Source organism: Sorex araneus, chromosome 4, assembly GCF_027595985.1.
Source record: "Sorex araneus isolate mSorAra2 chromosome 4, mSorAra2.pri, whole genome shotgun sequence".
Lineage (NCBI taxonomy): Eukaryota > Metazoa > Chordata > Mammalia > Eulipotyphla > Soricidae > Sorex > Sorex araneus.
In genome coordinates this window covers 176,464,505-176,608,683 of record NC_073305.1, presented here as the reverse complement: position 1 = coordinate 176,608,683, position 144,179 = coordinate 176,464,505, and the positions used below count along the sequence as shown (strand labels likewise).

The following is a 144,179-nucleotide window of genomic DNA, read 5'->3' as shown; positions in this document are numbered from 1 at the left end:
ATCTTCTATGAATTCATCTCTCCCAATGCCTAGAATTGATCACTCTGGCAAAGGACAGAGGGAGTTTGTATAGTTCAGGGCCCCCGATGGGGTGCAGAGGATGGTAGACTGTATGACCCCAAAATGGACTCTGACAATAAAAAAGAGGACAGGAGGTCTCGTCCAAGATAGAACACTTGCCACAAAGGCAAGAGGCTGGAAAATCAAACATCACCTCCCATATACTGACCTCCTCAGCCTAAATTCATTTTTTCTTCCATTTCATCAACGCTATAGTCCACAATAATGCTACTATACATAGAGAGGAGTCTCTATGTGCTAATGAAACATTAGACATGCTATGTTCCTGCATCATTTAAACAACAAAAGGACTCTTTTATGCAGCTACTCAAACAGTTCTCACTAGTTTAATTACTTTAAGGAATAGAGCTGAGAGAGGACTTCCTGCCTCACTTCATGGAAAAGCAGGTCTGCCCACAGCATCCCTCACTGCATAGGTTCAGTCTCACTTCTCTGTAGCTCATCAATATGATTATCCCCAGTGAGGAAAATCAAACCACATTCTTGTCTTCATGCGGGAGAGATGAGAGCTCAGTCTCCCCTGGTTGCACTGGGCAACTGACTCTGATGTGAGCAACAGACGAGTTCATGGATGCTACCCTACTCCCATTTACTGGTCCCTAACCATCTCAATGAGGAAGATACGCAAAGACCTTCTACTCCACACATTCATCAACTGACAGGAACAGTATCTACTGCCAATGGATCCACTCAAGATAAGGCTATGAGAATGTGCAGGGGGCCTTACCAGGTCACAGGGATTGTCTCTGCTTCAGCTAAGGTGAAAGGGATAATGTCATTTTGTAAATCCACAGAAACAGGGTAGCGCAGAATATTCCTTTTTTTTTTTTTTTTTGCTTTTTGGGTCACACCCAGCGATGCTCAGGGGTTACTTCTGGCTTTGCACTCAGGAATTACTACTGGCGGTGCTCAGGGGACCATATGGGATGCCAGGGATCGAACCCGGGTCAGCTGCATGCAAGGCAAACGCCCTACCCGCTGTGCTATCGCTCCGGCCCCGCACAGAATATTCTTGATTGATTGCTATAATGTCCAGACAGGGAAAACCTGTGTTGTTGGTTTGAAAGACAGAAGATCAAAATGTTGGGTTGAAGAGACAACAGGGGTTAAGGCCCTGGCCTTGCATTTGGCTGATCCCACTTTGATGTCAAAGTACCACCGAGTGTGACCCCTAAGCACAGAGCCAGGAGTAAGTTCTGAGCACTGATTGGTATGGCCCAAAAAACCAAAAGAGTAACACCAAGGAGAGTGTCACTTACATTATACTCCCTTCTACTTTATATTCTTCTTTCATTCTTAAAAAAAAAATAAGCAACAAACTCTTGCCTCATTGATCTGAGCTGCTTTCAGACTTGATTACACACAGGCAATCTCTTTCCAAACTTGTATAATGATGTTTGTAGTTACAAAGCTAGAAAACAAATCAGAATAAATTACCAGGACTTACCCCGTTTTGTGGAACTGTTAGTATACCAGGATACTTAAGGCCTAAAGTAAGGTGCTCTCCTCTTCAGTGAAGGGGGAACTGTATACTTGAACTAAATAGACAATGTAAGTGAAATACTTATTTTATGCACATGCCAAAACATAAAAGTTCCAATATCACCTAGCATTTATAAATACCTTATAACAGCAACTTGCTTAAGTGAGCATGAAAAAACTTAAATGGTGGCCTGAGATTCCCACTGCTTTAGTTTGCCTCTACGTTGCACCATGGGTCTCTCTATTCCTACCTGCCTTCGATCACATGTTTTTCCCATTTTATTTAAACACCATAGTTTACAATGTTGTTCATGATGCATTTGTTACTGGCATTCAATATTCCAACCCTGGGGGGGCGGAGCTATAGCACACTGGGTAGGATGTTTGTCTTTCATGCAGCTGACCCAGGTTCGATCCCCAGCATCCTTTATGGTCCCCTAAGCACCTCAGGAGTATCATATATCTATTCTCACCCCAATCCTACCACAACTGTTATCTTCAATCCACCATTGTCCCATTTTCCTAACCACCTCTCAAGCCTGACCCTGTAGAGGCCCAGAATAATTTATTTTATGCTTTTTATTACCATGGAATTATAAAAAAATAAAATATTGCAGCAAAAGAAAATTTGTAAAAAGTGTTATATTTCACCATGGGCATATTAAGTCCTTGTCTGAAGGTTTAGTTAACTGGTGTTGCTGGTTGAGCATTCTGTGTTAAAGTTTTTGTTAACTGAGCTTAGTTGGCTTCTAAGTTACATTTCCATCCAATATGCTCTCCTCCTACTAATAAGTTAGTTTTGTATAGTTTGGATAAATTGCTCCATAAAATCCAGAATATTTAACTAGGCAGTGAGCTAACACAGCAGTGGTGATAAAATGAGGGTGTGTCTGACAAGGCTTCCGGAAGTACATGGCTTTACCTTGAAAATCTTCTGGCAATTGCTCCTGACAGAGTCTTGACACCTGAGATGGGTCTTGTTTTTTAAAACCCTCCAGAAAGTACAGAGAAGGAAAGAAATCTATGGGGTAGGAAGAAGATGAGAAAGGGAAGTAACGTGGGGAGGTGAGGAGGTTGGGTCAGGGTTTGAGTTATACTAGTGATGTGTATATGTCATCTATACTACAGACTCAACAACACTGAAAACATGAGTTCTAAGCTACAATCACCAAACATTATGATATGCTTGTGAAGGTGGCAGGTGGGAGTATAATTCAGGGTTTGAGTTATACTGGTGATGTGTATATGTCATCTATACTACAGACTCAACAACACTGAAAACATGAGTTCTAAGCTACAATCACCAAACATTATGATATGCTTGTGAAGGTGGCAGAGGGGGGAGGGGGGATGGAGCATGGAAACAATGCTTGAAGGAAGCTGGCACTAGTAATGGGATTGGTGTTGAAATAGCATATGCCTAAAGTTCAACTATCAATAACTTTGTAAATCACAGTTCTTTAAATAAAAAAATATACAAAATTTAAAAGGGCCTACCCTGGAGGGATAGTACAGCAAGTAGGGCATTGTTTGTCTTGTCTGCAGCTGACCTGAGTTCGATCCTCGGCATCCCATATGGTCCCCCAAGGACAGCCAGGAGTAATTCCTAAGTGCATGAGCCAGGAGTAATCCCTGAGTATCGCTGGGTGTGACCCAAAAAGCCAAAAAAAAAAAAAAATGTTAAAAATAAGAAAAAAGTGTAAGGGGGAGAAAAACCTATAAAAATCGTGAAACTTCTATACCCCATTGGAAAGAGCATGATCCTGTTATTCTCACTACTCCAGAACTGCCAACAAACTTGTAGGAATAGAATCTTGGAAACATCTCAAGCTTCTAAAGCCCACCCTGCGCTAGCAACTGCTCCTACACCTTTAGAGAGCAACCCAGGGCAGCAGCCCTCCCTCACCTCTGAAACTCCCGCTGACCAAACACTGCTCTTCCAGCGGGTGATGGCTGACTGTTGGGGACTGTTCAGGACCCTGAACAAAAGAGGACCCTGAAACCTTTACCCTGGACAAACCGGAAAATTCCATTACCAGCTTTGCATGACCTGAGGCACAGGTGCCCTTGTGACAAAGGAAATAGCTAAACTCAAGAAGTAAAAGTAGCCCAGGGCAGTTAACTAAGAGACCCCAAAAAGTCCGTAAAGTAGAGTGCCTTCCTCTACACTAATAGCCTTGTGCATTCCTCCTGACAGATGCTCCTGCCAGATAAACCCTTGCCTTCATCTCCCCACTATTTCTCAACCCACTCTTGGAGAATGTTGTAAGCCCACCAAAGTACGCCCCGAACCTTTCCTTATTTGGTCTGAGAAGACACTTCCCTGATGATTGACAACTTATGTACCAACCCCCTGCTAAGAAAAGTATAAAACCAGCATGGCTGTTAATAAAGTTGCTCTTGATCGGCATGTGTCGTCTTAAGCCCCCTATTTATTATCCTCACTAGTTTTATTTCAGATCGGGACCGCTCTTAGAATCCACCCAATTAGGAGCGCTTTCCACTGTTGTCCCTCTCGGGCCGGAGAGATCGCCGGGGGAACTCGCAGCTGACATCACTGTACCTTCAGCTGTCTTCTAATTCCTCCTGTGGGTGATCTGCGGGAGACTGCTCCAGGGCAGGGACAGCAGTTCCTGTGCCCACACCTTGTGTCATTCAAAGGAGGTGTCTACCCACTGACTGCCTTTTGTCTTCCTCCAAATTTAATCTCTCCTTTAGCTTTCTCACAAAGGCTTTTTTATCACTATCCCTTTATCCTGCAAAACATTAATGATTGGGTGGCCCATGAATGTGTTTCCTGGAGCATTTTTCATCCAAGTGAAGGGATTTGCATTTGAAATATCAAAAAATTCCATCCCATATGGTCCCCTGAGCACCGCCAGGAGTAGAACCAGGAGTAACCCCTGTGCATCACCGGGTGTGACCCAAAAAGAAAAAAAAATAGAAAAACAAAACAAAACAAAACAAAACTCCTGCTCAGTTCAAATTATGCAAGCCTAAAGCTGTCCCCTTTACATGGAATAAAACAAGGTTAGCCCCATCATTCACTCTGACAGACTTTCCCTTATACCTAACCCCGAAACCCCCACCAACTGTACATATCTTGGTCACCATTGTTTTCATCCAGTCCTATTCCATTCAGCATGCCACCCCTACTCCTCTCTTGTAACAGCACCTGGGCCATCCCATATTTCTCCTACTTAACTGATCTATAAATGCTACCCATAATTCTTAACTTGCTTATCGAATATCTGGGGCAGCAACTGCTGTTGGAGAGATGCATGATAGAGAGAGACATGAAGGAGGCAGATGCACAGCCAAAGAGTCGACCCTATTCATCTTCTCCTTATACCCTAAAAGATAACTCCTTCTGTCCAGCTAGCATAGAATCTGCACTCTTTTTTCACATGATTCCTGAACTTGTCATCCCAGCTTCTCCAGTCACAATTGTGGAGTTAACTTAGCATGGTGGAAAGTATGTCTCTGCTTCTGCTCAGATTCATACATCAGGAGCTTAAGCTGTCTCTGAACTAACAATTTACAAGTCAAGATAACCAGGTTGACAAATAAATAAGCCAAAATGTTAAACTATCTTAGAAATATTTGATATCTGGGATTTTGGAAACTTAAATTTCTAGAGCTACTTAGCCAAAATAAATATTGGGTTATTTCAGATTGTACCATGGTCTGAAATTGTAAGGCAGAACATCTATTGAGTAGACATATACTCAATAGAAGCCATAGAATTGTGTCTTGGTAAAAGTTTAGGAGATTATTATGAATAGACACATATTTTTTGACTTTTAAAGGATAATAAATGGAAATCTATGAAGACTTTCTCACTTCTCCATTCCCTTAAAAGCCTCACACCTCAGGACCTCTAATGAGTTTACTTATGATTCTGCTTTAACTGCCTAAAGTGGGAGAGGGGGAGGAAAGACACTTCAAAATAAAGGCTAAAAGGGCTTCTTTTTGGTGTTCCCTGGAAAAATTCAGTCCCAGTTGTTTCTTTAAGGTTCATTGTAGATCAGTCTGCCTAGGAAATAAAACATTTACTTATTAAAGTAACTATGGGTCCAGAGCGGTAGTACAGCGGGTAGGGTATTTGCTTTGCATGTGGCCGACCTGGGTTCAATCCCTGGCATCCAGTATGGTCCCCCAAGCATGGCCAGGAGTAATTACTGAGTGCGAGCCAGGAGTAACCCCTGAGCATCGTTTGGTGTGACCCACAAAGCAAAAAGATTAAATAAAATAAATAAATAATAAAATAAAATAACTATGTCATGCTTATTTTCTAGCCAAATTCTTAATCAAACTTAGTTGTGATTCTAGGAAAATGAAAAAATGGGGGGTATGGTGCAGCCAGCAGGTAAACCTGTACATGTGGAGCAAGTGCATTAGCATCCTGATGGAGCCTTCAGACTTTCATATACCCCAAAATTTCTGTTGTGCCTTTTCCCAACCCCAACTACTTGGGGCCAAGTTTACCAATAATTAAATGGCCAAAAGTTAGGTATGTGGGAGATATACCCACAAACCACCTCTGGTTCAGCTATATAAGCTCATTTATTGGCCTTATTTCAGAGACCCATAAATCTCGAAAGAGGTCAAAAGGTGCAGTTAGGATCTGTAGCACAGAGGTAGGTGGGAACCCATGACTGAGAGCCCCAGGCTCACTTGGATCAGGACTCAGCCTCCTCCCTCTAGGTCCCCAGTTTCCAGAAGCTTGGCAGTCACACCCACAAACTTCCCCTGGTGTCATGTAATCTCATCAATGGCCAAGACTATAAACTAAAGCTCCTGGCAGAGAATGACACAGAATTTCCTGGAAATTATATTCTATCCATAACAAGCACTGCACAAGACCCAGGGACTATAAACTAAAGCTCCTGGAAGAGAGCACTGCAGAATGTGCTGACCCCGCACCAGGCTGTCTTCACAAGGGCACGTCGGAGTGGGCAAGTTGTGTTTCCCTCTCAGCCAAAAACTCTAAAACCGAACCACCGTCATGTGCCACTCTTGGACGAGCCTCACCCAATATGGGATGAACCTCACCATAGAGTGGACTGGCAGGAAAACCCAGATATGAATAAAAACCCATGACAGATCTCAAAGCCCACTTGAAGGAGGACTTGGCCTCCTCCCCCCATGTCCTCAGTTTTCCAGAAGCTTGGCAGTCACACCCACAAACCTCCTCTGGCGCCATGTAATCTCATCAATGGCCAAGACCCACAGGTACACATAGCTGCTGCATTCAGAGATGTTCGTTCCATTGAGAGCAAATGGAGCTTCAGGGACTAGTTCGTTTTTCATGAGCATCATCTTATTGAGATTCAGCTGCAGTCCGACCTTTCCACACTCAAGGCCGATTTGACCAGCATTTGTGCCGCCTGGCTAATGTTTGGCGTTATGAGAACAATGTCATCAGCGAAGCAGAGGTGGTGTAGTTGCCGACCATCTATCTTCACTCCCATTTTTTTCCCAATCCAGTCGTTGCATGACATTCTTGAGAGTGGCACTGAAGAGTTTTGGTGAAATGGTATCGCCATGCCGAACCACTCTCTTTACGTCAATGATCACTTCCTTGTAGAATGGTGAGATCCTGGTAGTGAATCCATAATACAGCTTGCAGAGGATCTTGATGTACTGAGTTTGAACGCCCTGTTTGGCCAGGGCTTCGATGACCACCTCAGTCTCAACAGAATCAAAGGCCTTCTTTAAGTCAATGAATATTAGACAGAGTGGCATCTTGAACTCTCGCGAAAAACTTCAATGAGTTTGGTCACCATGTGGATATGGTCAATCATGCTGAGTCCTTTTCAGAACCCGGCTTGCACGCATGGTTGTCCTTCGTCTAGTGTTCTGCCTATTCTATTCAGGATGACACAAGTGAACAATTTGTAGATGACAGACAGCAGGCAGATTGGGCGATAGTTGCTGATGTCATGGATATCTCCCTTCTTGTACAACAGAACGGTCCTGCTAGATTTCCATTAGGACAGAACCTTGCATATGGACAGGTAGCATGTAAAGAGCCGAGCCAGTGTATTGATGAGTACTGGCACCAGATTCTTCAGGTGTTAGAGTCTCACCTTGTCTGGACCGGGTGCTATACACGTCTTTACCAACTAAATGGCATGTCGGATTTCGGAAGGGAGGACTTTGGGAACAACATATCCATCCTGTGGAATTTTGTATGTGGGCAGGTAGACATGGCTATCGAAGAGATTCGAGTAGAAGTCGTGAATCATCCTCTCCATTGCCTTTCTGGAAGATGTGATAGATCCATCAGGATGTTGGAGGCAGTCATCTTGGTCTTGTAGTTGGCGAAGGACAGGCAAGCATTGCGAATACTTTTCCCCACTTCTGCCGCATTGGCCAACACTGCTGCTCTTCTCTCATTGAGGTCTTCCTTTATAGCTTCTCTGCACAGCTTTGCGAGCTCGAATGTTAGCTTGTGGATGCCTGAGACTCGTGCCAAACCACATTGGCGAATGAGCTCGAGAGTTTTTGAAGACACGTGTCTGTTTGTGGCTTTCCCACTCTTGGCATTCTTCGTGCAGTCATGGAGATGCTGAACCAGTCGATCATATTCCTTGTCGATGTTGTTAAGGACAGCATCTTCCCAGATTGCTGCAATAGTGCCAAAGAGCTCCCAGTTGGTGGTCATTCTGGGAGTTCTTTTCTTAAACTTAAACTTTGCAGACCTTTCTCCCCACTCTGTGAAGTAGAATTTTGCACGAAGGAGTTGGTGGTCCGATCCCGTTTGGAATTTTGGGACAACAGCAACATCAGTCAGGCAAAACTTTCGATTGAATATGATGTGGTCAATTTCATTGTGGAACTGTCCACTGGGACACTCCCATGTCCAGCGTTTAGATTCAGCCTTCTGGAACTGTTAGTTACCATGGATGGTCTTGGTCGACATGATGAACTCAGACAGACTCTCACCCTGTTTGTTCCATTCTAGGCCATGGGTCCCAATGTGGAGTTCTTCGGGCGACCTTCTCAGTCCTATCTTAGCATTAAAATCACAACAATGATCTTGTAGAAGGTGTGGTCTTCTTTATAGAACTTCTCCAGTTCCATGTAGAACTTCTCAATTTCTTCTTCATCATAGTTGGATATTGGTGCGTAGATGACGAAGATAGAAACTGATGGCAGTGAGCCACATCTATTCAAGCGTAATCATTCGATTCGGGTTGTTAGGCATTCGAATGAATCAATGCTCATGGCCAAGTTCATGTTGACAAGGACACCAATGACACCGACACCTCTGTTGTCGCATGTTCCGAGGAACAATTCTTCTCCAGTGTTGAAAATGTCATGATGTGCTCGATGTCTTCTCGTTTCGGTCAGACCAATGACGTCGTACTTGATCTTCAGCGCTTGGGTTAAAAGAGGTTAAAATATTTTGTAATTGGAGTCCATAGAAATACAGTTTTGGTATAGTTCTCAAGAGTAGCTTTAATTTTAAATTAAAGACTAATTTTTATAAGTCATATAACCACTAGAGCTGCTATATGTAGGAGTTATAATTCTACATTTTGTTATAAGAATTAACTTCAAAAAATATTTTAAGATGTCCCATTCCTCATTACCTATAATTTGGAAAGTTGGTTAGAACTTATCTTTCTTTTAAACAGTAGTGATTTAAGCATATTACATGTATAAAAGATGTGTACGGCTTAGATCATCTCAGAACAGAAATGATCGCATTATATTCTAAAAGACCAGTATTCTTGTCATGTTTGAACCCAGGTACCCAAAGGAAAATGGGATTAAAAACATTATCACCAACTGCTCTCTGTGAACTCACATATGAAATCAACAGAGAAAAAATACTGGAGGGAAAACACGCAAGCAGGGTAAAAAGACTTATTCAACAGAAAGATCAGTGCATTCAGATATATTCCAAATTAGCTTTAAAAAAATGAAAAGCCATCTTTTGCATAAATGTAATAAGCTAGAATCTTTCAATATCAAGTTTAAGAAATCAGAAATTTCCTAAAAATTTTCAATTCTGAAGATGACATTTCATCAAAATAGTAAGTCTATGAACTCCAAACCAAACCAAGCTCGGATCAAATCCCCAACCTGTGAAAGCCGTTAAATGGGGGCTCCTTATCCCCTATCAAATGGCACATAGTAGTTCCTCCACTACCCAGCCACCACCACGCTCCAGGACGCTTTCCGGACTGCAAGGCCAAACCTCACGCATGAATGAAGCCCACAGAACCAGGTAAAGCAGAACTTTGCGACCTTATGCTCCAGGCTCAAGGGTCCGAGAAACTCCTACAATCTCTGGCGCCCCGCCCCAGGGATCAAACCCAGACGATCAGGGACTAAATAAAATTAAAAAGAAAAAAAAAGTTCAGGCTGATTTACAGGTGTTTTGACACAGCCGCTGGCCTGGGCAGAGCATTGCGCTTGTGAGCCTTCCCGCCCCGCCCGGAGCTGCTTACCCGCTTGTCCTGTGAGCTGACTCATAGGTAGGCGATCAGGACAGGAAGGCTCAAGGTGCAGGCAGGACTGCAGCTACCTGTGTGCTAGTGGAGCCCAGCTGGCTCCCTGGCTGCTACTATTCCCTGACATCCGGGCTGGAGGAAAGAGTTGAGGGGGCGGGTTGGGCTGAGGGAAGACAGGGTAGAACTGGTCCTGTGGGTTCTTCACCTGAACGCATCACCATCCCAGACCCTAGATCAGGAGAGTTGGCGGCAGAAGCCCTGCTGAGCTGGGGGGGGTGGGGCTGGGCTTCTCTCTCTCTCTCTCTCTCTCTCTCTCTCTCTCTCTCTCTCTCTCTCTCTCTCTCTCTCTCTCTCTCTCTCTCTCTCTCTCTCTCTCGCACACACACACACACACACACACACACACACACACACACACACACACACACCGCTTTAGCGTCTGGAAACCCAGCCCCATCCCTGGGAGGACACTGCAAGGACCTTGGACAGACTTAGCATTTCGAGGTGCTCCTTTTGGGGGGTGCGCGAGGAACGGAATTTCTAACTTTGGAAACTCCCAGGTTGGAGTCAGCAGCCTCGCTGCCTGACAGAAGATTTTGCACTTTTGTCCGGTTGGCAGTTTCCCCTCAGCGTCCCCCATCACCCGGGATCCGACCGTGAGTCCCAGTTATCAGGGAAATCCCCAGGCGCGGGCAACACCCACATTCCGACGACTACAAAAGGTGCCCCACCCGCAATGCACCGGCGGAAGCGGGGAGGGACAGAAGCTCGCGGGGTTGGCAGCAGAAGTGCACACAAGTGCAGAACCTGAGGGGAGGGGCAGAACCTTGCCGGGCTGGGGGTTGGGGGGGGGGAGAAGCGGAGGAGGGGAGGACCTATGGGGCAAGAGGCAAGAGGCCCCTGTGGGAGGGGGCCAAGGATACGGAAAATTTTGCTTTGTGGGGTGCTTTCTCTTGGCTCTGTACTTAGGGATCACTCTTTTTTTTTTTTAATTGAAGCACCGTGAGATAGGCACAAACTTTCATGATGACATTTATGATCCAGCACCCATCCCTCCACTAGTGCATTTTCCACCACCAATATTCCCAGTATCCCTCCCACCTTCCCCACCCCACCCAACCTCCTGCCTCTGTGGCAGGCACATTCCTTCTTACTCTCTATTTTGGGGGAGTTATGGTTTGCGACACAGACACTAAGTGACCATCAAGTTTGGTCTTCAGTCAACTTTCAGCAGGTATCTCCCACCCTGAGTGATCCCTCCCACCGTTATTAGGGATCACCCTAATCGGAGGAGATCTGGGACCCACTGTACCTCTTGGTTTTCTATAAATTTTATTTTATTGAAGAGTCTGATTTACAAAGTTATTGATAGTCGAGCCTTAGACTTAACGATATTCCAACATCACCAGCCAGTCAACTTCCCTTGGCCAGTGTCCCCGTGCTCCATCCCCGCCCCCAGCCCACCCCACCACTCCCACCGCCCCACCCCCACCCCCACCCCTCTGCCCTCTTCACACGGAGTGGGGGCGGTGATGTTGGTCTTTTCTGCTCCAAGTTTGTAGTTTAGAGCTCTCTTCTCAGCATTGGCTGAGTCTGGGGCTTGGATAGAGACAGCCATGCCGCTCACGCTTCACCAGTTTACCCAAACCCCCGTTTCCCCATTACTTTCCCGTCTCATCGTCTTCCTCCCCCCCACCCCTGCCTCCTCCATTTCTTGTTTCTTGCGTTCCTGTAAACCCTAAGTACTGGCCTGAGCACTGCAGCCACTGGTCCCACAGAGCAGACAGGCTGTCAACAGAGTGAGTTGCCAGGGCGACAGCTACATCCCAAATCGCTCGTGGCCCGAAAGGGAAAACGGAAATAGCAAACGAAGTTGCGCAAGTCTGACAGCGACGCTGAGGCTAGGGAGGGAATTTAGACCGCAGGCTGGTCCTGCTCCTGCAACACGAAGTGTTAGCAGTGATGTTGGTCTTCTCCTCCCGCCCCCCACAATAAGCAGCCCCTGGTCTCTTCTCAACGTTTCCCGGGGGCTGGAGCCCACTAGCCGTGCCACGTCTGCTCCTTACGCAATGATCTTAGCGTTGGATCCCCCAGCCGGCCGCCTCCTCCTGGGACAACGCGGTGAGGACACACCCAGTGGCGGAAAGATCAGGAAGGGTCAGGAAGGGTCAGGAGGATGGGGATAAGCAGAGGTGGGGGACACCGTAGGATGGGGAGGTGTGGGCCCGGTGATCGCAGGTAGATGCAGGCCCAGAGATGTGGGGTAAAGCAAGCTGAGGTCGAGGCCCAGAGCCTGCACGCGTCCTGCCTGATAACGTCTGTCTTTAAGGCAGATGTTACAAGGTATTGTGAGACAGCTGAGAATCCAGGCTGCAGGGTGCCGACGTGCCCCGGGTCCAGCGTTTGACTCAGTTTGCCCCTGGCTCCGGGTGCTGACTCACGGGCCCTGTGAGGCCGGGTGCAGATAGGAAGGCCACCACCTTCCTGCGGCCTGGTGGACGTTTACTCGCTCTCCGAACAGGCCAAGTGTCTTTCCAAAGGCGGCTAGGGGCGTCTCAGGGAGTCGCGGGCGCGGGCTGGACGGAGGGTGACGGGGCGGAAGGGCGGAACTGGTCCTGCGGGTCCTTCGCCCGCCGGAACACCTCTGCCCCCTGGGCCCCGCGGATCAGGCGAGGCGCGAAGGGCGTCCCCGCGCACCAGCCGCGCGTCCCCGGAAGGGCACCCGCGCCGCTTGCCACCACTCGGACTGGGCGTGTCCGCTCAGGAGAAAAACTTGCGAAAGCAACGCTGGAACGGCAGCTGACACTTGCACGCGTCCTGCCCGGCAACTTCTTGAAACGCCGCGTGCAGGTCTTGGAGCCTGCAGACTGCACCACGCCCCGGAGCTGTTTTGGTGCCCGCAAATCGTGCGGATTGTGGCCGTCGCGCTTCTGCGGCCGGTGCCCAGCCCGGGGACAGAGAAGCTCCCCGCGCGACACCCCGGGAGTGGCCGGGCGCCAAGGCAGCCACCCGGCCGCGACAGGCGGCGCAGTGCGGAGTAGCGAGGAGCGCGGGTGAGTGCGGGACGGGGCAGGGCAAGACCTCGCCGGGCTGAGCTGGGGGTAACCATCGGGGTGGGGGCGCAGGTGCTGGAGAAGTGGGGCGGGTGGAAAGGGGGGGGTGCCTGAATGTCTTGACTTTTTTTTTTTTTTTGCCGCACCTGGTGGTGCTCAGCGTTTAACTCTTGACTCATTACTTAGGAATCACTCTTGGAAGGGATGGGGACCCTGAATCTCTTGCTTCATTGGTGTGTGTGGGGGGGTGGGTGTGTGTGTGTGCGTGTGTGCGTGCGTGTGTGTGTGTGTGTGTTTTAATGTAAAGAAAAAAATTTTTTTGTTGTTCACACCCGGCAATGCTCAGGAGCTACTCCTGGCTCTGCACTCAGGAATTACTCCTATCGGTGCTCAGGGAACCATATGGGATGCTGGGAATTAAACCCGGGCTGTGGCAAACACCCTGCCCGCTGTACTATCCCTCCAGCCAAAGAATCGTGATTTATAAAGTCATGTTAGCTGAGTCTTAGACATACAATAAGACAACAGCAATCCCACCACCAGTGTCAGCTTTCCTCCACCAGCGCCCCCAAGCTCCATTCTACCCATCCCCCACTCCACCCCAGCCCTCCCACCCCTACCCTCTTCTCTCTTGGCAGGAAGATTTAGAGCTCTCAGTTGTGGTTGTGGCTTAGAGCTCAAGTTTCTCTTCTTGTCAACCACTGTGCTTTCTCTTCTTGTCAGCCACTGTGCTTTCTCTTCTTGTCAGCCACTGTGCTTTCTCTTCTTGTCAGCCACTGTGCTTTCTCTTCTTGTCAACCACTGTGCTTTATGTTAAAACCACCGTTACTGGTAGATCCGAAGCCCTTGACCGCTTACCGATTTCTTCCCTTTCTCATTGTTCTCCCGCCCCTCTCCATTTTGTCCCTTTTCTGGACTGTTCTGTGAGTTAAATCTTGGTTTCTGGTGGTCAAGAACCACCTCCCAAGACTGGCACATCTACTCAATGGAATACTATACAGCTGTCAGGAAAAATGAAGACATGAAATTTGCCTATAAATGAATGGACATGGAGAGTATCATGCTGAGTGAAATGACTCCGAAGGAAAGGGACATCTATAGCATGACTGCATTCATTTGTGGTATAAGAATATCCGTGGACAGGGTAAGCAGGGGTTAGGAGATCAATCGTTGGAACTAACCACAAATATGAGTGGGGCTGGGGATAGAGAAGATGACCACTATGACAATAATAAATGGGAATGATCATGCTGGACAAGATCTAAAGGTTAAAAGTAGGTAAGGGATGTTCTTGATAACCTTTCAGTATTATCAATATTGCAAACCACAATACCCAAAAGGAGAGAGAGAAAGTGAGTGACACACACACACACACACACACACACACAGAAGAAAAGCACCTGCCATAGAGGCAGGCAGAGGGTAGGGGATGGGGGATGATGGGAGGGACCCTGGGGACACTGGTGCTGGGAAATGTACACTGGTGGAGGGATGGGTGTTGGAACACTGTATAACTGAAATCCAATCATAAATGGCTTTGTAATGCTCTGTTCCACAGTGATTCAATAAGAGTAAAAATAAGTTAAATAACTAAATAAATAAAAAGAATCGATGACAATATTGGTGGAACATAAAGTAATTATTAACTACCACTAGAAAAATTGTCTAATGATGTAGCAAAGAGCTACATGATTGATTTTAATCTCAACAACAGGATAATATTCAGTGAGTTTTGTCCCTCTAAAGGATTCGTTGATGCCTACTTGTGACTTCATTTGTAAATAAAGCTATTAGAGGTGTAATTAAAAGAATACACAGGGGTGCATAGCCAGATCTTCCATACCTGAATCAGGATGCGGGAGTGGTGAGTTCAGGTGGGACAGCTGGTTGTGCCCCTGCAAGCCATTTATTTGCACATCCCTACCCCCAACTTCCCCCCAACTTTTCTCTGCACTTCTCTCCTATAAGTCAGCACACAAATTTTTAAGCTGGGTGAAGGGACTATGGAGCTTCTCCCAAGTCTCTATGGGTATATCTGGAGGCTCTGAGATAACCATGCTTTTGCCTGGCTTTAAGCACCCAGCTCTGATTGCTGTGAGATTTAAGAAGGTCTGACCCTGATGTTTCATCAAGGGACTGTTCTTGATTTCTTAGACTTTGACTTGCCAGAATTTTTGGATTTAATTTAATCAGGTGCTTCTAATTAGATTTTTTTTTTACATTTTTAATTAAAAAACCATTGAGGGGGCTGGATCAATAGCACAGCAGGTAGGGCATTTACCTTGCACGCGACCGACCCAGGTTCAATTCCTAGCATCCCATATGGTCCCCTGAGCACCGCCAGAGGTAATTCCTCAGTGCAGAGTTAGGAGTGATCCCTGTGCATTGCTGGGTGTGACCCAAAAAACAAAACAAAACGAAACAAAAAAACCCATTGAGATAAACAGTTACAAAGTTGTTCATGATTGGATTTCTGTCATACAATGTTCCAAGACCCATCTCTTTGCCAGTGTATTTTTCCCACCACCCAATTTCCCTCCAACCCCCCCACTCCCAGTCAGCCTCTATAGCAGACCCTTTTCTTCTCTCTCTCTCTCTCTCTCTCTCTCTCTCTCTCTCTCTCTCTCTCTCTCTCTCTCTCTCTCTCTCTTCCCTATTGGTCATACTGTAAGGTTATCGTGTATATTCCTTTTTTTTTTTTTTGCTTTTTGGGTCACCGCCCTCCCTGCTGTGCTATCGCTCCAGCCCATCATGTATATTTCTTTACCTACTTTTAGCCGTCAAGTCTTGTCTAGAGTGATCATTGTCATAGTGACAATGACCTTGGCCAAACTGCCTCTCCCCCTTCTCCACACTTGTGACAAACTTCCACCCATGAGCCAGCCCTCTTGACCCTCATAATTAGACATTTTGAAAAACAGACTTTAATTTGGAGCTGGAGATAGTTCAGAGGTTTAAGTGTTTGCCTTGCATACGGCTGACTCATTCAATCCCTGGCTTGTGGCCCCCCAAGCATCAGCAGGGGGATCCCTGAGCACAGAGTGGGGAATAAGCCCTGAGCACGGCAGGGTATGACCCTGGGTTGCTTCTAGTTTAAATAACGTATTCTAAGTATGATATCATTTAAATAATGTTGTATTCCGGGGCCGGAGCGATAGCACAGCAGGTAGGGCATTTGCCTTGCACGCGGCCGACCCGGGTTCAATCCCCGGCATCCTATATGGTCCCCCAAGCACTGCCAGGAGTAATTCCTGAGTGCAAAGCCAGGAGTAACCCCTGAGCATCGCTGGGTGTGACTCAAAAAGCAAAAAATAAATAAATAAATAAATAAATACTGTTGTATTCTAAGTATGATGTCGTTTAAACAATGTTGTATTCTAAGTATGATCTAAGACTGTGATTTACTTAGATATTTCTATTTCATAAGAATACTAAACCAATATTTAGTTTGTCAGAGTAGTGAACCTTTATAATAATCATTTAATTTTTAAGTAAACTGAACTAAATCCAAACTATTTACAGAATTCCCTAAAATAGGACATTAAAGAGCAATCGTATCTGTGCTAGAAATATACCCTTTTAGCTGGAAATATGAATACTTTTTTTAAAATTTTTTTTATTGAGTCACCATGTGGAAAGTTACAAAGTTTTCAGGTTTAAATCTCAGTTATACAATGCTCGAATACCCATCCCTTCACCAGTGCACATATTCCACCACCAAGAATCCCAGTATAGCTCCACCCTGCACACCCACACCCCTAACCCCCCCACGCCCCTAGCAATAGCCATCAGGCAAGAAAAAGATATTAAGGGGATTCAGATCGGAAAGGAAGAAATCAAGCTCTCACTATTCGCAGATGATATGATACTATACCTAGAGGAGCTTAAAAGCTCTAGTAAGAAACTCTTAGAAACAATTGACCTGTACAGTAAAGTTGCAGGCTATAAAATCAATACCCAAAAATCCATGGCCTTCCTATATGCAAACAATGAGACAGAGGAAAGGGACATGAAAAAAGCAATCCCGTTCACAATCGTACCCCAGAAAATCAAATACCTTGGAATCAGCTTAACTAAAGAAGTAAAGGACCTCTACAAAGAAAACTATAAAACCCTACTCCATGAAATAAAAGAGGACATGAGGAAATGGAAACATATCCCCTGCTCATGGATAGGGAGAATAAACATTGTTAAAATGGCAATACTCCCCAAAGCATTATACAGATTCAACGCAATCCCTATAAGGATACCCATGCCATTCTTCAAAGAAACGGATCAAGCAATCCTGAAATTTGTATGGAACAATAAACGCCCACGGATAGCTAAAACAATTCTTGGGAAAAAGATGATGGGAGGCATCACCCTCCCCAACCTTAAACTCTACTACAAAGCGGTAACAATTAAAACAGCATGGTACTGGAACAAAGCCAGAGCTGCAGACCAATGGAACAGAGTGGAATATCCCCACACACAACCTCAAATGTATGAACATCTAATCTTTGATAAGGGAGCAAGAGATGTGAAGTGGAGCAAGGAAAGCCTCTTTAACAAATGGTGCTGGCACAACTGGGTAACCACATGCAAAAAAATGGGCTTAGACCTTGACCTGACACCATGCACAAAAGTCAGATCAAAATGGATTAAAGATCTCAACATCAGACCACAAACCATAAGGTTCATTGAAGACAAGGTCGGCAAAACCCTCCACGATATTGAAGATAAAGGTATCTTCAAAGATGACACGGAACTAAGCAATCTAGTAAAAACAGAGATCAACAAATGGGACTACATCAAACTAAAAAGCTTCTGCACCGCAAAAGATACAGTGACCAGAATACAAAGACTATCCACAGAATGGGAAAGGATATTTACACAATACCCATCAGATAAGGGGTTGATATCAATGGTATATAAAGCACTGGTTGAACTCTGCAAGAAGAAAACATCCAACCCCATCAGAAAATGGGGCGAACGCACCCCCAGAATGACTGATGAAGAGGAAGGAGCTGCTTGGGACACCAGCAGCCCACCAGCAACCTGCAGTATGTGACTTGAGAGTTTCCGCCAGGTCCCCCGTGCAGAAATCTCTCTCTCTCTCCTTCAACTTTTTCCCTGGACTTTAGACAGAAACCCAAAACCGTGCGGCCGCTGCCGCGGCCACGCGACCTAATGTCATCTTAGTATCAGCAATATGTAATGGTTCCCTCTTAATGGGTCGGACTTTTGTGGGTGATCCTAACAAGAATAGTAAGTATCTTGTTGAAATATTGAAGGCAATCAAAATGGTAGCCATCTCTCTAGACTGAACTAAACTATATCCCCACGCCGGCTGAGAAGAAATATCCTTCTTTCTCGGGAAGAAATGTGGTGTGGTGTCAAACATAGTGTGATGTCCATTAAGCAAACAGACCTGGTGGCGTGGGAATGGGAAATAAGGGGAAAAATTAGGTACATGGACCAGCGGGACGCTGGTGGTATCTCGAGCCGGAGCCAATATCAGCGCAAGACCTTTGGTTCCAGAAACTGCTTGCAGACACTCTACTAGTCTATCAACTAAGCCAGAGCCCCACACCTGCTGATGACGGGAAATAACCATCCTTTTCGGTTTTTTTTCCCTTGTCAGGCAGCGTGGCGATTACTAAACAGGCGTGAACTCGGTGGCGCGGGGCAAGGGGGAAAAAGAAAAGTTATGTAACAAACAGCAAGACTTAATATCTCTATATTCTTAGCAATGGAGAACTATCAAATGCCTCATTGGCAATAAGACTGTCTTTTTCTTTTTGGGGGGAAACCCCAGTAACGGTAGTGAGTTGTGTGTTGAAACATGGAATGTAATCGAGATAAGCGTAAATGAAGTGAAACTTATCACGTACAAGGGTGGGGACTAGGGAGGTGGGAGGGGGCAGCAGATATACTGGGGGGGTTGGTGATGGAAGATGGGCACTGGTGAAGGGAAGGGTGTTTGAATATTGTATAACTGACATAATCCTGTGAACTTTGTAACCCTCCACTTGGTGATTCAATAAAAAAAAAAAAAAAGAAAGAAAATGGGGCGAAGAATTGAACAGAAACTTTACCAAGGAAGAGATACGAATGGCCAAAAGGCTCATGAAAAAGTGCTCTACATCACTAATCATCAGAGAGATGCAGATCAAAACAACCATGAGATACCACCTCACACCACAGAGGCTAGAACACATCCAAAAGAACAAAAGCAACCGCTGTTGGAGAGGATGTGGGGAGAAAGGGACCCTTCTACACTGCTGGTGGGAATGCCGACTAGTTCAGACCTTTTGGAAAACAATATGGACGATTCTCAAAAAATTAGAGGTTGAGCTCCCATTTGACCCAGCAATACCACTGCTGGGAATATATCCCAGAGGAGTAAAAAAGTATGGTCGAAATGACATCTGCACTTATATGTTCATCGCAGCACTGTTTACAATAGCCAGAATCTGGAAAAAACCCGAGTGCCCTAGAACAGATGACTGGTTGAAGAAACTCTGGTACATCTATACAATGGAATACTATGCAGCTGTTAGAAAAAATGAGGTCATGACGTTTGCATATAAGTGGATCAGCATGGGAAGTATCATGCTAAGTGAAATGAGTCAGAAAGAGAGAGACAGACATAGAAAGATTGCACTCATCTGTGGAGCATAGAATAATAGACTATAAGACTAACACCCAAGATTAGTAGAAATAAGTACCAGGACGTTGTCTCCATGGCTTGGAGGCTGGTCTCTCATTCTGGGCAACTCAAAGAAGGGAACACCAAGTAAAATGTGGTTGGAGGTGATGCGGGGGAAGGGTGATGCATGCCGAATATAGACTAGAGACTGAACACAATGGCCACTGAACACCTTTATTGCAAACCACAACACCTAATCAGAGAGAGAGATCAAAAGGGAATACTCTGCCATAGTGGCAGTTTGGGGTGGGGGGAGACGGGACTGGGGAGGGCGGGAGAGATGCTGGGTTTACTGGTGGTAGAGAATGGACACTGGTGAAGGGATGGGTTCTTGAACTTTGTATGGGGGAAACACGAGCACAAAAATGTATAAAACTGAAACTGTACCCTCACGTTGATTCACTAATTAAAAATAAATAATTTATATAAAAAAATTGAATCTGCATTAAAAACTGTCAAGGTGGTGGGTCTTATGTTTCACCCAGATTTTACCTTATTTTTTGATGATCTTTTGTGTTTTCAGTCTTCATACTGCTCACACATTTTATAAAATTATTAAATAGAATAAATTTTATATATAAAATTAGCTGGAAATATGAATTCTTGAAAAAAAAACCAGCATGACTCTTCATACCTCAATGCTTAGAACATTTCCCTCTTAGGCTGGGGAGAAGGAAACTATGGCATAGTCCAAGTTTCTACCCTGAATGAACACTGATTCCTTCTGTGATGGTTGCTTCACTTCACATCGGTTGTCCCACAGAGGCTTCCTCGTGTACCTAAGCAATTCCATCCTATACACACAGGAAAATTCCAGAAACTTACTTTAAAAATTTTTTAAACTCCTTTTTATTCCTTGAAGTTCTGTGATTTACAATACTGTTATTGATAGTTCCCCATGTACATAATTCCAACACCACACCCGTCCCCACTTCCCTCCCCCAAAGACCTCCATGATTCTTCTAGATTGCTCCAGAAAATTCTGAGAAAAAAAATTTGAAAGACCTATTAGCATTCTTATATTGTTTATTAAACCACAATGTTAGTGTTTCAGTCAAAACAGGATTTTAAGCTATTTTATTAACAATTTCAATTTTTTAATTTATTTTTCTTTTTATTATTTTTTAATTTATTTATTTTATTGAATCACCCTGTGGAAAGTTACAAAGCTTTCAGTCAAAGCTTTGTGTCTCAGTTATACAATGCTCAAACACCCGTCCCTTCACCAGTGCACATATTCCACCACCAAAAACCCCACTATACCTCCCACACCCTCACACCCCCACCCCCGCCTGCATAGCTGATAAATTTCACTTCACTTTCTCTTTATCTTGATTGCATTCCATATTTCAACACAAAACTCACTATTGTTGTTGGAGTTTTCCCCAAAAAAACAGCCCTGCTGAAAAGGAAGCATTTGAAAATTAGTTTTCCATTGCTGAGAATGAAAAGATATGAAGTCGCGTGGCCGCTATTGCAGCCGCGCAGTTTGGGATTTCTGTATTTTAGTAACTAAGTCCAGGGAGATTTATGTTAGAAATTGATCATTTCCTTTCCTGGGGCAGCATGGGGCTATGGCTTAGTTCACTGTCTAGAGTCATTTCTGTAAGCAGCTGCTGGTACCAAAAGTAGTCTAGCTGGCCTCTGGATCATGGTCAATCAGCCGCAGAGCGGCCACACAAACGTGTGGCCACCCAGGTGGCATCTCGGCGGAGAACAATTTCAAATGTAATGATACTGGGAAAAGTGTTTATTTCATATTAATAAAAATGAAGGTCTTTTCATAGGGCTATAAATAAAGCTTAAAAAAATCAATATCAGTCTCCCCTGCACTGAATGGAAATCTTCCCCTGAGTAATAGCATAAGCAGCAGCCAAGTGTAATCAAAGAGATTCTAACCCAAATGGGAGTTCCTTTGAATTGTTTTGCAATCACTTTACATGACATCCCAAAAGGGATGGGGATATAATTTGTATAACAACATTTTCATTGTGGTTATTATCTGCAGTCATGTTAACTTTATTCCAAAAATGTAAACTCACTCCAATCAGCTGATCTTAAGGCCTAGAGGGAAAGAGAATTAAGGATCTGATGAGGCTGAGGACTTGCCAGTATGACATTTTGGTAGATTGAGTATTTTAAGCTGAAGAAGTCTGAGGAAATAGAAGTAAGAAGCTCACTTTGCAGGTCCCCCAAACAAGAACGTCATTCCACACATTTATCCTGGAGCAGTCAATAAACTCTCAAAAACATTTTTTTAATTTAAAAAATAAATTAAAAAATTAATTCATGTTGCAGTTGCTCTCCTGTACCCCAAGGAAGGAAGCACCCCATTTCCAAGGGAAAAGGGATTCCTAGAACATCTTAACCAACAAGACTTCCTAAAATTTCCCAGGTTATTACATTTACCTTATATTCATTATTTGACCTATTTTATTTCTATATAATTACACACTAACTATAATGCAAAAATACTTCAATTTAGCTGGTTTATTTTGGGGGGGGTATTCATTTTCTCATAAAGTGTCTCTCATGTTACATCAAACTTTTATTATATAAATGTATATTCTATCCTCCTGTTAAGGGCTGGAAATGTGGCTCAGAAGTAGAGGGCTTGCCTTGCAAATATAAGGCCCTGTACCAACCCCCAGTTGTGAAAGAAAGAGAAAAAGGTAACCTGGTCCCATTCTCCACTTAATTTTTCTTTGTCAGATTAATTTCCAGAACTGCGGGCTAAAAGTGACACCTCAAAAAGCAGAGTGCAGCTTTTGCCTGCTGGAGGCCTGCACTTGGTCCCTGGCAATGCATGACTCCCTAAATACCATGGAGAGTGATGTCAGAGCCAGGAAACAGGAGTAGGCTTTGAGCACTGTCAGGTGTGACCCAACTATAAGCTCCCCCCTCCCCACAAAAAAACTCAATAACTTCCAGACACAGCCAGAAATTCTAAGAGAATTTAATTTTTTTTTCTATTTTATAGACCCATAAGTACACCTTCACATCTTTGATCAATTGATTTTTGAGAGAGTATTTATGGGAAGGTTAGTATTTCAACAAATGGTATTTGGACAACTGGATAGCTGGATAGATGTAATTATCTGGTAACTACGAAGACTCTGGGAACAAGCAGATAGTCCATCAGTCTAGGGCAACAAATGCTCAGATTCACCCGTGCAGCATGACATAAGGCATAGACTCAGTCATCTGACAAAGTTTATTAGGATAGTACAGTGGTTATATATGGGCAGAAAGAAATGCATTACATGTGGATCATGAGATGAGAAGAGGAAGGTCAAATCTATGGTTTACATGATCTAGATGAGATGGGGTGTCATGAGGTGAAACAACAAGCTTTACACACTACTGTTAGTTCTCAAGTGATGAGTCAGGGGTGCAGAGATAAGCAAGGCGTGTGGAATGTTGAAACTCAGAGGGCTAAAATTTGCCATTTAGCACTGATCAGCTTTTACAGCCCTCTTTTATTGGGTTAACGATCAAATCATCTAGCATGCCTCAAAGTACATAAGCTCAAAATACATAAGATCAAACCCACCTTAAAGTACATATTATTTTGTAGACTGATGATGCACAAAGTTCCTGACCACCTTGTAAATCTTTACATCCCACTTCCCATATATTCCATACCAAAATCTATACAAATTTATACAATAGCCCAATAAGGTATTTGTTTAGCTTTCATCCGATCATAGCAGAGCTCATCTATAACAGAAAGCGGCTGCTTTGGGACATGCTGATCTCAACCCAGTTTACTCAGATTTCCTAGCTGTTTGGAGCTCTGACATGGCCTTGTTTGCAAGGCAGCATTCCCAGAACCTCCTTGTGACTCTGGTCAGGCTCCAGCAACTACAGGTGTTGGCTCTCCTAATCTCAAAGCCTGACCACAGGCAGTTTCAAGGCCACTGAGCCATACAAATCACTGGGGAATGTTGTTTCCCCTGGGAACAGTTCACTTCTCCAGGCTGAGACTTGGGATTCAGAGGCATGAGGCCCGCAGCCAAGATGGTCAGGGAGCTGTGCCAGGAGGAACCCCAATAGGTAGACACATACAGGGGCCAGAGCAATAGTACAACAGGTAAGGCACTTGCCTTGCATGCAGCTGACCTGGGTTCAATCCCCAGGATTCTATATGGTCCCCTGAGAACCACCAGGAGTAATTCCTGAGTACAGAGCCAGGAGTAACCCCTGAGCATCACCGTGTGTGACCCAAAAAGCAAAAATAAATAAATAAATAATAAGATAGACACATACAAAAGAATGAAACTGAGTTCCTCTGTCACACCATATTTAAAATTAAGCCAAAGTTTATGATAGGTGTGTGTATATACAAAATTATAAAAACCTAGGAATAAGATATAATAGCTGTATCCTTGAAGCAGTTGGCAAAACCTTGAATACAACATTACCCAAAAGACAAAAGTAAGGTCAGATTGATTTCATATCTTCAAAGAATGAAACTCCTGTGTTTCAAAGAATATCAAGGTGCTATAAAAGGAATATAATGCCCACATCACTTGCTGGAGGCCTGGTTTTGACTGCTGGCACTGTTGACCCAGCACCAAGGGTGGACAGTCAAGCACCACTAGGTATGTCTTTCCTGCTCCCCCCAAAAAAGGAAAAAGGAAATCCACATATGCATGAAACCCTACTTTTAACAGAAAGACTAAAGATGCATAGTCCGTGAATGGAACTATATGACATGAGGGAGTGCCTGTGTGCTGGGGAAACGCTGTATGTCTGTGACAATGAACGACAAGAGTGAAATGTGGGGATCACTACAGATGGGAAATATTACTAGAGAGCAGAAGTTGGTGACCCACTCCCTTTAATATGTCAGAGTCTGGGTTAACAGATGAGGAAAGCCTGAAATGGCATCACAGCTAATAGAATTTTGTCATCTATCATAAACATAAATACACTCCTGTGTCCAAACACTCACACACACACACACAACTGACTACTCATCTATTCATTTATTTATTGTCCATTGCTGGACTCACATCCAGCAATGGACAATAATAGAATGACTGACCTGGCAGTACTAAGTGGTGCCACCAGAGTGGGGTGTAAGACTTTGCCCTAGAAAAGGCCCCACCTACATCCTGCAGGACTCAACACAGACCCGTTTCTCCTCTTTTAGATTCCAGGAGTCTGAAGGTGAGAACAGCAGGCAGTGGTGGCTGCGACACCAGTGAGAAGCAGAGAGAGTAAGAAGTGAAGATCCTACCCCAAGGATTCTTTTATTTTGAATTTACCCAAACTGAGACCAGATCTGTTCATCCCTTTATCATTCCTTGTTCTACCAACCAAGCCATCCATTAAGGCCTGCTAGCTTTTTATCTACCTGTAGGATCATGAATAAAACTTCTTAGAAGACATTTGACTTGCATGTGTGAGACAAAAGCACTAACAAACCATATATATGCTAGAGATCAAATAAAATTATTTTAAAAATTATTCAGTCCAAATAGAGGTATAAAAAGAAAGAAACAAAACATATTTGCACTAATAAAAGGAGGGGATGGAAAGAAAGTGGGGAGGGGGGCCAGGTCAGGGGAGCCAGGTACAAAGGTGGTGTTAAGGAATGATAGAGCCAAATATCCAAGCCTCAGAGTCAACTCTGAAATCAAGAGAACCAAACATAAACAATTGACCTTAGAAAGGTGCCTGTCAACCGGCCCCTCCTGCCGCCGAGATGTGAGGCCGGGGACCGCACATGTGTGCGGCCTCTCCGCAGCTGCACGAGCGTGAATCCAGACCCAGCTAAACTACTTTCGGCATGGGCAGCTCCTCGCAGAATGTCTCCAGCCTGAGAATTAAGCCGTGGCCCCATGCCCGCCCAGGAGGGGAAAGGTATTTCTCTCTCTCTCTCTCGCCTCTTCCTTTCCGGGGATGAAGGGCGTGGTGACCGCTATATTATGACGACCACAGATGGGGTTTACAAGCTTGCAATGATCCAATATCTGGAAGAAATCTCTCTGGACTTAGTTGTTAAATTACAGAAATCCAAAACAGCACGGCCGCTACCGCGGCCTTGCGACCTCATTTCTCTTCACAACAGGTCTGACTCTAGTGGGGTACTCCTAACAATAGTAGTGAGGTTTGTGTTGAAATATTGAATGTAACCAAAGTAAACAGAAAGTAAAGTGAAACTTATCAGTTACAAGGTGGGGGTGGTGGTGTGTGTGTGGGGGGCGGGATGGGAGGTGTACTGTGTGGGGTTTTTTTTTCTTTTGGTGGTGGGATATGGGCACTGGTGAAGGGATGGTTGTTTCAGCATTGTATTATTGAGACTTAAGCCTGAAAGCATTGTAATTTTCCACATGGTGATTTAACAAAATAAAATTCTTATTAAAAAAATGGAAAGGTGCCTGTCAAGAGGGCATGTTGCAGGGGTCTGGGGCGACCATGTGGGAGAATCAAGGAAGGATCCTGGGAACATTGGTGGAGGGAAGTTGACACTGGTGGGGCATCAGTGCTGCAATATGTATGTCTAAAACTCAATTACGGATCTTGTAAATCACGGTGTTCTAATAAAATTTTAAACATGCAAACAAAAATCATATTTGCAGAAAAGGGGAGGATATTTGCTGAGTTTTGTTAATTTAGGTAGATTAACAATCTAATAAGTCTCCCCAAAGGGCTAAATCTAATTAATAAATATTCACATTGGGTTATGTTTTATGAAGTGCCTGGAGAGTCACTGGCATCTTAGTCCATATTTTAAATAAATTTCTTAGGTGAAACCAAACTTGCAACAACAACACTTTACAGATGACACAAAGCCAGGCGAGATAGAAAGCATGTAATAAGTCATAATGAAGATTCAAAAGGTTAAGCATGTGATGGTTCAGTGGAGTTAGGGATGATGATAATCAACAACAATTTGGATTCTATACTATGCAAAGGTCAACTGGCCTGATTGTGAAGGTGTTGCAGAGGACACAAGGAGGGAGGGACCCAGAAACAAAAGACCTCTTATAAGGATAGTATGTCAACTAATTGGTCATTCTACAAACCTTATCTGTGTAAGCACATTTGCAACTCACAAACCCTTACAAGAGCATGTGCAACCTGATTGGTGGTTCCAGAATCAACCTATAACCTAAATTTTATGTGCAATCTAATTGGTCTTTCCAATTGGATGACTTTAGGTGGTAACCAAACAGAGAGTAGAACCACCTAAAGAGTACTATATAGATATATAGAGAGATACACATATACATACTATATAGATATATCACTTGTATCACTTGTCATCCTGTTGATCTTTGATTTGCTCAAGCGGACGCCAGTAACGTCTCCATTCGTCCCTTTCGCATGTGATTGTAGCCCAATGGTATATGCTCACTCCAGGAACAAGAAGAGCCTCAAGCCATTCCTTCAGGGTTTTGACAAAGAAGTCTGACCATCTCATAGGTGGGCAGCCATGCTGTCTTTTGACATCCCATGGAATCCAGTCAGTTACAGCTCTAGTCCAGTGGTCGTCTCTGAATCGCATTATGTGTCCAGCCCATCTGATTTTTTAAAAATTTTATTTTATTGAATCACCATGTGGAAGGTTACAAAGTTCTCAGGGTTATGTCTCAGTTATACAATACTCAAACACCCTTCCCTTCACCAGTGCCCATATTCCATCACCAACAACTCCAGTATACCTCCCGCCCCCTCCCGCCCCTCAGCCCCCGCCCACATAAGTGATGAGTTTCACTTTGTTTTCTCTTTACCTTGGTTACATTCCATGTTTCAACACATAACTCACTATTGTTGTTGGAGTTCCCCCCCCCCAAAAAAAAGACAGTCCTACTGCCAAGGAAGCATTTGATAGTTTTCCATTGCTGAGAATGTAGAGATATTAAGTCCCGCTGTTCCAAGTACATAACTTTTTTTCCCCCTCCTTCCCGCGCCACCGCTTAGTAATCCTCATAATATGACTGACGCCACGCTGCCCGACATAGGGGAAAAAAAACAAGAAAGATGGTTATTTCCCGTCCTCAGCCGGCGTGGGGCTATGGCTTAGTTGATAGTCTAGCAGCATGTCTGCAAGCAGTTTCTGGGACCAAAAGTAGTGCTCTGGTATTGGCCCCGTGAAAAAAGGAACCATTTCATATTGCTTACGATTAGATGACATTAGATCGCGCGCTGGTTTTGGATTTCTGTATAAAGTCCAGGGAAAATTCTGCCAGAAATTACATCACTACAAGCTTTTACCCTTTTGTGGTGTTCATAAGATGGAAAAACCTAGAGAGAGAAACCCTTCCCCGCTGTCGCAGCCCGGCGTAAACTCTCAGTTCACATTCTGGAGGTATTTCAGTGGGCTGCTGGTGTCCAGAGTAGTTCATTTGGGCTCTTCGATCTTACTCGAGCGGCAGCAGTGGCAGAAAAGCCCCATCTGATTTTTGATGCCTTGGCAAATGAGACAGCATCCCTGATTCTTGACAATCGATGGAAGTTGGAATTCCGATTCCTTCTCTCACTTGAGTGAGACATGATACTCCAAGCATAGCTCTTTCGATTCCTCTTTGGGATACTCGAATAGCATTCTCATCCTGTTGCGTAGGGCCCACGTCTCTGAGGCATATGTTAGTGCAGAAGAATGGTGGAGTTGAAAAGATGTGGCCGGAGCCGGAGGTTCTTTGCCTTCTTAACCACTTCTTCAATGATCTTGAAGGCGTCCCATGTTGCTCTCTTCCTCCTGCACAGTTCTGATGCCAAGTCGTTCCTCATGTTGAGTTCTCGACCCAGGTACACATCCTCATCCTCATCATCATCATCATTATCATCATCATCATCACGTTGATTGTCAAATTTCTCGAGTGGTCTCAGTAATGTCTCCATTAGTCCAAGCCCTGAGGTTTTAGATGCCTCTCTCTACTCATCCTTCCAACGATGCCGTACTGGAGGCTCTTTCAGGGTCAGGGGAATGAGACGCAGCTTGTTACTGGTTTTGGCATATTAATACACCATGGAGACCTTGTGAGGCTCTCCCATGTGGGCAGGAAACTCCCAGTATTTGCCAGGTTCTCCCAGAGGGAGAAGTAGGCTATAAGATATTGCTTCCAGGAGCTTGCTTTTAAGTCTCTGGATGCTGGCCGTTGACAGGATTACACGGCACCAGCACTGGGGGCAGTCCCTGGGTGTCACAGCCTAGCTGTGGGGAAATAGTTTATGTCTTAACACACTGTTATTTTATTCCTAGCTCCTCATTTGTCAAAACCTTGAACAAGGCCTCACTGAAACCTTGAGGAGGACCCTATTCCCACAGTTGCATCAGTTCCTTCCAAAAGAAAAATCCATTCCAGGCAGAACTATAGCTTCCCTGCATTATCCTAAAATGGCCCTACTGATAGTGCCCTCCCAGAACTAAGCCGCTGAGCTTGCTAAGGACCGTTTTCTGAAAACGCAATTATAAAGCCTGGTCTATGCTAAAAGCCTCTCCCTATGCTCTAGATATCAGGTCCCATAACTAGTTGGTTCAGGTTTTTAGTTACCTTTGTGAAAATCTGAGTTAACATGACAACTGACTTTTATATTTTTTTACAGCACAGTCAGCTTTCTCTGCCAAATATAGTTTTCTGGAAAGATAACATGAGAGAGAACACTATGGATATTTAGAGAAGTGTTATGGAGAAAATGAGGAGGCAAAGCCCAGAAGAGAAGAATCAGATCTCTAGTGAATCATTTTACCCACCCCAATTGCATATGGAATTTGAATGGTGATCTTATCAATCTAATTTGCACAAAGGCCTATGAGATGATCGGCTTATAAGGGCTCTTGCATCTGATTGGTCTATCCCACAACCATCCACACTCTCTTTTGTTATACATCATCCAATTGGTTGATCCAGTCGCCCCATAGAGCATACCAGATACCAGAAACAATGAAAGGTGTGGATATGTAATGTACATAAACCCAAATCACTGTATACTAGGACTGGTGCTAGAGGATTAAAGAGGAGAAGATAAGATAGCAGTGTGACCTGGAAGCAGAAGATAAAAGAAGTGGTGCAGCAAATAGAATGATTAGGAGGCAGGGAGGAAGAGGGAAGGTAATCAGGGTTGCAGTCTACGATACAAAGGTTCCTATATGACCTGTTAAGTCACTTTTAAAACAAGGGTAACATAAAAGTCCTCTGGTAATCAGCGCGTAATCTTACATAATATACACAAGAACCCAGAGTTACTCAGTAGCTATAAGAGGACTGAATAGTGTTTCTGAAGATAGTGTTTGAAGGTTTTCCAGGGGAGCTTATCTCTTCTCCTGAATAGGCCCCCATCACAAGGATTTGTGAATACTATATACTGACTTGCTATGACTTCAAATCTAGGTTTTCAGAGCGTGTTTTGGATAAAATTGTTTTTGTTTAGGGCTGGAGAGATGGTCAAGTATGTAAGGCACTTTCCTTGCACACAGCCAAGCAAGGGTCATTCCTTGGTATCTCATACTGATGCAGGCAGGTAGGTTAGGGAAATCCCCCCACCCCGCAACACACACACATGATGGCAATGAAATTTCTGGGAAGCAAATTTCTAAGGCTGACCCACCTTGTGAATACAGAAAGCAAGACCCAAAATAAGACCTTCAGCAGCGGACCTCAAGGAGATTGGACACCTCCCCATGAAGGAAATTCCTCAAATACCCTCAGACCTCTCCCTTAACTTTAGTGATTCAGCCCAGAGAAGACTTCAGAACATTCCAGACCAAGACATCCCAAGAAGATACCCTATAAAAGCCACCTTGAACAGAGACACACAAAAGAACCCCTGAATCGAGAGCTCTCTGCAGAGATGCCTCCGAACTTCAAGCCAGGCCGACTTCACCAGGGTGCCTCAGATGGGAGCGGGAGTTGTCCCTCCACTGCCCCCTAAGAAACCCGGTGGTCGCCAACTTTCAGAATCCAGTGAGAAGTCCTGTTGTGTAAGTTTAGTGATGGCAAACTCCAGGCCTCAAGGAATAGGGAATGGGCTGGTCCTTCTCATCCCCCCGCCATGGGACCCTGAAAGTCATGCTCACAAACTGCCTCCAGCTGCTACTTAAGCTCCTTAATGGCCATGATCCAGAGACACACAAAAGTATCTCTGAACCAAGCAGCTTGCTGCAGAGATTTCTCCAGACCCTAATTATCTAAAACTTAGAATTCCAGGAGTGTGCCATGCGACATCTTATGCTATTCATAACAAGTAATACAAAAGAGAGCATGGGGGAGAATGTCTGCCATAGAGGCAGGGGGGAGGGGTGGGATGAGTGGATACTGTGGACCTTGGTGGTGGAAGATGTGCCTTGGTGGAGGGTTGGGTGTTAAATCATTGTATGACTGAAACTCAAACATGAATATCACATATCCTTCTCTCCCGGAAGGGAGCATAACATGACACTAGTCATAGCCATGCCACCAGATGCCACATCAGCTGTTTCACTCAAGGTGCCCAGAGAGGGGCGAATGGGAGCCCTTCTAGCCCCAAGGGATCCTTCCCCGGCACCTGAAAACCTCCAGAACCCAACCGCCACCATGCTCAAGGCCGCTCCCCACACGCTCGGGTCAAATGTCACGCACAAGTGAACACAATACAACATACCTTACCTATGTCTAGGAGTACCGCACTACATTTGATGGGGTTCAAATAGTAGGCAAAAAATCATAGATATATATATATGTGTATATACATATATATATATTCACAGTTATATATACGAAAGTTCACAAGGCTCAACCTTTAACAACATGTTAGTGATATCTTATAGAAGATCTTAATGGCCACTGCCAAAATAAAACAATTTTCATACTCTTTACTTTATGGATGCTTTTTTGTAGCATTTTCAGTGATTTTTCATAACAAACAAGCACTGTAGCACTGCACTGTCATCCTGTTGTTCATTGATTTGCTCAAGCGGGCACGAGTAACATCTCCATTGTGAGACTTGTTAGTTACTGTTCTTGGCATTTCAAATATACCACAGGGAGCTTCCCAGACTCTGCCATGTGGGCGGGATACTCTCGGTAACTTGTCGGGCTCTCCGAGAGGGATGGAGGAATTGAACCTGGGTCGGCCGAGTGCAAGTGCCCTACCCGCTGTGGTATGGCTCAAGCCATTAGGTTACCTTACTAGTATAAGTATTGGATCAAAATCAGTGCTATTGTCATTCTGTTATCCGTTAGTTGATATCAGTAAACGTTTATTTTGTTTATACAATGTTTATTTCACTTCATTTTAACCAGTTCTCCAAGTATGCATTGTCCTGAACTATTGCTATTCTGATATGTGCCTTTACTACACATGGGTCAGTAAAAGGTCAAGGTCAAAATATGCTTTCCTGGAGTGATTCTATAAAAACTTGTGGTGAGGGATGGAGCAATTGCACAGTGGGTAGGGCATTTGCCTTGTACGGGGCCAACTGGGTTAGATTTCCAGTGTCCTATACGGTCCCCCAAGCACTGCCAGGAGTGATTCCTGAGTGCAGAGCCAGGAGTAACCCCTGTCATGGGATGTGATCCAAAAAGAAAAAAAAAAAAAAACCAAAAAACAAAAAACCTCGGTTCTACTATTCCAGATGGCTTTATCAAATCACAAATATGTTTTTAAATGTTATTCCACTGGTCTGAAGGAGGAACTGGGTTCAAGAAATTATGTGCAAAGATAGAATCTTATTGTCATCTTTATGACCGTAAGAACTTATATTCTATGATCTGTCCAACCAATAGGAAGTCACTAGCTTTTTCCCAGATGGAGGAAGTTCTTACTCATAGTCCACAAGTCAGCCTGTTATTGCTCCAGGTCTTACCAGTAATATTCAGTATTTTTCCTCTTGCTCAGGGACCTCCTGGCACCCCAGGTCCTCAGGGTCTTCTTGATTCCCCTGATATTCTGGGTCTTCCCGTCTCCAGAGGTGAACATGGTCTGCCAGGTATTGCGGGATCTGTGGTAAGTATTTGACACCATTCTGATCTTTTATAACAAACAAACAATACAAAATACATTATTTCAGTTCTGCTTTGGGACAGGGATTGGTGTTTGGGATGGAAACACCCCAAATATGGTGGTGGGAAGGTGTCATAGTGGTGGGATTGGTGTTTGAATATTAAATGTAATCAAATATTGTGAACTACCTCCGCTACCCATCTGCTGCCATGCTTCAGGCCGCTTTCCGGATGCTCCAACCTAGCTTCACACATGAATGAAGTCCCACCCTAGGCTCACGCATGAGTGAAGTCCCACGGAACACATAGAATGTAGAACTTTGTGACCTTGGACTCTGGACTCAACAGGGCCCGGAAGCAGAGATCCTCTGCCTGCTTCCCCCAATCTCCAGCAGCCCAGGGATCACACCCATAAGCCACACCCTGCCACACCCTGCCTCCTCACTGGCCACCCTCCAGGTCTTAACGGCTGCTCCTCTCAGACTGGAGTATAAAATGAGGCCCCCATAGCCATGCCAACGGACTCCACGCCAGGTTGTTTTCATTAGGAGTGCCCCAGAGAGGGGCAGGTGAGAACCCTCCCTACCCCAAAGGACCCAGCCCAGGCAGCCGACCTCCACTACCCAACCGCTGCCATGCTCCAAGCCGATTTCCGACACATTATAAGACACTTCCTACCCATTTTCCATAATTACCACACCATATTTGATGGAGTTCAGACAGTAGGCAACAAATCATAGAGAGTAATACACACACACACACACACACACACACACACACACACACACACACCTCTTGGAGAGTCTGGCAAGCTATCGAGAGTATCCTGCCCACACGGGCAGAGCCTGGAAAGCTACCCATGGCATATTCAATATGCCAAAAACAGTAACGATAGGTCTCATTCCCCTGACCCTGAAAGAGCCTCCAATCGTTGGGAAAAAGAGTAAGGAGAGGCTGCTAAAATCTCAGGTCTGGGAGGAATAGAGATGTTACAGGTGCCCACTAGAGTAAATCGACAAACAAAGGGATGATAGTTGTTACCTTATAAAATAAAAAAATATTTTAAACCCTATAAAATAAAAAAATTTAAAAAACTCAAACATGCACCTTCTTCAGATGGAACCCTGGCGACACTGAGCAGCAACTAACATGGCTCCGGCTTGCGGGACTGGGACACATGCGAGCTGCGGGGGGCACTGGAGGGGGGCGGCACCAGCCCAACCTTCAAGTGGTCCCGGCTGCCGGAAGTCACGCCCTCGACCCACCCTCAGTGCCATCTTGCCACATTCAACAGAGAAGAGGCCAGGCATTCTGGTGAGCAACGCGGCCAGAGAAATGCTCCAGACTCGAAACCGGGCCAGCAACACCGGGGATCCAGACAGAGGAGGTGCAGCCAGCACACCTTCTCCAGATGGAGCCCTGGCGACACTGAGCAGCAACTAACACGGCTCCGGCTTGCGGGACTGGGACACATCCGAACCGCGCGCCGCGTGACCTTTTCTAAAAAGTGAAAACATGCAATCTTTTAATGAAAAACCAATTATCAAATGCTTCCTTAGTAGGGCTATCTTTCTTGGGGGGAAACTCCAACAACAATAGTGAGTTTTGTTTTGCAATATTGAATGTAATCAAGGTAAAGAAAAAATGAAGTGAAATTCATCAGTTATACAGTTGGGGGTGGGAGGCGGGGGTCGGGGGTATACTGGGGATTTTGGTGGTGGAATATGGGCACTGGTGAAGGTATGGTGTTTGAATTTTGTATAGCTGAGACATAAATCTGAAAACTTTGTAACTTTCCACATGGTGATAAAATAAAAATTAAAAAAAAAACCTCAAACATGAAAGCTTTGTAACTGGATTTCAAGGTGATTCAATTAAAAAAAATGAAAGGAAAAAAAGCCATCTTGAAGGATGTGCATATGCTACCTGAGCCCATGTGCTGCTTGAGCCCATGTGGCTGAGCACATGTGTCACCCGCATCTCCCCTCTTGAGATGTGTACTTCCATGCTTTCATGTCTAATGCTGAGATGTGTGTAGGGGCTCTCTCCGCCCTTGGAGAAGCCTGGCTTCTCTCTTGAGCACGTTACTCTCCACTCTCTCCCACTTTCTCTTCCTCTCTCCCTTCAAAATCTCCAAATAAATCTGTCTTATTTTACTTCTTGTCTACTCCTGAAATTCTTTTCTGCAAGGTGAGACAAGAACCTGGTAACCCTGGGTCCTGGCAGAGGCGGATGAGGAGAAGGTGACCATCTTTCTCCTCTCTGCTTCACATCAGCCACCCGTGGGGTGCACCGACTTCAATATGGTCCCCTGAGCCCACCAGGAGTGATTCCTGAGTGCAGAGCCAGGAGTAACCCCTAAGCACCGCCGGGTGTGGCCCCCAAACAAAATAAAGTTGTTTGTGTTTTGAACTTGGCTTGCTGTGATGAAATTGTTTCAGTGTTGAATATTACAACTTTCGATCTATATAAACATGTGCAGAGTAGTGCCAGACTACCATGCTATCATGTGCTTATCATGATTATATGGCAGACGGCCAGGTTACGGACCCCAGAGTGAGGACAAAGTATTTAAACTAGTTCCATGGAAATTAAAAATTGAGTTTAAAATTTATAAAACCAGCAAGCTCTTCTGGGAAGGGACAGTTGCTGTTATCTTGTCTTCTCCCTAGGTAAGGCAAAACGTGCCTCAGGGGACCAGTCTTGAGGCAATTCATTGATCACTGTGGTGCCCTTCAGTCTGAAAATCACCCTTCCTGAAAATGTGTTTCCCAGGCCCTAAGAGATAGTACAGCCAATTAAGGCCCTTGTCTTGAATATAGTCAACAGGGTTTAATCCCAAGCACCCCATACTGTCCCCCAAACACCAGTAGCAGTGATCTCTGTGCACAGAGCCGGGAGGAAGTCCTGGGCACATCCAGATGTGGCCCCAAACAAAAAATAACCCCCCAAAGTGCTTCTCTATTCTTCTTATCTATAAAAACTGCTCTTTGTATCATATAGACAAGATTTTTTCTTTTCTTTTTGGGTCACACCCGGCGATGCACACTCCTGGCTTTGCACTTAGGAATCAGGAATTACTCCTGGCGGTGCGTGGGGGGGCATATGGGATGCTGGGAATTGAACCCGGGTTGGCCGCGTGCAAGGCAATCACCCTACTCGTTGTACTACCACACTGGCCCCCGAACCTTTGCTAAACCACTGACAAAGACAATCAGACTCTAATGCAATTATTATTTTTTTCTTTGCATTTTTTTGGGCAAACAAAACAGCGCCCTAAGCGCCTGCCTTCCAGCTGCCATACTGAGCAAGTCCGCGCGGTGACGCCCGGGTCCTAGACTTAATTAAACATGCCCTGGGCCCAATGCACCCAGAGCCGCCACTCCTGGCAACGAAGTCTATAAATAGGTGCATCTCTCCCGGCCTCGGCTGCCGCCTGGACGGTGGGAGGGGCCCGGGGCGGTGGGGGCGTTTCGGGGCGCGGCTTCGGGCCCTGCCGCTGTTCGGAACCCGGGTGCTGATCCGCCAGAAGGCGCCGGGGCCGCGCGGGGCAGCCGCGTGCGGGGACGCGCCGGCGATGCCCGCAGCTGCTCCCGCCGCTGCCCGGGCCGCGCGCGTCCCCTGGGAGGCCGCGCTCTGAGGCCTCGCGCCCTCCTGGGCAGCCCCCCACCCCACCCCACCCCACCCCCCGGGCGCCTTCTCGGAGCTCGGCGGCCGCTCGCCATGGCCCGCGCGGGCTCGGGGCTCGGGCGGCCCCGGGCGCCGCCACCGCCGCCGCCGCCGCCGCTGCTGCTGCTGCTGCCGACGCTGCTGCTGGGCCTGTGGCTGCTGCCCGGCGTCCGCGCGGCCGCCCCGCCGCCGTCCGAGCCGCGCGCCGCGCTGCCGGCCGTGGAGCAGCTGCTGGAGGAGTTCGGGCGGCAGCTGCGGCAGGAGCGGCCGCCCGACGAGGAGCCGGAGCCGGAGCCGGAGCAGGAGCCGCGCGCCGAGGGCGGCTGCCCCGGGCCGGGCGGCGGCGGCGGCGGGTACAGCGCCCTGCACGACGCCATCATCCGCACCCGGGACTCGCTGGCGGCGGGCGCCAGCTTCCTGCGCGCGCCGGCGGCCGTGCGCGACGGGGCCGAGTGCGTGGCCGCCTGCTGCGCCGAGCCGCGCTGCTCCGTGGCCGTGGTGGAGCGGCCCGCGCGGCCCGCGCCCGCCGCGCTCGGCTGCTACCTGTTCAACTGCACGGCGCGCGGCCGCAGCGTCTGCAGGTTCGCCGCGCACCGCGGCTACAGCAGCTACAGCCTCCGCCGCGCCGCGCCCGGCCGGCCCGCGCCCGGCCGCGCCGCGCCCCCGCCGGGTAAGCGCGCGCCCGCGTCCCCCAGCCCCGGGGCGGGCGGGCGGGCGGGCTCCGGGGAGGCTCGGGACGCACCCTCGGGCTCCCGGCGGCGTCGGGGAGACGCGCTAGGCTAGGCCCGGACTGCGGGGCCTTCCTGGGCCCCGTGAGCGGGAGAAGCAGAAACAGCCCCATCCCCCCACCCCGCTTCTCGGGTCTCCTAGTTTCCGCCTTCGGAAGCGCGGCTCTGCAGTTAGGCAGGAAACTAGGCTTAAGGAGGCCTGCCGGGGCTTCCCAGCATCCCATATGGTCCCCCGAGCACCGCCAGGAGTAACCCCCCGTGCATCGCCGGGTGTGACCCAAAAATAAATAAAGAAAAAAGGGTGGTTTCCGGGAAGTGCAGAAAGGGTGGGCAGGAGCGGGCCCCGCGCGAGCCAGCTGCTTCTGGAGGTTTCCTAGGCTTGGGATGATCGAGTGGGCCCGCAGGCATGGGTCAGAGGGCCGGGGTGCCTGGCTTGCAGGTGGGAGCACTCCGAGCTCCTGAGCACCGCCCGGGGGGAGAGACAACGCGCCCCTCCCCGCCGCCCTCGCAGGAAGTAACACCCCAGTAGGTCCAGGTGTGCCCTGCCTCCTTTAAAAAAAAAAAATCTGAGCTTACTCCCGGAAACTAGATTTAAATACGAGGAAAGCCTAGAGAAAAGGAAATGTTTTATTTTGGTTTCAGAGGTTTGTTCGAAAGCGTGGCCCTTGGGCCCAGTGATTTTGAAAGTAAAGTCGGATTCCAGGTTGCTCACGCAATCGTTCTGGGTTCGCTCTTGTGACTCCGGACACCCTGTTTTAGTCATCGGACGAAATTGGGGGGAGGGGCCACGGGAAGTTGGGTATATTTTAATTAGATCTGTGTCCCATTCACTACCAGTTCCCTTTTATAAAAATGAGAAATCAGGGCTCGATTTCAATGGAAAATGAAGTTTTAGAAGTATCTCTTTAAAAAAAAATGAGTGAGAAGACAGGACTTGACTTCAATGGAAAATGAAGCTTTAGAAGTATCTTTTTTTAAAAAAAATAAAAGATAGACTGAGAAGACAGGACTTGATTTCAATGGAAAATGAAGTTTTAGAAGTATCTCTTTTTAAAAAAAAAATGATGCTTTTTTTTGGGGGCTGGAGTGATAGTACTTTGGATATGGTGTTTGCCTTGCACACAGCCAACCTGGGTTGGATCCCATGTAGTTCCCAGAACACAGGAGTAATTCCTCAGTGCAGAGCCAGAAGTAACCCGGGAGCATCACCAGGTGTGGCACTAAAACAGAAACAAAAAGATTCTCTCCCTTTTAATGCTTTCACTTCACTTTCTGCAAGTATTCAAACCGGAAGCCACAACACCCAAAGACATAAAAAAAAAAATGTGTAGCAGTTGAGATTAAGGTCACTTGTTGGGTCTGCGTCTTGCTGACTCACTGTCTGTTATACTGCAAGACTAAAGGTGGCCTCAAGCCACTTTTGAATATGGCGTCTGTCTGTAGGTTCTCTAAGAAGGGTCTGAAAATCTGTGTCCAGGTGTCCTGTCTCCCTGCCCACCTCCCCAATAGAAGGCCAAGAGCCTTGGTCGGGAGAACAGATATCAAAGGTCACTTGGTCGGGAGAACAGATATCAAAGGTCACTAGTAGCTCCCTTCTGAAAGCAGACACTGGGAAGGACCCCCAAACTTTCTCCCTGGAGAAAATTTTGACTGTTGCACATCCTCCAGTGACTGTTGCACATCTTCCCGCTGTCTGAACAGGGACCCCACTAAATCACAGCAGCAAAGAAGTCAAAGTCTTTTCCCTTTTTTTCTCCTCCTTTATCTGCAAGAAACAGACATAGCCGATAGGAAACTTCCTATGTGCTGGGGGGGAGCCAAAAGGAGAATGACCAAGGAAAGAACATGTCCATGGGAAGTTTTTTAATGGTGACACCTAGCGGGTAGCTCGTGGCTTAGAATGCCTGCCTTGTAAGTTTAAGGTCATGAGTTCAATCCCCAGTGCTGCCACAGGCACCCCGTGTGAATCTGGCAGTTCTATAGCCTGTGGTCCCCGAGTGCCACAAGCAGTTTACGGCCACACCACAGCCAAGTGTGTGAGCACTGCAACTAAGAGGATTGTCTGTGACTGCCCCTAAAAAAACATGTAAGTACCATGGACAGGAAGTGCAACCCCAGGCAAGCATGTGTTCATTTACCCAAGCGACTCCCAGAATATGGATGAATAGCACGACTAAAAAGAGCAACCCCCTTGGGGCTGGAGAGATAGCACAGCGGGTAGGGCGTTTGCCTTGCACGCGGCCGACCCGGGTTCGAATCCCAGCATCCCATATGGTCGCCTGAGCACAGCCAGGGGTAATTCCTGAGTGCAGAGCCAGGAGTAACCCCTGTGCATCGCCAGGTGTGACCCAAAAAGCAAAAAAAAAAAAAAAATAAAATAAAAAAATAAAAAGAGCAACCCTCGTGAATGTGTGTGCAAGCACCACAACTAAAGGAGGTACTCGATGTGGAACCCCCAGCAAGCACCCCTGTGGGTGATTGCTGGTCATGGCAAGAACCATGACTGAAAGCGGGGGGGGGGGGGAATACATAGTTTTGTTTTGAGGTTTTGTTTTTCTTGTGTGTGTGTGTGTGTGTGTGTGTGTGCGCGCGTATTTTTTTGTTTTGGTTTGTGGAAGCCACACCTGATGATCCTCAGGTGTTACTCTTGGCTCTGAGCTCAGGTATTATTCCTGGCAATGTTCTGGGGCCATCTGAGATGCCGGGATCAAACCTGGGTCAGATGCATGCAAGGCAAATGCCCTACCCGCTGTACAATCACTCTGGACCCAAAATACTTTTTTATTTTCCTTTTTGGGTCACACCTGGCAATGCACAGGGGATACTCCTGGCTCTGCACTCAGGAATTATTACTCCTGGCGATGCTCAGGGAACCATATGGGATGCTGGATTCGAACTTGGGTTGGCCGCATGCAAAGCAGATACCCTACCCACTGTGCTGTCGCTCCAGCCCTAATACAGCACCAAAATACACTTTTTAAATAATGGTAATTTGGAAGCTGAGCTGGGCCAGTGAACACCTGGTGGTTCTCAGAGGCTAGCCCTGACTCTGCTCAGGAGTGACCCCTGGTAGTGCCCAGGGAACTATGCAGCATCAGGAATTGAACCAAGGTTGGTGGCTTACAAGGCAAGTGCCTTCTCCCTTGTTCTCTCTCTCTCTCTCTCTCTCTCTCTCTCTCTCTCTCTCTCTCTCTCTCATTTTATTGAATCACCGTGTAATAGTTACAAGCTTTCATGTTTGGGTTACAATCTCACAATGATCAAACACCCATCCCTCCACCAGTGCACATTCCCCACCACCAATATCCTGTACTATCTCTTTAGTCCCATAAGTAATCTTTTCAGAGATAGTACAGAGGGTGGGGCACCTGCCTAGCAGGCACCTGGTCAGGTTCAATCTCCAGGAACCCCATATGGTCAAGCACCAAGCACCACCAGGAGTGACCCCTGAGCTCAGAGACAGAAATAAGCCCCATGCACACCTAGGTATGTCTTCCAAACAAACAAAAATCCAGTGTTCGTTTTCAAGGTTACCCTTTCTCCTGCTTCCTTCTTTGCCATTCTGTAGAGCACAATTCTAAAAATTCTATTTTGTACATTTTACTTAGGAGTAAAACTAGGATTGGTTGATCCTCATTCTGGAAAACCATAACTGGGCTCATACCTCCAGTCCCTGCATCGTGGAAAAGTAGAAGAAAGAGTGGAGCTCAGGCCTGGAAGGGCCCTCGTTCTGCTCTGTGGGCAGGCAAGGTTACCCGACTGCTGTGTCCTGTGTTCCCCAGATGCTTAACTGGTGATTTATGCTTCTGAAACAAATTAAGTTTTCCTTTCGTATTTGTTGTCCTTCATTTTTTTTTTATGTCTTTAAACTTTTCAAGTTTATTCAACAAAGTAGAACAGGTGTAGACAAAAGAAATGTTAGAAATTTAGCCGGGATGGGGGCACAGACAATATAGGAGAGAGGGCAGAGACAGGGGCCATGTGGCATGTTACAGACATGGGGCCACATGGAAAGACAGCCGTGTCACTAAGGGGGAGGGTGTCACGTGGGAGGATAACAGTCACTGACGGGTCATGTGGAAGGACAGCCGTGTCACTGAGACAAGGGACGGGTCACATGGAAGGTGTTGTCCTTCATTTTTGACTCTTGTGAGTATGTAGAATTGGAGGATAAAGAAGGCTGAGAATGTTCCAGAAGGGGCCAGAGAGAGAAAACAGGGATTAGATATGTGTCTTGCTTTGGTCCCAGCACCACATACTGTCCCCCAAACACCACCAGGAATGAGAACCACAAGATGGGGTCCAAATCAAGAGAGAGAGAAAGAGAGAGAGAGAGAAAGAGAAAGAGAGAGAGGTACTGTAGCAAAGCTATTAGAGACTTAGAAGTTCCGTTGCAATGAATAAAAAGATCAGGAGGGGTTGGAGCGATAGCACAGCGAGTAGAGCGTTTGCCTTGCACACGGCTGACCCGGGTTCGATTGCCAGCATCCCATATGGTCTCCCAGCACCGCCAGGAGTAATTCCTGAGTGCAGAGCCAGGAGTAACCCCTGTGCATCGCTGGGTATGACCCAAAAAGCAAAAAAAAAAAAAAAAAAATCAGGAAAAAGTAGTGAGCAATCCGGTGAATTGGAACAGGATAGAATTCCGGATTTCCAGTGGAACTGGCCTTCCTGTCTGTGGTCAGTGCTTCCCGAGTTTGGTGCTGAGTGCTGCCACTCGATCTTAGTGTCAACTCACTCTGTTTCCCAACACCCAGAGTGCTGGGTTCTGTATAATCCCGAGTGTACTGGAAGCCTGGGTGAGAGAAAGTGTCTTGCCTGAGGCCTCATAGCACTGACTGGTGGAGCTGTGTCAGTGTGCAGCAGAGCTGTTGGGGGCGGGGGTGTAAAACTGTGTGCATGGTGCAGCTGTGTTAGAGGGTTGCGGGGTGTGGGACTGTCTATGGAGCTGTGATAGGTGAATTGTGGAGCTGTATTTTGTGAGGGCTGAAGCGATAGCACAGCAGGTAGGGTGTTTGACTTACACGCGGCCGACCCAGGTTCGATTCCTCTGTCCCTCTCAGAGAGCCCGGCAAGCTACCGAGAGTATCCGGCCCTCATGGCAGAGCCTGGCAAGCTACCCATGGCGTATTCGATATGCCAAAAACAGTAACAACAAGTCTCACAATGGAGACGTTACTCGTGCCCGCTCGAGCAAATCGATGAACAATGGGAGGACAGTGGGACAACAGTGCTACAGTGCTGCACTAATTCGGGATTTGTGGGATTGCGTTCTGTCCTGTCAGGGAGAGCTGCTAGGGTGAAGTTAGGGCGCTCTCTCCAGCAGCCCTAGACCCGCAGAAACAGAGAAGGGGACAGTTGGTTGTCCCAGGGTGAGACTGGGAAGTGGAGCTGGAGAAAGAGGAGTGGAAATGGAAGTCGGTCTGCAGAGCCCTGGGGTTGAGAAGCAACTTCTCCCACAAGTAGCCCTAGTTCAGTACTAACCTCTGACGTTCGCATTCCCCGGCCTCTCATGCAGCCTCCGTGTCCACACAAGGATTCCAGAGCCTCTTCCTTACTCGCTGAGGCAGGGCTTCACAACCTTGTGTTGTAAGTCACATTGGTTAATACTGTTATGTTCTGTCTAAAGTATTACCTTAAGGTGGAGGTGGGTCTGTTGGCACTTTCATGATAGGCCTGGTGTGGTAACATCATAACCCGTAATGCACATGAGTATTTATAGTCTTGAAAACCAATAGTACTAGGTTACTCAATTGAAAACTAAAACAAGTCACCTTGATATTATTCATCAATGTCGCAGCTCTGTTTTGCCCATACAGACCTTACCATGTGTGCTGCGTTTGCAAAAGAAATCAGTGTTTCCATAGTACTAAATATAGGGTTGTCATAGTTTCTGATGAAAATTCAAAAAGCACATTTGTTGTTTATTAGTGAGTCAACATGTGTAGTGAACACTTCGTTGAAAATGTACTTTAGGGGGTAGAGCAATAGGACAGTGGGACGGGTGTCCGCCATGTACACAGTCAATCCAAGTTTGGTCCCCAGCATCCTATATAGTTCCCCAAGCACCACCAGGATTGATCCCTGAATGCAGAGCCAGGAGTAGGCTAAGTGTGGTCCAAACACAGAGGGGAGGGAGGGAAGGAGGAGGGAGGGAGGGAGGGAGGGAGGGAGGGAGGGAGGGAGGGAGGGAGGGAGGAAAGGAAGGAAGGAAGGGAGGGAGGGAGGGAGGGAGGGAGGGAGGGAGGGAGGGAGGGAGGGAGGAAAGGAAGGAAGGGAGGGAGGGAGGGAGGGAGGGAGGGAGGAGGGAGGGAGGAGGGAGGAAGTAAGTTTATAATCTGTCCATTCAAAGCATCTTTACATAAAGTAATGCGTCAGCTTCATTACCGGGCTCATAATTGATTTATCTTAAAAGATTATATGTCTAGCTGAAAGCAAATATTTTCAAAGGCTATTTACATCAGAATTACTGCCAATAAAATGTAAGTATTTTGATTTCTCTATTTTTATCCCTGGAAAAAAGGAAAACAAGTATCTCAGTGTTCACTTTAGGGTGAGATACCCCGCTAGTGTATTTGCCATGTTTGTCTCAATTACGGCTCTTTATCTCATGACTTTCTTTGAGATAAATGAAATCCAGGTGTAACTATGAATCGTGGAAATATCCACTAGGCACCTTCTTATACCTTCACATAAAACGCCTGTGCCAGAGAGTCATTATTTGCTTTAAAAAATGGGGGGGTCTCCAGCAGCCTTTCACCCACACAGCTCTGAGAGGGTTGCCCAGTTAGTCTCCTCTCACGCCCTTTGGTCATTGAGGTGACAGAGGACTGCGATGTTAACCTAGCAACCTCGGTGAAAATACAATCAAGTAAGAGCTTGATTTTTCCCACTTTCTTTGCGATGATTTGCAATACTGAATATGCCAGTTTCATACATACCTCATTTCAGCACCACACTACCACCAGAAATGCCAACATCAGCTCTGCCTGGTATTCAGAAATAGTCTTCTTTGCTAGGTAAGGAAGTAGCCCAGTGTAAGGTCAATGTCCAAGGGCCTCTTTCAATTCTGAAATTATATCCGGGCCATCTGTGAAGGTTTTTTCCAAGAATAGCACATGGATAGTACCAAGGTCTGGGGAGATTGCTCAGGTGTCGGGAGCACCAAAGCACTGGGACATGGAAAATGTTGAGTTTGCAAAGTTTGTGCTTCAGAGAACTGACTGTTCATCCTTTGCCCACTTTTTTTTTTTTTTTGCATTTACCATTTCAGTTTTGCTATGCATAAACAAAAACATGGAATGCTTCACGAATTTATGTGTCGTCCTTGTGCAGGGGCCATGCTTTCTCTGTACCATTCCAATTTTAGCATATGTGCTGCCAAAGTGAGCACACTTTTGTTTTTCTTACTGATTAAAATTATTTCTAGCAATATATTTCCCACCTATTGTTTGTTCACCATTTCTTTTGTTTCTTAACATAAAGAAGTTTCTTTCTTTCTTTCTTTTTTTTTTTTTTTTTTGCTTTTTGGGTCACACCCAGCAGTGCACAGGGGTTACTCCTGGCTCTGCACCCAGGAACCACTCCTGGCGGTGCTGGGGACCACATGAAATGCTGGGAATCGAACCCGTGTCGGCCGCATGCAAGGCAAACACCCTACCCGCTGTGCTATCACTCCAGCTCCTGAAGAAGTTTTTTAAAACAAAAATAGGATCTATTCTTTTTCTTTGTTATCTATGAGAGTACAATGGCAAGTTTACTTTCAAGTTTTTCCTGTGAATGGAGTAACCTATGGCTTAATTGTTGTGGTTTTTTTTGTGTTTTGTTTGTTTGTTTGTGTTTTATAGTTTCAGGTGTATATTATTTCAACACCAGTCCCTTCACCAGTGCCCATTACCCTCAACTAATGCCACGAGTTTCCCTCCCACCCACCCTGCAGCCCACCTCTGTGGCAGGCACTTTTCCCCTCCCCCACTGTCCTAGTGTCCCCTAACTTATCCCCAACCCCTGCCCCAGTGCCATGCTCCCTGCTGAAGAACAGTCTCCTGCTCTCTGTTGCTGTTGCCGGTGGGCATGAGAGCATCATTCTGAGTCTGTTCCTCGGCCTCTGATTTTACTCAACATGACACTCTCCAGATCCATCCACCTTGCAGCAAATTGCATGACTTTATCTTTCCTAAAGGCTGGGTAGTGTTCCATTGTGTATATGTGCCACAGTTTATTCAGTTATCTGTTCAAGGGCATGTGGGATGTGGGGTATTTTCCATATTTTGGGTAGTATATATAGTTCTGCAATGACCATAGGAGTGCTGTGGCTTAATTTTTAATTTGATTATTTTGTTCCTTTTGGTGGTGTTGGTGGGGTCTCCCAAATAGTGTTGACGGGAACTGGGAACCACTCCCAGCAAAACTTAGCCAACCAGGTCAGACAGCTCAATGTGATGCCTCTTTTTATAAAAAAAAAAAAAAAATCTGGGATTTTTTTATTCATTACATTGAAGACAACTTCCTATTTATCATGATCTGCAGTTCATCATTGGAGACAGTTATTTTTCATAGATTAAATTGAATTTCATTTTTTTTTTATTGAATCACCATGAGGTAGAGCATTACAAAGCTAACTGTTCATGACTGGGTTACAGTCATACAATGTTCTAATACCCATCTCTCCACTAGTGTAATTTCCTAGGACTAATGTCCTCAGTTTCCCTCCCACCCACCCCCGACTGCACCCCAGCCTGCCTTTACAGAAAGCACCTCTCTCCCTCCCTCCCTCCCTCACTCTCTCCCTCCCTCTCTCTCTGTCTCTCTCTCTCTCTCTGTCTCTCTCATTTTGGGCATTATGGTTTGCAATACAGATGCCGAAAGGTTATCATGTATTATCCCTTTACCTCCTTTCAACACTCATTTCTTGTCCATTTCCAACTATTGTTGTCACACTGGACCCTCCTCTGTCTTATATCTTATACTTGTAATTTCCAACCGTTGACCAGTCCTCCTGGCCCTGTTTTCTCTGCCTTGGATATAGATGCCTCTTGAGATGACAGGTGCTGCCCCAGTCCTGACTGACTTCATTCGGCATGACATCCAGCCACACCCATGTGGTGGCAGATTGCATGATTTCATTTTTTTCTTATAGCTGAGTAGTATTCCATATACCAATTGTGATATAGATAAACATATCACAATTGGTATATGGAATATATGATATATATAACAATTTCTTTTTTTAATTTTTTTTCTTTTTGGATCACAACTGATTATGCACAGGGGTCACTCTTGGCTCTGCACTCAGGAATTACCCCTGGCGGTTCTCGGGGAACCATATGGGATTCTGGGAATCGAACCCGGGTCGGCGGCGTGCAAGGCAAACGCCCTACCCGCTATGCTAATCGCTCCAGCCCCAATTTTTTTTTTATTGAATCACCGTGGAAAGTTACAAAGGTTTCAGGCTTAAGTCTCAGTTACACAATGCCAGAACACCCATCCCTTCACCAGTGCACATATTCCACCACCAAGAACCACAGTAAACCTCCCCCAACCCCCCACCTCCCCAGCCCCCCACCCTGCCTGTGTAGCTGATAAATTTCACTTTACTTTCTCTTTACTTTGATTATATTCAATATTTCAACAAAAAACTCACTATTATTGTTTGGAGCCCCCTCCCCCACCAAGTCGGACCTGCTGGAAAGGAAGCATTTGATAATTTGTTTTCCATTGCTGAGAATGAAGAGATATGAGGTCGTGTGGCCACAACAGCAGCCGCTAGGTTTTGGATTTCTGTATTTTAGTATTTTAGTAACTAACTCCAGAGGGTTTTCTGCCAGAAGTTGCATCATTGCTAGCTCGTACCTCTCTGCTACTTTATATTTCACATATGAGTGCAATCTTTCTATGTCTGTCTCTTTCTTTCTGACTCATTTCACTCAACATGATACTTTCCATGTTGATCCACTTATATGCAAATTTCATGACTTCATCTTTTCTAACAGCTGCATAGTATTCCATTGTGTAGATATACCAAAGTTTCTTTAACCAGTCACCTGTTTTTGGGCACTCTGGTTTTTTCTAGATTGTGACTATTGAAAACAGTGCTGCAATGAACATAGAAATGCAGATGTCATTTCTACTATACCTTTTTGCCTCTCTGGGATATATTCCCAGGAGTGGTATTGCTGGGTCAAATGGGAGCTCAACTTCTAATTTTTTGACAGTTGTCCATATTTTTTTCCAAAAGGGCTGAACAAGTCGGCATTTCCACCAGAAGTATATCACAATTTCTTTATTCCAGTATCTATTCTTGGGCACTTGGGTTACTTTTAGATCTTGGGTCTTGTGAATAGAGCTGAAATGAACGTAGAGGCACAAATATTCTCTTTGAAATAGTGTTTGGGCCCCTTGTGGTAGAGGCCAAGAAGTGGAATTGCTGGGTCATATGGAAACTAAATTAATTTTTAAAGACATATTCATGTTCTTTTCCAAAGAAGTTGAACCAGCTGACATTCCCATCAGCAATGAATGAGGGTTCCTATTCCCTCATATCCCTGCTTGCACTACTGGCCTTTGTTCTTTTTCAAATGTGGCAGTCTGACAGGTGTGGAATAATATTTCATTATTTTGATGATAAATAATAAGAAATACTTTTTAATATACCTGTGTGTCTGATACCTTTGTTAAACAAGTGTCTGTTTCTTTTCCCCATTTTTCAATGAGATTGTTTAGTTTTGGTTGTCAAATTCTATAATTGCTTTCTGTATTTTGGTTATTAACCCTTTGTCAGATGGGTGATAGGTGAATATTTTCTCCAAGGCTGTCAGGCTGTGGGGTATCTTGTTCTTGTTGTTGTTGTTCTATCCAATACTTCTTTTTTGGGGGGGAGGAGGGTCACACCTGGTGATGCACAGGGGTTACTCGTAGCTTTTCACTCAGGAATTATTCCTGGCAGTGCTCAGGGGACCGTATGAGATGCTGGGAATCGAACTCAGGTTAGCGCATGCATGACAAATGCTCCAGCCCCTCCAATACTTCTTTTTGCAGTAAAAAAAAAAGGTTTTTGGAGCTGCCTGTTTTGATTGCCTTTCTGTTGGTGAAAAGGAAGTATTCAGGGGCTGGCAAGATAGCTCAAAGGACAATGGTACATGCTGTGTCATATGCCCACATTCGGTCCCCAGGGAGGAAGGGAAAGAAGGAAGGAGAGAAGAATTCAGGCACCATGTCATTCAGAATTTAACTAGATTTAACTAGAAGTTGAATGTGGCACCACATAGAGGATGCATAAATATGGCTATACAGTAGGCCCTAGATATGTCTTGAACAGCCTCCAAGTGATGCCAAGGACACGTGTAACCATCATAACATCTCCAGGCATCTGCATATCATTTTAGCTGGGGTGGTGGCAGGGACTGGAAATCGGAAGGCACACAATTTGTGGCAGATGGCTCTGTGTCAGCTCTGACAAGCAGCCAGGCCTAGCTTCCTGTGCAGATTTTCTCTTCTTTCTGATTAGGTCAGGATGGGAACACTCTAGAAAGTTCTACAGATTTAGCCTGAGGCTACAAGTTTGTGACTTAGTCCCATCTGTCACAGAGCTCCTCCAGATTTTGTTCTAAGTATAGAAGTAAATTTACCATATAAATCAGCCCAAGAAAATGGAGTCATTTCATCCTTGTAGAGATGTTTTGTTGTTTGTTTGTCTGTGGGCCACACCTGGCAAGCTCAGAGCTTACTCCTGGCCCTGTGCTCAGGAATCATCTGTAGTGCTCAGGGGACCATATGTATTGCCAGGGATTGAACCCAGGTTGGTCACATGCAGGGTTGGCTATTAACCCTTTTTCAGATGGGTGAAAAGCGAATATTTTCACCCAGACTGTGGGGTGTCTTTTGTTGTTGTTGTTCTGTCAGATGTTTCTTTTTGCAGTAAAAAAAACGTTTCTTGAAGCTGTGCTTTGACTGCCTTTCTGTTGGTGAAAAGAAAGTATTCAGGGGCTGGCAAGATAGCTCAAAGGACTGCATGCGTGCTTTGTCATATGCCCACATTCGATCCCCGGGGAGGGAGGAAGAGAAGGAAGGAAAGAAGAATCTAGGCACCATGTCATCCAGAACAAAGGACATAAACTGATTTAACTAGAAGTTTCGTATGGCACCACATAGGGGATGCATAAACACAGCAGGCCCTATATTTGTCTTGAACTCTGTAATTTCTCCCTGACCCAGGGTATTTTCTTACAATACCTGGTCTATTGTGAAAATTCTGGAACCTTGCTTTGTTTTGGTTGGGGGCTACACTCAGCGGTGCTTAGGGGTTCCTCCTGGCTCTGTGCTCAGGGAACACTCCTGGCAGGGCTGGGGAGACCATGGTGGAGTGCCACGGGTCAGACCCAGGGTGGCTGTGTGCAAGGCCAGCCTGTACTATGGCTTTGGCCCTCTGAAGCCTTTTATGAAGCATTGTCAGGTATAGAATACAGATACTCAGCTAAAATAGGGCAATCCAAATTTTGGTAACAACCAGAATACATAGATTCCAACATTTGCCACTCAAAAGATTGGGACCAAAGTGGTAACCCAGTGGTGGGGCATTTGCCTTTATGTGTCAGACCCTGAGTTCGATCCCAGCACTGTATCTACACACAAAGAGTAAGCTGTTGAGATGACATCAGCCCTGCATCGTACTCAGAAACAGCCTTCTTTTCTGGATAAGTCAGGAGCTCCAGGATAAGACAGTCCTGATACCTTTTTGGATTCTGAAAATATATTTGGGATATCAATGAAGGTTTTTCCAAAAACAGTTTGGTGGAAGTTGAGTCCCAGATCCCTAAAATAGATGACTCCCTTAATAAGCCTCTTGGAGGCCAGGGGTGATGGCTCAGTTGTCAGAAGTGTTGAGTTGAAACCCCAGTGCCATGAGGCCACAAAGGCCCTGCAGAGCTGGCGATCACCAGGGTCCCCAGGCTTTGCCAGTGTGGACCTGGTGGTCGCCATCTCTGTAGTGCTGGGGCAACACCACCGTTTCAGGCTCTATGACTGAGTCACTAGGCCCCGTTGACCTCATGTTGCCGGGAATGGGTCCAGGGGTCTCCTGAGCACCACTCGGGAGTTCTCCACACTTCCCCACTTGCGTGCACCATCAGATCTCGGAATCTTTTCCAGACAGAGCAGTGGCTCTCCCTGATCCTCAGCTCTGCCCACAAGGCCGCAGGGATCCACTGTCAGATCTTATTTATTTTCCCATGATTAGAGCTTAAGTGACTTGCTGCATTGCCTGGGTTTGAGTCTACCTCTTGCTATTTATTTTCCTCTTTGATTCACACCCAGTGGGTCTCTGAAACTTACTCCCACACAGGCAAAGCACACACCCAGCCCTTTGGGCAGCTCTCCAGCCCTCACTCCTGCTCTGTCGAGCTACCCAAGTTTTCTGATTCTGCAGAATCACCAGCTCTAGATTCTGAGATAAATTCTTTGATTTTCATCTCAATGTTCAGAACTTCTCTGCTTTTGTTGGAAAGGAAGGGCTGTGGGTGGAGGCGCCAGCATTTCCTTGGAGGCTAAGCGGCTCCTATAAATGGGCTGCAAACGTCTGAAGGGAAAGTAAATACCCTGGCACCTGGATCTGTTGGTACTTTCCAGAACTTTGGGATCTGTGCTTAGGAATCAGCTCCATAAATGGCCCAATAGAAGAAGGAAATAATTCCCTATGAGACGCTGAGTTGGAGACCACCACATCAGCCCCCTGGATGAGAGAATTTTATTATATCCAAATCTCTCTTCTGAGAGATTTGATATTCCTTGATAGGGTATACCAGTTGGTTCTTGTGGCAGTAAAGTATCTTTTTCAGGGGCTGGAGCTATAGCACAGTGGGTAGGGCGTTTGCCTTGCACGCAGCCGGCCCAGGTTCGATTCCCAGCATCCCATATGGTCCCCTGAGCACCGCCAGGAGTAATTCCTGAGTGCATCGCCAGGTGTGACCCAAAAAGCAAAAAAAAAAAAAAAAGAATCTTTTTCAGTGTTCCAAGGTCAGACCAAAGGCAACCAATGTGATCAGGTTAAGCACAGAGTTTGCAAAGAGGGCCCCACCGTGCTTCCACAAGGAATATTCTGAAGGAGCAGAATGGGCCCCGTGCTTGGCAGAAACCACAGGAAGAACGCAGTCTTCTGACTCATCTGAAGCAGATCCCACAGCTGCTTATGAAACCCAGCACCGAGGCCTGATGAGAGAAGACTCATCCTTCCATCAAACCTTCAGAAATTTTTCTGTTAGTTTCTGTGGCAAGAAGATCTGTGTTTGAATGGATGGACATAGAGTATCGTGCTGAGTGAAGTGAGTCAGGGGGACAATGGCATAGAAGGATTGCACTCATTTGCAGGACTTTTTCTTTAAAAAGTATGATACTGATATGCAAGGACAGTAGAAATGGGGGCCAGGAGGACGGGTTCATGGTCAGAAGCTTGCCACAAGTGCAGGGCATTGGGAGTAAGGTGGGGGGAGGACAGTTAGGACAGAGAAGGGACCAGTAGGACGATGATAGTTGGACATGATCACTCTAGACAAGAACCAAGTGCTGAAAGGAGGTGAAGGGATTTATACATAGTAACCTTTCAGTACCTGTAGTGCAAACCATATAGTCCAAAAGGAGAGAGAAACAGAGAGAGGGAGGGAGGGAGGGAGGGAGGGAGGGAGGATGGAAGGAAGGGAGGGAGGGAGAGAGTGAAGAAAAGGCAGGATGGGGATGGCATAGGAAATGTACACTGGTGAAGAAACTGGTGTTGAAACATTGTACGACTGAAACCCAGTCAAGAACAACTTTGTAACTGTATCTCAGTGATTCAATCACTGTCACTGGCATCCCGTTACTCTTACTCATCGATTTGCTCGAGCGGGCACCAGTAACGTCTCCATTGTGAGACTTGTCATTGTGAGACTTGTTGTTACTGCTTTTGGCACATTGAATATGCCATGGGAAGCTTGCCAGGCTCTGCGTGTGGGCAGGATACTCTCGGTAGCTTGCTGAGCTTTCTGAGAGGGATGGAGGAATCGAACCCGGGTCAGCTGCATGCAAGGCAAATACCCTACCCGCTGTGCTTTCGCTTCAGTCCAGCATTAATAAAATATAATTTTTAGGTTCATCCCAATGAACCTAAAAATTATATTTTAGGTTTATATTTTAGTTTATACTTTGGTAAAGTATAAACATGATAACTGAGGCAATGATCCCCATCCTCTTATCTGTATGAAGAAATTAATAAGCATTTTTTATTTTTAATTATTTTGATACATTCAGAAACAGTTTAATCAAGGCATTTTTGAAGGATGAGAATAGTTAAGGAAAAAGATTAAATGAAACCTGGATCTATAGTTTTTGTTCTCATAGTTTGATTTATAGATTAATAGATAAAACAAACATAGTTCCTGGCTCGTGTATCTGAGAGTAAAGAAATGAAAGCAATTAGTTTTAATTACTAATGTCTTCCCTATCCTTCCTTTTTCATCAGTAAAAGTTCAATGACAGCATATAGATATAAAAACTTTTATTCTTCTGGCCTAACAAAGTTGAGGATTTTTGTTAATTAAAGCATTAATTCTTCAAATGCTTTTGGGAATAAGCTATGCATATTAAAATAAGAGTGGATAGTATTATCCATAATAATATACAGGATTCACTTCTTCCTCTGGAGCTGACAACTTGACCTGTGGAATTGGTCCCTGAAGTGGACATTTATTTTCCTCCCTGTAACACTTCAACTTAGTCTATAGACTTGACTTTTAGTTTCCAGAAACCACTTGCAGGATCTTTTCTCCAGGCCTTTATAATTTGAAAGTCCTTTCTTTTGTGTGTGCACACATATAAAAGCAGCTCATTTTACTTGTGTGTGTGTGTGCAACCACATATACTACACACACATGCACACACACAAGAAACGTTTGTTTCCAAAGAACCAAGAATGCTGTCAATATATAGTCAGTAAAATGAATTCACATCACAACCTTATTCCAAGCTCTACAAAAGATCTCCTACTACTAACCTGCCTTCTTTCCTGCTTAGAACTCAGTCTTAACTTAAAAGGAGGAATCCTTACTCTAAAGGCTAACACTGAAAAGAATTGCAATAACTATTGTCTGTGAAGATAGAACCAGGAATAAGCAGAACTCTTGTAAGTGCGTGATTTACCACAACAAAGCCAATTGTACCTTTAACCGCTTTTCAGAATGGTCAGCCACAAAGAATGAGACAGACAGATGTGACCATGACCTGTCCAGATAGCAAGCTGGTCTTGAATGCCCTCAAGAGAATCAGCCTGGCACTTACTGAATAAAATTTCTGCCCCTTCCGAACCCCTCCCTCTGGCTCCCAACACCTGATCCACTGCTTACATTAACAGGTATATTAAGAACAGCTAGCAGGTTAATTAAAAGTTAACAGGTACATCAAGAATTAACAGCCATGGGGCTGGAGAGATAGCACAGCGGGTAGGGCATTTGCCTTGCATGGGGCCAACCCGGGTTCGATTCCCAGCATCCCATATGGTCCCCCGAGCACCACCAGGAGTAATTCCTGAGTGCAAAGCCAGGAGTAACCCCTGAGTATTGCCGGGTGTGACCCAAAAAAAGCAAAAAAAAAAAAGAACAGCCATGCAGGTGGCTGACCCAGATATGATGCCTGGCACCCCATATGCGCTCCCCCAAGTCTGCTAGGAGTGAGTGTGGACCCAAAACAAACCAAAATAATAGAGCAAAGGCTGGTATATTTAGATAGCAATGGCCATATGGTGGTAGATTATCAGCAAGCAGTGACTCAATAATATTAAAAAAAAAGAAATTTCTACATCAATTTCTACACTTACTTTCCTATAACCTTTAAAAGTGTAACCTGGTGGTTGGCATCTATTGATGTCACCTGCTACATCCTGCAGGGCCACTGCAGATGCACGGTCCCACTTTCTTCCTCCCCACTCCTCTCCTCCTCCACCTCTTCCTCCGTTCCCACTCTCTCTCCGCCTCCCCACTCCTCTCCTCCTCCACCTCTTCCTCCGTTCCCTCTCTTTCTCCTCCTCCCCACTCCTCTCCTCCTCCACCTCTTCCTCCACACTTCTGACATGACCCAGGTAAAAAATTAGATGAAATTTTATTCCTTCCCGCTTATCATTATGACTTTCAGACTCGGTAAGCTTTGGCTTATTTGAAAATTTGTTATAATTTGCCTGAAGCAAATTATAACAAATTTATAATTTGAATTGAGCTGGCACAAATGATAGCTTTGTGTTGTTTCAAGAACAACACTGGTCAGTTCAGGGACAGGATTGTACTTTATTGTGCCCATAAAGGAGCTGATAAAACCCACTCAAAGAAAAGTAAATAAAGGATTTATTTATTTTATTTTATTTTGGGAGAGGACAGGATTAACTAATTTTAGAGTATATGGGATATTTCTGATGTCGGTGGGCCCCACAGGTGACTTATGTGAAGCGGGAAGGAGAAAAACAATCATTCTGCCTCTGCCCATCTGCCTCTGCCACCCAGGACCCAAGGTTCTGGGTTCTTGTCTCTCCTCACAGAAAAGAATTTCAGGGGTAGACAAGCAGTGAAATAAAACAGATTTTATTTGGAGGGTTTGGAAGGAAGGAGGGAGAAAAAGCGGGAGAGAATGGAGAGTAACGTGCTCAAGAGAGAACCCGGGATTCTCCAAGGGCGGAGAGAGCCCTACACACAGCCCAGCATTAGACAGGAAAGCATGAAAGTCCACATCTCAAGAGGGGAGGTGTGGGCAACACATGTGCTCGGCTACACGGGTGCAGGCAGCCTGTGCATACGCTTCTTTTGGTCGAGGTGGCTTTATGGGTTTCTCCAGCCTGCCCCTGCTCAGGGCTTCTACCTAGGTAAAAGTCCATTGTTGAGGAGGATGCCTAGGGTGGTTGGCAGAGGTGATGGTCTTCTTTGAAATTCTTTTCCTGGCCTTTTGTGTTTGTTGCTGTAGATAGGTGAGGGGCTTGTCAGGCCTTAATTCCGGTTTTCTCCTGCTTCCTGCAAGGTTGGTTTTTGCCATTGCCTTGGGAGAGGCTTTCCCTGTCCTGCCTACATCAATTTCTGCATTTACTTGATATTTCCATCTTGAATCTTTGGGGTAGATCTGAAGATTTAGAAGTATATTGTGATCATCCACTGCCATTTATAGAATTTAATTACATTTTAGTTGTCTATGTAAACTAGTGCTTAAATTTTTTTAATAAAATGCTAAGTATAAAGTATTATTAAATCATCAGACACTTTCAGGATTATAAAGTAGCAAAGATTGTGTCGGAAGTGATAAACTCTCCACCACAAAATGGGAGTTCTCTAACAAAACTCAGTGTTTTTAAAAAAACGAGGTTCGGGGGCTGGAGCGATAGTACAGCGGGTAGGGTGTTTGCCTTGCACGAGGCCAATCTGGGTTCAATTCCCAGCATCCCATATAGTCCTCTGAGCACCGCCAGGGGTGATTCCTGAGTGCAGAGCCAGGAGTAACCCCTGTGCATTGCCAGGTGTAACCCAAAAAGCAAAAAAAAAAAAAAAAAGGGTTCATAACAAAGCCATTGGCACTGCTTGTCTACCTTTGCAAAAGTGGGATAAAGACTCAGGTACTGGATTTTTGCTCAGGTGCACTGGAAAACAGCAAATTTCTTTGTAGGCAGGGGATCACAATCTGTGACTTACTTAAATCAAAATTACTAAAGCAGGGGTAATAGATCAGAGGCTCATGTGCTTGCTTTGCATACCAGAGCCTGACTTCAAGCACCACTGGGTATCGCCCGCAGAGCCCAGAGTTACTCATCCTCGTTGTTTCACTCCACCCTGTCCCTTCCCTTCCCAGCCTTCACTGCAGTGACCAGGGCTCATATATATGCTGGTTGTGTTAGCGCTGCTGTTTGCCAGGGGTCATGCACAGTTGGCTGTCATGCTTGTACACACACACACCCCTGGCAGTGGAGTGGCTTAAATTCCTTGCAGCCCCCCAGGATGACAGACAGCAGAAGGGCCAGGCTCAAACAGCAGAGCTCCGGGAATCCCGCTCAGGGCCTCAAGCTGGTGAAACAGTTATTCTGAGCCACTGAGCCTTCCCCTGGGCCCTCATTGTTTCACAAATTGGCTATAAAATATGGGGCTATCTTCTTTACTGTGCCCTTGGGCAAGTGTCACTGCTTGTAACATGCTCATAAAAGTAATCATCGCCCTTTAAAGCTGGCACAGCACAGTGGGTAGAGTGTTTGCCTTGCACGCATCTGGTTCCCAGCATCCCATATGGCCCCTCGAGCACCGTCAGGAGTAATTCCCTAGTGCAAAGCCAGGAGTAACCCCTGTGCATCGCTGGGTGTGACCCAACAGGCAAAAAAAAAAATTTTTTTTAAATAAAGCTGGAGCAGCTTTCTCATTTCAGAAAGCTCCAGCACAGAGCTGGGAGCCTCCCCTGAATTCTGTGCTGTTGTGCCACCCCACATTCCAGAGGCCGGGTGGGTGAGGATACAAGGCCTCTGAGCACTTTAATAAACATCTTGAAGGATTTTTCTCTTTCTGAAGTTGAGATCACTGGGTTACAAGAGTGTTCAAGTTTAGAGCCTTGATGTACCAAGTTACTGCACATCCCCAGCACCAAAGTAACCCCCCGACCTCCAGTCCCACATCTCTTCCTTTCCAGCTCTCCCTGTTATTTGTTGGTTTTTGCACACATTCAGCACCATCCATGTGTCCAAAACACGAGACAAATACGGGATGATCTCACTCCTCTGTGATATGTAGAGAAGTAACGGGCATGGGCGATCGGAGGGAGGATTTTTTTTTTTTTTAGCAAGGCAATGACTCCATCAGATTAGCATTCCAGAAATGTCCTAGCCACCAAGCATCAGGAGAGACCTGCCTTTGTAGCTCACTAAGAAACGAAAAGGAAGGCAGCCAGCTGCAAGCCTGTCTGGGGCCTGTCAGGGGCCTGTCAGGGGCCGGGAGGAAGAGGCTGTGTGTTTGCAACCTCGCCCCAGGTCAGTTGAGGACACAGAGCTAGCGCTCTGGCACTGGAGGAGGAAGGGAAGGGTGGGCGCCAGATAGGATGTGTTTTGAGCCTGGAAGAGAGCTCAAAGGGCTAGAGCTGGAGCTTTACATGCTGGCCCCTGGGTTTGATTCTTTTCATTGCCTGGAGTGGTTCCCTGAGTGCCCCTGGGTGTGTTTCCTCCAAAAACCGTTACATATTAGCTGAACTTTTAAAGTTAGCTGTGCACTCTCTATACAATGTATACAGTATACAGTTAGATACACTCATCATACAGTTAGATACACTCATCTGCCGGGAGTTCTGTTACTGTTTCCTTGAAGTGCATCTGCCTGGGTCTGGCTAGCTAACTGGAGGCTGTGTGTGGTGTGTATGCAAGAGGTGGGGTTGGATTCCCTGGCTTCCCCTTGGTCCCGTGAACACTGCCAGGATCAACTTGTAAGCAGTGAGCTGAGAGTGGGCTTCAGGAACCTCCAAGTGTGACCCTACCTCCCAAAAAACAAATTTTAAAAAATGTATGTGCCTTTGGGTGCGTTTGCTAGCAAGAAGCTAAAATGGATGAAGTCGGTGAAAGTATTCACAACTGTCCGTAGAAATGTTTTTGTTTTTAATTATATATATATATTGAATTTTATTTTATATAAACTGTTTTTATTGAACCAGTGTAAGATAGAGCATTACAAAGCTGTTCATGATTGGGTTTTAGTCATACAATGTTCCAACACCTGTTCCTTCACCAGGGTACATTTCCCACCACCAGTGTCCCCAGTTTCCCTCCCACTCCAGCCTGCAGGCAGGCAGGCAGCCCCCCCCCCTTTTCCAATAGTTGGAAAAGTTGAACATTTCCAACTATTGGAAATGACCTGAACCCTCCTCAGTCTTAACTACCCTCCGCCCAGAAAGGTTCTCTGTGTTTCTCCGATGGTCTTGGAGCAGCTGTCGGTTAAGTGTCCACATCCTGAATCTCTTCCTTTTGGTTTGTGGGTCACACCCAGCCGTGCTTCCGATATGCCACAGGGTTCAGCCTCCAGTGCACAGCGTGCACTCAGGCCAGTTGAACTACTTCCTGACCCCAAGAGCAATGACTTGTTTATTGGTTTTTGTACCCTGGTGAAGGGACAGGTCTTGGAACATTGTATGACTGAAACCCAATCTTGGTTTTTGTGCCACACCCAAGGGTGCTCGGGGGCTAGTCCCCACTCTGCTCAGGGATCACTCCCTACAGTGTGCAAAGGACCAGGCAGTGCCGGGAATTGAACCTGAGCCTCAGGACAAAGTACTCACCTGGCCTGTCGGGTGCTTTGCACGAGAGGGTTGGGTTGTTTTTATTTTTTTCTTTTTGAGTCACACCCAGTGATGCTCAGGGGTTACTCCTGGCTCTGCACTCAGGAATCACTCCTTGCGGTGCTCAGGGATATGGGATGCTGGGAATTGAACCTGGGTTGGCCAAGTAAAAGGCCAACCCGCTGTGCTATCACTCCACCCCCCCCAACCCCTAGTTTTGATATTTTAATATAGCCTCCAATTATTTTAGTACCATTTCAGGCCAGGAGTAAAAACATACTTGTCTTGTTTCTGTAGAACAACTCAGAAATGCAATGTTGTTTTTTGTTAGAAACTGAATTATGAGTGGAGCTGGAGAGAGAGTCCAGGGGGCAGGGCGCTGGCCTTGTGCCACCCAGGTTCAATCCCCGGCATCACATATAGTTCCCTAAGTCTCATCAGGAGTGATCACTGAGCACAGAGCCAGGAGTCAGCCCTTAGCGCAGCACCCCACCCCCCGCCCCACCCCTGACTGAGAAAGATAAAATTAGTTACCAGAAGCTGTGACCATTTCTTACTTCCTAAACGATCAATTGGACTCTGGAGAATTTCTCTGTGGGCTTTAATTTGTGGGAGTCCAAGAAGCTGTCTTCACTTCCCTGGTTTCATTTGTTTGCCATCCATGTGATCACTCCCGATGATCACGATCATGAAATCCCGTTAATCACCGATTTCTCGAGCGGGCTCAGTAACCTCTCCATTTGTCCTTTCCCTGAGATCTTAGAAGTCTCTCTCGACTCGGCCCTCCCAACTATGTCGCACTGGAGGCTCTTTCAGGGTCAGAGGAATGGGGTCCAGCTTGTTACTGGCTTTAGCATATGAGTACACCATGGGAAGCTTGCAAGGCTGTCCCATGTGGGCAGGAAACTCTCAGAAGCTTGCCAGTTTCTCCCAGAGGGAGAAGTAGGCTACAAGATATCACATACCACCCCCTCCGAGAGGCCTCAAGGAAGACAATTTTTTGCTGGACGATAGCCAGGCATGCGGGCAAGAGACTCTCTGTGATCACTCCTATTTTTAAAAATTGAGGATAAGAAAAAAAAATCTCTATTAGAGATTAATGTGATTATTTTCCATTTGTTTCAAAAATTATTTATGCATGCATGTATTAAAAATGTACTTAGTAGAACTTTCTGCATAAGTAATTTGTAAGACAAGTAAAAAATTTACTCTGAACAGTAAAACTACTAGGATTAGGACTGCTGTCAGCTGTAGAGCGCCTGCCTTCCCTAGATTTGAGCTTCAGGTTTTCCATTGAAAAGAAAAAGGTGGGGGTACTGGGGAGATTGAATAGGAGGAGCGGCACTTGCCTTTCGTGCAGCGAGCCCGACTCTGCCCCAGCACCTCTTAGGGCTCCCAGGTCCTGCCGGGGCCATTCTTGAGCACAGACCAGAAATAGCCCCTGAGTCCAGCTATGTTTTGCCCAACTCCTCCCTCCACCAAAGAATTAACCTACTCCACATGCACAGGTTGGAGGGCCTTATACTAACAGCTTTCTCCTAGCTTCTGCTGGTAGCTGACATTCCTCTTCTGCATGCATGATAACTAATACCATATTCATACCACGGAGCTGTTTTGTTTTGTAAAGGGAAGACTCTGGGGCAGAGCCCTAGCACAGTGGGCAGCCCTAGCACACTTACCACCCTGGTTACTATCTCTGGCATCTCATATGGTTCCTTGAGCCCCCAGGAGTGATTCCTGAGCATGGAGCCAGGAGTAAGCCCTGCGTATTGCTGGGTGTAAAAAAAATAAAATAAAGGGGGAAAGACAGATTAAAATCAACAAGAGAATAACTTTCCGTTCCTGCACATCCTCTTGGCAATTTTTTGCTGGACGATAGTAAACAAGGTAACCCCCTTAAGAAGTTTGAAAAAGGGCCAGAGCCATAGTGCAGCAGGTACAGCGGCTGAATCCAGTTTGATGCCCACCACCACATGTGGTCCTCTGGCCACTGAGCCCTGAGCACAGAGCTGGGAGTAAGCCCCAAGCACTGCTGGCTGTGACCCCCCCCCCAAAAGTCAGGAAAAGCAGGGAACTGCCTCTCAGGAATTCCTTCCTTTCTCCCCCAGGAAGGGACGAGCCTCCACTGAGCAAGGCCGGGAAAGACGTGGTTCTGCACCTGCCCACAGACGGGGTGATTCTGGACGGCCGTGAGAGCTCAGATGACCACGGCATCATCCGCTACACATGGACGCTGCTGCAGGGTGACATGTCCGCCGACATGAAGGTAATCCGTGGCCTGGTGCAATGAAAACTCGAGTTTCAGAGAATAAGTCTTTGGTAATGACCCTCACATTTCTTGTCCCCTACTTGTCCTGGAAGCTTAGCAGAGAAGTGTGCAAAGGAGAACGTTCTAAAATGATGCTTGAGAAGATTATTTATTCCATAAATTTGCCTTTTTTTTTTTAAGGTGGGGAGCACATCTGGCAGTACTCAGGGGTTACTCCTGGATCTGTGCTCAGGGATTACTCCATGAGAAGCTTGAAGGACCCTGCAGTGCCAGGCTCAAACCCAGGCCTCCTGCCTGCTTTCACCCAGCTCTCAGAGCTCTCTCCTGCCCCATAGACTTTCCTTTTTCTACCACACATACAGTGATGGTGATCATTTTTTTCAGTCTTCTTGTTCTTGCTTTTATTGTTTTCTTTTTCAGAACACAAAAAAAGTGCTCCGAGGAAAAGATTTTTTAATTTTGGAACCAGAGAGGGAAAGAGCGCGCACTGAAAGGGCTGCCTCACATTCTTCACACACAGAAAGCTCCGGTTCAGTCGTGGCACTGCCTGTTCTCTCAAGCACAGAGCCTGGAGTAGCCCTGAGCAGTGCCCGGGGTCACCTCCAGAAAAAAATAAGTAATAAATAAAATAAATTAAGGGCCTTCTGGCCAGAGAGATAGTACAGGGATAGGGCATTTGCCTTGCACGTGGCTGACCTGGGTTAGATCCCCGCATCCCATATGGTCCCCCAAGCACCACCAGGAGTAATTCCTGAGTGCAGAGCCAGGAGTAACCCCTGAGTCCTGCTGGGTGTGGCCCAAAAAGAAAAAAAAATGAAGGGCCAAAGCAATAGTACAGCAGGTAAGGTGCTCCCTTGCGTGTGGCCCACCGGGATTTGATTCCTGGCAACCTACAGAGTCCCCTGAGAACCAACAGGGGTTATTCCTGAGTGCAGAACTCGGAGTAAGCCCGGAGCACTGCAGGGTGTGGTCCCAAACGCAAAAATAAAGAAATAAATAAAAAGTTTAAATGTTTTATTCTTAATTCAAGATTTAAGTTGAAAATGTTTAAATGTGTGGTATGAAGGAAAAATACAACTGAGTATAAAAAAAAAAACAACGCCGAGCAGGCTGGAGAGATAGTACATCGGGTAAGGCGTGGCACGGGTGACCCTGGTTTAGCCCCCGGCACCACGTATGGCCTCTGGTCCACCGCGCTCCCCCCCTCCAGGAGTGATCTCTCAGCACAGAGCCAGGAGTAGGCCCTTGAGCACAGCCAAGTGTGGCCCCTAATTTTTGTTTTAAAAGGCGCGCAACAATGAACTCTTTCTTCCCTGGTCCCCTGAGGCCATCATCTTCATATGGGGCCATCATCCTCCTATTCTGACACTGCCGGCTAGGTGGGGGCGGAGGAGGAGCTCGTTACTTGTTACTTGGCGTCTGTCGCTCTTTTCCGCTCTTTTCCGCTACCGCCCACACACTGGGGAGTCTGACTCCTGGAGCTAGTGGCTTCTTATTTAATCCTGGTAGCGGTTGATACTGCGCAGTAGTGTTTCCTGACCCGGGCAAATGAACTTCAGTCAAACCACTTCACTGAGAGGAGGCCGGAAATCTCTGCCATCAGATTGTTCAGTTACTAGAACAAAGTACTGCAGATTGGGGGGGAGGGAGGGAAGGGGGTGCGGGGACACAAGCAAGGGAAAATTTTGTTTTATCATCGTTCTGGAAGCTCCGAGTTTATGCTCCAGGTATAGAAGGGCGGTTGTTTTTAAGGCTCCTCTCCCTGGCTTGTCACTGACCGTCTTTTCCTCCTCTGTATTTGTAAGGGCTCTCCCCTTCTTCAGGAAAGCACCTACGTTATGCTCTATTAGAGCAAAAACAATAAATAAAATTTCAAAGGCATCAGTCAGCTATTCCCTCAAGACTGGTTTCAGGGCCGGAGAGGAGGTTCAATGAACTGGAGCACGTGCTTTGCATGTGGGAGGCGCAGGGTTCAGGTCCAGCACTGCACGCCCCCACCCCACCCCCCAAGCACTGCTGGGGTTGAACTCATCCCAGTGCATGCAGGGAGTAGCCCTGGAGCACCACAGGGAGCACCCAAAGCAAACAGAGGGCTGACTGCAACGCATTGATTTTCTCAATGACTCCCTGGGACTTCTCTGCGTTGGCACTGGGAAGGCTCTGAGCATGCCCGTCTCCCCGTTCTGTGGGGCAGCCCCTTCAATCTTGGGGGGGGGGAATGAATGTCCCTGCTTAGAGTTCTCAGGCTGGAGCTCAGCGCTCTCATTTCTTTGTGATGTTCCTCAGCTGGATTGATTTTCAGGCCAGCCACTATCCAGCCTGTTCTAGACTTTTCTCAGATGCATCCTTGTCCTGCTTCAAATCAGATAACCCGCTGGAAAATCACACTGGTGAAAGGTGTTGGAACACTGTAGAGCTAAAACGCAACAATGAACAATTTTGTAATGCCTCTATTGCATGATGATTCAATAAAAAAAAAATCAGACACCCTCTACTGAAACTGCAGTTTTTCCAGGTGCATAATATTCTTTCCCAGGCTCCAGTGCCATGAATGAAGTTCCATTTCCATAAACTCCTTCAGTAGTTGCTGGTTGGGCACACGGTAGGTTTGGGAGCAGTTTTCCCCAGCAGGATCACTTAAACCCTGCGTCATTTTCCCACTTAGAGTGGCTTTCAGAACGCCCCTCCCGCAGCTTCTGTTTATATAATTGGTTTATAGAACCTCGGATTAGAAGCAGATGCCATTTTTTTTTATATATCTCCACATTTGTGTCTTCATCTACCACTGAAAACAGTCTTAAATTGGAGTGTCTTCTTGCCAGGATTTATTAACTTTCTGTTTTGTGTCAGCTGCAAAAGTAGCGCACTCTTTTGAGGAAACCTTTGCGTATTGAGGTTAACCAGAAAACATGCATGGAACGACCATTCATTTCACGGTTACAGAGCTCCCTTGAGACAGTGCATCTGTGGTCTATTTATTTGTTCAAGCAGCTGCAAATCTGCTCTCGTTACCTCATTCGTCATGCCTGTGGCTAAACACATTATTCCATCAAATGCAGATTCAGTTGACTTGAACACTCAATAAGGGGATGTAGATGTGGGGTTGGAGCAATAGTACAGGAGGTAGGATGTTTGCCTGGCACACGGCTGACCCAGGTTAGGTTCCCAGCAATCCATATGGTCCCCTGAGCCCACCAGGAGTGATCGATCCCTGAGCACCGCTGACTGTGGTCACAAAATAAGAACAACAACAATACCAATGATGCAGATGTTTCAGCATTTAATTTATTGAGATCTTTATAAAACTAACAAAATAAGGTTTTTCAGAGGCCTTGTTTTCATTTTGCTTCCACTAGGTGACTGGCTATACTTGCCTGCTCTTACTTTGACTCAGCAGAACACCATTTCTTTTTCACCAATGCGTTAGATAAAATCTTTAGCACATGTCCCTGTTATATTTATGTGTGAGTCATTTTAAGAATACTTCCTTGGCAGCTGTGACTCAGGCTATTTTGAAAAACCCAACCATCTATTGGCTTGGTTTCAAGCATTATAATTTATATTATATGCCTTAGGAACCCTCATATTAAAAAAAGAAAACTTCCTTTTAACAGTAATTGACAATGGACCAGAGAGATACTACCGGAAAATAGTACTGTGAGTTGTGAGCTGGCCTTGCATCCAGCTGACCCAAACTTGAACCCCCAAGCCCCAAAGCATTCCTTGAGCACAGAATCAGGAGTAAGCCCTACAAACAGTCAGATGTAGCCATTTTTTTTTTAAGTTCATTTGGGGTCAAAGAGATAGTATAACAGGGGGCCAGGAAAATAGTACAGCAGGAAAACCACTGATCCCAGGCATCTCCCATATGGTCCCCTGAACACCTCTGCATCTACTAAGTGCAAACCCCTGAGCATCTCCAGTGTGGTCCCAAAACCAAAAGGAAGGAAGGAAGAGACATTTTCCAGGCAGTTCCTTAGATGATTCTGAGTTTCATGATACTCAGTATGATAAATCTCAGTGTGAAGTTAAAGTGTGAAATATGACATATAGGAACTTGATACAGAACATGAGGATGTTCAGGGAGATATAAAATCTATAAATCCATGGATTGATTTGCATCCCTCAGATGTGGAGTTCATTTAAGTTATTTTAGAATTCCAAGTGTAGGGCTGGAATGATAGTACAGCAGGTAGGGCATTTGCCTTGCTTGCTGCCAATACGGGTTCTATCCCCAGCATCACATATGGTCCCCCAAGCCCTGCCAGGAGTGACCTCTGAGCAGAGTGAGCCTTGAATACCATCAGATGAAGGAAGGAAGGAGGGAGGGAGTGAAGGAAGGAAGGAAGGAAGGAAGGAAGGAAGGAAGGAAGGGAGGGAGGGAGGGAGGGAGGGAGGTGGGAGGGAGGGAGGAAGGAAGGGAGGGAGGGAGACTGGGAGGAAGGAAGACCAGTTGTACACTGGTTTTTCTGCTTTTTATAAGTAAAATTTTTAAATAGGCTGTGATCCAAGTGGGGCCATGTTCGGGAGTAAAAGGAGGTGAAATGAAAATTACAGAGGATCACAGGTACAGGGACCCTTATGATCAAAAGCTAACTTGCCCCAGACTGGGTAGTCTAGATAGAGCCTTCTTGTCAGGCTTCTCTTCAGATCCACCTCACTGTCACTGTCACTGTCATCCCGCTGCTCATAGATTTGTTCGAGTGGACACCAGTAATGTCTCTCATTGTGAGACTTATTGTTACTGTTTTTGGCATATCTAATATGTCATGGGTAGCTTGCTAGGCTCTGCCGTGCAGGCACGATACTCTCGGTAGCTTGCCAGGCTCTCCGAGAGGGGCGGAGGAATCGAACATGGGTTGGCCACGTGAAAGGCGAACGCCCTACCGCTGTGCTATTGCTCCAGCCCAGATCCACCTCAACAGATCAAAATAGCTTTTAAAAATCTTCTTTCCAGGGGCTGGAGCAATAGCACAGTGGGTAGGGCATTTGCCCTGCATGCGGCCGACCCGGGTTCAATTCCCATGATCCCATATGGTCCTCTGAGCACCGCCAGGGGTGATTCCTGAGCGCAGAGCCAGGAGTAACCCCTGTGCATTGCCAGGTGTGACCCAAAAAGAAAAAAAAAACTTCTTTCCAGAAGACAGAAAAATATTAACTGCTTTTTTAGTCAGAGGGCAAGAAAACACGAAATCAATGTTGAATTTGAAATTCACGGTCCCCTTGTGTAAGAGAGATCTCCTTTTTTAGTCTCAGTCAGATTCTCTGGGATGGAATAAGGGACAACTGAAAATGCCCACATGGGGAAGCTGTCATTATATGAAAAGGACACGACTAAAGAAACAGACTGAGGAACTTTGTAGAAAGTTAGCTAGCAGGGTTTCCAGCCTGGCTTTGTAGGACTGAGTGATTTTCAGCTACCTGTTAACGAACTGATGCCAATTCAGAGAAATTTTCTACTGGTTCGTGAAAAACAAATTGCTACAACATATACAGGCATTAATATGCATATTGGTATTTAAGTTGTATTTTGGATACACCCAGAGTGCTTGGGTGCTACTCCTGGCTAGGTGCTTAGGGTCACTGAGAGGCCCCCTCTGAGTTTAAGGGTCAAACCCAGAGTCACTGCAAGAAAAACATGTATTCCAACACTCCGAGCTATCTCCATGGCCCAAATATATAAATATTCTTATTCTAAATGATGATTTTTATTTCTGCCTTAGGCCCACTAAACATTTGTTCTATTTTCACTGACCCATGGTTATAAAAAGATTGAAAACCTCTTCAGCTTAAGAAATGCTTTCGGGGCTGGAGCGATGGCACAGTGGGTAGGGCGTTTGCCTTGTATGCGGCCGACCCGGGTTCGATTTCCAGCATCCCATAGGGTCCCCTGAGCACCGCCAGAAGTGGTTCCTGGGTGCAGAGCCAGGAGTAACCCATGAGCATCACCCGGAGTGACCCCCCCCCAAAAAAAAGCTTTCTCTGGGTGTGTTGCTATAGTAGTGGGGAAGTTATTAGAAACAGAAGCGGGTAGCTAAGGAAGGAACCAGGAGAAGCAGCTGGAGGCCAGGCAAAGTCTCCCATTCTGGGAGCCAGGCAAAGATGGAAAGGTCGTAAGTCAGAAAGTTATGGCAGAACAGAAGAGCCAGGCTATATGTCCATATGGAACTTGAAACAGAATGTTTCCATCCCAGAGATTCCCAGCAACAAGGGCCCCCTCTAACTTGCATCTCACAGGATTGTCACAGAGCAGCTCCATCCTTCTCTCTCTGCCCCACAGTGGGTTAGTGGCAGGAGTCTTCCTGTATAAGGCTCACTCTCCTCCTGCTCTGCCTTGCCCCGGGCCGGGATTCCAGTGACTGCCTCGTTGCAGCCCAATGATGTTAATAATAAAATCTCCTTGCCTTTTGGGCTAAAGATGGTTTTAGCGTGTTAAGTAAACTCTGTTGCAACACCGTCTGACGAGGCAGAGCTGTCCAGACCAGCAGACTGAGTTCAGCCACCCTGAGCTCAATTACTGCAGAGCATGAAACTGTGGGTGGGGAATGGAAGACACACTCTCAGGACTGGAGAGATATCACAGGAGCTAAGACACTTACTTGCCTTGCATGCAGCTGACCCTCGTTCAGTTCCTGGAGCTACATATGGTCCCTTGAGCACCATTCAGGAGTGATTCCCTGAGCACAGAGTCAGGGGCACACCCAGTGTATCATCAGGTGGGGCTTGAACTCCCCCTTCCCTGTCACCCCCACAAAAAAAAGATAAAAATGAGTCAAACTGCCTTGAGGGGGAGCAGGCCAGACCCTGCCCAAATGAGACCTGCATCCACTCCCTCACCCCCAGACCTGTTATTGTACCTCTGGCCGGACCCCACCACCCAGGACTGAGCACCTCAGAGAACCTAAATGACTGATAACTTCAGGTACACAGGTCTTTATTGCTGAAGACTCCAGGCCTTCGCAGAGTCGGGGTGGGCAACCTCCCCCCAACTCCCTGTACTTCCAGGGGACCTGGCAGCTATGCCCAATTAAATAATTAACTTCCCAGTTAACTGTCCAGTTAAATATTCTGGATTCTCTGGAGTATATGGCCATGTTTGCAGCTAAATGACATATCCAAACGCTACAACACTGATATCCCAGTAGGAGCACACCTGGCTGTATGGGATGTAACACAGAAGCCAGCCCCCAGTGTCAGCTAACAAAAACATTAACACAGAAGGCTTAACCTGTGACAGCAGCTTAGTAAGGCCTTAGAGAAGGATGCCCCATGGTTCAATACAATTTAGACAATTTTTTTTTCTCCTATGGACATATTTTTTTTCTTTTTGCTTTTTGGGTCACACCCAGTGATGCACAGGTTACTCCCAGCTCTGCACTCAAGAATTACCCCTGGCAGTGCTCAGGGGACCATATGGGATGCTGGGAATCGAACCTGGGTCGGCTGCGTGCAAGGCAAATGCCCTACCCGCTGTGCTATTGCTCCAGCCCCTGGACATAATTTTTTGATCATTCTGTTAGTCATTTAGTGATGACAAGAAATATAAAATAGATTATTGTGGACCTGCTTGAGGGGTAACTGGGAGAATGGAGATGATGGTGGGATTGGTGTTGGGATAAGGAATGCCTGTAGCAAATCTACATGAACAACTTTGTAAATCACGGTGTTTAAATAAAGTGTGTGTGTAGCGAGGGGAGAGGGAAGGATGAGTCAAATGAAATTCAGGCCTGGTGTTCGCTGTCAGGCCTTCTCCCCACGCCAGGGCTGGAAGGATACAGGGTCTCTTTCTCAGGAGCCAGTCCGTCCACTTCCGGTTTTGTTGTTGTTGTTGTTGTTTTAAACATTTTGTCTTGATTGCGTTTATGTGATTTACAAGATGGTTAATGATGGTTTCCCACATCCATGACTTCAACGCCCGACCACACCCACGTGGTCACCCGTAATATCTCTTGGCAATAAGAAGCCAGGCCCTAGGGGTCTTTGCCAGCTCTCTGGCTGACAGCATCTGCAGGGAATGTGTGGAAACATTTCATAACTGACATATCTTATCGGTTCTGTTGCTCCGTGTCACTCACCGGAGGAAGTCCTTGGCGTGAGGAGAACAGGGCGATGCTGTCTAGCAGATAGAACGTGGACAGCGATTCCTAGAAGGTAGACGGAAGCAGGGACGTCTACCTTCTTGTTTTGTTTATTTGTTTGTGGGCGCCTGTGATGCTGGGAGCTCAGGCCTGGCTCTCTGCACAGGGATCTTTCCTGGCCGGCTCAGGGGACCATAGAGAGTGCCAAACCCCAGTCACCACATGCCAGCAAATGCCCCGCCCGCTGTGTTACCTGAGGGTACAACTCTCCTACTTGCTGCACCACAAGTAGTAAAAATATTTTTTTGCTAGTTTTGGGACCACCCCCAGTGGTGCTCAGGAGTCACTCCTGGTGGGACTCGAGGGTCACATGGGGTACCGGGGACCCAACACAGGAAGCTGCATGCAAAGCAAGTACGTGATCCACTGGACTCTGGCCCCTCAGGGAGATTCTTATTGATCATCATTTTGTTTGTTTGTGTAAGGTGACATGAGCAAACTATTAGCCAAGGTCACTGTAAAAGAAAAGGCAGGAGGACGGGGAAGTTCTTGTGTGGCTGCAAGGGAGGCAGCATGCAGCCATTGTTACTGTGACGATGCTGGTCCTAACCGTCTTCTCTGAGTCAAAGAGGTCCTTGCAGGCGAGGGACTAGATACTGGGGGTGGTGCCTGGAGGAGGGGACAGACTCAGCAGCAGTGAAGGACTAGAGAAGGATTGTCAGTCATGGGTGACACAAAAAAAATTGGAAATTCCTAATTCAAAGAGGAGCTAAAGGTGCTGGAGCAATAGCACAGTGGGTAAGGCGTTTGCCTTGCACACGGCTGACCTGGGTTCGATTCCCAGCATCCCATATGGTCCCCCGAGCACCGCCAGGAGTAATTCCTGAGTGCACGAGCCAGAAGTAACCCCTGTGCATTGCTGGGTATGACCCAAAAAGAAAAAAAAAAAAGAACCAACCATGACCATCATGTGTGAGGTGGGTCTTTACAGCCTGCTTGGGGCACCCTGGATCAGGGGGAGGTTGGCTGCGTGCCACGGGTCACCTTACAGGCCTGACGTTTCCTCTTGTGGTGACAGGTACCTCAGTCCGGAATCCTGAAGCTGTCCCACTTGCAGGAAGGGAAGTACGACTTTCAGCTGACAGTGACGGACACGGCCGGCCAGAGCAGCTCCGACAACGTGTCTGTGACGGTGCTGCCCGCAGCTTTGTCCTCCGGAGGTGAGCAGGAAGCAACAGCCCCAGGGCCTTTGCTCTCGGTGGTGACGGATGAGAGTCTTTAGGGAAAATGTGATGGCGATCAGTTAAGGGACCCTCACGAAGGGACCCCAGTGGGCTGGGGTGGGGTGCACCCTGCGTGAACACCATGTCCTCCAGCCAGCTCGTAAACGCCCCCCTCCTCTCTGCTCTGCGCCTGGTCGGCTTGCCTAGTGTGTTCAGAGAATGCAGTGAAGGTGGACACTTTCCTTATGATTTCACTCCCATGTGGTATAGATAGAAAAAAAAAAAAAAGAAACTGGTGTTCCTTATGGACCGATCTGGGCCACAGGTATGGCAAAGTTGAAAACCACTATCCTACCACCTTGGTAGAACTGCTGGTCTGTGGACTATTACACTGGTTAGACTGTTAAACTGGCCTGTGGGTATAAAAGGAACACCGAAGCAAATAAAGCAAGTATTGACTTTTATTTGTTTTTTGGGGGCCCCCACTCAGCAGTGCTGAAGACTTACTCCTGGCTCTGCACTTGGGTATCACTCCTGGCAGGCTCAGGGGACCACATGGGATGCCGCAGATTGAACCCGGGTTGGTCCCGTGCAAGGCCAACGCCCTGCCTGCTGTACTATCTCTCTTAGCCCTGTAAACATTAACTTTTAGATTAGAGGTGACTCAGTGGGAAGTGGGAGGAGAGTGTGTAGATGTGGTAGATAGATGGGGTATAGACAATGGAACTGGATTTGTAGTGATAAGCTTCATGGCTTAATGTCATGTGTACATGTGTGGATCTTTAATTATGCAAATGGCAGCTTATGTGATATTAATGCAATGTTATTTCAGTGATTCAATGAATGATAAAATGATAAAAAAGCAAAGGGAGGAGGACTATATTAACGCAAAGTTACTTCAGTAATCCAATGAATGATAAAAAGCAAAGGGACTGGAGAGAGGGCGCAGAGGTGAAGGGGCTTACGTTGCGTATGGGCAGTCAGTCCTGATTCAGCACCTGGCATCTTACGGTTCCCCCCCTCCCCCCGACTACCACCAGGAATGGCCCTGAAACACGGAGCCAAAAGTACCTCCAGGTGTCACCCAACCTCCCCCCAAAAAAGCAAAATATAAGGACTATTTAAAAACTATTGGGCACTGCAGATGGAGTTATAATACAGCTTTACATGTGACAGACCCCACATTGTGTAACACAGTGTAAACTTGGTTCTGCCCCTCACTTTCCCAGATATCTATGTTTCGAACATCGTGAAACTATATTCTTAGAAAGTTTTTATGGGGGGTGGAGAGGTAGTACAGAAAGCAAGACACTTGCCTTCCATGCAGCCATTTTAGCCACAGCCCTGGTTCCATCTCGGGCACCACATGTGGCCCCCTGAGTCACCAGCGTGACCCAGAACCCCCCAAAAAATCTTTTATGGACCTCGGGAGCACTAAAGATATTGGGTCTTGCCCCTTAACTCTCTTCAGAAGGGGCCCTGGGAGAGGGTCTGTTTGAGGTTATGTCAGACGGTCAGGGTGTTTTCTCGGTGTCTGCAGTGCAGGGGGACGTGCTGGACATGGGCTGTGGAGTGGGGAGCTCCGCCCTCCCCCTCCCTGTCCCCACACAGTGATGCTGCACAGGCACTGGCCGAGGGTCCCAGGTCCAGCCTGTCCCTGACGTGCACGACCACTCAGGGTTAGGACGGTAAACATGCCAGCAGGTGGAGGCCTGAGGCTCAGAGGACAGGCTGTGACTGTCCCTGGTTTGCACAGTCACCCATCGCATCTCCCAGCAATGACCTGGGCCGCATGTCTGTCGGAGATGAAGGAGGATGCGCTTGGGCCCAAGGGGCAAGACTGGCACGTGGCCTCCCACTGGGCATCTGAATTTAAGTCGCCCACTGGGTCGGCTGGTTGTTGCCTTTCCAGCCAAGGCTGCAGGTACCCGGCAGAGAGGAGGGGGACCCCAAGCCCCTGTCCCCACAGCTCGACAGGGCTGCAGGGCAAGTGGTGATGTCATCCGGCCCACCCACATGGGCCCTGGAGACGTCCCGCAGTCCACGGAGAGCAGACCCAGGGCACCTCAGGTGCTACTTATGTGTCCTGGTTTATGGACCTGAGCCAAGTTTCCAGGTCTCCAAATATTTAGACGCCGGACAGGCCCCTTCTGCATGCTGGCCTGCCCCCAAGAGAATGATAAAAGGTATTTGAACGGCGGAGGGGGTTGTGAATCCCTATGGATTTCTGCAAGGTCACTTGGGGTTTGTATATATCATTTTATACAGAAAATACAGAAGGGAGGTATTGTCTCTGTGGGGTTAGATGGGGATTTCGGACCAGGCATCAAAGGCCGTAGTACCCCAGAGATGCTGGGAACCAAGGCCGAGGCAGAGTCATGTGCTGTCCCCTCCACTGTGCGGATAATGGCTCAGCTGTGACGGTGAGGTGGGCAGTGGCTTCTGGGGCCAAGAGTCAAGCTTAGGCAATAATAACTTGGCCCTTGGGGCTGGAGCAATAGCACAGCGGGTAGGGCGTTTGCCTTGCACGTGGTCGACCCAGGTTCGATTCCCAGCATCCCATATGGTCCCCTAAGCACTGCCAGGGGTAATTCCTGAGTGCAGAGCCAGGAGTAACCCCTGTGCATTGCCAGGTTTGACCCAAGAAGCAAAATAATAATAATAATAATAATAATAATAACTTGGCCCCATTTCAGTAACAGAGAGTGGCATGTCTTCAAGCTTTGAAGGGGGGAAATAATCACCCAAACAGCAAGCCACCAAATTCTTCCAATAGGATTGACATCACTGGTTTCCAATAGGTTCCCCCCGAGAAGGACATGACAAGCCCACTCACATTTTCAATCTCTTCTTAGACTTTCGGTAGGTTTTATAACGTGCCCAATGTTAGGACAGTAGGACATGCCACTCATTATAGGGCTGGGACGTGCCCGTCAGTATATTGATGGGGTACCTGGCCTGGGAAGTTTGGAGACCACTGCTCCAGGCACATCCCTCACAGGCGTGAGTCCCAGGGCTCCCTGGGGCTGCATGGAAAACAAAACAAGAGGCCCAGGAAGATAGCACAGGGTGAGGGCCACACGTTCCCACCCCCAGGTCACACTCCTTGCACCGCATGGTCCCTGGGCATCCCACGATGTGCCCCTGGAAGGCCCCCCCAGTGACACCAGAGTGGCCCTGTGCTCCCCTATGCTGCATCCTGGGGCTTGAGCACTGAGTTTTCTGGGTTGGTTGGTCTGGTATTGCCAGGAGTGTCCCCTGAGCTAATTGGGAGGCCAACCCTATTCCGCCTCCCAAACAACAATGAAAACAGAGGGATAAATCATAAGTATTCATCAGTCACCAAGCAGTAAGTAAAATATCTTAATATAATAGGATTCTCACGTCATGAATATAAGAAATATGAAAGGTTGGGTGGAGAGTTATAGGATAGTGCGGGGTTGGGAGGGAGGCACTTGCCTCACACACGGCTGACCCAGGTTCAATCCCCAGCATCCTTTATGGTCCCCTGAGCACTACCAGGAGTAATTCCTGAGTGCAGAGCCAGGAGTGAGTCCTAAGCACTGCCAGGTGTGGCCCAAAAACAAATAAACAAACAGATCAAATTGTTGACCCATTTAAAAGTTTCTATTTTCTGGGACTGGAGTGACAGTACAGAGGGTAGGGCATGTGTCTTGCATGTGGCTGACCTGGGTTCAATTCCCAGCACCCCATATGGCCCCCCAAGCACTGCCAGGAGTAATTCCTGAGTGCAGAGCCAGGAGTAATCCCTGAGCACTGCCAGGTGTGGCCAAAAAAATTAAACAATAATAATAAATAAATGATTCTGATTTTTACAGTACCAAGAATGTATCGAGAGTCAACCGCTAAGATTCATTAGTAGAAGGTGAATCTCAGTCAAGTTTGACAGCCCTGAGAGAAGAGAAGACGGCATTCTGAAGTGTTGTCAGCCTGCCTGGTGCCAGGCTGTGGGTCCAGGGCTGAGGGACAGACAGTCAACATTGCTAGTCCCCTCCCCCATGTCTCACTGGCCTTGAGTGCTCTGTCCAGCCTTTCCTCAGGAGGAGCTGCCCACTTACAGGGTTCTATTTTCTGGGACTGAAGAGATAGTACAGAGGGGGGTTGCTCCTGGCTCTGCACTCAGGAATTACTCCTGGCGGTGCTCAGGGGACCATATGGGATACCGGGGATTGAACCATGGTCGGCCACATAGAAGGCAAACACCGTCCCAGCTGTGCTATGGCTCCAATCCCAGAAAATCAAATCTTTTAAATAGGCCTCTCCTCCTTCTGAGGAGGGCTGGATGGAGGACCCAAGGCCAGTGAGACATGGGGGAGGGGGACTAGAGCTGCCACCTGTCTGTCCCCAGCTCTCAGGCAGTGTCCCCGGGATATTAGCCTCTAAAGGCCCAGAGCGCTTCCCGGGAATGAGGTCAGGATCGACCCCCTCACCTTCTCAGCACCTCTGCCTGTAGCTCCAGCTACACAAGTCCCTGTCGCCCTGGCCCCGGTGCCTCCCATCCCCTCCCCCTGCACTCCACCCCTGGGTCTGACTGTCCCTCACGGGTGACTGGGTGACTGGAGACTTTTCCTACACAGGATGCCTGCCCGTTTGCTCTCGCCACCACTTCTTCTGTGACGACGGCTGTTGCATCGACATCACGCTGGCGTGCGATGGCGAGGAGCAGTGTCCGGACGGGTCTGACGAGGCTTTCTGCCAGAATGGTGAGTCGGGCCGCGTCACATCCCCAGGTCCCGGGGCAGAAGGGAGGTCTGTGCGCCCGCAGTCCAGCGCAGACTCTGATGGGAGACAGCTCCGTGGGAACCAGCCGCAGGGTCAAAAAGCGTTTACTTGAGTCTGAAAGGGTTTACTTAACTGACCTATGTTAGGTTTCCATATTGCTCTCCATGTTTCCAGAAGCTTCTGACCCATCCTAAAATTGTGGTGAGGAGTAAATTAAAGTTACTGGAGGGGTCCTTTGGTACAACATGTTCAGTGTCTGAATGCCACCTCCCCGGCAAAGGAACAAAGGGACGGGTCAGATTGATGGTCAAAATGGCCCATTTATTTTCCAGACCAATAGCCTCTATAGCCATCTGAGGGGGTTCGAGGTATAGGACTGCAAGTAGGTGCGATTGAGCATTTACAGAGGTAAAATATTTCAACAGAGGCAATTCTTTTGGGGAATTAACTCAAGGAGACGACGCTGTGTCTCCCAAGGGCTATACTGAGAAATTCGCCTCGGGGAGACTGTAGCACTGACACACTGTCGTCCAGTTGTTCATCGATTTGCTCAAGCGGGCACCAGTAACGTCTCCATCGTGACACTTGTCGTTACTGTTTTTGGCATATCGAATACACCACGGAGAGCTTGCCAGGCTCTGCCATGCGGGCAGGATACTCTTGGTAGCTTGCTGGGCTCTCTGAGAGGGACAGAAGTATCAAACCCGGATTGGCTGCATGCAAGGCTAATGCCCTACCCACTTTGCTATTGCTCCAATCCCATGGGAGACAAGCATCTATATTGTTTTTCTCTTTCCCTTGCTGCTAGTACATCACTTGTATCACTTGCCATCCCGTTGATCTTCGATTTGCTCAAATAGGTGCCAGTAACATCTCCATTTGTATCTGTCGCGTACTAGTGTAGCCCAATGTTATCTGCTCACTCCAGGAACACAAAGAGCCTCAAACCATTTGTTCAGGGTTTCAATGAAGAAGTTTGACCATCTCATAGGTGGACGGCCATGTGGTCTTTTGACATGCCATGGAATCCAGTCAGTAACAGCTCCAGTCCAGCGGTCATCTCTAAATCGAATTACATGTCTGGCCCATCTGATTTTCTTTTCTTTTTTTTTTTTTAAATGTATTTATTTATTTATTTATTTTTTAAATTTTATCACCATGTGGAAAGTTACAAAGTTCTCAGGTTTATGCCTCAGTTATACCGTATTCAAACACCATCCCTTCACCAGTGCCCATATTCCACCACCAAAATCCCCGGTATGCCCCCCGCCCCCACCCCAACTTTATAACTGATGAACCTCACGTTATTTTCTCTTCACCTTGATTACGTTCCATATTTCAACACAAAACTCACTATTGTTGTGGGAGTTATATCCCCAAACAAGATAGCCCTAATAAGGAGGCATTTGATAATTAGTTTTCCATTCAAAGATTGTATGTTTTCAGGTTTTAGAAAAGGTCGCGCGGCTGCGCTAGCGGCCGCGCGGCTCGGATCTGTCCCAGTCCCGAATCCTGGAGCCGTGTTAGTTGCTGCTCAGTGGCGCCGGGGTTCCATCCGGAGAAGGTGTGCTGGCGGCACCTCCTCCCTCCGGCCCCCCGGTGTTGCTGGCCCCGAATCGGGTCCAGAGCATTGTCCGTGGCCCATCTGATTTTCAACGCCTTGGCAAACGAGACAGCGTCCCTGAGTCTTGATCATCGACGGAGGTCGGGACTCCGGATTCCTTCTCTCACTTGAGTGAAACATGATACTCCAAGCATAGCTCTTTCGATTCTTCTTTGGGATACCCAAATAGCGTTCTCATCCTGTTTTCATAAGGCCAAGGTAGAGTTGAAAAGATGTACCCAGAGCTGGAGGTTCTTTGTCCTCTTAACCACTTCTTCGACGCTCTTGAAGGTGTTCCATGCTGCTCTCTTCCTCCTGCACATTTCTGGCGCCAAGTTGTTCTCATGTTGAGTTCTCAACCCAGGTACACATAGCTGCTGCATTTGGAGATGTTCGTTCCATTGAGAGCAAATGGAACGTCAGGGACTAGCTCTTTTTCATGAACATTGTTTTGGTGAGATTCAGAAGCAGTCTGACCTTTCCACATTCGTGGTCAAAGTCGGCCAGCATTTGTGCTGCTTGGCTAATGTTTGGTGTTATTAGAATGATGTCATCAGCGAAGTGGAGGTGGTGTAGTTGCTGACCGTCTGTCTTCACTCCCATTCCTTCCCATTCCAGTTGTCGCATGACGTTCTTGAGGGTGGCACTGAAGAGTGTCAGTTAAATGGTATCACCCTGCTGAACCCCTCTCTTCATGTCAATGATCACTTCCTTGTAGAATGGTGAATTCGTAATACAGCTCACAGAGGATCTTCATGTACTAAGTTTGAATGCCCTGTTTGGCTAGGGCTTTGATGACCACTTCAGTCTCAGCAGAATCAAAGGCCTTCTTTAAATTGATGAACGTTAGACAGAGCAGCATCTTGAACTCTCACAAAACTTCAGTGAGCTTGGTCACTGTGTGGATATGGTCGATCGTGCTGAATTCTTTTCAGAAACCAGCTTGCTCGCATGGTGGTCCTTCATCTAGTGTTCTGCCTATTCTATTCAGGAAGACTTGAGTGAACAACTTGTAGATGACAGATAACAGGGAGATTGGGCAATAGTTGCCGATGTCATGGATGTCTCCCTTCTTGTATAATAAAACGGTCCTGCTAGTTTTCCATTGGGACGGAACCTTGCATTCATACAGGTAGCGTGTGAAGAGCCGAGCCAGTGTATCAATGAGTACTGGCAGCAGATTCTTCAGGTGTTCAGGTCTGACCTTGTCTGGACTGGGTGCTGTACGCGTCTTTACCAATGAAATGGCGTGTCGGATTTTGGAAGGGAGGACATTGGGAATGACATATCTATCCTGTGGAATTTGGTATGTGGGCAGGTGGACGTGGCTGTCGAAGAGATCCGAGTAGAAGTGGTGAATAATCCTCTCCATTGCCCTTCTGGAAGATGTGATAGATCCATCAGGACATCGGAGGGCAGTCATCTTGGTCTTGTAGTTGGCGAAGGACAGGCAAGCGTTACGAATACTTTTCCTAGCTTCTGCCACATCAGCCAACACTGCTGCTCTTCTCTCTTCTCTCTCATTTATCGCTTCTCTGCACAGCTTTGCAAGCTCGGACATTAGCTTGTGATTGCCTAAGGCTTGTGCCAAACAACGTTGGCGAATGAGCTCGAGAGTTTCCGAAGACAGGCATCTGTTTGTGGCTTTCCCACTCTCGGCATTCCTCTCGCAGTCATAGAGGTGCTGAACCAGTTGATTGTATGCCTCGTCGATGTTGTCAACAATGGCATCTTCCAATGTTGCTGCAATAGTGCCAAAGAGCTCCCAGTTGGTGGTCATTCTGGGAGTTCTCTTCTTAAACTTAAACTTTGCAGTCCTTTCTCCCCACTTTGTGAAGTAGAATTTTGCATGAAAGAGCCAGTGGTCTAATCCTGTTTGGAATTTTGGGACAACAGCGACATCGGTCAGGCAAAATCTTTGATTGAATATGATGTGGTCAATTTTGTTGTGGAACTGTCCACCAGGAGACTCCCATGTCCAATGTTTAGATTCAGCCTTCTGGAACTGTGAGTTACCATGGATGGTCTTGGTCAACATGATGAACTCAGACAGTTTCTCACCCTGTTCGTTCCATTCTAGGCCATGGGTCCCAATGTGGAGTTCCTCGGGTGACCTTCTCGGTCCTATCTTGGCATTAAAATCACTGACAGTGATCTTGTAGAAGGTGTGGTCTTCTTTATAAAACTTCTCCAGCTCCATGTAGAATTTCTCAATTTCTTCTTCATTGTAGTTGGATATTGGTGCATAGACAAAGAAGATAGAAACTGCTGGCAGTGCGCCACATCTATTCAAGCGTGATCATTCGATTCGGGTTGTTAGGCATTTGAATGAATCAATGCTCATGGCCAAGTTCATGTTGACAAGGACACCAATGACACCGACACCTCTGTTGTCGCATGTTTCGAGGAACAGTTCTTCTCCAGTGTTGAAAATAGTGTGATGTGATCGATGCCTTCTTGTTTCGGTTAGACAATGATGTCGTACGTGATCTTCTGCACTTGCATCATTAGGTCCTCGATGGATGCTTCTGATGCCAGCATACGTGCGTTGAAAGTACAGACAGTCATTTTAGTCCTTCTTTGTTTTGGCAGTCTAGTTCATCCCTGAGATTTTATCAGCCTCTCCTTGCTCATCCTTATTAAGGTTTGGGGGCTCTTTCAGTGTCAGGCAAATGAGGCCCATTGTTGTTACTGTTTTTGGCATATCAAATACACCACGGGTAGCTTGCCAGGCACTGCCATGTGGGCGGGGTACTCTCAGTAGCTTGCTGGGCGGCTTTTAGAGCGGCCTCCAATTGCCCTTACAGGTATTCCCATGGTTCACACCATATTTGAACCCCATTAAATATGGTGCAGAAGTTATGGAAAATGGGTATAAAGTGTCTTATAGTGTGCCCAGAAAGCGGCCTGGAGCTGTGGCTACTACATATTAAACAATTAAGTTTATTTCTTACTAATATTTTCAGTTATTCAGATAAACATAATAAGAGATGTAGATTCCAAAAGTTAATTCTCTGGGCTCGGGGACACAGGTTAAAAGCCATGCCTCTTTTACTAAATCCCAGACTAAGTCCTCAGGATAGTTTAGTTTTTCTATCCCAAGGGGTCCTGTGTTTTAGGACAGCTTGTCTCAAGACCATGCTTTATGCCTTCTAGACTGTCCCATCAAAGCCAGGGTAACTTTGCTGCTTGCCCCGTGTCCATCCAGAGATTTGTCAGTGGGAACCAGCTTTTTAGGACGTGAGGAACTACAGCAACTGAAGCCTGAGTCAAGTAATTATGACAAATTCCCAGGAGTAGAAATATTTAAGCGCCAATTAACTCCCAAACATTAGAAACATAGTATTAATGGTCTTTCTGTGTTTCAGTAAAGAATATTGCTCTATAGTAAAATATGAAAAGGTTACAGGGGAAAGAGAAAAGCAAATCATTCACTACATTCTGGATTTTGTATTTGTATTCACTACAAATACAAAATCCAGAGTCACCAGAGGTTTGACTTTATAAGTAACCTGGCTTGGTATAAACATATAGTGGTCTAAATTGGTATAAACATATTGGTATAAATATAAAATTATATTGGTATAAATATAAAATTAGTAGCTAACCAGAGAGGTAAAGCATAAAGGAAAAGGTAAAGATAAACTCAGGGGATAGGTGGTGCTCATAAGAGCACTGTAAGCTTCTCTGAGTGGGGGAGGAAAAGGGACAATTCACTGCTGAAGCCTAAGGTACTTAGGGTTAATATCCCACAGGTATTATATCCAACAGGTTACTATCCAACAGGCAAATTCTTTTTATGAAACAAGAGACAGTTTGACCCTGCCACAATATGTGGTCTCCTGAGCACTGCCAAAAGGAATCTCTGAGCACTGAGCTAGGAATACACCGTGAGCATGCAGGTGTGGCTCAAGAACAAACAGAAGTGAGCTAACTCTTTTGACATATGTGCAGAAAAGGTAGAACACACTAGCTGTGTCTAAGTCAGGGCTGTCCCTCTTCCTCACAGCCACCTTAAAAGGCCATAAGCACCGCCGCTGAAGGCAACACAGGAAGTCCTGATTTGCTCAGATTAAAGTTTTGTCTTTGACAATTTTCTGTGCCTTATAGGTTTTTTGGTTTGAGGTCACACCTGGCTATGCTCAGGGCTCACTCCTGGCAGGGATCCGAGGACCCTATGCAGTGCTAGGGCTCGAACTAAGTACAAGCCAAGCACCTTGCCTGCCATACTCTCTCTCCGGCCCTCTGTGCCTTTTACAAAGCTAAGTACTGGAAGCAGAAAGGATGGACCTTCCTTTTCCACCTGAGCTAACAGGCTTTCAAGTGAAGCTCTGACAAGTCTTAGTCGAGGGGTGTCTGTGATCCCCAGATATCTGTGATCTTAAATATGCTGCAGATCGAGAGGTTCTGGCTACAGTTCAGGAAAGCACTCACCAACTAACTCCTAGCTCTTCGATCCTCAGTGGCCCTTGACCGGAAGATGGTGACCCACACTGCCACGGCCCAGCCTAGAGCCACGGGGCCCAGTGAAGATGCAAAGCAGACCTCCTTGGTGGAAACGTCCCAGAAAGGCACAGCCCCGAACCAGCCCCCTACGTCATCAGACATGGAGAGGAGGAATCATTCCGCCTTCTGGGAACCAGGACCTCAAATTCGTCCTGTCACGTCAGGTAAGAACTTTTTAGGGGGATGGGGGGGCACACCTGGCAGTGCTCAGGGGTCACTCCTGGCAGACTCGGGGCACTGTGTAGGGTTCCAGGGATTGAACCCTCATTGGCCACGTTCAAGGCAAACACCCTCCCCACTGGACTATCACTCCAGCCCCACATCAGGTAAGAACTTGAGGCGTGTTTTCCACCAAGAACCTCATCCGCGAGAGCAAAACCTGACTCAAAAGTTGGGGTGATAATGGAAGACTTTCAGAGAAAGATATTTTCTTCCAAGGAAAAAAGAAAGAGTTGAAGGTGGGGTGAGGGGTGGTGGGAGGGACCCTGGGGACCCTGGTGCTGGGAAATGTGCACTGGTGCAGGGATGGGTGTTGGAGCACTGTATGACTGAAACCTAATCAAGAACAGCTTTGTAAGGGTTGAGCTCACAGTGATTTAATTTTTTTTTTAAAAAAGCACTTAAATGAAGAAAAAACAGAACAAATAGCACCTGAAATTTGTGCTCATCATTTATAGCAACACCTAATAAATATATCCATATGTATACATATTGGTTCTCCAGAGGTATCAATACCTGAAATTGTTAGTAAGTTATCATTAGCTCTATTTATTTATATACGCGTAGGTGTCACTGCCTCCAAAATCTAAAATATCTTTCCCATACTTGCGATAAAAAGAAATACAGTAATAGAGCAGCACATGGTCAAACCTTCATCAGAACTGAAGGTTTTGTCTGTAGAATGGAGCTTACATGGCTGGGGGTGAGTTTGAGGGGGCTTCCTGGGACAGGGGTGTGGAGGGATGCGGGCTGCCGCAGTAATACAGATGGAGTCAGGTCAGCCAAGTGTCTCCGGCAGGAGGAGTGTAGCGTGGGTAGAACCGAGGCTGGGAGGGAGGAATTCTTGCTGTGTGATGTGAAGAGCAGACGTGGGATTTCATAACAGGGAAAGCAGAGCAGTGCTTAAACATGAGTGAGTTAGCAGAAATATGCCAGAGGTCAAGTACTTGCTCTCACAATGGAGGCGTTACTGGTGCCCACTTGAGCAAATCAATGAGCAACGGGATGACAGTAACAGTGACAGTGTCAAGTATTTGCTAATGATTCTTATAGAGAGTAAAGGTCTCCAGAAGTTCTTTTTTTCCCCTTGGAGTTGTTTTCTTTTTTTTTTCTTTTTATTTATATTTTTTAGAGCATTACAAAGCCATTCATGATTGGATTTCAGTCATCCATCCATCCTCCAACAGTGAACATTTCCCAGCACCAATGTCCCCAGGTTCCCTCCCATCACCCTCCCACCCCTGCCTGCCTCTATATCAGGCCTCTCTCTCTCTCTCTCTCTCTCTCTCTCTCTCTCTCTCTCTCTCTCTCTCTCTCTCTCTCTCTCACTCTCCCTCCCTCCCTCCCTCCCTCCCTCTCTTTTTGGGCACTGTGGTTTGCAATATTGATACTAAAAGGTTATCAAGAAAATTACCTACTTTTAACCCTCAGATCCTTTTTTTCTTTTTGGGTCACACCCAAAGATGAACAAAGGTTACTCAGGAATTACTCCTGGCGGTGCTCAGGGGACCATACAGGATGCTGGGAATCGAACCCGTGTCGGCCGCATGCAAGGCAAATGCCCTAATTACTGTGCTATCGCTCCAGCCCAACCCTCAGATCTCCAGTGTCACATTCCCAGCTGTTATTGTCATAGCAGTCTCTTCTCCATCTTACTTACCCTCAGCCCCACACATACTTGTGGTTAGTTCCAACCATTGGCCCGTCCTCCTAACCCCCATTTTCCCTGGCCATGGATATTCTTCTACTATATATATATATATATATATATATATATATATATATATATATATTTTTTTATATACCACAAGTGAATGCAGTCATTCTATATCTGTCCCTTTACTTCTGACTCATTTCACTCAGCATGATACTCTCCATGTCCATCCATTTATGGGCAAATTTCATGACTTCCTTTTGAGGAAGAAACTCCTTCACTCTCTTTAAATGACCTCTGCACCATGTTTAGCATGCATTCTTCACATTCACAGAGTGTTGAAACTAGATGGGCTTAAGCACCTCCTGGGTCCCAGGCCCCATTTAAATGAATATGGTAGAGGCCAGAGTGAGAATGAGTGCAATAAGTAGAGCGTGCCCCTCGAATGCAGGAGGCCTGGGTTTGGCCCCTGTTACCCCAGAGCGATAGCACAGCATGTAGGGTGTTTACCTTGTATGCGGTCAACCCAGGTTTGATTCTTCCATCCCTCTCGGAGAGCCTGGCAAGCTACTGAGAGTATCCCACCTGCACGGCAGAGCCTGGAAAGCTACCCGTGGCATATTTGATGTGCCAAAAACAGTAACAAGTCTCACAATGGAGACGTTACTGGTGCCCGCTCGAGCAAATTGATGAACAATGGGACAACAGTGCTACAATGCTACCCAGAGTCCCCCTAGAGTCATACACAAACATAGAGCTCGGAGTAACCCCCAAGTATTGGCAGGAATGGCCCAAAAATAAACCCAAAAAGTAATATATTAGCATATAAGCGAATACATCACAGGCTGAATAATGATAATGCAGAGAGATAATGCAGAGGTTAAAGAACTTGCCAGCACTTGGCCAACCTGGGTTTGGTTCCCAGCACCACATAGGGACCCTCAACCCCTGCCAGGAGTGATCCCTGAGTGCAGAGCCAGGAGTCAGCCTTGACCACCACCAGATGTGGCCACAAAACCAAACACCAATTAAAAAATAAATAAAAAGGTAGATTTCTAGAGGGACAGTTGTAGGATAACATTGGGTTTGTCCTTTAGCTTTGCCGCAGGGAACTTAGTTTACCTTAGTAAACTTTCTGTATGGACACAGGAAGCCAGTTAATATTATGCTTTGTAACTTGGGAGCTGATTGACTCCAATAATATTTACTCCTGGGCATCTGCTTTCTCAACTCAGTTGCCCTTAGTTCCTAGCACCCCAAAAGCAGGGTCCCGACGAGGGACGGAATGGACCCAGGGCATGCTATGAGCTACCCTGGCATTGAAATGGGCCAGGCCAAAGCGCCACAATACTCAACTATAAGTTGAGAGCATGGTTATAGATAAATGCTATCATGATCCAAAAGTAACGACGAGACTAGGGCCCTGCTGGGGTTAGGAAGACTAACCTGGCCTGAGGACTGTGGTCTGGAATATATAGTGAATGTCCTCAGGAAGAACCAAACTTTAAGTCTGATATATCTCTTACTGAGCTCATACAGAATGACATTGCTAGAAATATTAGAAATAAATTTACTATAACTATTTAAGTGGATTACTAGCTGAGGAAAGAAGAAAGTGACACACCCTGGATGGAATCCTGCCCTTAAGAGGCTCTCCTAGTAATCTGGAGTAATCTCCTTAGATGAGATTTTGTTAGTCTCCTGGAGGAGTGGTCTTACCCCTCTTTGTTGATTTGTTAATGTTCAACCCACCTTTGTGTCACCACCCTATGTGATTGCTATATAAACTAAGACTGTAAGAGAAACAGAGGGAGAAGACACAGAAGCAGAGCACAAGGCGGAAGAGAATCAGGGAGTCATCGGAGCCAGAAGCAGGAGAAAGAAAGAGCACAAAGCAAGTGAGAGTCAGAGTCAGAAGTAAGAGTCAGAGTCAGAAGTGAGAGCAAGAAGGGCTCCGGAAAGAGAGATCAGAAGAGACCAGAGGAGAGACGACAGAGACAGAGAGAGGTCGGAAGAGACCAGAGGAGACACTACAGAGACAGAGATAGAGAGACAGACAGAAGAGAGCACAATGACACACACAGAAGCAGAGCACAAGGAGGAGCCATCCGGATCCGGTCCATACACAGCGGCTCGAGAGCACCAAACTCGAGCGGCGAGAGAGTGAGAGAAAGCAAGTCGTCCTGAGAGCCCTCGAACAACACACAACACACATCACCCCTTCCTTTACAGACAGTGAATGATTTTTTCTCTTTTTTTACTAGAAAGTGGTTAAGTCAAATAAGTTTGGGAACCTCTATGGGGTTTTAGTATCAAACACAAGTCAGGTATATAAGAAGAAAATATGGTCCTTTAAACATGATGACCTCTCAGTGTCTGTGTTGCAAGCCATAATGCCCAAAAGGAGAGAGAGAGTATGGGGAATATTGTCTGCCATAGAGGCAGGGGGAGGGTGGGAAAGGGGGGTATACCCGGGATACTGGTGGTGGGGAATGTGCACTGGTGGAGGGATGGGTGTTTGATCATTGTGAGATTGTAACTCAAACATGAAAGCTTGTAACTATCTCATGTTGATTCAATAAAATTTAAAAAAATTAAAAAAGAAAAAGAAAATATGGTCCTTTAAGTCTACTCTTTTTTTTTTTTTTGCTTTTTTTTGATCAGAACCCAGTGATGCACAGGGGTTACTCCTGGCTCTGCACTCAGGAATTACCCCGGCAGTGCTCAGGGGACAATATGGGATGCTGGGAATCGAACCTGGGTCGGCCGCGAATCGAACCCGGGTCGGCCGCGTGCAAGACAAAAGCCCTACCCACTGTGCTATTGCTCCAGCTCCAGGTCTACTCTTAAAAAGCAAAATGTGCTTGATTTTCCACCTTTTTCTGATGCACCTCCAACATATGTTCTGTTTGTTTCCCACAGAGAGTGCTTCCTCGGGGAAGGACATATCAGAGGAAAATTATATTTTCGAGCCCAAGACTGATCATGAAGGAAGGGAACACCCAGCTCCAGAAGCAGGTAAGCCATGCCTTAGAGGCTCACCAGATGGTTTAAACGAGTGCAGGACTGAGTCTTCCAGGCGAGGCCACTCGAAGGGTTGAGGAGAACAGTGATCTGAGGGTGACGCAGAAGGCGCCTTGTCTGCTGCCGGGCTCCACCCTTGGGCTCCTGAACTATATTCCTCAGATCTCACCCAACGCTAATCTGGAGGACTGGATGAGGCACAGTCCCAGGAATAATGGCCCAGCTCAGCTGAAGTTTGTGAGACTGAGGAAGGCTGAGGCCCTTTCTCTTGCCCTCTCTGGTGACTAGATGTAAGTTCCACATCAGGCTCGGTGTTGTCCATGCAGCACGAGCAAAGGACAGACAACGGTATCACACCGGCCCAGTGGAGAGTTGCTGCTCATGTTCCACCAGCTGACAGAGCTTCCGTAGCTGAGTCCTACCCCAACCCCAGGCTCGGCCTGGCTAGTGAAGTCAAGGACCGGGGAGAGAGTACCATGGACAGCACACCTGCTTTATGTGCAGCCCCCTGAGCACCTCCAGGAGGGGTCCTCAAACATCGAGCTAGGAGTGGTGTCCCCCCCTCCCCCAGCACTGCCTGGTGTGGTCCTAAAGCAAACAAAAATAGCATCATCGATCAAACCAAGACTAGAACCTGTGAGTAGCTGAGGAAGACGGAGCCAGGGCACTCCCCGTCACTTCACACATGCCTCTAACACGTTTCTACCTGGGAACAAGCCTGAGTGCCTTTCAGGACAGAAGAGATTTGCCCCTCAGCTACCCATCCCCCAATCACATCCATCAGCAACTTTCTTTTTTTTTTCTTTTTTTTTGCTTTTTGGGTCACACCCAGCGATGCACAGGGGTTACTCCTGGCTCTGCACTCAGAAATTACTCCTGGCGGTGCTCAGGGGACCATATGGGATGATCAGCAACTTTCTGCTTTGCATTTTGGGCCACACCCGGCCATGCTCAGGGGCTACGGGACCCTGCTATGCTGGGGACTGAACGAGGGTCTCATGCTTGCAAAGCATGCCTCAGGCCATTGAGTTGTCTGACCCACCAAAAGCATATTTTGAAGTTGCCTTTCGGTGATAGATAGTTCTGCTGGATGAGTATAGTTAACTGAATTTAGAAAAAATATTTTTCTAAAATTATGTTTCCAAAAAAATATTTTTTTTGGGGAAATACCCAGTCGTGCTCATGGCTTACTCCTGGTTTTACATTGGATCACTCCTGGCAGGGCTAAGGGGGCCATTCATGGTGCCAAGGATGGAACCCAGCTTGGCCCACTGTACTATGGCTCCAGCCTAAGAAATAAATTTCTTAAAGCTTTAACCAGAACAAGAAATTGGGGGTTAGTCTCTACTTTGTTCATGAGCCACACTCGGCAGTACTCAGGGAGCAGTCTCAGTGGTGCCAGGGAACAGGTCGTGCCAGGGATCAAGCACAGGCTTCCTACATGCATTCAGCCTCTTCCAGCTCTCTCTGGCCCAATCCACATTTTTTTTGGTGGGGAGGGAAGGGCATGTCCAGCAGCTCAGGGTCTACTCCTTGCTCTGTGCATAGGGTCACTCGTGGCAGGGCTCGGGCCTTATGTGGTGCCAGGGATGGAACTTGGATCAGCTGCATGCATGCAGGGCAAGCCCCTTAGCACTTGTTCTGACCTGTCCGCTCTGGTTTCAAAAAGAGTATGATCACTGGGGCTGGAGCAACAGCACAGCAGGTAGGGCATTTGCCTTACATGCGGCCGACCCAGGTTCGAATCCCAGCATCCTATATGGTCCCCCGAGCACCACCAGGAGTAATTCCTGCGTGCAGAGCCAGGAGTAACCCCTGTACATTGCCGGGTGTGACCCAAAAAGAAAAAAAAAATTTAAAAACAATTAAAAAAAAAAAGAGGGGCTGGAGCAATAGCACAGTGGGTAGGGCATTTGCCTTTCATGGGGCCGAACCGGGTTTGATTCCCAGCATCCCTACGGTCCCCTGAGCACCGCCAGGAGTAATTCCTGAGTGCATGAGCCAGGAGTAACCCCTGTGCATCGCTGGGTGTGATCCAAAAAGCAAAAAAAATAAAAAATAAAAAAAATAAGAGTATGGTCATGTATGAATCCAGAAACCTAATCTACGGCTACAATGACAGTTCCCTACGATCACTTTAAAGAATGTTGTCATTGGCTGTACAGGTGATCTACCTTCGCCTCCCTATTGCTTTACGGATTCTGTAGGCATGTGGTACAGAGCTGTCTCAAGGGAGTCAGTGTTTGAGACCTCAACTTCTAACAAGCCATGTGCTCCGAGCTCAATTCATCCCTGGACCTCAGTTGATCTGCAAAACAGTGGCAATACAAGTCCCCCGAGTAGGCAGTACCTGATCTCCCAGAGGATGCCAAGTGCCTCTCAGTCACTACAGCTCATCGGTCACTGACCTATTCATTTCTCACCTTCCGCAGGTGCTGTGCTTCCCCTGGCCCTGGGCTTGGCCATCACTGCTTTGCTGCTTCTCTTGGTTGCTTGCCGCCTCCGACTGGTCAAACAGAAACTTAAAAAAGCTCGGCCCATTACATCTGAGGAATCTGACTACCTCATCAATGGGATGTATCTCTGAGTTTCCTTTACATAGCCGGGGGACCAGGGCACTGTTGCTTATAATTTACACACACATTGGGACCTACACCTTTAGACCTAGTGATTTTTAGTGATTTTTAACTGGGCTAAGGGAAACCATGTAAAGCCCCCAAGGTTCTGCAGACCTCGAATCTTTGTTTTAATTTACTGTAGATTTTTTCCTTGGAAAGTAAATGAAATATTTTGAGATTGTAGAAGTCTGATTAAAGAGAGTTATAATTCTGGCTTACGTACTCTGTCCTTGGAGAGATTTTTCTAATGAGCTCAGCAAAAAAATCAGCATCTCAAGAGGAAGCCTTAGACTAGCTGTGTCAGTTAACCCTTAATGCATTAGCAGCCACCCACTGACAACCCTGGTATTTCTGTGTAGTGCAGCCCCTCCCCCTTCTCAGTCCGTGGCCCTCCCATTCTGTGCTTTAAGGTTCCTCATCCGCCCTTCACTGCCCCCCTTCAAAACTCACTGCTGAGGCCAGAGCAATAGCACAGTGGAGAGGGCATTTGCCTTGCATGCAGCCAACCTGGGTTCGATCCCCGGCATCCCATATGGTCCCCTGAGCACCGCCAGCAGTAATTCCTGACTGCAGAGCCAGGAGTAACCCCTGAGCATTGCCAGGTATGACCCAAAAAGCTAAAAACAAAACAACCACCAAAAAACCCACCTCGCTGCTGAGAATAGATCCCATGAATTTATGCCACTAATGAGAAGGTCCCCCATGATGGGAATATTTCAATTCTACCCCTATTAACAGGTGGTCAGTGAGGCCTCCGAGGTTCTTGCCAGCTCCCACCATCACGTCAGCTAGTGGCCGGCTCATGACGCTGACTTTTGGGAGAAAAGATCATCTTCAGACCTGAAAGGAGCTCACACCTGGTCGTGAAGTGACCATGGAAGCCAGAGGGCAGCAGAGGGCAAACAGAGCAGAATCTTGGCTCAGGACCAAATGAGGAAGGATTGGTTCCTCCTCACCGACCTAACAGTGCTCGGCATTTTCCAGCAGTAGTTTGTGTTGGAAGAGAAAATGCATTCTGGAGGAGGAACAGAAGATGGGAACGGGTTCCTGGCAAAGGCTTCTGTGAAAATGTTACGTTTAACATCAGCAGGTTCTTCCAGTCAATGGAATGAGCCCCTGGCCCTCATTTATCTCATGCTACAAAATGCTACGTGCAGCCCCAGAGGGACAGGACAGCAGGTAGCGGGCTTGCCTTGCATGTGAGCCACCAGGGTTTGATCCCTGACACCCATATGGTCCCCCAAACCCACCAGGAGTGATCCCTGAGCACAGAGCCAGGAGAACGCCTGTCAGGTGTGAGCCCCAACCTTCCCTTACCCCCCACCCAAAATGCATGTGCAAAACAGCTAATGCCAGTTGTATGTATTCTAGGAATATTTGTGCAGCTTTGCACAAATTCATCTTGACAGAGAACTGGCATCTAATTAGATCATGTTCACTCCCCCCCCCCCAGCTTTTTGTCACATCTGGAGATATGCTCTGGGGATCATATGGCATGCTGGGGATGGAACCTGGGTCGGCCACGTGCAAGGCAAATGCCCTACCCACTGTACTATCGCTCTGGGCCTGTAGATTGTCTTCATTTTTAATCTGGATGATTTTATAGGCAAATTATTCTCATTCTTCTTTAATGCCAAAATTACACATATTCTGGAAATTCTACTTAGAATATAGTGCAGTGTTCAGTAACACTCTGACATTCCCGTTTAGAATGGCGTATCTTTATACTTGCAAGTAGGGGCTGGAGCGATAGCACAGTGGGTAGGGCATTTGCCTTGCATGCGACCGACCCGGGTTTGATTCCCAGCATCCCATATAGTCCCCGAGCACTGCCAGGAATAATTTCTGAGTGCAGAGCCAGGAGTAACCCCCATGCATCCCCAGGTGTGGCCCAAAGAGAAAAAGAAAAGTACTTGCGAGCAATTGAGAGCACTTTATTTTCAGAGTGAGCTGGAGAAAGACGGTTCCTTTAAACAAAGGCTTGGTTTGAGGGCTGGATGGTGCAGCGGGTAAGGCGCTGGCCTTGCACACAGCCAATCTGGGTTCAATCCCTGGTACCTTATGCGGTCCCCTGAGCACTGCCAGGCATGGCCTCAAGCCCCAAACCAAACAAAATCCAAAAGCTTAGTTTGAGCTATAAATAGAATACACTCATAATAGGAAGTTAGTGCTAGAAAAACAAAGAGATTGGTTATTTTTATTTCCTGAGAGTCATTTTGTAGACTGTCTAGAACTAAGCAGATTTAAATTTCTCCAATTTCTCCCAGAGAAATGACTGAATTTAAGGTGTTTATACTCAATATGTGATGCCATGGAGTTTCAGAATTTAGTGAAGGATGTTGCCTATAACCATTCCCAATAAAATAAAAACTGATGAGGCCTGCATCTCCCCGCACATCTTTTATAAATGAAATTAAACATGATTTAGTATTGCTGTGGTGTTGAAATACTTGAGGAAAGATGCTCCTTCCTATGTGCACAATATTCCTTTAATAAAGTATTTTCTTCATAAGCCTGTTTTATGGCTTTTAATGTAAGTTGCTAATATTTATAATATTACCTGGATTTAACAAGCCAACCCTGTTTTTAAAAGGGAGCAATGTAGGATCAGAGAATAAAGGTCTAAAAAATATTTACAGCACATGGACTGCTGTAAAAAAAATTGGGGGCATGGGAGTTCACACCCGGAAGTGCTCAGGGGTTTCTCTTGGCAGATTAGGGGGACCATATGGGATGCGGGGAATCGAAACCCACGTTGGACACATGCAAGGTAAATGCCCCAACCACTGTGCTATGGCTGTGTGTGGTCCCAGAATATTGACTGAAGGAGTTCTGAACCCAAGATAGTTTAAAAACGTTTTAAAAAGGAAAGTTGGAAGTATTTACTTCTCAGATATATCATGTTTCACATCTTTTCCTTAGAAAGGGCATACTGCAATCACCTTGAAAAATCCTCCTGTAAAACTCAACACAGCTACTCCTCCATCCTTCCACCAACATTTTAATATTTCAAGTTGAGTACTAAATGTTGTCTCCCAGCAGTAAAATAACTTGGTTCCACGGAATCTTTCTCCCACTGATGTCTGTGATCTGTGATCTGGTTCTCCAGTTCCTTTCTGCATGTCCTAATGCCTCCCCACCACTGACAGTGATGTGTGTTGCTCTATTTCCTGTGAAGCCAACACAGATGTGTATTTCTAGTCCCAGAGTCTAAGCAATGAGTTAACTGGACTTCACCTATACACGTGTGCTGCAGGCGTCCCAAACGCAGGCCCTGTCCATACCTTCACTTGCTCAACATCATGCTGCTGCTAAGCATAAGCACTCGAGACTGTCACTTGGGCTCACTGTTAAATTACACTGTTCCCAACTATTTCATCATCTGGTTTACTCTGATGGGATAATGCGACTGTGTTCCTAGCTGAATTACTTCTATTAATGGTATTCTTTTCTAGAATCAGGGTTTTTTACAGATGTGTTAAAACTTAATGAGAAGTTCTTTTTTAGTTTGGTTTTGGTTTGAGGGCCACACCCAGCAGTACTCAGGAATTAATTACTCCTGCCCCTGCACTCAGGAATCACTCCTGGCGGTGCTCAGGGGAACCCTATGAGATGCCAGGGACTGAACCAGATGGGCCGTGAGCAAGGCAAGCGCCCTACCTGCTACACTACTCTCTGGCTCTAAAACTTAATGAGAAGTTCTAATTAAAAGCTGCACACAGAGACTTCACAAGAGTTGGAAAAAGCTTAATTTGCAGTCAAAACATTCCCATCTCTTTGTTTTGTGTTTGGCAGGGAAAGATAGTAGGGATGCTGGGTCTTGCACAGAGCTTACTCAGGGATCACTCCTGGCAGTGCTCAGGGGACCATATGCCTTGTTGGGGACTGGCCACATGCAATACAAATTAATCCCTAGATTCTATCTACTCCCCAGGTCTCTGGTCTTTCTCTATACTCATCCTGTTTCCCCAGGTCTCTGACTCAGTATTCCAATATTCTGTGAGTATGAGAAAGTACAGATTCCAAGTTAAAGCCACTCTAATGGCAAACTATACATTCATTGGCTAAATATGAAAATACTGTCATCCCGTTGCTCATCGATTTGTTCGAGCGGGCACCAGTAACGTCTCTCATTGAGAGACTTATTGTTACTGTTTTTAGCATATCCAATATGCACAGGTAGCTTGCCAGGCTCTGCCATGTGGGCTCCGTACTCTCGGTAGCTTGCCGGGCTTTCCGAGAGGGGCGGAGGAATAGAACACGGGTTGGCCGAGTGAAAGGCGAAAGCCCAACCGCTGCGCTATCGCTCCAGCCCAAATATTAAAATAACGAAGCATGAAAATAAGACACCCCCAAAGTTGAATGGCATTCAGGAACAGACTGGTTAGAAGTGAACCTCCCCAGGGCCAGAGCCAGAGCACAGCAGGGAGGACACTTGCCTTGCACACGTCAGAGCCAGGTTGGATCCCTGGTACCCCATAATGCCCCCCAAACCACTCCTTCAGACTTGACTGTAAACTGTCTGCTCTCCTTATCCTACAACTTCATTGCTCAGTGGAGCCAAGATACAGAAGGGCAGGTTTGTTTTCCTGAGAAAATCATCTTTTGGAGCCAGTGTGATAATCCATGTGGGAGGCATGTAATAATAAGGCACATGCCATCCACTGAACTGACCTCCGTATGATCACGCAGAGCCAGGAGTCAGTCCTAAGCACTGCTGGGTATGGCCCAAAAACAAAATAAAAAAGGAAGAAGGGAGGTTGATTTCCCAGGGGGCTCCAGTCACTCTCCTGAAAAGGGAGCGGTAGGCTAAGGAAAGCCGAAACCTTTGCTTGACAACTTCGATTCTTCACTGTCACTGTCATCCTGTTCCTCATCGATTGGCTTGAGCGGGCACCTGTAACATCTCCATTGTGAGACTTGTTGTTACTGTTTTTGGCATATCGAATACGCCATGGGGAACTTGCCAGGCTCTGCCATGCAGGCGGGATACTCTCAGTAGCTTGCCAGGCTCTCCAAGAGGGATGGAGGAATCCAACCTGGGTCGGCCGCATGCAACGCCCTACCCGCTGTGCTATCACTCCAGCTCCACTTTCAATCATGTATTAAATATTTAGTATCTTAATATCGATTTCTTCAAGTCCTAGAATTCTTAGGCAAGAGCCTACTGTAAAATGTATCGAACGACAATATTGCCACCAGACACCTTTCAAGAATGTCATCTTTGGGCATTATATTGATGAACCTATCAACACGCAAGACAGGTTTTGGTAAACTCGGCCCTGTTCTTTCCTGACATTTAACTCACTGGTTCAATCAACTGGCACGTACTGGACACCTTCAAGAGGAAAGACGGGACGGGAGCGCGACAGGAAATGAGGACTGGGGTGCATGCCCCCATCCTCACAAACCAGGGGCCGGAGACGCTCAACAGGCTGAGTGCATGCTCTGCGTTCAGGAGGCCGCGTGGGCCCCCACGCTGACCCAGGAGGAGTCCCCAAGCACAAGGTGTGACACTCCCCTCCCCGAGGAGGCAATCACATTTCACAACTACAAAGTATATTAGTGATTAATCAACTCATCAGACTAACTTTTGGAGCTTCAGGGAGCTGTGCCCAGGGGCTACTCCTGGCTCGGTGCTCAGGGGTCACTCCTTGTGGCTGGTGGGGAAGTGCCATGCTGGGACTGGACCCCAGGTGGTGTGCAAACTGTGTGGTCCGGTTCCCTGAGCCATCTCTGGCCCCTGAGCAAGTATCTGACGTGCACTCTGGAGGCCTGGGGTCCCTCCTGGCAATCCTCGGCCAAACAGGCCAGCAGGTCAACGCAAAGCTCAAGCCCCAGTGCTGTTGAGGCCCCTCGAGGGATGTACCTGCTGAGGCGCGAAGGATCGTGTGGCCCTGGGGAATGGAACCGGGACTGGCCTCACGGAAGGGAACTCCTTCAGCTGGTACCATCATCCTCTCCGCCCTCAGCGTTCCGTACGTGGTGGACAGGCCATTCTCCAGTCAAACACCAAAAATGCCTCTTTATCTTTGAACTTTATTTGGCAAAGCAGCACTGCATAAACTGCTCGGGAACTAGGACACAGCTTACACAGCAGGTTGAAAATCATGTACAGAATCAGCAGCAAATTGGAAAACAGGAGGGAAAAAAAATAATACTGAGCTACCAGTGTCTATAATTTTTAAACAGAGGGAGAACCGTGACAGTTCTGTCCCTTTGAACAGCCGAGTGTTTCAAGGGACATCACCTGCCATCTGAAGATTTAATATTTACAAACGCTTAGTTTCAGGGTAACAAAGAGGCTGATTGTATCTACAACATGCTAGTCTATAATACCACATCAAAAGCTTTAAAAAGAAAGCTCATCTCTATTTTCTTAGTAGCATCTACAGACATCCAAATCCAAGAAATCTGAACTGGTGAGTAGTGGTGTTAGGTGAAGCACGAACGCAATCTGATTAAGTTCATACCCGAATAATTAAGTGTCTAAGAAAAGTAAAGCCACGCCTCAAAATCAACTCACAAGCCTGTGTTTCCATTTTTTGCAGAATCCCTTCTCTTAACATTTTAAAGTAAAATGTGGGCATGTTAAAGAATATACAAATCTAAATTTTTGCCTCCTTCTACCAATGTGGCTTCTGTGCCTCTTTGAAGAATTAGAAACTCTACAAAACCACACATTTTCATGCTGAAAATAATAGTGTAACGAAAGTCCAAAACAAGCTGTGATGCTGTTGGTTTTCGAAAAGCTCTGAGGACTGAGATGAACAATCCACTGTAATATTAGATACTGGTCAAGCTGATGCTGCTTTTACAGTTCGTCCCTGGGGGAGGGAAGAGAGAGAAACACATAAGCAGGAGTTAGAGACTACAACGCTTTCGAACAGTTTTAGATATCAAGATTCCTTTACTCGAAATAGGCTGATTACCCAAGCACTGGAAAAAAACCAAAGCAAACCTTCCCAAGTCAAAGCAAAAATGAAAAATCTGCCGTTTCCTCTTTCACCTCGGCGCAGAGCTACGAAGCTGAAGGGCCTGGGTTCTTCACTGTTTCGTGTGAAGAAAGCGCTCTTCCTTCAAGGCTAGAGACTCACAGAACCTATAACCTCTCCATCTAGGAGCTTGTTAAACTATTCATGGTAAAAATGACAACTTGGATATGTAGAATGGAAATTATAGTCACATTTATAAAAATTGGACCAAAAAAAAAAACACCCCAAAAACAACCTCTCCCTTTTGCTCAGAGTATGTCGTGCTTCTTGTGGAGAACACTGCATCATCTATGACTTCACAGGGGAGCTCTGTCAACTCCAAAACAAACCATCTGCTCAGCCACATGAACACTGTGCCAGCTACTGCCAGTGAGAGGAAGAAACAAAAGTACAATCCAAAGGAAATGGTAGGTATATAAATTATACCTTAGTAATGCTCTTAAAAAATGGGGCTGGGGGTGGCCAGAGCAACAGAGCCATGGCTAAGGCACTTGCCTCGAATGCAACCACCCCGAGTTCCATCCCAGCACTCCATACGACCCCCCGCCAGCACTGTCAGGAGTGATCTCTGAGCACCGAGCTGTATGTGGCTGAGGAAGGGGAGTCAGCTAAAAAAAAAAACAAATCCCTACAATCTCTGATATAATATTCTGAGTGACAAAAAATTTATATTAAATATTCAAGCTCTTTAGGGGTTAAAAAACTAAAGTTTTGTGTTCAACTTAATCTCAAATGAGTCAGGAAAAAACTATTCTGTATATAGATGCTTGTATATATTATATATATAAAGGGAGTGAGGGGACTGGGGAAGGATTTCCAAGGGCTGAGCACATGCGTTCCACACCAGAGACCCACGTTCAATTCCTGGCATCAAATAGTCCCCGTAGCACTGCTAGGACTGACCCCCAAGTCAGTCCTGAGCAACGCCAGGTGTGGAATCCCCACCAAGAAGAGGGAATGGGAAGGTAAATGTAGAAAAATGTTAATAACTGGTCACCCCAGTGGAAGAGGCTCAGAAATTCTGTGTACCATTTTTGTAACTTGCTCGATAGATATCCTATTTGCAGGATAGATAAGGAGCTAAAATTTCCTGGTTAGTTGCTACATTAAGAGTTTTGCTGGACGAACTGCTCGTATCATACAAACTGAATTTTGTATGTGTCAGAAAAGTTGTTGGGTTTTTGGTTGTGGTTCAGGGGCCACACCTGGCTGTGCTCAAAGTTAACTCTAAGCTCTGAGCTCAAAGATCACTCCTGGCGTGGCTCAGGGGACCACATGGGGGTTTCAAACTCAGGTTCGGTGGTGTGCAAGGTAAGCAGCTTACCTGCTACTAGATCGCCAAGAAAGTGTTTTTAAAATAACACTTCCACACTGCCTATAATACAATACTGTATTATTTTGTTAAAAGATCAGCTTATTCCTCTTCAGTATATTTTTCCAAATAATATTACTATAATTCTCAAAGAGTTTGTTTTTGTGGTTCCAGAGATTGAATTCAGGCCTAACACATGCAAGGCAAGTGCTCTGCCACTGAGCTACATCCCAGCCAGTCTTATAGAACAACTTTTATTTTCAATCACGAAAGCATTAAGATATTTCACCTGCAAAGGGTTTGCTTGCAAGTGTTCTATTCATAAATTAAATTCTCCTGTGCTTCTGAAAATCAACTGAAGATACAACTGGGTTTTTGTATGTTAACCAGTCACCTCTTCCAAGGCATTACAGATATCGTAAGCAAAACTTAATGTCCCATCAATAGTATACATAAATATGTATAAGATGCTCTCCATTTAAAAAAAGACTTTTTAAAGAAAAAATTAAGAACTCTCAATAAACTGGTTATAGGGGAACATACCTCAACATAATAAAGGCCATAAACAAGCCCCAGCTACCATCACACTCAACGGTGAAAAGCTGAAAGCTTTCCCTGTAAGAGCAGGAGCATGGGAGGGGTACTCATATACGTCACTTGTATTCAACATAGTACTTGAAGTCCTAGCCAAAATAATTAGGCAAGACAAAAACAGATGAAAGTCATCAAAATCGGAAAGGAAGGAATAAAACTCTTTTTTGCAGATAACATTATATTTATATATAAAAAAAACCCTCAAAAAACCAGCAAAAAACTTAGAACTAGCAAATTCAGTCAAGTTGTGAAATACAGTCAATACACAAAAATCTATTTTGTTTCTATAAACTAATGATAAACTATTAGATAAAACTTTAAAACCCACTTAGAATTTTACAAAAAAGATAATACCTAAAAATAAATATGACCAAGGAGGAATAAGATCGGTATACCAGAAAACTTAAGCTACTGATAAAAGAAATTGAGTAACAATTTGAAAAATGTTATGTGATTACAGATCAAAATTAATATTGTTAAAATAGCCATACTACCAAAGTCATGTACTGATTGAATACAACCTTATCAAAATGTCAAAGGTGTTTTTAACAAAACTGGAGCAAACCCAAAATGTACATGGAACCCCAAAGGAACTTAGGAAGAAAAAGAAAGCTAGAGGCATCACATACTTCCTGAGAGCAAACTGCAGTGACCAGAATAGCATGGTATTATCACAAAAACAGACATGCAGGTCAAGGAACAGAACAGAGTACCCAGAAACTCACTCACATGCATATGCGGACCAATTAAGGAGCCAGGAAAATGCAATAGAGAAAGGACGTTCAATAGGTGACAATCAGAAAACTGGTCGATCATAGGGAAGAGAATGAATGAAACTTGGGCCCAGAGAGACAGAATAGCAGGTAGGGCGCTTGCGTTGCACATGGCCTACACTGGCTGTTAGGAATAACGTTGTTAAACACACACACACACACACACACACACACAGTGCCACAGTTAAAAGGGAAAGAAGTTTATAAGCCGGGGAGATGGCTCAAAGGGCTGAAAGCATATATTCTGTAAGTGGGAGCTCCAGATTTGAAAACCAGTCACAGCACGGTCCCCGGAGCACTGTGAGGTATGGCCAAGAGTTAAAGAAAAAAAAGAACAGCAGGGGCCAGACAGACACGTCAAGACACTTGTATACTGCTGATCTGGGTTCAATTCCCAGTACTACACATAGGATCCCTGATAATGGCCAAAAGTGACCACTGAGTCCAGAGCCAGGGGTAACCCTGAGCACAGCCAGGATACCCCCCTCTCCCCTACACACCCCTTAAAAAAAAAAAAAAAAGCTTATGGCACACAGACAGGGACAATCTAAAGATCCCGTGGATGTTCTGCATGTGAGAGGCGTGGGTCCAATTCCTGGCGCCACACGGTACCCTGAACCCTGAGAACTGGGTCAGGAGCAGCACTGCCGTGTGTGAGCCCAACCTTCACTCCCACACAGGGAGTGTACGGAGCTGAACACCAGCATTCGTCATGCAAAGAACAAGCAAGTTGACGACCTCTGCATGGACAACCTTGTGGCATCCTAACACTCAAAATCATGTCATTTTCAAGTTAGTTATTTCCTGTTGTTTTAAATTCTATGTTACTATACCTTTCTTTATATCGATTTATGCAGATTACTTACAATTAAAAATATTCCTAAATTTCTAGCAAAGTTATTTTAAAATGTCAATTTTATATCTAGAGACATTCACTAGAGTAATAACTGTACATACTATTTTAGTCTCTCTGGAGTGATATCACAGCGGGTAGAGCATTTGCCTTACACATGGCTGACTTGGGTTCGATTCCTCTATCCCTCTTGGAGAGCCTGGCAAGCTACTGAGAGTATCCCGCCCACACAGCAGAGCCTAGCAAGCTACCCATGGCAGGGGTTTGGTTCCCAGAATCCCGTATGGTCCCATGAGCACCACCAGGGGTAATTCCTGAGTGCAAAGCCAGGAGTGACCCCTGTGCATCGCCAGGTGTGACCCAAAGCAAAAAAAAAAAAAAAAAAAGAAGTTCATAGAATGACTTTGCTAAATTAATTTCAATGAGCCGTCGAGCCTGGTAAGAAACAGAAGAAGGCACCTTGAGCTAACTCTAAATGTGGAAGGGGCACCAAAAGCTATTGTTAGCCGGTTTTAGCCTACCACAAAAGCCTTAGAACTCAGGCCACCATCATTTTACCCCTGACTTGCTATAACCACTTCCTGCTTCTGGCTCTAGCTTTGCCCCATGCGATTGACTCTGCATTACCATCGGAATCAACTGTCTGATATGAAAATTCCAGTCACTTCTTCACTGGCCAGTTTCAACACTTCAATTGCTCTGTACCACTCTTCTAGGCAGACTCTGAACACTATACCCCGATAGCCTGTCTGTCTGTCTGTCCTTGGGTTCTGCTGGATCTCTTTGACTCTCTGCACCCTGGGATATCACTTTCAAATTCACAGCTATGTGCTCCTGCCCCGGCACAGTGGTGACATATGGTGGGCACACACACACACACACGTGTGGAAATAAAGGTCATCAGACTGAGAAAAGACTTGACCATTTACCATCAGCACCACCCAAGCTAAGGTTTGGATTTTCTTTTCCTTTTCTAAGAGGGGGGAGGGGATGGTTGGGACACACCCCACAGGGCTGACTCCTGGCTCTGGAGGGGTTCAGAGGACCATGGAGGTGCTGGAGGTGGAACTGGTGTTAGCCAGGCAAGCACCTTAACCCTGCACTAAGTCTCTGGCCACCAAGATAAGTTATTTTCACAGGTGAATTAAAATACACACACTTTTTTGTAACAGAATGGAAGACTAACAGCCAAAGATAGTAGAGATAAGTCCCAGGAGGTTGGCTCCACGGCTTGGAAGCTGGCCTCACATGCTGGGGGAAAAGACAGCTCAGATAGAGAAGGGAACACCAAGTAATGGGTGTTTAGAGGCTCTGCTCAGGATGGGAGATGCGTGCCAAAAGTAGACTATAGACTGAACATGATGGCCACTCAACAAATGCATTGCAGAGCACAAACCCTAAAGGAGAGAGAGAATAAAATAAAATGTGCCTGTCACAGAGGAGGAGGGGAGGAGGGCAGGGGGGGATGGGGGATGGGAGGGATACTGGGAACATTGGTGGTGGACAACAGGCACTGGTGGAGGGATGGGCACTCGATCCATTGTATGACTGAAACGTAATCATAAAAATTTGTAAGTCTGTAACTGTACCCCACTGATTCATTAAAAATAAATTTCAAAAAATAAAATAAACTTTTTTTCCTGGTCAAGACCAGTTTAAGCATAGATGGGTCTGAATGGGTTAGAAACAGCACAGCAAACAAATCATCTTAAATCTGTTCCAGACCTCAATTTTTTTTCCCTTTTTTTGGGGTCACACCCGGCAATGCACAGGGGTTACTCCTGGCTCATGCACTCAGGAATTACTCCTGGCGGTGCTTGGGGGACCACATGGGATGCTGGGAATAGAACCCAGGTTGGCTGCATGCAAGGCAAACGCCCTCCCCGCTGTGCTATTGCTCCAGCCCCCCAGACCTCAATTTTAAAAGCAGCAGAGATCTCCACGCTAAAGGAAGGAAGTGCACGTGAGAGCTGCTCTCAAACTACATGTATCACAGGGCCCGAGTCTGGCCCACAGAGATCCTGGCTGAGAGAAGAGGCCAGCAGAGAAAACCCGTAATACAGTGCTCTTCTCTACCATAACAGCTGTCAAGAAACACACACACAATCCATCACAACACACAATTCATCATACACACACACAATCCATTATAGACATACACACAATTCACACACACACAAATACACACAATCCATCACAGATACACAATCTATTACAACACAAAATCCATTACAAACACAATTCACACACACACACACACACAATCCATTACTGACACACACTGTTGCCCCTGGTCTCAATGGATTACAGGGACACAGCTTCCTGCCCTTTGCATCTCAATGATGACAGCTTCATGCTTTTCCCGGGGACTCCCTAGCCCCTGGTCCCTGGACCGTCAACATCCTCTCCTGGGTCTCATCACCTTTCCCATGTACCTCTCAACAGTCCCTTCATTAAAATCACTTCAAAGTCCTATCTGGGACCGAGAGGCTAGAACAGGGGTCAAGGCACTGGTCTAGCACTCGGCTACCCCAGGTCAATCCTGCCACCACATGGGTCCCAGTCAGTTCCCTCCCAGCATGGAAGCAGGAGTGGCCCAAACAGCCCCACCCCCCAAAACTTCTATTTAAGCAAATTTTGTTTCCTACCAAAACCTTGTTTATGAGCATGGATATAAATAGCAGATTAACAGTCTCATGATTTTTGATTAACTGTCAATATTTTACTCTTTCAAACATTTGGTTTAATAGTAATTTCTCTTTAGACCAATTTCAGTGTGACAGATTTTTTCCCCCCAGTCTTAAAGATTTTTTTTTTCACCTTTATATTCTTTATATGTCAGGATACATAAGGAAGTAACTGATTACTTTCAAAAGTAGAACTGCATCTTGGTTGTCAGGAAAATACGTTTAAACAGGAGAGATGGTACAGCAGGTAGGGCACTTGCCTTGCACTCAGCCAACCCGGGTTCAATTCCTGTCACCCCACACGGTCCCGAGTCCCAGCAGGAACATCATCCCTGAGGACAGAGCCAGGAGGAAACCCTGACTACAGCTGGGTATGGCCCAAACACGCAAACAGTACTAATAGTTTTTTAATGTTTTCCCCTTTTTTGGGTGGGGGGGTGCCTTGGATTGGACCCAGGGCCTCACATAAGCCAGGCAAGGACTCTGCCATTCAACTACATCCCCTGTCCTCAATTTTTTAAAAGAAATGTTGTGCTCCAGGCTTGAAGTCAAAGAAAACAATTATAACCACATTGGAAAAATAAAAATGCAATGCCTAAGAAGATATACCAGAAATGAACAATCTGAATTTATTTCAAAGTGAAACTGTTTTGAACAAATAGTTAAATTCACCACCATTTTTACAAACATCCATCCTAAAGGTGTCTATCCTCTTTCCAAAAAACACAACTGAGGTTGATTAAACTTACAAACACTATTTTACTTATAACAAAGTAATTTAAAATAAGTACCTTCGTCAAATAAACTCTAAAACAAGAACATTGTAAAGTCTATCTTATTTTCACATTAATTCCAAGGAGTCTTGGCTACTGCGCTCACTGCTCTCACCCTCCCCTCCTCTGGGCTAGGGCGGGGAGCAAAGGGGAGAGATCTTGGCTGCAAACCAAAGGGTCCCATATTACGCTAAAACATAAAAGAACAGACGCGCCCACCGATGAGCCATGCTGTGCCGGGGACTGCTGCATGCTGGCCCTTTGGGGGGGTTGTGAGACCTGGGCACTCAGCAGAGAGCTACAGAATCCTCTGCCTTCCCCAGGAACTTAGCTAAAGTACCTTAAACCTGGGGGGGCGGGGAGAGGCTCCAAGAACCAGAGGATGTGCTTTACATCAGGAGCCCAGGCTCCAGTCCCCGCACACGGGGGCCTCCGGGCACCACTAGGGGGCACAGCCCACTTTGTAACCCCCCCAAAAAAAACTGGTGGGCTTTTTTTTTTTTTAACAGAATAGATGATTCTATGTAGTGGTTTTAAAACAATAGCTGGGTGTCCAACAGGCTCAGCTTACACATCTCTGGACTCTGAATAGGACTGAGAGCAAGTGTCTTTCTGGGAATTCTGACGGATCTTTCCCTTTGGTGGGGTCGGAGCAAAAGTACAGCAGGCAGGGCACAGGCCTTGCTCCCGGCCAACCTGAGTTTGATCCCTGGCATCGCCATACAGTCCCCAGAGCACCGCAGGGTGTGGCCCCAAAAGAAGAAAATAAATAAAAAGTGTATCCCTGCTCCCTCTCTTGCTTAGCAGTCCAGTGGAGAATGAGTCAGGAAAGGGTCTCCCTTTCAGACCAAAACCACTGTTCCCGGACCATACAGCAGTTACAAAAACTGATTTTTAACTACAGGAAGTGGCTCATATTACAATGTCCTTAGACAGTACTAAACTGGCTGAAAATATCTTAAAACAAGAAAAAGGTGTGCCAAGTCTCACTCCCCGTCCCCAAAGACATGAGTTAAACCAAAAGAAGGGCAGACCATGCAAACTTCTTCTGCATTTTTAATGTAGCCGGTTTCTGATGTTAAAATGGAGTGGCGTGAAGGTGACAACCGAAAGCGCAGCTCTCGCAGTGCAATGCCTTAAAATCCACACCCTTTCACCTTGCGCGTGTGGAGGAAGAAAGAGCAGAAGGTAAAATCACTTCCACCTGGACCACTGCTTCTCTTTGTCTGTCAAAGGCACGTATATCACTCCCATCAGCGGTTTCATCTTGACACTGCCATCTTGGAACTTGTCATACTGCTCCAACATTTGGTTTCCACCTGCCGGGCCCACGGGCAGTATCAATCTGCCACCAGGCTTTAATTGGTCTATCAGCTAAAAGAGAAAGAAAAATATAAATGCACATCGAAGGAGTAGATTGCATATCAAGAGTCATTTCCATCTCGCTAAACCACTTCCAGGGCGCGGGCAGAAGCAGGAATGTATTTAGTGCAAGCGTACTTTGTTGAACGGGTCACTTGATTACCCACTTGTCACGTCCCTATCAATGTCCCCATTAACCTAGAGGATCAGTGTCCTATCTGTCCGTCGCCCCTAGCATCTGATCGAGAACCTGGCCTGTCTGCAGTGCTCGCTAATCGCCTTCCACAGAGCTGTCCCCGGGGGAAGCTGAAAGCAAAGCAGAAAATTCCTGCCCGAGCACGCCTTTATTTCAAGCTCCGGGGGTGCAGGGGAGGAGGAAGAGGGGCCGTGCAGAGAGCCGGCAAAGCAGCCTCACCCTAGCAGTGCCGGAGCTAGGAGGCACGGAGTCTGAGAGGTGCCCTGGGCTGTGACTGGCCTGAGCATCCCAGCACCAGCCGATAACAGGGTTAGACTCTCTTCCGCCTGAACGAAGCCTTCAGCTCACCACGATTTGGGTAGTCAGCAAGTTTAATTTTCCCCATCTTTGTTTTTATCAAAGTAGGCTTCTGATTATTCTGAGCTTTTTTCTAAAAGTCAAGGTTTATAGTGAAAACCAGCAGTCTTCTGCCCCCCAGTCTCGCTCCCTAAGTCGTCTTTTTTTTTGCTTGTTTAAAGGTGGTGGGGGGCTGAGGGGCTGATGTTCAGAGGGCCGGGCAGCACTGGAGACCGCCCTCAGGCGGAGCATGCCTCACACATCAACTCTCTCCAGGACCCAAACGCAATGACTGGCCGTCACGTTCGCTGCCTCTTCCTATGCTCCACTGCCACTGTCACCCGTGGGACTGTACATCTGACTCCAACGCTCACTCTTGGTTGCACGACACCAGAGACCGCACGCTGCTGGGGTTCAGGGTCTCAGGGGCACTGCCACTGGACACAGCACTCCCCCCGTCACCCCCTCGGGCCTGATCGGGGCTTGAGCTCACCCCTGCAAGGCAGCCTCTAGGCTACCCAATCCCATCTGCGATTTTTTTTCCTCTACTTATTTCTAAAATGTGTCTGTTATTTTTAAATTTAATCAACATCAAACACTGGATGAGTTTTAGATATGCATGATTATTTGATGTTATTAAAATAAAAACCAGGGGCTGGAGAGATAGCACAGCGGGTAGGGCATTTGCCTTGCACGCAGCTGACCCGGGTTCAAACCCCAGCATCCCATATGGTCCCCTGAGCACTGCCAGGGGTAATTCCTGATGACCGAAAAAGCAAAAATAAAATAAAATAAAATAAAATAAAACCCAAACACCTGTCATAATAGCTGAGTTGGCATCAGCTGAGGGAATTTTTATGATCTAACCTGTTGCCATGCCCTCCCATTTCCTTTAAGGGCACGGTAACAGATTAGATGTTTTACTTTAAGTGAAACAGCTGTATGCAGAGAGACATAAGCAGAGTCCATGGAAGACTACAGTCACAGGTCGTGCTATGGGCAGAGACCAAGAGCCACTTTCTGTTCCGTTATTCCCAATTCTACATCAGATGCCCTGCCGCTGTCCTATGTGTGTCGTGCCCCTCCCTTCAGACGGTCATGCTCTAGTGAAACCGTTTGCTGGTAGTCTGTGTCTGAGGCTTGAAGCAGGTTCTAGGATTGTTCCACTTCCTTGGAGGGGAGCCTAGGGGAGGGGGGTGGTCCCTGCATGTGCTGACGGCAGGAGAACCTAGTCGTCCCTATGCAGCGCACACGCGCTGGCTCTTGGACTATCTCCCCGGCCCTGTTTTCTTTAATTATCAAGAATCCAATATTTTTTTTCCTGCAGTTACAAATTGAGACGTCTCTTCTTCCTTTAAATATTCATTTCAGTTCCTTTGTACCTTCCTATATCTTCATACCCTCCAACAACTTCACTGAAATTCTCCACAGTTGGGCCTCTGACGTGTGTGGGCACAGGAGGGAAGAGCAGAGTCCCTGGCAATGTTTCCCCTGCTCCAAACCCAGGAAAGTCCTCTGCAGGCCCTCCCCGCACTCTCCCCCGGCCCTCCCCACACTCTCCTCCCATTCTCCCCCAGACCTCCCCACACTCCCCTCCCACTCTCCCCCCCCACCCTCCCCACCCTCCCCTCCCACTCCCCCCCCACCCTCCCCACACTCTCCTCCCACTCTCCGCTGGCCCTCTCCGCACTCTCCTCCCACTCTACCCTGGCCCTCCCCGCACTCTCCTCTGCAGGAACACCGAGGCTCTCACTGCCTCTCCTACCCAAGACCGCTCTTACTCCCCCCTTTTTCGGTTATCCCTAATGTCTTGCTCTCCGTTCTGAGAGGAGATATTCCAGAAGTATATATGGAATATTTTAAAAGAGAAGGACTGAGAGTTGCAGTCCCCAAATTTAATAAACTCGACATATCAGTCAACATGTAAGGGTAAGAATTCAGAGTAGGAAAGCAGAACTCTTTCTGACAGTGTGCCCCTCTAGCAATGTTGCTACTCTGGAGACGGAAAGCTATTCAATTACCAACTCTCTTTGTTTTTGTGCCACACCCGGGGATTCTCAGGAATTACTCCTGGCGTGCTTGGGGGACCATATGGGATGCCAAGGATCAAACCTGAGTCAGCAGCATACAAAGCAGACACCCTACCCACTGTACTCTCGATCCAGCCCGACTACCAATTCTTAATATATATGTTTTGTTTTTCTGGGAGTTTTTCATTTTTGTTTGGTTTTGGAACACACCTGGCCGTGCTCAGCTTACTCTTGGCTCTGTGCTCATGGATCACTCCTAGCTGTGCTCAGGACAGCATCTGGGATGCCAGGGATTGAATCCAGTTGGCAGCATGCAAGGCAAACTCTGCTCCCTACCTACTCTACTATCGCTCCAGCCTCTACTAATTCTTAATATATAATGGGCTTTTTGTTTTTCTGAAAGCTTTTTTCTTTGTTTTTTGGAACACACACACGCAGATGTTCTCAGGGTTTACTCCTGGCTCAATGCTCAGAGATCACTCCTGGCTGCACTCAGGGGAGCTTACGGGATGCCAGGGATCAAACCCAGGTCAGCTGTGTACACGGCAAATGCTTTACCTGCTTTACTATTGCTCTGGCCCTCTAGAAGCTTCTGGAATCTTTTCTTAACTCCCAGTATTTGGAGAGTTCATAGAGATACAGTTTTGCTGTTTTTTTTTTTGTTTGTTTGTTTCTTCTTTTCAATTATACAGGACCTTCCTTCGGAAGATCTGCTCAAACTACAGAATTATGTCCTGTAATTCAGGGAAATTTTCTGTCTTGGGCTTCAGACTAATCATTATTCCTTTGGAATTTCAAGAAGCAGCTCCTCTGCAGATCCATGACTGTCTGTTCCCAAGGTCCGATGAATCCCATTCCTCAGCCTTTGCAAACACCACTGCTCTGCCCTGCTGTGCTCTCATTGGTTCTGCTTCCTCCACTCTTCAGAGGCTGCTATTACTCCATCTACTTTATTTCCCACGTAGCAGAGTTCAGAACTCAGAACTGTAGGTATAGTAATACTGCAAAAAGGCTAGGGATGCAGCTCATGGGAAATAATGTGCCTGCCATGTACGATGCCCTGGGTTCACCTCCTGACACCACGCACGCACGCATGCACGCAACTTTGAGATAATGCAAAATGGAGTCTGCTTTTCCTACTTTTCTGATTTTTGCTCTCTGGGGTCACACCCTGCAGTACTCAGGAGCCTGCGGTGCCAGGCAGCAAACCTGGGCCTTCTGCGTGCAAAGTGTGTGCTTCGAACCCTTCTGAATTATCTCCTGACCTTTCTGTTTGCTTTCTGTTTTAGGGGTGATGTACAAGACAGCAGAAGCAGCCACGGTCTGCAACTTTAAAACTGGATCTCCCCTCCGGCATGATTAAACTAAAACAGACTGTGCAGAGCCTCCTGTGCTAATCCCAGATGCCACTGCGCCATCAGCACCCGCGCGCAGGCCACGCCCTTCACGATGACCCGTGTGCCATCCCCAAATCCCAACCCTACTGCCAGGTGCAGCTTGAGGGGGGAGCGGCTGCCCTGCATGCAGACCTCCCAGATAACGCCCGGGCACTGCGCAGCCCCCAAGGACCATCGAGGAGTGACCCTCCAACCACCAAGCTGGGAGTAGCCCCGAGCATTGTCAGGTGGGGTCCCCAAAAGCAAAACACAGAGAAAGGAAACCAGGCTGGAGACACAGTGCAGGGGAAAGGCCTTTGCCTTGCACGCAGCCATGCCTCACCCATCCCCAGCACTGCCGTCAGAGCCCAGAGTAAATCCTGGGCACCACCACACATGGCCAAACTCCAGACCCCCCTCCCCCCCCAAAAAAAAAGGTTTTTTTCCAGATTTCTTTTAGACTGCCATGATTTTAAATAATAATAATAATAATAATAACACACAAATATATGTAAATTAAAAGGGGGTGGAAGCAAAGTTTAGTGCTGCAGGGAAGGCACTTGCTCTGCACACGGCTGACCCAGATTCAATCCCTGGCACTGCATGGTCCGAAGCCCACCAGGAGTGACCCCTGAGCAAAAACGACAGGAATAAGTCCTGACCACAGCTGGGCATCGCCCCAAAACCAAAGAAAACAAGAAAAAAACAAGAAATAAATGAGAAGGCCAGGGAGACAGTAGAGGGCACTTGTACTGTCTTAAGGCACTTGCTCGCAGCCCATCTCCACTACCTCAGATGGTCCCTGAGTCCCACCAGGCGTGACCCCAAGCCACAGAGGCAGAAGCCCTGTGCATTCCCAGGTGTCCCTCTCTCACGCCCACTCCCCCAGAAAAATATTAAACAGAAACTACTGGATCAAGGATATAGCTCAAGGGTAGAGCCTTGCATGTGTGATGCCCTGGGTTCAATCCTGGGCATCATAATCAAAATAACCAAATAAAAAAAATTAGCTATCACATGTGACAAGTCCACTACACTACTCACTCAGGACTGCACCTATGCCTTTCTATGTTGCGTTACTACTGCAGGTAGGGCATGGAGAGACACACCGTGGGGGGAGGCACCAGCACAGCACCCAGCCAACCTGGGCTCAACACCTCATATGGTCCCCTGAGCACTGCCAGGAGTTAATTCCTGAGCGCAGAGCCAGGAATGACCCCTGAGCAGTGTTGGGTGCAGCACACCACCGCCCCCCCTTAAAAAAAAAAAAAAGAAAGAAAAAGAAAAAAAATCCCTTAAAATGGGTTAAGGTGAGAGCTGGAGCATAGCACAGCAGGCAGGGCATTTGCTTTGCACACGGCCAACCGGGTTCAATCCCCAGCACCCCCTAGGGTCCCCCAGCACTGACAGGATTAATTCCTGAGTGTAGAGCCTGGAGTAACCCCTGAGCACTGCTGGGTGTGACCCAAAAAGCAAAAAAAAACCAAAAAATGTGTTAAAAAGGGTAGGCAGGAAAAAAAAGATGGAATGGAACCAGACACAGGGGTTTAGACGATGCCTGCCTTGGGGCCAGGGGCGAACACGGCCCAGCAGGAGAGTGTTGGCCTTGTGCGTGAACCCTGGGTCCAACCCCAGGCGACACCAAGGAAGAAGGCATGCCGCCCAGCAAGTCTGTGGTCACCAGTTCCAACCCCCAGTGCCAGGAGGGAGACAGGCAGGCAGGAGGTCCTGAGCACCTTGGGGACCCCTGAGAAGCTGGACCCCTGCCAGACCCTCCTGAAAGACAAGGAGACAGCACCACGAATCCCCAGGGCCCGGGTGAGCAGAGCACGTGAGTGAGCACTACCCCGGGAGTACCACAAGCACAACTGCGCGACTCAACTAAGAGCACAAGCCTCGGGAATACGTGCATCATCCCCCGACAAGGGTGCAGCCACAGTAAGGGCCGGGCCCCGTGTGGGAGCACGGAGCCCTCTGCGGCCCCCACAAGTGCCGGAGGCGGGCACCCTCCGCTCACTGGCTGCACACCCACAGAGGGAGCAAGCAGAGGCAGGAAGCAGAAGAGCATGAACAAACGTGTGTGCAAAGCCCCTGGTTCAGTCTCTGAACCAGTGACAGGGCCAGAGGGTAGGAGAGACAGGACAGCCGGCAGGGTCTTGGCCTTGCCACGGCTGGCACTGGTTTGATCCCCAGCACCCCGTAAGGTCCCCCGAGCCAAGCCAGGAGTGATCCCTGAGCACAGAGCCAGGAGTAACCCCTGAGCACCACTGGACAGGTGGCCCAAAAACAAAGCCCCAAAGTTTTTAACTGAAAAATTAAAAAACACAACTAAAATAGGGCCAAAGGGTAAGTGAGCCCGACTTTCAGTCATCGCGACTGACCTAAGCGCATCAAAAAGAAATTTTTGCAGGCTGGCAAGCAGATGAAAGGGACAAAAGAAACAGTGTCACTTTCAGCCCCGAGTCACCACTGAGAACCTTGGTAAACTCGGGCACAGGAAGCTAAGGTTTCGGGCAGCCCTGCGTGACAGAGGACTGACACCAGCGTCTTCCTGACGTGAAAACCCTGCGTGGCACTTGGACATGTCCCTTCCTGTGCACACACGCTGCTGAGCCCGCCCTTCCCCGGCCCTGCAGAGACCCTCCACCGGGCCACCCGAGTTCCATTCCCGTCAGCCTCCCTGTCAATGCCAGCTCCTCTCACCCCCTCGAAACCCTCTGGTGCTCGCCCAGTCCATGTATAGCAAAGGCCTCATATCGTTAATTCCCTGGTCTCCCCACGACACGTCGCTTCAAGAACATAAGCCCCGTGAGGGTAAGCTGCAGCAGAGACACTCGCCTCCGACAGTCCAGAATGGAAGGAAATTCCAAGGTGGGGAACCTCACAGGCATTTCCCTAATTCCAGTGCTGCTTCTTCACTGGGCCAAATAATATTTCAAATAACACAGTCCCGTGTGAGGGCTTCGCACCAGACTTCATGTGAATTACACGGACTATTTGTATATAAAAATGACTACTCACGGAGATGCATGGCGGAAAAGTCTAACTACATCGTGAACAATACCTCAGAGTCACGTCTGTACGGATCGTTCGGTCTGAGTCGAATAAAGCACACAAACACAGAGAAGAACCCGACTCACTGCCTGGGGCACAACCGGGGCTGCGGCTCCTACATGAATAGCATCATAAGGGGCTTCTTCGGCATATCCCAGTCTTCCATCCCCCACTGAAAGAAAAACCAATATGCTTTAAAACACTGTGCAGAAAGAACCACCGTACAGAAGGCATAAAGGGAGGAGAGGATAGGGTGTTTTTTTTTTTTAAATAAGTAACACTGAAACAGCTAGGTATTTATACGAGACCCCTACCTCATGCGTGCACAAAAATCCCTGAGGAAAATAAAGCAGTAGCGGTAGGGAGCTGGCTGAAAGGGCTGGGGACGAGGGTCACCCCCCGCAGCACAGGGTCCCCAAAGGGCATCAGAGCAGCTCCCAAGCACCACAGCACAAACACCCAACTACCACTGGGTGTGGATGCCCCCCCACACACACCAAAAAAAAAAAAAAACAAGGAAAAGCAAAAATAGAAATGTGAAGAAATGTAAATCTTCTAAGGAATAATAGAGGCACATATGTTCATAATTTGGAGGCAACAAAGATAATGCAGGGTTAAGACATCTGCCGAGCACATAGCTCCAACTGTGAGACTGGCTCGAATCCTGGTACCTCATATGGTCACCTGAGCACTATCAGGCGTGGTCCCTTAGCACAGAGCCAAGAGTGGCCCCTGAGCATCATCAGGTGTGGCCCAAAAGCAGAAACATCAATAGAAGTTGGAACATTTAACTACATTAAAATGAAGGACTTCGGGGCCGGAGTGATAGCACAGTGGGGAGGGCATTTGCCTTTCATGCAGCCGACCTGAGTTCAATCCCCGGCATCCTATATGGTCCCCCAAACACCGCCAGGAGTAATTCCTGAGTGCAGAGCCAAGAGTAACCCCTGAGCATCGCAAGGTGTGACCCCTCACCAAAAAAAAGCAAAAAAAAAATGAAAGACTTCTATTTTCAAAAAAGTACCAACGTGTGAACTAAAGGTCATGCCACAGAGTTGGAATAGAGATTCATAATACATAGAGACAAAAGTATTTAGATGGCCTGTAAGTCAACTCAGTATCTGAACAAGCATTTCACCAAAGAAAAATGCAAATGGCAAACACAGAAAAATAGTTTTCAACCTAATAGAAAAACACAAAATTTAAACCACAAAGAGATATACACTCACTAGGCAGACAAAAGGAAAAATCTAATCCAAGTGTTCAGGTGAGGGAGAGGACGGGGGCCAGAGCAACAGCACAGCAGGAGGGAGCTTGCCTTGAACGCTCTACCTGCGGGATTGACCCCATTCAATCCCCGCCATCCCGTAGGCTTCCCCAAGCACTGCCAGGAGTGATTCCCGAGTGAAGAGCCAGGAGGAACCCCTGAGCATCTCTGGGTGTGGCACACACACAAAAAACAACAAAAACAAAAAAGTTTTTTTAAAAGGACACCAGGAAGGGCACTCGCCTTGCACGTGGCCAACACAGTTCAATTCCCGGCATCCCATATGGTCCCCCGAGCCCTGCCTGGAGTGATTTCTGAGTGCACAGCCAGGAATAAGCCATTAGCATCACTGGGTACAGCCAAAAAAATAAATAAATAAAAGAAAGAAAGAAAAAAGAGAGAGGGAGATAGTATAGGAGTTAAGGCTCTTGCCTTGCAAGCGGCCAACCCAGGTTCAATCCACAGCCTCTCAAAGAGCGACCCCTGAGCACAGAGCCACGAGTAGCCTCCACTCATCACCAGGTGTGGCCCAAACAACGCCCCCTCCCCCAAAATTGGAACCCTGGCACACTGCTGATGGGAATACAAATTGGTCCAGTCACTTTATGAAAGATTTGCTACTCCTATGGTCATCACCCTATAAACCTGATTTCAGGTCAGATGCGCTTACAGGAAGGAGGGCTTCAGTGACCTGTACATAGGTTCCTGGACTTATGTCTATATACCCGCTCACAAAAGCACTGCATCCCCAAATCAGAAACAAGTATTCATCTACAGAATCAATAATTATGCTAATGCTCTTCTATGAAACGTTATACAGTAATAAAAATAAACTGCATGGGCCCGTCAATAGCACGGCAGGTAGGGCTCTAACCTTGCACCGGCCAACCCCGGTTCAATAACCAGGACCCCCCGAGTCCCACCAGGATTTACCCCTGACTAGTGCCAGGGGTATGCCCTGAGCACCACCAGGTATGACCCAGAAACAAAACAAAAATTTTTTAAAAAATGTTATTTCTGCAGGTCTTACACCCTTCTGGAATTAGTCACTTTTCAGTCGGGGGTAAATAATCTCCCTTCCTTTACTTTATGAGTGACTGTGATTCTCTCTGACTCTCTCTTTCCACCCACCCCTATATTTCCAAGATAAAACCATTTATTTAAAAAATAAACACTTAAAAATAAAATTCATGTATGGACTCATTCATGCAAAGCTCAAAATTAAATGCCAATGAGGGAAGTGTGATGTCTCTAACAAGGATGACACTCGTGGCTGGAGATGCAACTCAGTGCTACGTGTAAACCTCAGGTGGAGAGTCTCTGGGTTCGATTCCCTTACCACAAAACAAACAATAAAATATAAAAACAATAAACAAATTTATCATCATTAGAAAAAAGGGAGGAGGTTATGTGGCTTTGGGGTTGTTGTTGTTTTTCCAGGAGGGACCCCCTTGAGGCCCATTCTGACAAGGCCCAGCCCACAGGGACCAGAGTCAACACTGGAATCCAAGGACAGGGTGTGGCCCAGGCCCTGTAACGATGGGTGACCCCAGGGCTGCACCCATGGGTGCAGAGAGGGCAGAGGAGCCAGGCGGTGCCAGGGACGGCCCTGCATACGCAAAGCGCGTGGGCCGTGACCCCTGTGCTCTCTCCCTGACCCCAAGGTCTCCTCTCTCGGGAGGTGGGGGTAGATTTGTTCTGTTTTGCTGCTTCCTGGGCCACACCTGTCTGTGTCCAGGGCTGACTCCTGGTTCTGTTCTCAGGGACCACTCCTGGCAGGACTGGGAGCTCTGTGGGTGCTGGGGCTGGCTCCCAGGCTGGCAGCAGGCAAGGCAAGTGCCTTACCATCTGGGCCATTTCCCCAGCCCAGGAGTTATGTTCTATCACTTTTAGTATGTTTGGTTCTGTTTTCTGGTTTTTGCTTTTTCATAACAATACAAAATGTGCTCATGACTAAAAAAATAAAAAACACACCCTATAAAACAGTATGAATCAATTGTGAAAGCAATATTTAATTCAGTCATACAACTGCTTACAAAGCTAAAAATTTAGAGAACTTTCCTATCTTAAACAGCTGCACTGTTGACATTTCTTATACTGGACTCACGTTACTTCTTTTTTACATTTCTGTTATTTTTAAGGCACCATGATTTATAATACTATTAACGACAGGGTCTCATGTACGCAATGTTACAACCCTGCACTACTGTCTTGGGAACCCCACCCCTTCAGCCCTGCCCTTCTCACTCCTCCCCTCCTGCCCCCACTGGAAACTCAGTTTGATATTACTTTTGTTGTTGTTGTTAATGTTAACATTTATTTTCCTCTTATGATAAGTGCCATTTGTCACTTAAAATTTATTTCCCTTCAAATTAAGTTTAAGTGAATAATGACAATGTCGAAAGAGTGTAAATTACAATAAAAGTGAGAAATATATATAGGAAAATTGTTGGCTAGTGTATTTAACTAGTTCTGAAAACACAGCTATTGCCCCAAATTCTGACCATATCCTTCTGAATAGCCTTATTCTTAAAAACCAATGGAGAAAGAATTCAGCATCACCATTTTCTGAAACAGTCTGTTACCACGGTGAAGGTAGAACCAGTATAACATTTCAGAGTTAATTGCTTTTCTTAATTAGGACTTGAGTGAATGTGGAGGCAGGATGAGCCCTAGTGGTAAAACATATGCCTTCCATGTGTGAGAAACTAAATTTGAACACCAGCACAGGGGGAATAAAAAAACTGATTGCTAAAAAATGAATAAAGGCAAAAATCACATCTAAATATCAATTATTACATAAGATTTTCTGAAGATAAAGTATCTCCAAGGAGAACTTCCAAGCTGTCTGATACGTACCGACCAGCTTCACTCTCCCTGAAGACAGAAGCGCAGGATCATCCTTTCTGACGTTGTTTATCGAGTCATCTACTAACTCTTTAATATGGTCAATTCCGATCACTTTTCCAGTAGAGCCAACCTGCAGCGAGAGAATCATTTATGAACTCACTGTTGAAACTTTGGGGAAACATTCACGGGTTTCCTAATCCAGAGCCAGGTACAACAGTTGCAACACTCAGAACGCAAGACTGGGGGGCGAGGAGAGACTCAGCCTAGAATGCAGGCTCTGTCCCGGGTTCCAGGCCCTGCACCTCAGGCGGGGCACAAGGCTGGGTGCTGAGTCAGGAGTGACCCCCAAGAACCACTATGTACGTGTCCCCCCGCCCCCCAGAAAGAAACTAAATAATCCAAGAAAAATAGTTTAAACTCCAATGAGAATAGTAACTGCTCAATTTCTAATTTGCCAAATACAACTTTCTCTTCTTTAATGTTGAAATAACTAACTCTATTTCAGCAATTAGAAGTTAGAAAAAAAAATTTTAAACTCATAATACTAAAAAAAATGCTGTATTTTTCTTAACATTAACTTTTTTTTTTTTTTTTTTGGTTTTTGGGTCACACCCGGTGATGCACAGGGGTCACTCCTGGCTCTTCACTCAGGAATTACCCCTGGTGGTGCTCAGGGGACCATATGGGATGCTGGGATTAGAACCCGGGTCGGCTGCGTGCAAGGCAAACGCCCTACCCGCTGTGTTATCACTCCAGCCCCAACATTAACATATTCTTAACATTTTTCAAAAGCATTACTTCAGGGGACTGGAGCGATAGCACAGCAGGTAGGGTGTTTGCCTCGCATGCGGCTGACCTGGGTTCGATTCCCAGCATCCCATATGGTCCCCTGAGCAACGCCAGGAGTAGTTCCTGAGTGCGGAGCCAGGAGCGGACCCTGTGCATCGCCGGGTGTGACCCAAAAAGAAAAAAAAAAAAAAAAAAAAAAGGGGGGGCTGGAGCGATAGCACAGTGGGTAGGGCATTTACCTTGCACGCGGCCGACCCGGGTTCGAATCCCAGCATCCCATATATAGTCCCCTGAGCACCGCCAGGGGTGATTCCTGAGTGCATGAGCCAGGAGTGACCCCTGAGCATCGCCGGGTGTGACCCAAAAGGCGAAAAAAAAAAAAAAAAAACTGAAGAGATCTACTGGGTTTTTTAACTTTTAATTATGTAACATTAGCAAATTATTCCATGAATCAATTTCTCAACATTAAAAGGGTGACTATACCTTATCAGTTGATGTTAAATCTAAATAAATTCCTTAAATGCCCTCAGAACAATGACTAGCATATGGTAAATGATAAAAACTATTTAAATTAGTATTTTCAAAAGGTAACTCAGATCTAATGAGTTTTTAAAAATCAGTATTTGAAGCCTAAATATGTTGAGTACAGAGAACATATTCAATTAATTAAATGCTATTTTTAGGCTTTCAGAAAAGATTTTCATCACCTCATTAGTAAGAGCTTAACTTTTACAAAAAAACTAAAACAAATGTGTCCTTATGATTTGCCAGATGCTGTTCCAGATGCTAAGAATATAGCAATTTAAGGCTGGAGCGATAGCACAGTGGGTAGGGCATTTGCCTTGCACACGGCTGACCTGGGTTTGATTCCCAGCATCCCACATGGTCCCCTGAGCACCACCAGGAGTTATTCCTGAGTGCGAGCCAGGAGTAACCCCTGAGCATCACTGGGTGTCACCCAAAAAGCAAAAAAAAAAAAAAAAAAAAAAAAAAAAGCAATAAAAAAAATCAAGACAGTATCCCCAACTCCTTATCTTCTTTTTTTTCCTTTTTGGGTCACACCTGGTGATGCACAGGGGTTACTCCTGGTTCATACACTCAAGAATTACTCCTGGCGGTGCTTGGGGGACCATATGGATGCTGGGAATCGAATCCGGGTCAGCTGCATGCAAGGCAAACGTCCTACCCACTGTGCTATTGCTCCAGCCCCAGGAGTTCCTTTTCTAATGATTGCTGACTGTATCTTTTTGTTGCTGGGGGCACTGGCATACCAGGGGCACTTGGGAAACAGACCGGGAGGTGCTGGGGACCAAATCCAGGGCTCCTGCAGGCAAAGCAGTCAGCCCCCTGAGCCGTCGCCCCGGCCCCTGGCCACAAATCTCTTAGCATTAAGGGGAATTCCTACTCAGTGAGGGCAAGAGCTCCACCCTCATTCCTGTAAAGCTGGACAAGAGGTCAGAGGTTAGGGGCCATTATTATTTTTTCCTTTTGGGTCACACCTGACAATGCTCAGGGGTTACTCCTGGCTCATGCACTGAGGAATCACTCCTGGCATTGCTCAGGGGACCGTATGGGATGCTGGGAATCGAACCCGGGTCTGCCGCGTGCAAGGCAAACGCCCTACCTGCTGTGCTATTGCTCCAGCCGAGGCCATTACTTTCTACCTAAAGAGAACTAGGAAGAACCAAGTTTTGGAGACATGGGGAGAGCTTGAAGCCAGCACGTGAAAGGAAACGGCCAGACCAAGACCCAGAGGAAAAGCCTGTAAGAAGCAACATGGGCTCTGCCGCTGACTCCAGGCTCACAGGAAACCAGACAGATCTTCCAACGCCCCCTTTTAGCTCTGCGAATTTGAATAGAAAGTTCCCATCACTTATAAGTGGGGGAAAAAAATTCAAGATGATATGTATCCTGGCTGCTATTTCAACGAAATGTTTCAAATAAACTAGAAGGCTGCCATGCTGCTTTGGGGGGCAGAAGAAAACATAAAGCTCTTACCATACGTGCAAAACACGCCGTGAGGATTCCACTTCCAGATCCTACATCAAGAGCTTTGGCCCCTTCATGCAACTGATCGGCGAGAAGCTCTAGCGCGTACGCGTGCTGCCAAAGGAAAACAAAGCCACAGGCGTTTGTGAACACTAGGCGGCAGAGAGACCCTGGCAGAGAAAGCTGTCAGGTTTGCCCCCTTCTTTCTCCCTCAAACACATACCTACACGAAGTTACAAAGGAATGGTGTTCCTGTTTACGGTCTTGTTTAGCAATTACAACCTGTGAGTTTTTTTTTAAACTTAATTCATCCAAAGTGGAAACGCTCCCCAAGAATTCACCGTGAAGTCTCCGTTGCACCCCATTTGCAGCAAGTTGAGCTCTCTAACGGCAAAGGAGGCCACACCAGTTTCCTGTGGCTCCTGCCAAATATCTTCACTCTGTGTATCCTACACTGAAGGCCCATTTTTATCAACATTTAAACAGCCCATTCATTCTTTTTATAATTTTTATTTGTTTTGTTTCGGGGTAACTCCTGGAAACACCTGGGGAGCAGACCCAGGGCCTTCTGCATGAGAAACATGCCCTCCAGTCTGTGAGCAGTCTCCCTCCTCACGCTCACTGACTTGCATGGCTGAGGATTAGGATACTGATGTATTATAACATTAGCACATCCCTAAACAGAGAGGAATGTGTGTAGGGCAATGTAATACTAATGTAACAGGATAAATTCCAAAAAGTGAAACTGAAGAGAGACTGAAGTATATATGTTTTTCTGCTTATAATGTTTTAATTATAAAGGAAAAATAATATTGGATACGTTTTGAACCAAGCCAAGAAATAAGGCCTCCTTTAATTCATTCTTCTTATAAACGTTCATTCCAGAGATTTTCCAAAACGTGAAGTTTAAAGTCATAAGTGTCATTTCAAAAGCTACACTGAAATTTCTACAATGATTATTCAAACTTTTGAAGGGGATGGAGAGAGAGCACAATAAGGCGCTGGCCTTGCACGCAGCTGCCAGGTTCATTCCCTGCCGTCCCACCCGCCCCCCCAAGCACCCAGGAGTGAGCCCTGAGCACAGCCAGGTGCGGTCCCAAACAACAAAAAAATAGAAACAAATAAAAAACACCAAAGGTTGGGGCACAGGGAGGAATCCTGGAGTCTCTGGGGAGGAGTGGGAATACTGTATGCCTGAATTCTACTGCCAATAACTTTGTCAATCACGGTGTCCCATCCTTAGGGGAACAGAGGGACAATGGTCAAGCCAAGTTAGAATACCAACACCACACATGGCCCCCATGCATCAGGGGTGACTCACGAACACAGAGCCAGAAGCCCAGTGCTCAGGAGCATGGCTAGGTGTGGCCCCAAGACAATCATTAGGAGAGCCAGAGAGACTATATGCTGTAAGGCACCTACCTGGGACACAGCAGACCCAGTACGATGCCCGCTCCACAGACGGCTCCCCCAAACCCTGTCAGGGTAACTCCTGAACAGTCAGGAATAGCCCTTGGACACGCTAAGTATGCCCCCCTTTCACTCTCTCTCTCTCTCTCTCTCTCAAACACACACACACACACACACACACACACACACACACACACCACAAAAATTTACAAAAATCAGAGCTGCGAAGTAGTACAGGAGTTAAGGCATTGCCTTGCACACAGTAGATGATGGTTCGAATCCCCACAACCATTAGCCACAAGTGATCCTTGAGCACAGAGGCAGGAATAAAGAGTGAGGTAGAAAACCCTAGGTGTGGCCCAAAAAACCTAGAAACATAGAACAAAATACTAAGAATAAAAATCGTCACTGGGGGAACTGAAGTTGAGGGGGTTAAGGTGATTGCCAAGCATGTGGCTGAGTCCAGCTCTGTCCCCAGCCACATGGTCCCAACAAGGAAGGCCAGGAGCAAACCCCAGGAACAGGGAGTGGCCCCCAAAGCAAAACAAAATCATCAAAACTGTGGGTCAACAACCCCACAAGGGCAACTAAATGTGAAGGCATGAAATTCATTAGCAATAGTGAAGGGTTTCTGAGAGCACAACAAGCAAAAGCTACCCCCAGATCAACCGTGGGGTGAATGCGGTGGTGGTGGGAGGGGGTGTCGGGCGGAACAAGTGAAAAACCAAAGGTCCGAGTCAGAGTAGCCCGCCTGCGTGTGGGCGCCGAGGAACGAGCAGACTCTCCCCATCGCTCCCCTTCCGTGCCGGCCACGGCAACCCCCGCTACACCAGTGTCGGGTGTGTGAGCACGGAGGCAACCCCAGCCGTCACTGAGAAAAAGGATGCAAGCCTGGCACACACAGTGCAAGCACCCTGACTCTGGAAAGTGGGTGCTGGGTGAGCACCACCACCTGACGTGGGAGCACCACATCCAGGGACACGGTGACCAGGGGTGTCATCCCAACACTAACCATGAATAAGAAGGAGGTGGGGAATAAACACAGGGCCACAGAGATAGCCAATAGGCTGAGTCACTCGAGAGGCCCAGGTCCAGCACTGCGGGGTCATCTGAGCACAGCCAAGAGTGACCCCCAAGCACAGAGCTGGGAGTGTCCCCAAGCATTGCCAGATATGGCCTCAAAACCATGGGGCCAGAGAAATAGCACAGGGGCTGGAAGCGAGAGCACAGTGGGAAGGGCATTTGCCTTGCACACGGCTGACCCGGGTTCTAATCCCAGCATCCCATATGGTCCCTTGAGCACCACCAGGAGTAATTCATGACTGCAGAGCCAGGAGTAACCCCTGTGCATCGCCGGGTGTGACCCAAAAAGAGAAAGAAACAGAGCACAGCAGGTAGGTTGTTTGCCTTGCACACGGGGCCAGCCCCAGGTTCAATCCCCGGCACGCCATATGGTCCGCTGAGCATAACCACCAGGAGGGATTCCTGAGTGCAGCGCCAGGAGAAGCCTGAGCACTGACAGGAGTGGCCCCAAAACAACAACACAACTCCAGCCATCAGCACCAAAAAGAGGCTCAGCAGCAGGGATCACGCCCTGTATGTGTGAGGACCAGGGATCAAACCCTGGCAAGGCAAGAGAAGACAACAGCCCCAACATCAACATGGAGCCACAACAGAATTCTGGTGGCTATAAATACACACAAAAAAATCCAGTGACTCACTAATAAAAAAATAAATAAATAAATCCATAGTGGGGAGCCAGAGAGATAATACAACAGTTAAGGTTGTATTAACTGTTACATACAGTTAATATGTATTATATATAATATACATTATACTATATATAATATATAGTTATGTTATATATGATTTATTTGTATTATATATACGCCTGGCACACAGCCAACCCAGGCTGGACTACAGGCACACGTGGGTCCCCAGAGCACCCCCAGGAGTGACTGCTGAGCTCAGAGCCAGCAGTGAGCCCTGAGCAGAGCCGGGTATGGCCCCAAAACAGGCGGGTGATGGGGGGGGAGATAGAAGACAGTTTAGTGGGCTGAGCACACGCTTTGTGTGCTACGGGCCAGGTGATCCCTGAAAAAACAACACACAGAGAACCACAGAGTACCCCAAAGAACAGATCCATGATGCACCACATGCACCACCTCGACAGCACAGAAACACACACTTGTCAGGGCCACTTTTGCACCAGCGAAGCCCGGGAATTTCCTTTCCTAGACACAACCTTCATCCATCCAAGCGTCTTCAGCTGTATTTCAGTCACTGGCTGTCCCCCCTCTCGAGAGGGCTGTGTGCCCAACAAAAGGTAGCGCTCTCTCCCTCTCTCTCTCCCTCTCTCTCTCCATCTACATGTCTTTGTTTTGGGGCCATACCTGGTGGTGCTCAGGGCTTACTCCTGGCTCAGTGCTTAGGGATCATTCCTAGCAGGGTTCAGGAGACCATATGGGGTGCCGAGGACTGAACCCAGGTCAGCCGTGTGCAAGTGTCCCGCCTGCTGTACTATTGCTCCAGCTTCCTCTCCCCTTCTTTTAATAAAACCATTTTGACTCACTTAAAAAAAAAAGTCAAAGAATTCAAAGAACCCCTTCAGGAGTATAACATTAACATAGACCAATGGATGGATAACTTGTTCTTTTGTTTGGCCATTTTTTAACTTGATTTTTGGGGTCACATCCAGCGATGCTCAGGGGTTACTCCTGGCTCTGCACTCAGGAATCACTGTTGGTGGTGCTGGGGAACCCTATGGGATGCTGGAGATGGAACTCTGGTCTGGTGTGTGCAAGGCCAATGTCCTCCCAGCTAGACTATCACTCCGGCCTAGGGCAGGTGAGTTTTACATCAAAAACATTAAGAGAAAAGGGAACCAGAGAGAATGATCACGCTGGACAAGATCTGAAGGTTAAAAGTAGGCAAGGGATTTTCTTGATAATCTTTGTGTCAATCTTACAAAATACAAAGCCCAAAAGTAGGGGGGAGAGAGAGAGGAAGGGAGAAAAAGAGGGAGAGAGAGAGAGGAGGGAGGGAGGGAGGGAGGGAGGGAGGGAGGGAGGGAGGGAGGAAGGGAGGAAGGGAGAGAGAGAGAGAGAGAGAGAGAGACAGAGACAGAGAGAGAGAGAGACACAGAGAGAGAGAGACAGAGAGAGAGAGACAGAGAGAGAGAGAGAGAGCGAGAGCGCACCTGCCAGAGGTAGGCAGGGGGTGGGAGTGAGGGGTGATGGGACCTGGGGACCCTGGTGCTGGGACATGTACGCTGGTGGAGGGCTGGGTGCTGGAACACTGTATGACTGAAACCCAATCATGAGCCGCTTTGTAAGGGTCTATGTCAGTGACTAAACAACAAAGTCAATAAAGTTTTAAAAAATAAAATAAAAATGTCACCTCTAACTTGGAAATCGTGTAGTTCAATCTACAGATTTGGACTCAGTAAAATATCCTCTATTTAAAAAAAAAAAATTAAACTAATACACATGCTCTAAAAAAGGAAAAAAAAAGGGGGGGAGGCCAGAGAGATGGTACGGCATTAAGGTGCTTGCCTTGCATGTGTCTGACCCCAGTTTAACCCCCAGCACCACATATGGTCCTCTGAGCACTGACAGGAGTGACCCCCAATCAGGAGTAAGCCCTGAGCACCTCCAAGTACAGCACAAACAATAAAAGAAAAAAAAATTAACTGAATATTTTTTGTATAAAAATCTTTCACAAAGGGGTTCTTACTTAAAGTGCAATAATCACTTACATACTATAAGAGTTCTTAATTAAAAGTCAGAAATACTAGATTTTGTTACTCTGCGGTTACAAGCACAATAAAAAACTTTTTCCAGGGGCCTGAGAGATAATACAGTGGGAAAGACTCTTGCCTTGCACACAGCTGACCCAGGTTCAATCCCCAGCATCGCCTACAACCCCTGAGCACAGACAAGTGTAGCCCAACGGCCCCCTTTAAAAAAAAAATCCAGTTTATTTATTTATCTCACTATTCCTTGGTCTCCATGTCACTTAAATGGGGGGAAGAGGGAAACTGGAAAAACAGCATTCTTTTTTTTCTCTTTAGGTCATACTGGGCAATGCACAAAACTCCAGGCTCTGCACTCAGGAATCAAACCTGGTGGTGCTGGGGGGGGGTGGGGGGAACCACATGGGATGCTGGGAATCAAACCTGGGTTGGCTGCGTGCAAGGCAAACGCCCTACCTGCTGTGCTATCACTCCAGCCCTGAAAAACAGTATTCTTATCCTTACTCCACAGAAATTACATTGTGCATAAGATTTAGTATGTTATTTGTAAGTTATAAATGATTTACAAATAAGGGGCATCATATCTTTGCATTAACAAAAATCCAAACATTAGATCACAATGACCCATTGCTGCTACATTAAGGTACTTCAGAGTCACGTGTCAGTAAAAGGCACCAGTGAGACACCACAGGGGTTAGTGCATTTGCCTTGCACCCCAACAACCCTGGTTTGGTCCCCAACACCACACACGGTCCCCCAAGTACCCAAGGGTGAGGGAGGAGAGGGTGAGGAGAGAGGGGAAGGGAGAGGGAAAGACATGAGCACACCAGGGGTGTAGCTCAATGACAAATGAGGCTGAGAGTTTGATCCCTGCACTGCCACCTGCTAAGTGAGAGCCTACATTGTGATCTGTGAGCCCCAGCACAGGACAAAGGAAGGGGGGCGAGGGGGAGGGGAGGGGAAGGGGAGGGGAGAATGGGAAGGAATAATAGGGAAGGGGGGAAAAGAGGGAGGGAGGAAGAAAAAGGGTTGGGGAAAGGGGGAAGCAGGAAGTGGAAAAGAAAGGGAAGGGGAGGGAGGAAAGTAAAATAAGGGTCAGAGAGACAGTCAAGGATGAAGGCACTTGCTGAGGTCATTGTAGCATCTCCAGGAGATCCAAGCGCCACGAAATGCAGCCCCAACCATTTCAGTTCAGAGCGTGCTAGTAATGAATCTTCTCAGGAAACCTCTTTGGCAGGACGGCAGTGCCCCAAGGCCCGGAGCACTCTCAGACGCGCGGCCCTGATTCAAACCCGGCCCCGCAGTCCCAAACCCCAAGGAAAAGTAATTTCTAGTTACTATTTACATGTATCTTCCTCCTTTCCCCCCTTGTAGTATAATTATCAATACACTATGAGTACGAGCAGGGAACTTCTCCAACCTTAATACCTGTAGAAGATCAGAAAACTTATTGTTAAGCTAACATTGAAAAAAGTATAAGAAAATTACTAAAATACAAAAAATGCCAGATGACCACGTAGGTCCTTCTCAAGTTTTACAATGTCATAGCTGCTATACTTGGCCAGTACATAATGAATTTTCTATTTAAAAAAATTTTTCAACTTGAGATTTCTAGATGTCCATTGCTTAAAATATCTTCTTCGTCAACCACCTCATCACTAAATATAACCTTTGCTATCCTATTTAACGGGATGAGATGTACCGACAACCATTCAGAACTTGAATGAGTTCCTACCAAGAATTCCTTCTATAAACTATGTATAAAACTTAAGATGTTCATTAAAATCTTTCATAACTTATCAATGGTAAGATGTTATAATTGAAAGCAAAAATCCTTCCTTAAACCCTTTTTACTAATGGGGGGGATGCCTTTATACCCAAATAACGAAAGTTAACTCACCATGTGTGGAGCACTGATTGTTGCTTGGAAACCTGGAAAAGAAGAAGAGAAGAACTGGTACATTCAGCAGCAAAACACATCAACTGGGCTGGAGAGATAGCACAGCGGGTAGGGCGTTTGCCTTGCACGCGACCGACCCGGGTTCAAATCCCAGCATCCCTTATGGTCCCCTGAGCACAGCCAGGGGTAATTCCTGAGTGCAGAGCCAGGAGTAACCCCTGTGCATCGCCAGGTGTGACCCAAAAAGCAAAAAAAAAAAAAAACAAAAACACAAAACAAAAAAAAAAACCACATCAACTGTTTCATACAATTCCTTTTTGGAACTTCAGAAATTCTTTTTCAGAATAAATCGTTATTCATAATCTCAAGCAAAGTAAGTTCCATCTCTGCTTTCCTTTGGAGCAACACCCAGCAGTGCTCAGGGTTTTCTCCAGGCTCTGAGCTCAGGGATCACTCCTGGAGGGCGTGGAGGACCCAAGGGGGTGCCAGGGACCAAAACCGGGTCAGCCGCGTGCAAGGCAAGTGCCCTCCCCGCTGTGCTGTCTCTCCGGCCCCTCAGTCTTGCACTTCAGAGATCTGTGATGCAGCAGCCAAGTGAAATTATAAAATATAATCAACCCAAAGGCTGACGCGCTCAACACTCCTCCTACAGCCAAAAGGGCGTAGCTATGAGAGGGAGAATTTCTGTGCATTGAATAGACAAATCCATGATGTTTTCTCTTCAAATTCAGAAACATAAAAGCAGCTTCTGGGGCTGAAGAGCTGGTACAGAGGTTAAACCTACCCCAGCTGAAAACCCGCCACCACAAGGTACCCCAAACGCTGACAAATCTAGGACCAGAAGCTCCCTGAGCTCTACTGGGCATGGCCCTGAAGACCACCCTGGTGGCTCCCGGCACTGCAGGGTCTAAGCCCTGGGCCCTGGAGTCTAACCGCATGGCCCAGCTGACCCAGAAAGAAGTCCCAGCAACGGGCCTCTCTGGTCCCCGTGAGCACTGCTTTCTGAGGCTGTCCCTACTGCCAAAAAATATGAAGGGTCGCAAGAAGACTCAATGGGCTGAACACATCTGAGAGCCTGAGTTCAACGCCTGGCACAGTACCAGCACTGCTGGGGGCAACCCCAAAGCATAGAACTGGGAGCATCCTCTGAGCATTGCCACAAAGCAGAAAAACAAAAAATAAGCAGAAAGAAACTAAGAATACAACAAGGAAATAGCCTCCCACGTATAACACATAGAGTAAGTATGCAAATCTTTGCAAAACTGAAATGCTCCACATTTCTGACAACTTAAGAAAATCTCAAGCAGGTCCCCTGAGCACGGCCAGGGGTAATTCCTGAGTGCAGAGCCAGGAGTAACCCCTGTGCATCGCCAGGTGTGACCCAAAAAGAAAAAAAAAAGAAAGAAAATCTCAAGCAACAGGCACCAAAGCCGCTTCAGGAGCTATTAAGTACCAGCACCGCAGGGAAGGCACTTGCCTTTCACACGGCCAACCCAGGTTAGATCCCCAGCACTCCACAGGGTCCCCAAAGTCACGCCACTAATGACCCCTGAGCACCACTGGGTATATCACTCACTCACACACACACACACACACACACACACACACATGCGCGCACAGGAAAAAAAAACTATTAACTACTTTAGTTTATTCTATCATTCAGAATCATTTTCATGATCTCTCAGTTTGACTCTCTTCTGGTGCCGCTTTCTCAAAACATATTTACCTGCTTCTATATCTGAAGCAATTTTTATTGAGCAGTGGTAGCAGGAGCCTTCGGGGTTCAGAAGCTCCTCAGGATTTTCTCTGCCAACTTATACTGCTTCAAAAGAGGAAGGTGTGGCAGCTTGCTGACAGAATCCTGAGGCACTTCTGAACCTCAAAGGCGCCCACTGCCAACGCTCAGCGCTTCACCAAAGCCTGCTTCAGGAGAAGGAGTTAAATATGGAGCTTTCTTGGAGCTGGAGCGATAGCACAGCGGGTAGGGTGTTTGCCTTGCACGCAGCTGACCCGGATTCGGTTCCCAGCATCCCATATGGTCCCCTGAGCACTGGCAGGGGTAACTCCTGGGTGCAGTCAGTAGTAACCCCTGGAGCATCCCCGGGTGTGACCCAAAAAGAGAAAAAAAAGGGAGCTTTCTTTACAAACACCAGCACACAGTAGGGCTGTAGGGTCAGGAAAGCAGAGAAGTCAAATGGGACTTACTCCACTTATTCCCCAATATTGACTGGTACAGACCAAAGCTCCTACGAAACAGTCCCAAGCAATAAAAGTCAGCACTCAATCTCTAAGTTTTCATTTAAAAGGTACTGGGGCCAGAGAGATAGCACAGTGGGTAGGGTGCTTGCCTTGCCTGTGGCCAACCCGGGTTTGGTCCCAGCATTTCTTATGGTCCCCAAACCCTGCCAGGAGCCATACATCTGAGTGCAGAACCAGAAGTAAACTCTGAGCACGGCCAGGTATGTCCCAACAGCCCCCCCCCCCCAAACTAGAAAAATATGTTTTTCCAATTCTTTATACATACATCATGTGTTGTTTCAGAATACAGAAAAGAAGGCCAGAACAACAGTACAGTGAGTAAGGCATCTGCCTTGCATACAGCTGACCCAGGTTCAATCCCTGGGTTCAAATCCCAGTATCCCTTATGGAGCCCCTGAGCCCACAAGGAGTGATCACGGAATTCAGAGCCAGTAGTAAAAGCCTGAGCCCAGCAGGCCTAACCCCAAAACACACCCAAAAAGGGGAAAACAGAAAAGATATTTCACATAGAGCATTTTATTAAAATCAGTAGGTTTGGGATTATAAAACTCACTGAGGCAAAAAGTTTAAATTAACAGGTGAGGGGCTGGAGCAACAGTACAGCGGGTAGGGTGTTTGCCTTGCATGCAGCCAACCCGGGTTTGATTCCCAGGACCCCATATGGTCCCCTGAGCACCTCCAAGAGTAATTCCTGAGTGCATGAGCCAGGAGTAACCCCTGTGCATTGCCGGGTGAGACCCAAAAAAAGCAAAAAAATAAAATAAAATAATTAACAGGTGATAATAAACAGTCTATTAAAAGACAAAAAAAAATTGTGTACCATGTTATTTTCACATACAGAAATTAAGGACTGGGTTAACTAAAATATGACATTTTCAGAAACTCCAAGCTTACCTATTGATTGTGGAGAATCCATGTAAGGGTTAGATTTTGCATAGTGGGAGCGGTCTGTGGCCAACATTACTTCAAATACTTTATCTGTCTTGATGATTCCATTTTCTGAAACAGAAGAGGCAAGTATTTGAAACGTGGGAGTGCAATGCTCAGATGTGTTCCCAAATGAGGACAGCTGCACTGCAGGGGACAAGACTGGACGAGGGGACAGGGACGCTGTTGCAGAGGCCCAGGTGTTTGTGGACCTGGTCCCGCAGAAGACCTCAATGTTATAGTTAAGACATCTTTGTGTTATTCTCAGTGAGTGACATATACCTGGGCCGACTGTATCTGGAAGGGTTAGATGCTATGTCATATAGTGATTTCAAAAATCCGGGAGGAGGATCAGAGCAAAGGTGTCCAGAGTTGGGGGCTGTAGATTATAAACATGGAGACACGGGCCCAGGGAGAGAGTCCAGCAGGTAGAGCATGTGGTCAGCCCAGGTTCAATCCCCCGTGTCCCACACGGTACCCAGAGCCTGCCAGGGGGGATTCTGAGTGCAGAGCCGCTGGTGTGGCCCCTCCCCCCTCAAATGGAGACATACAGCAGTTAGTCTATATAGAAAACACACATACACACACACATCTGGGGCTAAGAAAACAGGATGGACTTCTAGTTCTAAATGACAACTGCAGTAACAGAACTCAGCTAAAGCAGCCGGGGAAGAATAAGCACAGAAGAAAAACATTTCAGAGTCTCTGCAAACCCCAAGTCCTCCCCATGTCCCCCGAGGTGTAGGTGTCCACCCAGCACCACCAGCAGCGGCCCTGCACCCTTGGACCCGGGTACTAAACCATCTGGTCCGGTTGGCTGAGTATCATGGAGGGTGGACCCCAGTCCCCCTGAGAGCCATTTGGAAGGTCTCCGCCCATGAAGGAAAGAAAGAACATGTGCAAAAGAAACGAGCCTTCCAAGATCTTGAAAAGGAGAAGTCACAGAGGTGGGTGAAAATCAATCAGGCATCTTGCAGAGCATAAGAGAAATGAATCTTACAGGAAAGTCAATCGTGTTATTTGATTCCCCCAAGAGCTAAACTTGCTAAGTTTAAATAGCCCCTAACGCCACCTCGCATGAACTTATTCGTCAGTAAAGCGCTTACTAACCCACACAACATGTTTGTTCACGGACCGATGCATACCGGACACAGTACTACTTAGGACTAGAAGACTGAGCAGGGCCAGGGAGAGAAATGAAAGGGGCGAGCCTGCGTGCTCCCTCGGGGAAGCTGGGCTTCCATACCCAGCGGCACGTGGCCCCACAGAGCACCCCGGGGAGCACCCCAGGGCCATCGCACCAGGAGAAGGGCCTGCGACCTACAGAGTGTGGCCACAGAACAAAAGCAACAATGAAATAACGCCTGTCACGGGAGTTCACGGCTAAAGCATACCCCTCGCAGGCCTGAGGCCCGGGGTCCGTCCCAAGGACTGAGAGGGGGGAAAGCCCCACCAAGGACTGGGCTAAAGTACAGCACGGTACAAAGGTACAGAGCTCAGAAGGACAGGGCTGCTGTAAGCGCGGTGCGAGCAAGTCCCATCCAGCTCCCATGTTCACCCCAGTACTTCTGGGAATAGCCCTGAGAGCCTCCAGCCTTGGTGACCACAGTCACATGTACGTGAGCCCCACAAAGGAGAAGCTGCGACCCCTGGCGGGCACACACTCCAGAGATGCAGGGCCACTCGGAGGGAAGGTGAGCCCTGGGGCGCACAGCTGTAGCCCCTGGGGAGTACCTGCACAGCGGGAGGACTGTCACCGCAGGTAAGCACGACTGAGCGTGTGGTGTGTACACCACGGCCGCCTCGGCCACTGCCATGGCCGAAGCCGTCTTCTGGAACTAGGAGTCTGTGCCTATTTTCTGAGTCCCAGACCTGTGTGCACACTGACAGCTGTATTGTATGACTCCACAATTTTTTGTTTGTTTGTGGGGGGGGGGGACACACACCAGAAAAAGAAAAAAAGTTTCCATTTCTAACTTGTGGAACAAGAAACTGAGATTAGGGGCCAGAGCGATAGTATAGAGGACAGGGTGTTGGCCTTGCATGTGGCAAACCCCGGTCCTATCCCTGGCATCCCATACACTCCCCCCAGCAAGCCAGGAGTAATTCCTAAGCCCAGAGCCAGGAGTAACTCCTCAACGTTGCCAGGTATGACTCCCCCCTCCCCCCAAAAGAAAAGAAATTGAGGTTAATTTAATTAATTGAGGTTTAATTAAGTGAAAGTTAATATCATGCAAAATCATAAAAATAACCATGAAAGAGAAATCTCAAGTTAGGATAAAAGATGGAGCAGGTAGTTTCTAGGGGGTAAATACACATCTATTTTGGCACAGGTAAGCAGACAATGTTTAAAAGTCGATTTTTATTTTACTTTATTTAATTTTTGCTTTTGGGGTCACACCCGGCAATGCACAGGGGTCACTCCTGGCTCTGCACTCAGGAATTACCCCTGGCGGTGCTCAGGGGACCATATGAGATGCTGGGAATCAAACCCAGGTCAGCCACAGGCAAGGTAAATGCCCTACCGCTGTACTATCGCTCCAGCCCCTAAAAGTCAATTTTTTTTAAAAAAATGTTTAAAATTTTAAAAAGCAGGGCGAGAGAGAGAGAGAGAGAGAGAGAGAGAGAGAGAGAGAGAGAGAGAGAGAGAGAGAGAGAGAGAGAGAGTATGGGAGGTTAAGGCGCTAGCCTCACGTGTGACCCTGGTTTGGATCTCCGGCACCACATATGGTCTCCTGAGCACCAGTAGGGATAATTCTTGAGCCCAGAGCCAGGAACATCTCCTGAGCCCATCAGGTGTGGCATCCAAACCGCCCTCCCAAGTGAAAATGAAAAACAGTTTAAACCTGATTTAGAGACACAAAGAACTGAAAGGGTACTAAAAAATACTTCAATCTACAGGCCAGAGTGTAGCTCGGGACACAGGGTCTGCCATGCCCGGGTGAAGCCCTAGGGTGTCAAGGCACTGCACAGAAATAAATAATGGTCCACTCCGGGTACTGAGTCTTGGGACAGGAAGGAACCAGGAGCAAGCACCTGTTCTGTCTGGGACCACACCCAGCAATGCCCAGAGGCTCTGTGGCTCAGCACTCAGGACTCACCCAAGGCAGGGCTGGGGACTGTATGGGATGCAGGGTCTCTAACCCAGGTGGGCGGGTGTCTAACCCTGAGCACGGCAAGCGCCTGCCTGCTGTACTACAGCTGCTCTGCTCAGCCCCACAGTTGCTGCTTTCAAACAAGTCCTCTAGGGGGCAGGAGAGATTTACAGTGGGTGGGGCTCTTGCCTTGCACGTACTGATGCAGCATCCCGCATACAGCCCCCTTATCCAGCCCCTTTAGGAGACACTGCACGTGGTGGCCAGAAACGCGCACACACGAGTCCCCTATTATTCTCTCTTCAGGTACAAGTTACTTGGCTAGATAGTAATCTTTTTAATTCTCTTAACCAGTTGGCGCTCTGTGTTTATGTAGATGTCTGAACATGCATACACTTCCAATTAGCAGACACACTTCCAATTAGCAAGGCAAAAGAAGTGGTCAGGGCTTTTTCTTCGTGGCATAATCTTAATTAGGTTCAGTCTAGTCTCCCAGTAGTTCGGTGCAGCCTTACAATTAAACTCATGTCAACAGAACGTACACACGGTACTCATGAAATAGGGCTTTTCTCTTTCCCTATTTTTTGACACACTGGCTGGATACAGAAACTATCTCCAGGCTTGTAAGTGAGGAAAAACTTTAGAGAGAGCAGAGCAGGAGAGAAGGATCCGAGGGTCCCGACACCACATCAGGCATGGAATGTCGCACTGGGATTGTTCCAGAGAAGAGAAGCCTTGATTACGGTGACACCACTGATATTTCAGACTTCATTTATAACAAAAGATACCCTCGAGAATATGAGAAAGAAAATGATATCAGTCTAGAATACGGGAACGGAGGGGCCAGAGAAGAGAACAGCATGGACGGCGCTTGCCTCGCATGCAGCCGACCCAGGTTTGATCCCGGGCACTCCACAAGGTCCCCCAAGCACTGCCAGAAGTGAATGATTCCTGGGCAGTCAGGAGTAATCCCTAAACACTGCAGGTGTCAGGAATAGTCTCTGAGCACTGCCTGATGTGGCCCGAACTAAATAAGAAAAAAAAAAAAAAGAAGGAAGGAAGGAAAGAAGGAAAGAAGGAAGGAAGGAAGGAAGGAAGGAAGGAAGGAAGGAAGGAAGGAAGGAAGGAAGGAAGGAAGGAAGGAAGGAAGGAAGGAAGGAAGGAAGGAAGGAAAGAGATTAATTTTAAGCCATAAACTCTAAATTTGCTACCAAAGTTATAGCTCATAAGAGAATTACCTTAATTTCTACTTAAAGCAGTTAATCATCTCTATTTTTTCTCAACAATCGAGGAAATTAGAAAAAGGGTGACCTTCTACTTTCCATCTAGAATAATCACGCAGATTAAGTAGAGCTTGACTCAGTACTGAAAGTCTTAAACAGAGTTGTTTTCAATTCCCACGGCATGATGAGGGGCCAGGGAGCGTGCAGCAGGTAGGGCGCTTGCCGTGCACATGGTGGGCTGGGTTTGATCCCTAGCAGCTCCTGGCCCTGCCAGGAGTGAGCTCTGAGCACAGAGCCAAGGTAACTCCTGAGCACTACCTCGGGTGGGCCCCAAACCAACAAAAAAACACCCTACAATCCAAAAAGAAGTTTAGGTAACAGCAAGTTCTAGGACATGTCAGCTGGGCCAGAGTGATAGTAGAGCAGTGGGGAGCTTGCCCTGCACAGGGCAGCCCCAGTGCTGCACCCCTCACGGTCCCAGGCCCCACAGGGAGTAAGTCCTGAGCGAGGTCAGGAGTAAACCCTGAGCACAGCCAGGTGTGGCAAAAAAAAAAAAAAAAAATAGTATTATCTAAGTAGCAGATTCTTCTAAAACAATTTTTTTTTCTTTTTGGGTCACACCTGGTGATGCACAGGGGTTACTCCTGGCGGTGCTCAGGGGACCATATGGGATGCTGGGAATCGAACCCGGGTCAGCCGAGTGCAAGGCAAACGCCCTACCCGCTGTACTATTGCTCCAGCCCCTCAAAAACAATTCTTTGGTACCAGATAGAAAGTACAGTTGCTTTGCACACGACTGACCAAGTTCTATCCCAGTATATGGCCCCGTGGACACCACCAAAAATGACCCCTGAGCACAGCGGTAAGAGTAAGCCCTGAGCACTACCCACTGCGAGGTAGAGTGCGAGAGCTAAACAAAACAACCAACCACAATTTAAAAATTAAAAAAGAGGGGCTGGAGAGATAGCACAGCGGGTAGGGCGTTTGCCTTGTACGCGGCCGACCCGGGTTCAAATCCCAGCATCCCATATGGTCCCCTGAACATGGCCAGGGGTAATTCCTGAGTGCAAAGCCAGGAGTAACCCCTGTGCATCGCCAGGTGTGACCCAAAAAGCAAAAAAAAAAAAAAAGAAAACAAACAAAAACCGGGGATGGAGCAATAGCACAGTGGGTAGGGTGTTTGCCTTGCACTTGGCCGACCCAGGTTCGATTCCCAGCATCCCATATGGTCCCCTGAGCACTGCCAGGGTTAATTCCTGAGTGCAGAGCCAGGAGTAACCCCTGTGCATTGTCGGGTGTGACCCCCCCCAAAAAAAGCAAAAAAAAACCTATCTCTAAACAGATATAACTAGCCCCTTAAATCTATTTTTCAAAGGAAGATTTTGGGGGAACTCACTACTGCTCTGAAAAAAACTAAGATGTGATTTAAGAACTCTAAAATACTAGGATGGGGGCGGCGGCGGTTGGTTCAACAGGCCAGAGTGCATCCTTTGCAAGCAGGAGGCCCAGGCTTGATCCCAGCACCAACTGGTCACCAGAGCACCATCAGAAGTGGCCCCTGACTGCCATGTGTGGCCCCAAAACTAAGTAAGGAAGTAACAGGTAATCAGGCCAGGCCTGTGGCTCGGTGGCGGAGGACATGCCTTCAACCCCCAGCAGGGAGATGTAGAATAAAATAATAACCATGCATCAATTTCTGTGTCAAAGCATGGGGCCGGTGTCTCTCTCTCTCTCTCTCTCTCTCTCTCTCTCTCTCTCTCTCTCTCTCCTCCCTCTCTCTCTCTCTCTCTCTCTCTCTCTCTCTCTCTCTCTCTCTCTCTCTCTCTCACACACACACACACACACACACCCTCCCCCCAGATGACTTCATGCATTTCATTATGCAAGTAGTCTTTGGAAGGGATTTAGAGGTCTAGCAGGTATTCGGACTGCTAACAAATCTCCTCCACAATACCCTTTACAGAGGAAGGGTCAGCCATTCTTGCTTCTACATATCCAATGACAGAAAAAAAAGAACTTTCCAAAGCCAACTCTAATTGTTAGAACTGCCCTGTGAATGCTTCCTTATAATGAGTCCAAACCTGCCTCCCATTTGTCCTGGATTGACCCTCTACGACACGCCATTTCTTTTGAGTATTTCAACACCCTTGCTCTCTTAGGCGTCCTCATTGCTACAACAACCTCCATCTCATCAAACCATCCACATAAAATGCTGACCCTCTTGTCATCTTCATCACTCTGGTGTGACAATAATCTTTGGTCAAAGCATGTTGGCCAGTGCTGAATGTAATGCCAATAAAATGTGACTTTGAAAGATCGGGGTTAAAGATACGACATCAAGGTTTAGGGGCTGGCCACTGGAATGATCTGCCATTCTTTGAGTTAGAAATGAGTGAATAAGCAACACAGATTTTGGACGGAAGTGCAAAGGAAATTGGGAAAGCAAGTTTTTCTTGACAGGGAAGGGTTGGTTTAGGATAACTAAGAGGAGGGCCCAGAACAATACTACAGCAGGTAAGGCGTTAGCCTTGCATGCAACTGACCCAGGTTCAATCCCCCACATCCCACCTGGTTCTCCTGAGCCCACTCGGACTAACTCCTGAGGACAGAGCCAGGATTAAGCCCTGAGCACTGCCAGGGGTGACCCCAAAACAAAACAAAGAACAGGACCGTCATTTCCTGATTCTAAATGAGGCCCTAATTTTGTAAAACAGCCTCCACTAAGAAGTGTATTTTCTGGGTATGCCTGACCCAGGAGTCTTCCATTAGACCCAAGCACCTCTCAGTGTAGCCCCAAACCCAAAACAAAGGGAAAAAAATTCTAATGAGAGTTATTTTCTTTTCTACGAGTGGCCTAATAGTGGCTAAGAACCACTCTAAATAACATAAGAAATTTCTGCTTGCAGAAATATTTAAAGGTACAAAAACTACAAATTACAATGATGTTTTAATGGGGGGCAGGGCTCAGGGGACCATACATGGTGCGGATACTGGAACCAAGTAACCAGCATGTACAGCAAGTACCCTACCCACTGTACTCTCTCCCGTGCACACCAACTATTCACACATCCTCCATTTAAGTGTCTGCTTTTGGTGTCTGGGACTTACAAGGGTCGAAATAATGCAATAAACAATCTAATGTAATAACTGAAAATAATGTAATAAATCCCTCTCAGAGAGCCCGGCAAGCTATCGAGAGTATCCTGCCTGCACGGCAGAGCCTGGCAAGCTACCCGTGGCATGTTCGATATGCCAAAAACAGTAACAAGTCTCACAAGGGAGACATTACTGGTGCCTGCTTGAGCAAATCAATGAACAACGGGACGACAGTGCTACAGACAGTGCTAATGTAATAAATGTCTTCTTAGTTTTCATTTTGTTTTTGGGCCACACCTGGCAGTGCTCAGGGCTTACTCCAGGCTCTGCACTCAGGGATCACTCCTGGTGGGGCTTCGGCAACCATACAGGGTACTGGGGATTGAACCCGGGTCAGCCAATATAAAGCAAACACCTTACCTACACTGCATTATCACTCCAACCACTTCTCTCCTTAGTATCTTACTTAAACCCTCGACCCCCCTTCAATAAAAACTTGCTTTCCACAACCTTGCAGTCCCTTCTTAGATCCGTGTTCCTTGTTCACTTATAATTTCCAACTCAAAACACAGCAAAACAGTCCAGTCGCCCAGGCCCTAAACCTTTGTGTCGTATCTTTAACTCCATTCTTTCTCTCATACTTCAAATGCAACCTAGCACACTCTATTTTCTCTGCCCAGAACACTCAGCTACCAACTCTTATTTGCATGGCTTGAATTTCTTCCCTCTCGTCCAAATCTTTGCTCAGATGACACCTTAGCAGGCCTTCTCCCCTACAAATGCAAATCTACTACCCCAGAGTTCTTTCCTTTTCTTCTTACTTCGTCACTTTATCAAGTGACGTACTATTTTATTTGTCTGTCCCATGTTCAAAGTAAGCTGCACAAAGAGTAATACTTGTTGTACTTGCAGCTCAGCTCCTCTCGCTGTCCAGCATATACAAGACAGTCCAGGGATCAGTTGACTGACAAAGTCCATAAATATTATTTATGCAGTCTAACACATTCAAGGATTCAAAGAGGGCCGGGGAGATGGCTCAAAGGTCTGGCGCACATGCTTTGCATGCAAAGGGCCCAGGTTCAATCTCTGGCATGCATAATGCTCCGAGAACTGCCAGGAGCATGCCCTAGTACCCGACCGGGAGTGGCATCTGAGCACTGCCAATACAGACAGAAAAAACATACATAAAACGCCAATGTGAGATTTGGGTTCACATTCCGAGGATTAAGCAGACTTGGCTGTCCAAACTAGGTTAATTTGTTCATTCACGCTTTCAAAATAATACCTTAATACACACATTTTTTAATACACGTCAACTCTACAGATCTGTGCTATCCAGTTTGGTAACCATATGGTAAGTTAATTGAAATAAGAGGTGAAAAATGCAGCTTTTCAGTGCTACTAACAGTTCAAATGCTCAACGTCACATGTAACCCGTGGTTACCCTAAAGACCAGCACAAACAGACAGTACAGAGAGCAAGGTAATGAACTGTATTGCTACTGGGTTTTCTCCTTTCACATTTTATTTTAAAACATGGTATCGATCCAGCTGAACGGCAGGTGGCGTGGCTCAGCGGTAAAGTGCATGCTCTGCATGACTGAGACCTGGGTTCAATTAACCATGTAATTTCAGTTCTCAAAAGGGTTGGCCTGGGAGCAGCAGCAACATTATTTACAAAGTGCCAAGAGGGCCGGGAAAGATAGGGCATTTGGCTTCCACTGAGCCGAACCGCGTTTGATCCCCAGCATCCCATATAGTCCCCTGAGCACCCCCAGGAGTATATTCCTGAGTGCAGAGCCAGGAATAACCCCTGAGCACTGCCAGGTGTGCGCCCCCCCCACACACACACACACAAAAGGAGGACGACGAGGAGGAAGAAATTGCTAGAATACAAACTCTAAACTCGGCAATTTGTGTTTCATCTTTTGTGGGTTACTGGGGTAGGGGAGGGAGGGCTTCCCAGTGTAGTTCAGGGGTCACCAGGGACCACAGCCAGCCACACAGTAAGTGCCAGTTTGGGATCCATCAAAATGTGGGGCCTCATGGATGCAAAGCATGAGTCCAGCCCTGTGTGCTCTCTCTCCAGCCCCAGCAATTGGTGTCTGAGTCACAGTCGGCTGATGCAGACTATGGAGCCACTCAAACTCACACCAGTATTCTAGGTGATTTAACAGCACGGCCCAGAGAGGTAGTACAGAATACGCTGGCCTAGCATGTGGTATGAATCCCAGCACTTCAAAAACTGCCAGGTGTGGCCCAAACACCAATGAGCCACCAAAAGAAAAAAAAATTAAATAAGAGCAACAAAAATCAAGTAAGTCAACATAAGCCAGTGTTTCTCATCAGAGCCCATACGGCCCCAGGATAGTCCAATGGGGCCATAAGTAAAATGCATATGAAGAGAGAACCTTGGCCCAAGGCTGGGGGGAACCATGATACATGAGACTAGGGAGTTGATCAGTAGGACATGGGGGGGAGGGGCGCCCGGGGGACAGGGAGGGGAAGGAACAGGTCAGAAACGGGCTGCAGTCGAGAAAAAGTTGAGAAAAGCTGACATAGCTATGCTATATTATGAAATATGTAACGTTTCAAGGAAAAAGAAATCGAGTTTAGGCAACTGCCCTGCACACAGCTAACCCTGGCTTGAACCCAGTTACTGCAGAAGGTCCCTCAAGCACCAGCAGGAGTAATCGCTGAGCACAGAGCCAGGAGAAAACCCTAAGCACCACCAGGTGTGATGGGGGAAAAAATTTTTAATTGAAATTAAAAAAAAAAACCCACCAATTATTCACTTAATTTCTTTTTCTTTGCTTTTGGGCCACAGTTGGTGGTGCTCAGGGCTTACTCCTGGCTCTGTACTCAGGGATCACTCCTGCAGGGCTCAGCAGACTACAGATCAGGTGCTGGGACTAAAACCAGGTTGGCCATGCACAAGGCAAGCACCCTACCCATTGTACTATCCCCCTGGCCCTATGAACTTCATTCCTTTTGGAAAAAAAGAAAAAAAATACACACACACACACACACACACACACACACATAGTGAAACTGTCCAAGAGAGCTAGTTCGGGGATTGAAGGCATATATTCTGCTAGTGCCAGGACCAAGCTCAATCCCGATAACTCAATGACCCTCCCCCAAAAGCAGTGGAGAACCCTTGGCACCCCCACAAGTGGCCCTGGTAGCCCCCAGACCACAGAGCCCTAGCAGTGCCACACTGCTGGGCCTGAGCATTGAACTCTCCAGCCCGATTCTGTCGGTACAGAATTAAGAGGATCGGCCCCCCCCCCCCAGTCAGTGTGGGCAGGCACAGGTGGTGGGGGAGAGTGTATAGGCACACACGCAGGCCCCGATGCAATCATTGGCGGCACTCCCCAGTGCTCGGCAGGCCATAGCTCAATCACTTGAGGAGCTTCCTCCAGAATCACATCTTCTCAGCACCCAGAGGAATACTTAACAGTGAAACAACCAGAAAGGAGAAACTTTCCATTTTTGTGTCAACTGAAACTGAAGTTCTCACATAAGCAAAACTCACTTTTACAATAAACAGATAAAAATAAAACCGAGGGCCGGGAGACAGTTCAAAGGGCTGGAGCCCATTCTGCACAGGGGAGCCCTAGGCTAGGACCCCCGACATAGCATGGTACCCTAAGCAGTCCTGGCGGTGACACTCCTCCCAAGCACTGAGCCCCCTGGCACTGCCAGGGTTGACCAAAACAGCAGCACTGCACTCTCGGCCCCATTGTTCATCGATTTGCTCGAGCAGGCACCAGGAACGTCTCCATTGTGAGACTTGTTGTTACTGTTCTTGGCATATCGAATATGCCACGGGTAGTTGCCAGACTCCGCCATGTGGGCAGGATACTCTTGATAGCTTGCCGGGCTCTCTGAGAGAGACGGAGGAATCGAACCCAGGTTGGCCGCATGCAAGGCAAATACCCTACCTGCTGTGCTATCACTCCAGTCTGACCAAAACAGTAAAAGAATTAAATAAGGGTCAGAGAGACAGTATGGTAAGTTGGGCACTTGCCTTAAAAGCAGCAAACCCAGATTCCATCCCCAGCACCCCATAGGGGAGCCTGAGCATCTTCAGCACAGTTGGGAGTGAGGCCTGAGCACTGCAAGTATGGCCCATAACACAAAAGCAAAGAATTAAGAATTCACCAAAAGCCTTAAACTAAAGCTGCACAAATTATCAGAGGCTGAATAATAATCTATGTAGTCTCTCATCACAGAGCTAACCCAGAACTAAATATTTTTAACATTCATGGATATTAAATATTTGTTATGGGTTCTGGTAGAAAACATCCTTAGAAATTTCAGCTGTGGGGGCTGGAGCGATAGCACAACGAGTAGGGCGTTTGCCTTGCACGTGGCCGACCCGGGTTCAATTCCCAGCATCCCATATTGTCCCCCAAGCACTGCCAAGAGTAATTCCTGAGTGCATAAACCAGTCAAGTAACCCCTGTGCATTACTAGGTGTGACCCCAAAAAGCAACAAAAATTAAAATGAAATTTTGGGGCTGGAGCAATAGCACAGCGAGTATGGCGTTTGCCTTGCAACGCAACCAACCCGGGTTTGATTCCCAGCATCACATATGGTCCCCTGAGCACTGCCAGGAATGACTCCTGAGTGCAGAGCCAGGAGTAACCCCTGTGCACTGCCAGGTGTGACCCAAAAAGAAAAAAACATTCAGCTTTATCCAGTTACAATTCGTCTACAGAATGCTTCAGGTGGGTTTACTATAACAATAAGCAGGCACAAGACTATAGGATATTTTTATGGAAATATTCTGAGGCTGAGCAGACTGTTCAAAGGGCAGGAGGCCCAGGGTGGCCAGAAGTAGCCCCCACTTCCACCCTCCCCCACAACCCAGAATAGCACCCCAGCCCAGAACATGGGACACCCCAAAACAATTTTACAACAGAGAAATACGTGTGGCCCGTAGGAACGTAATTCGTGTATGATAGTCCTGCCCCTGCATATTCACAAAGCTTCCATAAAGTGAACTTAACAGAGCGACTATTTACCCTATTAAACACTAAGGGGAGCCGGAGAGAGGACAGGGAGAAAGGAAGGTCTGCCCACGGCACCCTGCTGACCCTGTTCAACCCCAACACTCCAAAGCCGGAGCTCGCCAGGAGTGCTCCCGCATACAGAGCCAGGAATAAGCCAGAGCACTGCTGGATGTGGCCTAGAAAACATATGAAATATTTTCTTTAAAGTAATGGCAGTTTGGGGCTGGAGCAATAGCACAGCGGGTAGGGCGTTTGCCTTGCACGCGGCCGACCCGGGTTCGATTCCCAGCATCCCATATGGTCCCCTGAGCATCGCCAGGAGTAATTCCTGAGTGCAAAGCCAGGAGTAACCCCTGTGCATTGCTGTGTGCCCCCCTCCAAAAAAACAGAATTAAAGTAAGGACAGTTTCCAAGTCCTGGGGTGCTATTTGGGGGAGGGCGGAGGTCAAGGGGGCTGGAGAGACAGTACAGCCAGGAAGATGCTTGCCATGAATGCGGCCCACCTGGATTCCATGCCCGGCATCCCATAAGGTCCCTACAAGAGTGGATCCCCCAAGAGTGGCCGGGGCTGATTCCTGAGTGAAGAGCCAGGGGTAAGCCCTGAGCATCCCTGGGGTGTGGCCCCCAAAACAAAACAAACAAAACCCTTCAAATGATTAATATTAAGTACTAAACCATGCACACCGCACTACTCTTTCTCATCGTTATCTTGATATTCCTGGCAAAACACTAATTACAATTACTTATGGCGGGGTAGGGGGGTGGGGGGGTATGTTCTTTGAGAAAACACAAAAGGGATTTTTTAAACCGCGTCCTCCTCGGGGAGGTCACAAACAGAATCTGGAGATAGGACAATACCCAGGAAAGAGCTACACAACACGACACACCACAAACAGAAATGTGCCCGTGGCTGGCCAGGCTGCATTGGTGACACCGGTGAGGGGCTGGAGCGAGGGGCTGGGGAAGCGCGGGCGCGTCACAATTCCAGCCCGGGTCAGGGGTACCGTGTGTTGCGGGGGGGGGGGGGGGGCGGGGAGTAGGGGGAGGGGTGGCGAGAGGAGGGGCCGCGGTCCTCCCGTTGTCCCGACTGGACCGCGACGCCCTATTTCCATGCACAAACACAAAGTGACCCAAACGCTTCATCCCAGCCTCCCCAGCCCGTGGAATACAAGGACCACAGGAAAACCCCCCTTTAAAAGAGGGCCTTCGTCTAGGGCAAATGCATGTCCCGGAAAAGTTAGGAGCCGGCCCCTCGCAGGCCCCCTCTCCGGGCTGTCTCCGCGCACCCCCCGAGCCCGAGTCCCGCGCGCCCCGGGCACCCCCGCGCCCCCCCCGCAAGTTTCTCCACCGCCCGGCGCCCGCGCCCGCGCCCCGCCTCGGCCCGGCGCTATCAGCCCGCGGCATCTCCCTCCGGAGGAAAAACCGCCGGGCGGGGGCGGCCCGGGTGCCCAGCGCGCCCGCCGCCAGGTCCAGGGGTGCAGCCGGGGCCGGGGGCGCGCGGGGGGCGCGGGGGGGAGCCGTCTCCCCCAGCCCCAGGCACGCCCCTCGCCCACCGGCCCCGAGCGGGCACCTCGAATGACAGCCTGAGCCTCCCCTCCACCACCCTCCCGGCCCGGGGCCGGCCCCCGGCTCGGGTGGCCGCGGAGTGACAGTGCCGGGTGGGGGGTGCGGGGAGCGGGGCGGGCGGGCGGGCGGGAGAAGGCGGAGAGGCAGCGGCGGCGCAGGGCGCTCGCGCCGGCCGGGGCTCCCGGGCCACGCTGGCCCCCGGGGACGGAGCCCGCTCCGGGCCCGGCCTGGCCCGGCCCGGCCCGGCCCGGTGGCCCCGCGGCGGCGGCCGGCCCGCGGGCGGCACTTACTGCGGAGATTGTGGATCAGCTCCGAGTGGCTGGCGCCGCCGGATTTCCAGGCCATCGCGAGGCACACCCGGAGCAGGTACAGAAGCGCCTTCAGCGCGGCGACGGTGCCGAACAATTTCCCTAAGAGTGAGACCACTTCCCACACGGTTACCGCCCCGCCCGCGTCCCCGGCGGAGTCGCCGCGGTTACTGCCGTCGCCGCCGCCGCCGCTGCCGCCACTGCGCGCTCCCGGCATCCCCCGCGGCACGCATGCGCCCTGTGACGCCGGGCGCGGCCGGGCGGGGCCGGGCGGGGCCGCGGGCGGGCGCGGTTGCCCCGGACGCGCGCCGAGGCCGGGCTGAGTCAGCGCCGCTGCTGCGGCGGCGGCGGCACGTGCCCTCTTCCCGCAGCCGCGGACTGCGCGCCCGCTTCGCGCCGAGCCCCGGACAGCTGGGCCCGAGGCTCTCGGCGCGGGCCCGGCGCGGGCTCCGGTGCGGGGCGCGTAGCAACGTGCCGCCGCCGCCGCCCCCGAGCTCGGCTCCTGCGCCGCCGGGTCAGCTGTTGCGAGCGCGGGGCTGCTCCTATGGCTGTCCAGGTTGCTAGGCGGTGGGCTTCCTCCGTCCGCTCCTCGCCCAACCCAGCGCGCGCATGTTTGGGTCCGTCGGCGGCTTGAGCTCCCGACGCCGGCGCCTGAGTCCTCGGGGTCGCCGCGGAGGGCCCAGGTCCGCTCCGACGCGTCCGCGCTCCGGCCCCTCTGGCAGCGGGACAAGGACTAACCCTCTGAGCAGGGACTTTGGGACCTTGCTTTGTTTATTCACAGCTAACTCTTAGATCACTGATTCCGAAAGCGGGAGAGAACCGCGGCGTGCGGACGGTGAGGGATGGGGCACTTGCGCTTCTCCCCCACGCAATGCAAATGGGCTCGTCCAGAGCGCTGAGCCTGTGCTTCGCACGGGAGAGGCCCAGTTCCGTTCCCCTTGAGCCGGGAGTAACCTCCGAGCACCGCAGGGTGACCGAAAAAGGAAACACGGCTGGGTTTTTGCCTTGCCCGCAGCCGGTTCAATTCTGGGTTCAATTCTCTGCATCCCATATGGTCCTCCGAGCACCGCCGGGAGTAACCCCTGAGCATCGCGGGGTGTCTAGAGCTAGGAGTAACCCCTGAATATTGCCGGGTGTGAGCTACTAAGCAAAAAGAGTAAAATAATACATGTTTAGTTAGAAATAACACTTATTTTGTTTGTTTTTGCTTTTTGGGTCACACCGGCGATGCACAGGGGTCACTCCTGGCTCTGCACTCAGGAATTACCCCTGGCGGTGCTCAGGGGACCATATGGGATGCTGGGAATAGAACCCGGCTGCTGCATGCAAGGCAAATGCCCTACCCGCTGTGCTATCACTCCAGCCCCCCCCACTTAATTATTCTATAACTTTGTAATTCGCCATGCGTGATTCAATTAAATAAAAATTTTAGTTAAAAATAATCATTTGGGGGGGCTGGAGCGATAGCACAGCGGTTAAGGCATTTGCCTTGCACTTGGCCGACCCGGGTTCGATTCCCAGCATCTCATATGGTCCCCTGAGCACCGCCAGGAGTAATTCCTGAGTGCAGAGCCAGGAGTAACCCCTGTGCATTAATTGCCAGGTGTGACCCAAAAAGCAAAAAAAAAAAAAGATATTAATGCTCTCCTCTGAGCAGTTGTTTTGTGATTCTACTTCAAGTTCAGACATTTTGTCAAAAGTGACAGTCATGTTTGTTTTGTTTTTGTTTTCTGATGTTGTTGGGGCCACACCTGGCTCTCCTTCAGGGTTCACTCCTGACGGGGTCCAGGGAACCATATGTGGTGGTGGTGGGGGGGGTGTGAGCCAGGGTCAGCTGCCTATAAGACAAGCGCCCTACCCACTGTACTCTCTCCAGCCCCTATAGGCCATTTAAAACCTGGAATAAGCATTACCTATTCTGGATTTAGGTCTTAGGAAGAATATTCCCAGGTAGGAATCCTTAATAATTTTCCAGCGCATCACTTCTCTACAATTCCTTGATGATTTAGTAATTTAAAAATAAAAACATGGGGCTGGAGCAAAAGCACA

General features: G+C 47.2%; 2 protein-coding genes and 1 non-coding gene across 6 annotated transcripts; 1 reads left to right on the top strand and 2 right to left on the bottom strand.

Moving 5' to 3' along the window:
- The first annotated feature begins 36,184 nt into the window (after nt 1-36,184).
- Nucleotides 36,185-88,548, top strand: LRP11 (LDL receptor related protein 11). Its single transcript, XM_055136100.1, has 7 exons — nt 36,185-37,049; nt 60,507-60,664; nt 69,824-69,965; nt 74,567-74,692; nt 80,778-80,984; nt 85,616-85,711; nt 88,150-88,548. Exons 1-7 carry the CDS (start codon nt 36,434-36,436, stop codon nt 88,302-88,304), a joined length of 1,500 nt encoding a protein of 499 aa, XP_054992075.1. The 5' UTR covers nt 36,185-36,433; the 3' UTR covers nt 88,305-88,548.
- Nucleotides 44,398-44,500, bottom strand: LOC129404542 (U6 spliceosomal RNA). The gene has a single exon (XR_008629940.1). It is a non-coding gene; the product is annotated as a U6 spliceosomal RNA (small nuclear RNA).
- A 5,806-nt stretch (nt 88,549-94,354) lies between the features above and the next one.
- Nucleotides 94,355-142,392, bottom strand: PCMT1 (protein-L-isoaspartate (D-aspartate) O-methyltransferase). 4 transcript variants are annotated; one of them, XM_055136102.1, is made up of 9 exons: nt 142,113-142,392; nt 127,789-127,893; nt 124,636-124,667; nt 117,581-117,685; nt 114,803-114,923; nt 110,763-110,848; nt 103,527-103,696; nt 97,186-97,325; nt 94,355-95,162 (listed from the first exon to the last, which is right to left on the bottom strand). In XM_055136102.1, exons 1-8 carry the CDS (start codon nt 142,345-142,347, stop codon nt 97,187-97,189), a joined length of 993 nt encoding a protein of 330 aa, XP_054992077.1. In that variant the 5' UTR covers nt 142,348-142,392; the 3' UTR covers nt 94,355-95,162; nt 97,186. The 4 variants fall into 4 exon arrangements, with proteins under 4 accessions (XP_054992077.1, XP_054992078.1, XP_054992079.1 ...); XM_055136103.1 differs by lacking the exon at nt 97,186-97,325 and having other exon boundaries at nt 142,113-142,381; XM_055136104.1 differs by lacking the exon at nt 97,186-97,325 and having other exon boundaries at nt 103,480-103,696; nt 142,113-142,378.
- Nucleotides 142,393-144,179: the final 1,787 nt, after the last annotated feature.

What these genes read in the sequence shown, in the direction of transcription:
- PCMT1 (XM_055136102.1), bottom strand. Translation starts at nt 142,347, where the DNA reads ATGCCGGGAGCGCGCAGTGGCGGCAGCGGCGGCGGCGGCGACGGCAGT. An exon ending in GCTGATCCACAATCTCCGCA is followed by an intron (nt 127,894 to 142,112) that starts GTAAGTGCCGCC and finishes CTTCTGTTTCAG; the next exon opens with AAAATGGAATCATCAAGACA. An exon ending in CGGCGTGTTTTGCACGTATG is followed by an intron (nt 114,924 to 117,580) that starts GTAAGAGCTTTA and finishes CTCTCGCTGCAG; the next exon opens with GTTGGCTCTACTGGAAAAGT.
- LRP11 (XM_055136100.1), top strand. Translation starts at nt 36,434, where the DNA reads ATGGCCCGCGCGGGCTCGGGGCTCGGGCGGCCCCGGGCGCCGCCACCG. An exon ending in CGAGGCTTTCTGCCAGAATG is followed by an intron (nt 74,693 to 80,777) that starts GTGAGTCGGGCC and finishes TTCGATCCTCAG; the next exon opens with TGGCCCTTGACCGGAAGATG. An exon ending in ACACCCAGCTCCAGAAGCAG is followed by an intron (nt 85,712 to 88,149) that starts GTAAGCCATGCC and finishes CACCTTCCGCAG; the next exon opens with GTGCTGTGCTTCCCCTGGCC.